At 39.6% G+C, this 144,179-nt stretch overlaps 9 protein-coding genes across 9 annotated transcripts in view; 5 read left to right on the top strand and 4 right to left on the bottom strand.

Moving 5' to 3' along the window:
- Positions 1–7,278: 7,278 nt before the first annotated feature.
- Positions 7,279–13,678, top strand: LOC135464608 (guanylate cyclase 32E-like). The gene is made up of 4 exons (XM_064742056.1): positions 7,279–7,573; positions 11,963–12,216; positions 12,521–12,638; positions 13,296–13,678. The coding sequence occupies exons 1-4, from the start codon at positions 7,279–7,281 to the stop codon at positions 13,676–13,678; spliced, it is 1,050 nt and encodes a 349-aa protein (XP_064598126.1).
- Positions 13,679–15,555: 1,877 nt separating this feature from the next.
- Positions 15,556–33,281, top strand: LOC135464616 (atrial natriuretic peptide receptor 1-like). Its single transcript, XM_064742070.1, has 16 exons — positions 15,556–15,601; positions 16,516–16,642; positions 16,794–16,902; positions 19,350–19,404; positions 19,727–19,867; positions 20,884–21,060; positions 21,213–21,480; positions 21,917–22,060; positions 22,281–22,455; positions 24,148–24,282; positions 25,368–25,491; positions 29,745–29,813; positions 30,152–30,326; positions 31,154–31,252; positions 31,826–31,917; positions 33,201–33,281. The coding sequence occupies exons 1-16, from the start codon at positions 15,560–15,562 to the stop codon at positions 33,279–33,281; spliced, it is 2,013 nt and encodes a 670-aa protein (XP_064598140.1). The 5' UTR covers positions 15,556–15,559.
- A 1,228-nt stretch (positions 33,282–34,509) lies between these two features.
- Positions 34,510–41,502, bottom strand: LOC135481847 (outer dynein arm-docking complex subunit 4-like). The gene is made up of 12 exons (XM_064761582.1): positions 40,517–41,502; positions 40,055–40,186; positions 39,469–39,622; positions 39,097–39,158; positions 38,389–38,557; positions 37,738–37,944; positions 37,016–37,223; positions 36,623–36,709; positions 36,169–36,365; positions 35,382–35,450; positions 35,087–35,194; positions 34,510–34,698 (listed from the first exon to the last, which is right to left on the bottom strand). Exons 1-12 carry the CDS (start codon positions 40,631–40,633, stop codon positions 34,604–34,606), a joined length of 1,605 nt encoding a protein of 534 aa, XP_064617652.1. The 5' UTR covers positions 40,634–41,502; the 3' UTR covers positions 34,510–34,603.
- A 571-nt stretch (positions 41,503–42,073) lies between these two features.
- On the bottom strand, positions 42,074–51,744 carry LOC135464624 (peptide methionine sulfoxide reductase MsrB-like). The gene is made up of 6 exons (XM_064742081.1): positions 51,702–51,744; positions 49,392–49,541; positions 44,404–44,531; positions 44,102–44,112; positions 43,369–43,507; positions 42,074–42,372 (listed from the first exon to the last, which is right to left on the bottom strand). The coding sequence occupies exons 2-6, from the start codon at positions 49,507–49,509 to the stop codon at positions 42,262–42,264; spliced, it is 507 nt and encodes a 168-aa protein (XP_064598151.1). The 5' UTR covers positions 49,510–49,541; positions 51,702–51,744; the 3' UTR covers positions 42,074–42,261.
- Positions 51,745–53,759: 2,015 nt separating this feature from the next.
- Positions 53,760–65,441, bottom strand: LOC135475905 (zygotic DNA replication licensing factor mcm6-like). Its single transcript, XM_064755863.1, has 18 exons — positions 65,292–65,441; positions 63,777–63,920; positions 63,495–63,605; positions 62,851–63,013; positions 62,559–62,698; positions 62,113–62,225; positions 61,299–61,444; positions 60,972–61,122; positions 59,200–59,341; positions 58,630–58,771; positions 58,122–58,229; positions 57,533–57,688; positions 57,174–57,302; positions 56,506–56,667; positions 56,007–56,130; positions 55,347–55,505; positions 54,821–54,954; positions 53,760–54,478 (listed from the first exon to the last, which is right to left on the bottom strand). Exons 1-18 carry the CDS (start codon positions 65,381–65,383, stop codon positions 54,353–54,355), a joined length of 2,442 nt encoding a protein of 813 aa, XP_064611933.1. The 5' UTR covers positions 65,384–65,441; the 3' UTR covers positions 53,760–54,352.
- Positions 65,442–67,525: 2,084 nt separating this feature from the next.
- On the top strand, positions 67,526–73,815 carry LOC135464632 (glyoxylate reductase/hydroxypyruvate reductase-like). Its single transcript, XM_064742093.1, has 4 exons — positions 67,526–67,910; positions 69,116–69,290; positions 69,456–69,634; positions 70,861–73,815. Exons 1-4 carry the CDS (start codon positions 67,526–67,528, stop codon positions 71,118–71,120), a joined length of 999 nt encoding a protein of 332 aa, XP_064598163.1. The 3' UTR covers positions 71,121–73,815.
- Positions 73,816–108,880: 35,065 nt separating this feature from the next.
- LOC135461764 (complement receptor type 1-like) lies at positions 108,881–124,877 on the bottom strand. The gene is made up of 18 exons (XM_064738989.1): positions 124,627–124,877; positions 123,970–124,009; positions 122,182–122,306; positions 121,007–121,154; positions 120,446–120,570; positions 118,645–118,804; positions 116,777–116,962; positions 116,102–116,191; positions 115,666–115,839; positions 114,896–115,147; positions 114,328–114,624; positions 114,020–114,196; positions 113,677–113,850; positions 113,240–113,324; positions 112,925–113,016; positions 112,116–112,444; positions 111,615–111,819; positions 108,881–110,710 (listed from the first exon to the last, which is right to left on the bottom strand). The coding sequence occupies exons 1-18, from the start codon at positions 124,705–124,707 to the stop codon at positions 110,193–110,195; spliced, it is 3,258 nt and encodes a 1,085-aa protein (XP_064595059.1). The 5' UTR covers positions 124,708–124,877; the 3' UTR covers positions 108,881–110,192.
- A 4,982-nt stretch (positions 124,878–129,859) lies between these two features.
- On the top strand, positions 129,860–133,519 carry LOC135461765 (uncharacterized). Its single transcript, XM_064738990.1, has 4 exons — positions 129,860–130,195; positions 131,521–131,571; positions 131,824–131,929; positions 132,170–133,519. The coding sequence occupies exons 1-4, from the start codon at positions 130,142–130,144 to the stop codon at positions 132,847–132,849; spliced, it is 891 nt and encodes a 296-aa protein (XP_064595060.1). The 5' UTR covers positions 129,860–130,141; the 3' UTR covers positions 132,850–133,519.
- Positions 133,520–142,055: 8,536 nt separating this feature from the next.
- The window catches only part of LOC135461767 (uncharacterized), a 7,524-nt gene continuing 5,400 nt past the window's right edge, over positions 142,056–144,179 (top strand). Inside the window, exon 1 of the mRNA XM_064738992.1 lies at positions 142,056–142,204. Within this exon, the coding sequence (XP_064595062.1) occupies positions 142,148–142,204 (57 nt within the window). The 5' untranslated portion in view covers positions 142,056–142,147. The remainder of the gene's footprint in view (positions 142,205–144,179) is intronic.

Raw genomic sequence — 144,179 nt, forward strand, 5'->3', positions numbered from 1 at the left:
TTATTGATGAAAGTTTGGAATTCTGGGTGAGAGGACACAAGGTGTGAGGTAGTGATGAGGCTGCGAGTGATGTCCCCTTGGCGTTGCTAGGCACGCATCCCAGCTGCCGGCATGGAAAGGTCCAGATTTTGACGGTCAACCTATGTCAAGACTTTTATGGCTTGTTTCTCCCAGGCTGGGCCAGGTATGCACCAAAGCTTATTGGCCACGGAATGTTTGGGACTGAGCTACAGTGCTAGACGTTAACATTGTCGCTTATTGAAAATTAATGGGGGTCCGAGGCCGTCTACAAAACTACTGTCTTCAGCAAAGGGGAATAACTTCGTAAAAGACGAGTTTCACTACGCACAATGCTTAAAACGAACCAGTGCTGACATCAGACACGTGTGCGATCAACCTTTTTTCGTCCAAAGATGTCAGGCCCTGATATACGGCGGATCTTCAAACGAAAAGCTACTGACATAACTGATGAAGGGTAGTTTTCTGTCAAAAATCTAGTACAGTAAGATACATGAATTGCAATGCATAGCGGCAAGTGTGACACACAATTACTTAAATGTTGTTGTTGTAAACGAAGCCATGCTACACTGATATTCTTTCTAGTTGATTTATTTTTTAATAAAAACGAGTTAACACATACGGCCCATAACAGGAAAGTCAAATCTGTGATAACTGGAGAATACACAAATACTGAATTACTTAACGAACAGCTCTGTCAGCTGCCGCTTTTAGCCAGACAGCTATCAGATGCCTTACTCTGGGTTTCTCCCAACCATAAAAGTGACAAGCCGTCATATGAGTAAAAACAAAGTCCGAATAAGGCGTCAATCAATCATTCAGTCAGTCAGTCAATCAATATTACCTGGAACATAACTAAAATGGACCGTACAATCTATTTGTAAAAAGAGTGAAAGAAGTGAAGAATTGCATATTTTTATGTGACGCCACATTGAAAATATTTTGCTGTGGCTATTATAGAAAATGTCACCAGGAACCAGGATTTATTGAAGGCAGATAACGTGGAACTGGCTTGTCAAAACCTGGAAAATATCAGCACTGAAGAAAAATGTGGAATATTAGTAGGTCTCTTTCAACCTGATCATACATTCCAATTCCCCACTACCAAACAACATGGATGCAATGGAAGGTGCAGGTTAGACTACTTGCATTCAAACTTTAAAGATAGCCAGTTTGTTGACGGCATTTTCTGTCTACCATGCTCATTACTAACTTCCCAGGACAAGCGAAAATCGCTACAGCACTTTGTCAACAAGGGGTGCCGTTCTTGGTATAACATGAAAGAAAAACAGAGACACCACTGTGAAACCAGATATCATCAACAGGCCGTCATGGATTTAGAACATTTTAGAACAAGATTTGAAAAACAGGACAAGACCGTACCTCGTCTGATAAACAACGAGCTTCAAAACCGCTCAGAGAAGTACCAGGACATACTCCTGCGCATTGCGCAAGCTGTCGACTTCTGTGGTAGGCAAGGCACAGAGAAGACGTTCTAGAAACATACCCATACCAGAACCCAGGAAATTTCCTCGCCTTCCTACGCCAGTTTGCAGAGGAAGACGAATTGCTGAAGGGCCACATGACACAGCCTGCGGCCCAAAATGTGACATATCTGTGAGCCGAATCATAAAATGAAATGATACATGTGATAGGTCACAGTATTATCCAAGCCGACATTATAGAGGAAATCAAAAGCGCTGGGTTTCACACTCTTATGGTAGATGAGGTGACATCCAGCAACGACGAACCCATGTCCGCATGTAATTGCTTCGTTGATTCCAAAAATCAGATTCGAGAAGAATTTTTGCGGTTTCTGGACCTCCATAGGATCACGGGCGAAGCCATCTGCAGAGCTATTCTTGATTTTTACAGTAAGGTAGGAATGGATATTCAAATGTTGCGTGGAACATGCTATGACGGTTGCTCTAGTATGTCAAGCATGGAGAAAGGTGTTGCTGGTCTAATTCTAAAACAAGCGCCTATTGCTACCTACACGCACTGTAATGCTCATATTTTGAATCTTTCAATCGCTTCCAGCTGTCAGGACCTTAACATCCAACATGTTCTCGCCACGATGAAAGATATAGCTATATTTATCAACTATTCTCCCAAACGCGAGAGCCTGTTAGAGATGGTAGCCAGACAACGGGTTGAACATTTAGGCACCAGAAAAGTGACCGTGGGATAGAAAGATGGTCAGAAAGAGATAAGGCATTTGAACATTTCTACCTGACTACCGTTCCTTGTGGAGTGTTCCGAGATCATTAATGGTACACACCCTGACCTCGCTGCATTTGAAAACGAATTCGTTCAAGGATGGTATACGGAGTCGAAGCGAGAAGCCACTGTGCGTCTCAAGGCCGTGACAGATTTTGGTTTCATCGTCACTCTTGTGACCCTTTACCATTTCCCCCATCCTCTCCATTGTCTCACGCAGAGGTTACAGGGTCGAACGATGGATATCATCAACGCCTTTCAGAATGTGGAGGAAACTCTGTCTAACTTGAAAGTGGTTCGGGATGGTGTTGACGAGCAGTTTCACGCTGTCTACACCCAAGAGGTCAGATTAGCAGAGAAAGTAGGCCTATCTGTGATGCCGACAATGCCACGCATTGCCTGCCGCCAGAAAAATCACCAGAATCCTCCTGCTGACAACCCTGAAGGATACTTACGCTGGGCAGTAGCTAACTGTCTCCTTGATTCTCTCATCATGGAATTGCAAACGCGACCCCACACCGGATACGAAAATCGCACAAGATGTCATTAACATGTACAAAGACGATCTACCAAGTCAGCATCTCACAGATATCGAAATTCTGTGTTGGAAAAGCAAGTGGGATCGTCATCCAGAACAGGATCGACCGAACAGTCTTGCAAAAGCCCTGAGATACTGCGATGAGAATTATCCTAACCTGTCTGTCCTACTTCAAATCGCTGCTACGTTAGGAGTTACATCCGCAGAGTGTGAGCGTTCCTTCTCGACAGTGCACGCCTGAGAAGTTATCTTCGAGCAACCATGCGTTCACCACGATTGTCCTGCCTGGCGTTGATGAATATCCATTATGGACACCCGGTAAATTACAAGAGAGCAGTTGATCTCTTTTTACGTCTCCGTCCGCGCAAGATACAGCAGGAAATCCTTCTGTTCAGTTGAAGGCGATACAGATACATTTGCAACGTTAATCCAAATGTCACAAAACCCATTCACATTGGACACCCATTCAGTTTTTGGGCTGAGAACAATTTCAGACAATTAAACAAAAGGAACTGCTTATACGTGCATGTATTATAACAGGAGTTTTAAACGGTTCTGTTGAGATAATTCCTTTCTAAATGCTACAAACATGTACACGCAGCAAATCTGTTCCAAGCTCAAAACTGATAAAGAGACTGTTTTGCTTGTGATTTACTCATACAGCTGCGGTAAACGTACTTAACTAATATTTCTATACAGTCACGTAAACATGGCCGTTTTGTTAGACTTGTTGCGTGGAAATAATGTCTCTGCCTGATATACATGTAGTTGTGTAAAAGTCAAAAGTAATAAAATGTGGACGTTAGGGTATATGTCTTCGAAATGTATTCTAAAACTTCACACATTTCCTTTATGTCGCGTATTTAGGTCTTTTACCTGCATATGATTTGTCGACAAATTGTACACAGATTTTGTTTCACATGTTGGGCCCGGCTTATGTACCGACACAGGTGGTTTGTAATTACACTCCGTTGTACTTTCTTTTAATCACAATTAATGTCCGGTGAAGATAAGAACATTTCAGAAACTTTAATACGGGTACCGCTTTAATTTGATCAATTTGTCTTCAGTGTGCTGTGAATTTGCACCAGTGGTGAAAAAGAAGAGAAAAAATAATGAAACTAAAAAAGCAACATATTTGCAGAATTGAACAATTTACACGTATTTCAGTTTGAAATTTTGGTCTTCTTCTGGTCTTTGCCCGGAAATCGCCAGATTGCGTCTCCGGCCATCTAAGAACCCAAGGACTTCCGGGGCCGCCTAGGCCCCTGGACCCTCGCCTTGTTGGCGGGAATAGTCGACCCCTCCCTTGAGAAATCCTGGCGAAGCCTATGTGTTGTATACGTATTTTTACCATTTCCACGGTGTTTAAGTAACCTGATGACAGTACAAGTGTCTTTAATGTAAACGGGATATGATAATCGTTTGTTTGTTTATTTGATTATTAAACTGTGTTAAATGACAAGTTGCTCATATTTTTGTATATAAACAGTTCCTCTCTGTAGCGAAAATTTTACACATTTGTCCATATATGTATTACCCGAGGAGTATATACGGTGTACGGACGAAGTAATTCAAATGAAAATCCATGTGTGTAGTTTCATGCATTTTTTGCATTAAATACAAGTAGGCTTGTATGTATATATGTACACACATATGAAATAGATTATATAATGAATAAAGGTATAATTTTTTGTTCTAGTTTGTTGTGCTAGCGGTTGTTCTAAACCTCTCGCCTAGCAAGTATTTAGTGATACGTATACTGTTTAAATCCTTTATAGGGCCATCACTGGTCTAGAGTTGAAATCCAGATCGCGATTTTTGGATACGGCTTTAGGTCAGTAACAGAATCAGAAATACCATTTGTGAGAGAGAATTTCAGGGGGAATAACCCTGGGCTGCTTTTTAACACGGCTGTAGACGGAAACAGCCTTTGCCGCTGTGTAGTTAATCTAAGCCCACATTGAGAGAGTGTGAAGATGTCCTCTGTAGAAATGAGTCAGTTTGACTTCATGAATTATTAAGTATCTCCAGGAATCAAGCATGTGTGATGTGGTCAGGAAATATTGTATCTTTCTTCTGTTAGGGTAACTGGGAAGCAGGGAGACGGTCTCGTCTCCCCTGAAAAACATATATATATATATATATAACATCAAACACGCCAGTTTACCGTGAACATAAAAGCCACCTGTTTTGCATTCTCCTTTTTTTTTTTTACAGCAATGTATATGCATTTAACACGGAGTGTCTAAAGAGTAGTGACTCAGCGTGGTTGGAGGGTAGTCGTACCTCGTACATTAACGTACGGCGAACAATCTGTAAATAATACTGCTGAATGGGCCGCTGATCCTTGACAGGTTTCTTGATAGGTGTCTCGTTCAAAAACTGACTCAGTTGCTGATTCACGTCCTTCCCCGCCTCCCACGATAATGATGCTGCCTTGTAAGCCTGGCGCATGAAATTGACCAGCACGGCTACCTCTTTCAGGTAACGGGTATGGGCCTCGTCCATGGCCAGCTCTCGGTCCTGCAGTAAGGGGTTGGGGGGGATGCAAGTCGTCGGGTCGATCGCGGCCGGGTGTTTAGTAGCAGCGTACGCTTTGCGCTGCATCTGGAAGAGGTGGGGCTGGAGAGCCACGTCGTGAGCATTCCACACCAAGCTAGTCAGGGCCAGCTCTGGCTTCAGCGAAGTCGGTTTTGGCTGCTCCAGACTGAATGTCACGGGCTGCTCCACCTTCACGTTGTCTTCACCGTCCCCGCCGTCGGTATGCTCTCCATTTCTTCACGTGGACAAAAATGGCGCAGTCAGGGGTAGTCAGAGTGGCAAGACACCAACCGTCGGATAACGGCTGACGCACCATCAAGCCCGCCTCGGACAGATCCGCAGCTAGTCCCTTCAACTTAGCCCAGCCCTCCCCATCGAGAACGACACGCTTGGGCGGGGAGTCCGGGTCCATGGGACATTGGAGAATCTCACTCCTCTTGTCATCACGCACCCCCACAGCCAGAGGGCGAGCTGAAGTTTGGTCACGACCTCGCTGGGCGATGACAGGCACACCTTCTCCTTCTCGGCAGGCTGCTCTGGTAGCAGAGGATTAGCAAAAGCGGATCGTTTCATACTGGTGACAGCTTAGCGTCTCTGGTTGGTCTGGATTGGCCTAGGCAGATACGATGGCCGAAGTCGCCTGGCTCTCTTTCACGGCTCACACACACACACGCACACACACACTCCATCTTTATCCTATTCGCGCGTACCTCAACGAAATTCAGGCGCTAACACCCCTCTCTCACCGATTGGTCAGTTTTGGCGCCAGAGAGCTGATGGGAGCTGCTCAACTCGATCCTAAGTGACATGAGGCATCTGCTTGCCTAAAACACATTTTTTTTTCAGAAAATGACAGACACTTGAAAACACTTTGGTAAAATCTGTATTCCAAATCGATCTGTAAAAAGCAATCCAGCGATCATCCTAAAAATATATTTAAGAAATAAATGCAAATCCAATTTAAGACCCAATCTTAACTTGCAGCCATATTTCGAAAGATTATATTTAAAACATAGAACGTCTTAACATCACAGCCACGACCTGCAGCCCACTTGTCCCCCCCCCCCCCCCCGCCACTACACACACACAACTCACCCACCACCTCCACCCACCTACCTAGAACTGGACGGTATAGGCCTACATATGTGTGTCCACATAACACATACACAATATCGACAGCCTGAACACAAATCTCTTAAACTGATCATATTACGACTATGTTTTTAACTGATGCTTAAGACATTATGTTCATGCAACATAATAGTATATGTTAAGCACAACACAATACTCAGTTAAATGAACAAAGGCATTCTGTTGGAATAAAAGTCACATATAACATAAGAGTGTGTGGCAAAAACATAATCTATTCCGACATACTCCATCAAAAACAGTATTCTGTTCATTCTAACAGATTATTTTTTCCAGCCAATTAATCACTTGAGTTCTTTAGTAGCACTATGATGTACACCAAGCAATTAACCATACAAAAACTTGACAGTTTCCAATATACAGCATTCCAAACTTCGGAAAAAAAGAAAGCTTTTGTTGATTTTCCATTAACAAAAGCATCAGTCACAGTCAGCGAGAGTGTCAATATTTTACTGACGCTAATTTCTGATCGTGTACTATCCCGCTAACAGAATCATGTATTATTCACTTCCCTAGAAACTTAACAGCGTAGTTAGAGGAAATGTAAGTCCGGTGAGAAACACGCCTCTCGACATACAATGGTAATATCTACACAAAAGGACGAGAATTACTGAATAGGTCATCTCGTCCTTTGAACAGAACAATAGGTATTAACATATTTATCTCGCTTGATTTTCAGACCGTTGGCTCTTTCGTATGGCGCGCCATGTGCTTGTTTCATTGGTTGATCAGCTAGTGACATGCATGAAGCGTGGAGCAAGCAGTGGAGGGACACACTCATACGTTAATGGTACAATGGTATCAGAAAGATGAGGCTGCTCTGTGTTCTGTACGCAATTAGCCGGACTCTGGGGTTTGGTGCTGGAGAAGCAATTACTTTGGGATTGTTGATACCTTTTGGAAATAATGGCGATATCGGCAGGCGGATTGGTGGAGCAATGAACCTGGCCGTGGAGAAGATTAATCAAATGTCCTCGCTTTCTGCTGTACGGGACATGGGTTATAATTTCAACTTTATCTTTCGGGACAGTGCCTGCTCCGCGGGCAAGGGCATGCTGAGTCTAGTTGAACTCTATCACAATTACAACGTTCAAGCCTTTATTGGTGAGTGAAACATTTTAGTTGAAATAGTCAAGTTTTTTCCTTGTTAGTCGTCTTTTGAATGAAAAGCATCAACTTTGGCAATTGTACATGCCTGTAAAGAGTTCTTCTGGGATGTAGTACGGGTATTTAATGACGGTTGCCGTCACATATGTCTTGGATCTATATTTAGATAAGCTGTAAGTTTTGTCACATTTATTGCTCATTCTTACAGACCGCTAAGCTGAATTAAAACATGGATTAAACGCTGATGGGTTATTTCCGCTAAATCTTACATCAATAGCCGATGAAACATGCGAAGTGCCAATTTGCATCAGTATATTTTGTTCCATGCCTTTGCTTCCCTCATGAATAGATCACAGTTCTTACTTACCCGATTCCTTGTAAAACGCCCTTTCTCTTCTCTTTTATTATATATTTATTTCCAGCTATTCTGTGCATGTTTGGTGACTTGTACCGGTAAACCTAATTTTGTAGTTCTTAATATATTTATCTTAGAATTTGTTCCATTTGTTTGGAACACTCATCATGTTTACCAGTATTACCGGTGATAAGAAAATAGAAGGATTTAGTCTTCACATCTACCTGTCACATCTACCTGCACAGCATGCTGTTCTTTCTCCTGGATGCTACATGGCCTGTACATGATTAGCCCATCTGCCTTCTCTTCGCACCATCCACATGGCCTACATCATTTATGCACTAAAAAATAGTCTGTTAAATTTTACAGAAAGTCTGTTATCTGAGTGATGAAAGAATGCGTTCTGTTCTTATAAAAACATACCGTGTCATATTCAACATAATATTCTGTTAGTCTAGTATAATCTTTATGTTGAAGTGATTGGATATATGTGCTATATTTAACAGAATAATCTCTTTCAATAACATAATACATATTAAGCAGTACTCAGACTTTCTGTTAAATTTATCAGATTGATAGATTTTTGATAATATTTCCCGTTTTGTCTATCCATGCACATCACCATCGCATACCTTAAGCGAAAAGCAAAAGATCTTTGTTCAGATAAGGCCAACAAAGAACAACTCACTACCAGCGGAAGTGGCGATCACCATCAATTAGTGCTAATCAGACACGTACTCAGGAATTCACAGCAACCATAACAGTTTGTCTGTGAATACCGATACGACACGTTCTATCGGCCAAACTTGGCTTCATCACGCGGCATTTACCTAAGCCAGCTTTGTACCGCTACAATTCCGATTGGGATGTTACATGTGGTGTCATATTGTTAGATCTCACACCCAATTGCAATGCAATAGAACAATAAGAAATCTAACAAATGTCACATCCAGCTTCAAGATAATATGCCAAATTGGAGATATTGGAATCAGCCGCAATGAAAAGGAAGATGGTCAAGTCCCCAGTGATTACCTAATAAGTGCGCTTTTCAGTACCGATTCTTAATATACTGTATTATTGTGAGTGCATGCGTTTTGATTAATTTATTAATTTATTTGTTGTTTATTTTTCTTCTGTTTATTTCTCTGATTGATGTTTAACTACGTACACAAGAAGTTGTATCTCCCTTGTGTCAATAGAAGCGTTCTCGCATTCACCGAATTACTGTATGTTGAGTGTTTCTGGCTGAACATGCATTCTGACATAAAACACTAGTACCTGGTAAATGGCTTCGAACAGCAGTACGTGGTATATTTCACAAAACAGTAGAACGTGGTATATGGTTTCGAATGGTAGTATGAGGTATATGACACAAAACAATAGTAGGCCTACGTGGTATATGGCTTCCAAAAGTAATGCGTAATACATATCACAAAACTGTAGTACGTGGTACATGTCTCAGAACAGTAGTGCGTGGTATATGGCCTCGAACAGTAGTACGTGGTATATGACATAAAACAGTATTACGTGGTATATGGCACAAAACAGTAGAACGTGGTATATGGTTTGGAACGGTAGTATGAGGTATATGGCACAAAACAGTAGTGCGTGGTATATGGCATTAATGGGAGTACGTGGTATTTGGCATGAAACAGCTGTACATGATATAGTATAACAGTATAGTAGTGATACATTAGTACGTACTAATACAGTATATGGTATCAAACAACAGTACGCGGTGTATGGTCTCAAACTGTCTTACTGCATCGACAGTAATATCGGCACGTGGTACATGACATCAACAGTAATATCTGTCTATGATATAAAACAGCAGTACATGCTATATGGCATCAAACAGTAGTGGGTCGTGTATGATTTCAAACTGTAGATATATGTACATGACATCAACAGTTAACATTGTCATTTGGCGTCAAACAGTAGTACGTGATATGTGACATCATCAGTAGTACGTGCTTCATAGTATCAAAAGTAGTAATGGTATACTAGTATGGCATCAAACAGTAGTACGTGGTATAGATGGACAGAAACAGTGCAGTGGCATATTTCATGCACAGCTGTAGGTGCTACATCGTATCAACAGTTGTAGTGGCATCAAAAAGCCGTGCGTGTTATATGGAATCAACATTAGTATGTGGTATATAACATCATCCGCAGTAGTAAGCATGTATATACGTATGCTTGGGGTTTAACGTCGTACTTAACAATTTTTCTGTCATGTGACGACGACGAGTCCTTAGGTGTGCGTACATTTACTGTGCGCTTTTGGCAGGGCGAGTCCATGCCACCATGCAAAGTGCTGTCGCCACTGAATATCATGTCAAAAACATCAGACAAAACACCCCACCCAGTCACATTATATTGACACCGGGCCAACCAGTCATGTTTCCTTGACCTAACCTCTCAGTGCTGAACGCTAAGCGAGGAGGCAGCAAGTACCATTTTAAAAGTATTTGGTATGACCCGACCCGGGTTTGATCCCGGATACCCCGACTTTGAAATAGTGGTAGTGGTGTATGGCATCAAACAGTAGAGCGTTGTGTATGGTCTCAAACTGTAGTAGTACGTGGTATTTGGTATAAAGCAGTTGTACATGATATAGTATAACAATATAGTAGTGGTGCATGACATTAGGCATTAGTATGTAGTATATGGTATCAAACAGCAGTACGTGGTGTATGGCCTCAAAGTGTCTAACGTGGTATATGGCATCGACAGTAATATCGGTACGTGGTACATGACATCAACACTAATAGAGGTCTATGATATAAAACAGCAGTACATGCTATAAGGCATCAGACAGTATTACATGATATATACATGGTATCAACAGTAGTAGTGGTATGTGGCATCAAACAGTAGTACGTCATGCATAGTATCAACAGAAGCAGTGACATATGGCACGAACACTAGTACGTGTTATATGGCATGAACAGAAGCAGTGGCATATGGCAACAAACAGTAGCACGTGTGAGGCATAAGCGCAAGTCGATGCATATTTCATGAACAGTACTGCGTCATACATGGTATCAACAGTAGTAGTGGCATATGGCAACAGACAGTAGTACTTGGCATTTGGCATGAACAGAAGCAGTGGCATATGGCATGAACAGTAGAACGCGCTACATGGTATCAATTGTAGTAGTGGACATCCATAAACAATGTCCAAAACCCGTATATGGACCAGATGGAATTGCAAAAACTTGCACGAACTGTAGTATGTGTTATATGACATAAGCGGTAATACGTGCTGTATGATAAAAAAGCAGAAGTAAATGGTAACTTGCATCATACGATAGTACATGGTATATAGCATCAAGCAGTAATACGTAGTGTGTTGTCTCCAACTGTGGCACGTAGCATATGGCATCAACCGGTAATACATGGTATACTGCATCAAGCAGTAGTTCCTGGTATATGGCGGTATCAACAGTAGTGCGTGCTAAATTTCATCAAACAGTTGTACGTGGTATATGGCATCGCCAGGAGCAGTGGTGTATGGTATCAAACACCAGTAAGTAGTACACGGCATCAAATATCAATGGTGGTATATGGCAGCAAGCAGCTGTGTACGTTGTGTGTGGATGTCCTTTTAGTGGTTGAATTCCATGCTGGTAATGACGAAGTATTACACCTTGTGTTCTTTGCAGCTATCCATTGCGCTTTCATCTGGTGTGTGTAGAGATCTTGAGCCTTGTTTAGTTTATAGGCGCCCCGTTGTGATTCCTCCTGGCCCATATTGCCCTTTTTCTTGTTTATGTGTGTGTCCACTGCGGATGTGTCTGGTTCATATACGGGTTTTGTGCATTGTTTTGTTCAAACGCACCAGTTATGATTCTGTCTGGCCCACACTGCGCACAGTTTCCTTTATGTCCACAGCGATCTCGTTTGGTCCATGTACATGTACGTGTTTTTCACATTTTCTTTTGTCTCAACCAAATTGCACACTGTTTAGCTTATAGGAGACCGTTACGACTTTGTCTGGCCCATATTGCGCATTGTCTTGTTTACAGGTGCCTACTGCGATTCCGTCTGTGGTCCAGGTGGTCTGTTGTCTGCCGAACTTAATTTACCTATGATCAGCTATGGATGTACCTCCACAGAGATGTCCGATAAGACCACCTACCCAATGTTCGCCCGGACAGTCGCTCCCATCACTAAGGCATCCATATTTGTTGTTGACATCCTCAAACATTTTAACTGGACCCGCATTTGTATTCTTAGCGGCGAGCAACACCTCTGGCATCTTGCCACCAGCAGTTTTAAGGTGAGTTCAGCAAAGATTGCACAAGTCTCTTCCATACCACGAGAGAGTCCAAATCTTGAAAAAAGCTAAATTCTGACACTGACAGTTTTCACTTGATGTGGTGTTTATTGAAGTTAAGTGAACGTTATACATGGGACACTTTTTGCGCGGGTTAAACCATTGTCTTGTAAACTGAATTTGTGAAATAGCAATACTTGATAAAACAGTAGCTGTAAATAGCATTTAAAAGATTAAATTAGCAAGAGTCGAAAAGTGAATATAGAATCAAGTCATTCGAGTTAAATGCCCACCGGTCACTTTACAGAAAGATCTGGAGGCCAGCGGTATCAGGGTGAAGAATACATATCAGGTGGGCATGTCGGAGATGGGAAGCAGTTCAACAGTTGAGAGCGCTCTGCAAGCCACAAGGGAACAAACCAGGGGTAAGAGTACTAATAATAATAAGTAAGAGTCTTTTTACGACCTTCACTGAACGCCCCATTAGCGATCTCGAAATCCATGCGAGCGGTAGATTCAGGGTCAATCCTGGATTGAATCACACCTAAGACCTTAAAAGAGGACGTTGTAACGTCCTCGCTTGGCGTTCAGCATGAAGGTGATAGTGCAACGACTAGTTGGCCCGTATCAGTATAATGGCTCCGGCGGAGCGGCTTACTTGCCTTCCGTAAAGCGTCTCACTGAAGCGGCACTAGATAAAAGAGCGGTGGAAATCCATCCTGCAACAAGGAGGCACATTACATGCATTCTAAGGATTCCTTCGTCGTCATATGACTGAAAAATTGTTAAGTACGACGTTAAGCCCCAAGAACTCACTCGCTCGACAGCCATGCAGTTTTCAGATTAGATGCGTTGTCGGTAGCATTTCGTGTAAACGGATGACATCAATCTGTCTCAGGTAGAATGACTACCTGAGTCCGGATTTTCACCGGTGACGTGTGACTTTTGGCAACTATATCACACCATCGTCATTGCTTCATTTTTACTCTTCATGCTGTAATCCTTTATATTCAATATATTCAGTATTCATCGCTATTTTTTTTGACTGTATAGTATGATCTGTCTGTTGTTTCTGTCTGTAGTGTTCTTGCTTTGTCTGTACGGAAACATGGTGGACATAGTGATGAAAACTGCTCAGACTCTGGGGATGTTGAATGGAGACTTTGTGTTTTTGTCACTGGAAGCCGAACTCTCTAATCACGTGACCACAAATACAAACACAGAAGGTCACGGTGGTCACGGAGATCATGCTTCTCACAGGCGAAAGAGAGAGGCCGACCTAGAGAAACTCTACCAATCAAGACAAAAGAGAGAAATGACGTCATCAAATATGAACATGTCAGATGGCATGGTGCCAATGAACATGTCACATGGCACGTCGTCAATGGATATGTCCCATGACATGACAACAGGGCATACGTCCGGGAGGATGATGGTTCCAAAAGACAGCCACCTTACCGGTTAGACTTTTATCGTGTAAAGAATCCAGCTTTTGTTTTAAAAGACTAAACTACACTCGAAAAAATGATCTGTTGAATTTAACAGAAAGTGTGTTGTTTGGGTGATGCTAGAATGTATTCTGCTATTCCAGCAGATTGTTCTGTAACTCACATATTCTATTAATTCAACATAGATATTCTATTACACTCATAGTATATTGTGTTGAATATGACAGATTATTGTGTTGTAATAACAATACATTCTAGCATCACTCAGCTGATTAATTTTTTGAGTGCGTTGAATTTACTTTATAACATAGCCAACGTATATATTTATATAAATCCATGCCACTTACAAAATAGAGATATTACACTCTACGTTTTAGCGCAAACCCTTGTTCGTGTGTATGTTTCAGAAGCCCAAAATCGTATTTATGGGCCCTTTTGTTCCATTGTAGATATATGCACTGATACAAATCTTCAATACGAAAATCAAAAGCTACAAATCTATCACACTATACACTGCGCGTAAACAGCGCGATTGTCTACTTCGGTATTGTCCTCTAGAAGCTAACTAAGAAACAGATCATTGAAGCACAACGATCGATTTATCTCAGCTAATGAAACAGCTTCCATTAAAGTACTTCATCTATATACAGTAACTTGCTCTGAGGTAAGTATGGAAGCCAAATATTCATTATTTAGCAAATACAAACCATGTGCATTCTATGCATTATCTCTCTCGGATAGTTTTTTTTTCAGCTACATCTATTATTAATTTCAAACGCCAAATCAAGCCCCAAAGCCGTAAATTTTTTGTCCTGTATCATTATGCTATTAAATATACTTAATTTTCCTGATAGACCAGTGTACAATTTATTTATCGGTCTGAATCACGCTTACATAAAATCCATCACATGGAAACGTCGGTGTGTACACTTATGTTGTCATTTCAAATATGTGAATCCAGTTCTGTCTGTAGCTGTTTGAAGTGAATTTAATCATTGTTCAGCTTGAAAACACCGAAATGTATAAATAGGTGATTGATATGTTTAAAACATAAAGATAATTTGAATTCAGTCATTTTTCTGCTCTGTTTGAAATACCGGATAATGCTCTGTTTAAAAAAACTACAAAAATGTTAATTCAACCATTGTTCAGTTAGGAGATACCAAACAAAACGGTGAATCCTGCCACTCAAACAAAAAAACAATTTGAAAAAATCAAACAACATGAACTCAGCCATTATTTTGTTTAAAAATCCAGAAAACAGTGAGGCCAGACACTGTCCTGTATGAAAACAGTTGCAATATTTATATACACACACACAAATCGCACACATGCTAAAGGCTGAAAACCTAGCCGTTGTTCCGTTTGAAACACCGAAAATGTGAATCAAGATGAACGTTTTCTGCTTACAAACATAAAAAAAATGTGAACCTAAAGGCTCTTCTGTTCTGGTTGAAACCCGTAGCAAGAAGTACACAATAATAATAAAGGGTTGCCCCAATTAACACATAAATGAAAAATGACAGACACAACAATGGACCCCAATTAGGGACACAAAGAAAGAAATATAGAAATGACTAAAGGATATTAATGTACACTTTTATTTAGAAACGTAAAAAGATATAAGGTAATAAACTTTCTCCTGTTCTCAGGTTTCATACCCGCAAGTAACACGCCATTCAATTGTTTTACGGCACAACCTTAGTGAATACAACATACTACATGTATGATTAGCACTGTTATGGTCTAAGTCTGGTGATAGATTACTAGTTAGAATATTTTCATTACTGTGCCCATTGATTGGATATGATATGTCAGGTCTCTTGGACGTGACGGTTTTGGAACCTCAAGACAACCCAGATTATAACCACTTCATCCACAAGGTCCGAATGGCTACCATGATGCCACCATTTTCCAGTCATCTGGACAACGAAACAAAGGTAACGGAATCGCCAAAGCACGTTCCTTAATTAACCATGGCAAAGGAATTGATCACTCTCATGAATGTTATAACTCAAAGGAATCTCAAAAGCGAGTAGTACCCTATGCGAAGCAAAACGATGATGCATGTAACGCTTTACACCTAGATGCACCAATAACTACTGTTAATGTTTACCATAAACCACATATATGTAAGAGAAAATGTATCTTGCTGTAGTGCATATGGCGGGCATCTTGGCCACTGTGGCCAAACAGTGAAGTGCAATGGGCCGCCATGCTCCAGAACGAAACCTGTCAAATCACCAGGTTTTATGCACACTTGCAACCACTCTGGCTTCTATACAATGAATTGTTTGAAGTTGTGACGTGTTAAACATCCTTGAAAACCTTTGTCATCACTACAAGAAAAGACTTATATGCCATGACAACACAATAAAGCAAAACTATATCTATCACACGATGAGTACTAACGAACTCAGGGACCGTTTCATGTCACATCCAGAGTGAACTTCAAACAGGGAAGTCCCATTCATGTTAATTGGGTTTTCTGATTTAGTTTAGATTTACGATGACCAAATTTCAAGGCTATGAGACAAAAGATAGAAAAAATCGATCATACACAATTCAGTTATTAGCACTGGTATCACTTGACATTGGAGATAATTCGTTTGTGAAACCCATGTTCACTGACAAGGCAGATTTGTGTCTTTTTTGTCGGTTTTGTGTTCATTTTGGCTCATTCATGCTGAAATATTTCGAAGCTATGGTTTAAACTCAGTGCCGAATCTGGTAAAGAATGACGGTTTTCATTTCTTGCCGTTTTAACTTTCATGATATGCTACATTTACCTCTTTCACACTAAGTATTTTAACATTTAAGTTTGCATTTTTGATGTACTTTATTCGTCATACAGGTAGACTTGGATGCGGCCTTCCTCTATGATGCTGTTCTCCTTTATGCCCTAGCTCTGAATCGAACTCTGGCCTCCGAGGGAAATATTTCACAGGTATCAGAACACCTGTTTGGTTGGGAATTTGAAGGTGAGTACATCCACCGTCAACGGGTTCGAGCTTTGACAATAACAAACTAAGATGACCAATAAGCAAGTTTTAATCAATTATCAAAATGATCAAAATAATAGTTATCAAATAAATTTCATCGTTTGCCTCTTTCTTCACTGCTTTTTGACAGGTATCGATGGCCTTGTGGTTGTTGACCATAACGGAGACCGTAGGCCGAACTATGTCTTAAGGAATTATGTATCTGGAAGCTATGTGACCGTCGCTCACCATTTACGGGCGTAAGTTGGGCCCATAATGCTCGTCTGGTTACTCTTATATCATGTCAACTGAATACATGCATTACATTTGCGCACACAGAGTAGGAAAAAATGCTTGAAGCAACATACTCTGTTGGAAACAACAGTTGTGATAATAATTTGGCAGCACCAGTTATTATTGCAGTATTTCTCTATTTCTTCAGAAGATAATGTAAATATATTACATTTTTGTGTGTCTTAACTGATCAAGTGTAAATGATTATATTGTTTATACACGACAGCAAAACTAATTTTTAATAATTATACACGAACCTAGGACGCGAAAAGTTAACTTTAGTGAGGAGGCGATCACTTGGCCAGGAGGCGGGAAGAGTGTTCCTCTTGGGCGACCAATCTGTGGCTGGCAAAATGAATTCTGCACTGTTTCTGTCGTGGGTGAGCTTTACATAGCTGTTGGTATTAAGGCATCTGCATAGCCGTTTTAAATCAAATGTTAGTTTTTTAATGTGTCCTGCTGACTGTTCTGACCGCAAATTCCATGGAGATAAATTTTCTGTAATTTATATGATTTAATATCCGTTTTAATGCAATACGTGAAATCCGCTTTTTTTATCTATGTTACATGTATTTGATAATGAAACCAAATGTAAAAAAAAGGCACACATATATTTTGGTTAATGATTAAATGTACTGACTCAGCAAGTTTCTTGTATTATGCTACAGTTTGTTCCTATATTTGGGGAGAATGAGCTATAATCTTAAAATAAAGCCGGAAAGCATGTCGTCACATCTCGGATGCTAATATCTTTCGATAATTGTGATTTTAAATGTAACTCAGGTTAATCCCAATACATTTTCCAAAAGAAATTATACGTCACTAGATTGTGATAGAACTCCCGTATCAACTGTGTCTAATTCTCTCACAAGGCATCATTTATTCATGTTGTTCACCTCAAACGAGCACAGTGCCTAATTTTTACATAATATACACTGTATCGCTCATTTTAGATTTATTAAAATTGAGATCAGTAAGCTTTATACCAGCATAAAACATTCGTCTTTAACCTCAGTTATGTTAACGACACATGGGAGGGAATAGCCAGTAATGGCCATGCATGAGAAAAGACCGTACTTCTTCAGGTGTATGACAAATCTGCTGGGGCAGTGACATGGGACAGTGTCCCAGCTGTCATAGAAATTCATTATTCAAAAACTTCAGTAGTTCAGCGTAAAAAAAAAACTCTGGTAAAATCTCAACACGCGATGCATGTAACAATTATACCTATGCTATATGACATTTGTTCACAGACTTAACTACGTGGATAATCGGTGGCATCTTCGGCTTTGTCGTTTTTGTGGGTATTTTAGGCCTAATATTTTTCATATATAGGTGTGTATGCTAATTGTCTTCCTTTGTAAGCTTTAATTTGTCACAGTAAATTTAGAATCCTACTCCACATGCGCTTTTTGACAACATTTCTTTGATATTTTTATTAAAAAATTCATTCCTACAATCTATAATATACCTCTGCCCACATCTACACAAATGCGCAAAGCGAAATTTTCTTGCTTTCTTATACATACAAGGTACTTGCTTTTTCTGAGTTACATGTAACTATCTTATTATGTTGTGGCGATATGATACTGACTTATAAACATTACCATTCAACCATAAGATCGGTAATTACAGTCATTTTAGTTAACCAGGTTAAACAAAGCAGCTAAATTACCCAACGTAATCTAATCGTGGGAAGTTTATAAATGTATGCGCTTAGTACTTCCGTTGTCAGTTGTTTTTAACGAGTGCAGGTAACATGTATTGCTGGATGAATGAGAATAAAATATAACGGAATAAGAAACTTCCACAAAACATTATGCGAAAAAAGAAAGAAATTGCTATCCACTTTATTCTTCTGAGCTGTTGAATGTAGATTTTAACTCTTAATTGGATTGGATTTAGGAACAAAAGAAATGCAGCTCGGATGTCAAGTATGGCATGGAAAATAAGCTACGATGAAATTCATCCAGTGAACAGAGGAAAGACGCTAGGATCAAGCTATAGCATTAAATCATACAGTACTGGCACAAGCAAGGTGGGTTGATGGATAAGTTCTATACTAGTAACCTACTGGTTTATGTTTGCCACATTATAGTGTCGTGTAAGCTCGTAGTAGGAGTTCACTTGCTGTTCATTTGTACAGTGGCATTTGCAACCATCCTTTATCCAGTGGCCTAGATGGAGATGCCTCTTACCGTTATACTGTCATTTCCTGCCATTTGCAATTTCCTATCGAAGTTGAGTTAATAATGTTGACATTGTATGAGATAAATTGGAGGGAACTTAATTCACCTGTAATGCTGGCTATTAGCTGATTAAATTTTTACAGGAAAGAATCGCTCTGTACAAATTACATTCCCACGAGGAATTGATGTTCAGTAGTATCTAATTATTCTCATGGTGTTTGAAGGTGGCCATTGAAGCTGAACGATGATAATGTTCTCTATATGACTTCGTTTGACAATGTATGTTTCAAAGCAGATATCAAGCTTCGAGTAATAAACTGCGAACTGCTAAGGTATTACCAGCTGTTGTCTATCTCTCCACAATTATAGAAGTATTCATATATATAGTATATTATAGAAGTAGTCATTAATGAATAAGTTAATTGCACATGTCGAGCACATTTTGTCTATCACATTTACCAAACTTTGTTTGAATCTTGGCATCTTTGGCTTTTTAAATGAGTTTTCTTTTGAAAAAAGGAATACCAGGTAAAGTGTACGTATGAATGTATTTGTCAGTTTCAAATACATATTAAAAGATTTTAATGTTCTGTATTGACAGAGTCAATGTGGAAGTAGCTTGATGAATTATGACCAGATCTTCTGCCAGACAGCTTTGTATCGAGGGGGCTTGGTTTGCCTGAAGCACTTGGAAACTCGACACGTGGTTCTGAACAAGGACGTGCTTCGTGAACTAAACACGGTATCCACACACATGTTCTCAAATGTCCCACGTGTATGGATCTGTTCATGGTTTATTCAGAACACTGTTCCCCTTTGATGACTTAAAATTTGCTGTTCGGAAATACACAGCTCTGTAGTGAAGTGATCGTTAATCACAGTTTGTGCAACCACGGGTGGACACTACATGTCCGCTGCAGCGATTTTAGATTGGCCATAGAGCATCAGCTGGTCGTTGCGTGTGCATTGATTTTTAAGGTACCAGTACCATGCAAACACACACAGCGGCAACACATCTTCAGTTGTTTTTGAAAGGTCAATATATATACCAGCGTGTTTATATGTGTACAGGTATTTTCACTTTTTCTTCTTTCCGATATCTCAATAAATGTAAACATATTAAGATACAGTTTTGTTTACGACAGTACAGCACACGTCTACTTATAACTATATATAGTAGAAGTGTCTTTCGATTAACCAGATACAGTCATTTCAACAGGACAATTGTCGGTCTTGTCAGCTGCTAGCATTGCAAAACCTGGCAGTGGATTTGCTCCAAGCACCGCCGACAAACTGCGTGTTTTTCTTATAGAACAATAGTCTGGTCAAATATCCATGACATCAATGCAAATAAAAGCACCTTTAACTATATGGGCCATATACATTCAGGGCACTGCTAAACTGCATGCCTTCTAAAGCTTTGCTCACACGTGTTCTTTCCTACTTGTAACCCATTATACAAGTAATCTTCACATTTGAAAATATAATATACTATGAATACCATTCCTTTTTTGTCAACAAGTTCCGTTTCGATGAGATGTGTGTACCGGTACTAAATGAATTCTTAAAGAGCTTATTCCCAATGAAATGTCGATACCCGTAAAGCTTCTCAATTTGGTACATGAAGTGAAATCTTCCTTATTATGTCGCTGTCCATACAGGTTTACACAAATCTCGTAGATTAAGTGAAATCGTTCATCCCATGTCGCTTTCCATCCGGGGTTACATGTGAATGAGCTTTTCTCTTTCTTGTTGTAGACCAGAGAATTAAAACACCAAAACGTGAACGCGTTCTTTGGAGCCTGTGTGGATACCAAACACGCAATGCTGGTCACAGCGTACTGTCATAAGGGAAGCCTTCTAGATATCCTTGGCAGCGACAAGATCAAACTGGATCAACTTTTCAAAGTGTCGTTTGCGTTGGACATAGCAAAGGTGAATTGTGTTATAATAGTTAAATTTAGGAAGTATTATAATTGGTGCCTACGTTTTGTATGTTTAAACATTTCCTTGATTCTGATTGATCGCTAGTTCCATACAATAAGTGTTTCAAATATTGTCCAGTTTTGACAAAACTTTGTGTCCAGGTTCATTTCGTGACCTCTGCAGGCAAGTTTGAAAACTCAATAAGGTCTATAAGTTTTGTAGACTTAGGATGGGATATAAATAGGTTGTTGTCATTATTGCAGGGTATGGAATACATTCATCGATCAGATATCCAGGTTCACGGGCGCCTGACTTCCTCCAATGTACTCATCGACAACAGATGGCAATGTAAGGTGACCGATTTCGGCTTGTTTTCCATCTTACCGCGGGAGGATCCAAAGAACTGTGGAGAATTCGCCTCTTATCAAAGTGAGAAAGAAGTGAAATAGCTAATATAAAGATTTGTCTCAAACGTCTATGTGTACAGTTGATTCCGTGGAATAAAATATCCGTATGTATGTGAGTTTTAAAAATGTATACAGATGTGTTATAACTATATGCGATGGCTCAATATTATAAGTATTATCAATATTATATTATTAAGTGTTAAAATGGATTGCTACATGGGCAGAGGTTCAGGAACTATGGTACTGAGTAAAACGTATATTCAAGACCTCATGCAGTATTTAGTTTCCTCCCTTATGATTCATAAAGGAACATTAAGGCCCTGATGGTATGTACTATTGAGTTTAAAAACAGATGGGTCTATTGAATGGTGGTATAAAACCATTTCTTGGCTCTTAATCTTTCTTGCACATTTGTGTCATGTTTTATATATGCTTTTTTGCTACCTGTGTCCTGCTAGAGAAACTTTGGTTGGCCCCAGAGCATCTGCGGACCCCTCAGCCGGGCAGAAGTGTCCAGGGGGACGTGTACTCCTATGGCATCCTTCTCCAGGAGATAGCTCTACAGGCCGGTCCTTATGACAACGAGGCGGAAGAACCAAAAGGTATAAGCTTCCAATATCATCGCTTCTCGCAATTAATTTTTATTTAATTTTTATTTAAGATGATTCATGGATTTTAACGAAGGCCACCTATTCTTTTGTTGTTTTACCCTAGTACTGATTGATTAGCCAGGGCATTTTTGATCAACATAAAATCTTAATGCTTAAATGTTGTCATGAGCAAAAGACTTAATATTTTAACATGACCTCTGTTTCCGTGTAGTCATTGTTGAGCGTGTGAAGTTGGGCTCTCAACCGCCGTTCCGCCCCAGGGTTTCGCCTCTGGCCTGCCCTGACAGTTTCCATCGCCTGATGACCCAATGTTGGACAGAGAACCCAGGCGACAGACCAACTTTCAAAACCATTCTGGCGAGTTTAAAAACCATGAATACAGGGGGGTGAGTTTTTAAACCTATCAGCATAAGACAGTTCAGAGGAAACATTTACAAAGGTTAACCATCACAAAATCGGAAGATGTTCAGATCGCTATGCTCCACAATCTATACGTCCACAATTCCTATAATAATCTAGAAGATTGTTAAAAGAAATCCTAAGTATTTTGTACATAGCAAAATATTTCTAGTACATGTTCGTCAAAACTATTCGTCATACCTGTCCCTTATATAATTGTGGTACGTTATCTGGCAGTTGATTAACGCCACAAACAAGGATTTTTCACATATATGATGGAGGTCAAATTTATAGGTTGGAGGAAACTCCCTTCTACACATGTGGCCGTCAGCGAATGTAAGATTTGGCAGATGTTCTCGTGCACGTCGTCGGTCACTTACTATTTACTGTAAACAGGGGATCTACTAACTCCCCGCGCATGCGTTGAATCCGCACCCGTTGCGTGTGTTTCGTCGTTTGGAGTCACTCACTATCCGTCACAATCTTGACCCGTTGCCAAAAGTCATGATCCTAGTACATGTTGGCAATGAGGTCTTCTTGGAATAAATTTATTTCAACCACTGGCCTCATATTACTTCACACAAATATCGAGGTACTATTATATAGGCCTATCGGTGCCGTGACACGATGTATCCGTCTTTCATTTATTTAAACCGGAAGGGAATATTCCTCCAACCGCTTTTGGGAAGTGGACAAGGAACTAAGAGTATAAAATGGCTGACTATGTTTTGCAATTTGTTAATTTTAAATGTTCTTCATTTCTTCCTTCGCTTTACTTCTTACCGCCACACTCGTCACATACGACTAATTCACATATATATATTACAAAGCGATTGATACCTGCTGATCCATTCTTTGGTAAATAAGACGACTGAGACAATGTCAGATTTCACTTAAGTGTTCTTTGCAACAAATGTTGGGTAACTCACTGCATGTTTGTCAAAAAAAAGGAATCTTTGCCAAAGCCTATATTTGTCAGTATAAAATTGACTGTGTGTACAGACAAAATGATTATCAGGGTGCTTTATGTGGGATTAGTAGACTTGCCATACATCTAAATATAAAATGCATCTAAATCTGTATTAAATATACTCTGCCCTTTGTATCGCATGCAGAAAGAAAACAAGCAGTCACAGCTATACATTTATCGAAACTTTTCATTCATAAAGTAAGGATCAGTTTTGTATTATTGCTTATTGCATGTATTAGAAAGTTATGAAGGTAACAATTTTGTTAGGTGAGTGGTTTATGGTATTGGTCGTAAGTCTCAAATGCTTTGGGTTAATGAAATGGATTTCATACACAGAAAACAGCTGAGCCCTCGTTCGGAAGATTAACAACTGGGGTAATATGATTGATCAACTAAGACATAAGCGTCTGCACAAGGCTCACGCAATCACTATTTTTTTCTCTAAATACGAACTATATATATTTATATACATAGTTCGCATTTAAAGAAAAATATAATTGTGATTATGAAGTCCTAGTTTTCGATAAACAGCAAATAAAATATTGTCTGGAATAAACGGGAGTGAAATTTATTATTTGAGTTTTCATTTAATGTATGGTTTTAATAATAAATATAGTCTAGATTTCAAAGGTCAAAGCCATGAAAGGTACAGGGAAAGCTTTACCAGAGTGCTGAGTATATGCTACTTTAGTGAAGCATTATGTTACAGGAACATAATGGACAATATGATACATATGATGGAGAAGTACGCTACTCGTCTGGAGGACATTGTAGAGGAGAGGACCAAACTTCTGGTACAAGAGCAGGCGAAAACAGAGAATCTATTGTCCAGGATGTTGCCTAAGTGAGTCTGGGAGACAATGGCGTTAATCCATACTGTCCACTGACTAAGGGCCTTTCATATCTGTAAACCTCCTGCCAATACTGGAGGCCCATTATCCTTTACATTTAGTACATCACATGGTTTCTAATTACATAACCTTCAGGACACATATTTGGTATAATCAAGGCGTATATAGGTGTCAGATGTTATTTATTTATTTATTTATTTATTTGATTGGTGTTTTACGCCGTACTCAAGAATATTTCACTTATACGACGGCGGCCAGCATTATGGTGGGAGGAAACCGGGCACAGCCCGGGGGAAACCCATAACCATCCGCAGGTTGCTGGCAGACCTTCCCACTTACGGCCGGAGAGGAAGCCAGTATAGGCTGGACTTGAACCTACAGCGACCGCATTGGTGAGAGGCTTCTGGGTCATTACGCTGCGCTAGCGCGCTAACCGACTGAGCCACGGAGGCCCCAGATGTTACATAAATAGTGTTCATACAAAGGCTGGGCATAGGAATAACTCCCATTCAGTTTTGAAGAACTTGTATAAATTAACACTAATCAACTGATTTTGCTCTGAATTATATTTTCGATCATCATGAGATTTGATACTGACAGTTTGAAAACACAGCATGTGATAGCCTGTTATCTTTCTCTTATTTGTCTCTGGTCAAAACTCTCTGTTGGTTCATGCAGCGGGTCTACAGCGGAGTGCCTTATACTACATATAGTTAATTTGATTCAGGATATTTTGGGACCTGGTAAAATAACATCAACAAATTACCCTCCACACATTATGGGATCGAGTAATTTATATTCATAAATTAACTTATTCATTCATTAAGCTTACTCTTATACGATTACTGAGCTCCATGGCCGACAAAATCATTAATTCATGTGCGGTTTTGAAATTTGCCACCACATATAAGCAGGAGTTTTTATTTACATTTAGTTCGGCAAATTGAGTAGAACGTAGAAGACCAATCAAATATATAAATCAGCTCAACTATCCTCCAGTTTTGGTGCTATTAAACCCAGTTCGTACTGAATGAATTACCAGACACCATGTTCTACTCTTTGTTAAAATTGTTTGCAGGCTCGTAGCTGATGAGCTGAAGGCAGGAAGGACAGTCACGCCAGAATATTTTGAGGCAGTAACTATCTACTTCAGCGATATTGTTGGATTCACAGCCCTCTCATCAAGAAGTACACCTATGCAGGTACTTTGATCGTTACTAACCGTCTCTGCGGAATGTATTACAAAGTGCTTCAGGAAAGTAGAGAACTTGGACGGTACTGATGTGCCGGACAGTAATTTGCTATCTGGCACAATTCAACCAAGGAAATTGGTGGTACGTGTGGTAAGTAGACAATACTGTGCAAAGGCCGCGGAACGAGGCGGGGTGGGGGTACTGTAGGGATTGTTGGGGGTCGGAGGTGGTGGTGGGTGGAGCTGAAGGAGTGTTCTAAACTAGGCACCTGGGCCATCTAATCAGAGTCATATCCACCCCGCTCCAACCGCCCACTACCACCACTACTTCTCTATTTGCGTCTGAAGCACTCACCTACAGCAGAAACAGATCTCTTAGTATACTGCTTAGTATAATGCTTTAATACTTTTGTTCCAAATACATGTGAATTCCTTGGTGGGTATGGATGTCACTTTCTAATCATATACCGGTGACGAACAGATGACGAATTAACTTCATATAAAAGTCGAACGTAGAGTATGGCATTTGGCCGAGGTTTACGTGAAATACACTTTAGCGTGATACAAGGAAAGGAGAATGATCATTAATGGGTCCATTAATATAAAATAACGACCCATCCTTTCCCATTTAGAACCTGTGCTGTATATGTTGTGTTGTGAAATAACTATGAAGGTCACAAAGATTGTGTTTCTTCTCTTCCTACAAAGTGTGAGGTTCTTAAAGAATGTGAACTGCGTGCGGATGTGCATGATACCAGATACTAGTTGAATTGTATTCATTGAGTGGAGCTATGGTACAAATCATTCGTTAGAATGGGGCTGCCATTAAACCAATATATATATATATATATTCACTGAGTGACATAGGCTGCTTCAGAACCAGATAATTATGTCATTTCAGAACTTCGCAACTGCAACTACATGGAGTGAAAGGAACGTTGCAAATACTAAATTACGGTGAAGCATCAGATAAATGAATAAAGTTATCAGGGACTCGGGATAAAGGAGGAAGGTGATAAACCTCTCCGAAAATCAGAGCTTTGTCGCACACATGAAACACATTTCAAAATCACAACCGAGTACGGAAATGTCAGGCATATCTCCATGTTTAATATCCTACCGCAATATTATCCTATGGGCGATTTATTGGTAAAGGTAACAAGAAGTCGTACTATGTCATGTGACCTGTCAAAAATGTTAGGGAACTATTTTTTATAACTTTTACTGCACGGTCGTCTAAAAAAAGCTTCACACAAAGATATTCAGAATAGACGAAAGATGAAAAAAAACTGAATGTGGTGAACGTTTGTGAACCTCCGAAGCACGATGAAACAATTGATCGGTAAACTCATGTCAACAAAGGTTGCCTACCATTTTTGACAAGTTACATGACACAGTAGGACTGTTTTTTCTTTAGCAACAAAGGTGTTCGAACCCAAAACTCCTCGATTATCAGGTGATGGACGTCACCTCATCTTGACAGGCATATACCCTATCCACACCAAGGCTTCATCTGTCCTTAGTCACTAAATCCGTGACCTTCCACTGCGTTACTCTGTGAATCTGATTAGGTCACAGTCCATTATTTTATTTTCTTCTGGTTATATGGGTAATAAATATCTTACAATCTTTATAGAAACACTGCGGTACAACTGCGTAGTAGGAAAATATATCTGAATATATCCGAAATGCAATGCTGATGATTATGAGCAACGGGTGCAAACAAAGAATTGACATCAAATGTTTTACATATATTCACTTTTGTCCATGAATTATACAAACAACCTGTGGTTGACTTTCAACTGTTACTACTTTGGTAATCGAATGCTTACATTTCGTATCCGTAAATTTATCTTGAGAACTAGAAGATATATGCATGAACTGTCAAGTCGCAAAGGTCAGTGTTTGTTGCTCTTGTATATTATATCGTGTTTTGGCATATACACTGTTGACCATAAAGTTGGAATAAATTAATTCGACGACTGAATTCGGAGTTATTCTAATTGTACGCGGTATTGAATGCTTGATTATGGCGTAGATATCAGCATAACACCAAATGTTGGTCTTTTCTTCACATATCAGCCTATTGTAATCTTTAATGAATCGATTATAGGCTGTAGAAAGGCGTAAAAACAAAAACTGGCATTTCAAGACGAAAGGATTGAAGGCTTTACTGCAATGTCTCCATATCACAAACATAAACGTATTTGTTCCCTTCGTATTATAAGTTACAGACAATACAGTTTGTAAGAGAAACAGTCATTAATATCTCGTATGACCACCCCTGACACGAATCAATGCGTCAAGACGTCGTTGCATGCAGTCGACCAGATTGTTAATGAATTCAATGGGCAGAACGTTCCACTCATTGATCAGAGCCTGTGCCAGTTCTTGCAGATCCCAGGCATGTTCTATTGGGTTCATATCAGGGGAACACGATGGCCAAGGTAACTGCTCCACCCCTTGTGCCCGAAGAAATTCTCGTGTTGCAGCGGCCCTGTGTGGTGTAGTGTTGTCGTCTTGCAAACGAAAATTGTCTCCATAAACCCTTCGTGCGTATGGAAGGCAATGGTTTTCAAGGATATCAATGTACACGACGGCGTTGACGTTTTCGTCGGGCACCACCAACGGCGTTTTTCCACCATAGTGAATACCGGCCCAAACCATTACTGAACCGCCACCCCCTTGATTGTTTTCCTGCACACAGTTATCTCGAAGGCTTTCTCCTCGCAAACGACGAACCCTTTGCCTTCCGTCCACAGGTTTCGGGAAGAAGCGACTCTCATCCGTGAAGAGCACATGTCGCCAATGCCCTAACTGCAATTGTCTGTGCTCCCTAGCCCAGCGAAGCCTTTGGACTCTATGTTGGGCGGTTAGGCGGGGACATTTGGTCATACATCTTGCTCGATAACCATGCTGAAGTAATCTGCGATTCACCGTTGTTCGGGAAACATTGATTCTGTAATGCCTCCGCCACAAACGGCGAAGATGGTTCGCAGACATTTTCCGGCTTGTGCGAGAGAGATTGAGCAGTCGGCGGTCATCCCGTCTCGTAGTTAGTCGTGGTCGTCCTGGAGTTTGACGTGGCCGCAAATGACCCACGTCTCGATGACGTCTGATGATTTTGCTGACTGTACTTTGCGATATGCCTACAAAATCGGCAACATCGGACTGTTTGTAGCCTTCTTGATGGAGGGCAATCACTCTCCGGCGTATTTGCATTGGAGTAGCACGAGGCATAGCCGGAATCCCCGCTACACTACTTTTTGTTCCATGCGAAACCGAGAACTCCGTTATGCGCGAGGTAATCTGACCTCTCCCTGAATGAAGATCACTGGAGAAGCACCAGGCACAGGGCTTTTTATCACTACCATCAGAGCCTCTTATGTAATTCTCATATTAGCATAGAATAAAACATTTTTGTACACGTAGTAGAGAGAGATTATGCATCAATTCGTGTCGGCTTATATTATTTTTGAGGCGAAAAATAATATTAAACTTCTGGGATTGTGGCTAAAATATTTTATTCCAACTTTATGGTCAACAGTGTATTATCACCACAGCGATAATACGACTGTACTTCAACCTTTTTGCATGTTTAAAAGGTCTTTATTCAAGCATATTCTAAAGGCATTATTCCGTGTTGACTGATGAAATGATACTTTGAAGCCCTGAAACTGGATCCAACCAATTTAGTTTTGTCTCCAAAATGAAATTAAAAGTGTGCATAAATGACACTGAAATTTGCTGTGTCATGTGTGAAATGGTTGAGGAATTAAAGGAAGCCAACGGAATTAAAGTAAGTAAAGGGGACATGATTAGATCGAAGGAAAAGACTTTTCTTTTATTTTGGAGTGCTCTCTCGAACCACCAAACACATGTAATGTTTACTATAATAATAAGTTAAGTGGACCAAGTTAGGGTGTCCGAGCAAATTTCAAAAAGGAGTATGAAAAGTATCGTAGCGTAGCGCTGAGACAACAAAATAAGACATCCAACTGTTCTTTTAATTGTATGAAAGAAACTGAAACAGGAAGTAAAGCTCAGCAGATACACAGCTGAAAATAATACGCAAAAAGAGTTCTATCTCTATTAAGGTTTGTGAAATATAAGGTTGCAATTACGAACCGTATATCTAGTGTTTAGGTACTCTGACATCACAAATTTCATTCAATCATCTGGAAGACGAGAAAAAAAATTTTCGAGTAGGGCGTTACTCGCAATTTAAATGAATAATGATACTAATGTGACTTTTGTTTTCAGGTTGTTGGATTCCTCAATGATTTGTACACGTGCTTCGACACCATCATCGAGAGCTACGACGTGTATAAGGTGATGGACATATTTTTACCTCTGATGCATAACAAATTTACGATGAAGGACTATGCGTTATTGAAGCATTGTTATGGTACACGCGAACAAAGGCTATACCATTCCTTCAAAGGAATATACCATCCTTTAATATAAAACATTTTTATATTGCAAATACTCCGTGAATGTAAAAATCAATAAGCACCTGAATGTCGATAGATTTTATCGCCTCTCCACCTATATATAACCGAAATTTTTCATTCTCAGTATTGTGTAGTCATTCAAATGTATAATTATTCAGATGTGCAAATTCCTCTGTAATGATAATTGTTTCCATTTTCCTTTCGACTTATACAAAGGTGGAAACTATTGGCGACGCCTACATGGTAGTAAGTGGTCTGCCTCAAAGGAACGGAAACCGCCATGCTGGGGAAATAGCCAGTATGTCACTAGACCTACTCGTCGCGGTGGGCAGTCTAAAAATACGCCACCTTCCCGAAGAGAAACTAAAACTGCGAATCGGCTTACATACAGGCAAGTGTGCTCCATGTCTGCTACAGTACACCCAGACACATATAAACGCCAATAAACGACCCCTTGTCACTACATGGGAAATCGTTCCCCGCTGGTGCAGCAGTAAGGTGTGATTTTTTCTTACAAAAGACGGGGAAAACTTATTTGAATCTAATTGTAGTTTTGTGGTTCATACATTTTCTTTTATCGGAAGGCAGGAGGATAAAGTTTGAGATAGTTGAGAAAGTTTAAAATATGGTTATGTGAACCAAAATTAGTTGTGTACACGTATATATGTATGACCTTAGAGTGTTGTAAACTATTTCAAAGTGCCTTGTTGGTTGGCGCAATCATGTTTTTATAAATGAACAAACTGAAATATTTTCTAGGGCCATTGAAGCTATACATTCTAAATAATATTTCATTATTTACACTCCTATCTGCATGTAGTTGCAAGAGGTTGTAAAATGTTTACTGAACTCAAGCATATTTCACTAATTAAACGACGGTGGTCAATTTTCATGGGTGGGGGAAACCAAAGTTCACAGAATGAACCACCAGCGTTTGGCGCGTACCTAACGAGCATTCCCACATGTGATGCCCACATTTTCAGCTGCAGAGCGAACTTACTTTATGTGTTACATTAATGTAAGACGAGTTCATGCTCTCCAGTAAACATGTCAGACCACCTCACAAGCCCTATATGAGCGCTGTTCACCGCATTTGCCGCCAAGGCCTTGAGAACAATAGTTGCAGAAGCTCGAAATTCCCTGCCCAAGGAAGTGGGCTGCTGGTCAAACGTAAGTATATGGCCAGCTTTGTTACAGAGTATAGCAATCTTTTGCCAGGATCCTGTGTGGCAGGGGTGGTAGGGCTGAAGATGCCAAGGTACTGTCTCTTTGGCGACACAGTCAACTACGCCTCCAGGATGGAATCTAATGGATTGCGTAAGTTTCACCGCAAAACTTTACCCTGAAAACATACACTATAAACGCCAACTAAAACACTTTATACTTACATCATGCTTACTTGATAAGCCTTAAACTTTAACGAATGCTGAACGTTTCAATGAATGCCACTTTTTAGTGACCTATGTCTATATGGGTTTTGTTTCACTGTGAACGCTGGGGCTGTACAATGCCTTGGAGATATTTATTTATTTGATTTATTTGATTGCTGTTTTACGCCGTACTCAAGAATATTTCACTTCTACGACGGCGGTCAGCATTATGTTGGAAGGAAACCGGCCATGGAAATAAGCCATTGGACGCATGGCGTATCAGTATTGGGCATATAACGGAAAATATGAACAATGAGGAAAGCCAGGAGAACATCTTTGTTATATAACGTGCAAGGGAGCAACTATAGGCCCCCTATGAATCCAATGCAGGCTTGGTTAATTCCCAATAATTAACGACACTGAAATCAACAATCAGCACCAAAACAAGAATTTAAATAATTTGAGCAATAAAAACCGTGTCCAGAGATTTGAAATCATTTGTAACTAATGTGATTAACAGCTTTGAAGATACACATGAGCCCCGAGTGTAATGCAGCGCTGATGGCCTTAGGTGGTTACCAGACTGTGGAAAGAGGAGAGGTAACTCTCAAGGTAAGCGGGGGCCTAGATCTGAGGTCTGTTTCATTCTTCCCAGCTTAGTTTTCAGAAATACAGATCTATGAGTAAGTTAGTGCTTGGGGTTTTATGTCGTACTTAAAGATCTAAACTCTTCCATTCATTAACCTGGAAATGCGTCTTTTTGATTGTGTTGTCTTCAATATGTCCAAGCTACAAAAAAGTGTTTTCTCTAATTCTGCAGTAATTCTGGTTTCATATTACCTAAGTATGAATAATAAAGCTCATAACGTCACAATTATCACACGTGTAGCTGGCTCATCGGCAGCAATCCAAACTGAGTCAGACGTACTCGGCATCGTCCGGAAAAAGATTAACTCGCAGAAGGATTGGATTAAAAGCACTGAGATGTAAGCACCATCTAAAGAGCGACTGGTAACTTGTTGGGGAGTCTTAACTTTAATTTGTGTGTTAATAATGAACAGAAAGGAGCAATAGTCAATCACTGTGAAAAAAGGAGATGATCTTACTTTTGGGAAGAGCAACGGAGTCCACCATGGCAACGGAATGATTAAAAAAAAGAAAAAAGACACCCCATCTCAAAGCTAGAGGAGGCCATAATAATATAGTCTTGAAGCGCTCCTGAAAACCCATACTGTACAAGACCGAAGTCATTGGAACTAGTCCATGAAAGCGCACAGAAAACCATTTCCAGGTCGATATTTCAAAAATAGTCAAGACTGCATGACTAACATAAGCTGGTCATCTTGATGACTATCACTTTGTCAAGCTGATTCTAGCTGGTCAGAATGATCGCGCCACTGAAATCGAATATAATCTCTGACACAAAATCCACGACAGGTGCACGACCTGTGGTATCAGTTATGTAAAGAATTTATTTATTTGATTGGAGTTGTACTGAATAATACTTCACTTATATACCTCCAATGCCAGCATTATTCTTGGGAGGAAATGGAGTAGAACCCAGGGGAAACCGACAACCATGTGCTGGTTTATGTGTAAAAGATTGTGCTGCCAAATAAAACTGTTTTAAAGGCTAAGGTGGTATTCAGCATTATACCGTTCAGCACCAGCACCAGATTGCAGCAGACATAAGCTAGAAGCAAACTAGGTATATTTTTAACAGCACAACACGATAACCAATTTTGAATCTGTAAATCCCCAGTACAAGCCAAGTTAGCTCATGAAATGGCGCCCCTTTAATGAGAAAAAGGTTTTGTTTCTTTGGGAATGTATTCTTAAACAAAGAAGTTATAAAGATTCAGTTTGGACTAATTCTTACATTCTTTGTTTCAAAGGGCAAAGGAACAATCATTTCATACTTCTTGGAAGGACGAGATGGGTTTGACAAAGTTCTGCCAGCAGTCAACGGGATTTGAATTCATCAAGAAATGTAGTCGTGCCCTGAATGAATGACTAAACGTTTGAGAATCGGGAGTTAATCGTGATCACTGAACATTCTAATGACTGCTCTGAGTTCTTAGAATAGAATTCCACTGGAGATTTGTGTTATACCCCATGGATTTATTTCTCGCTTTTCAAAAATATTGTAACGTGTCGCTCAAAGTGAGTGTAATTTATTATATGCACCTATACACTGTATATGATAGGAGAGGATAGGGTATATAGGGTTGACCGACTGAAGTCAAGCGCTTGTGAAACACTGATCGCCACATACATATTACGATAGTACCTTCTGCGTGAGATAAAAGGTCATAATTCAAGCAGAATGCAGAGGGAATTTGCAGGAACTGCTTGACTCTTGCGTACAATTTCAATTTTGCAGTCAAACAATTCTGTCTGGAGGAAACAACGAGAGAGCTTTCACGAAATGCAAGATCACTGATCGCAGATTGCATCCAAGAAGAAACATAAGACGTGAACACATTACTTGTCATTGAAATTTTGAATTGTCACTTTGCGTTACGTGTTTATACTCTTACATATATTTATTCTACTGTTGTTTACCGACATACTCGGAAACTTCTCTTAACACGGTCAGTTTTATGAGTGGAAGTAACCGGAATGCCCAGGTTAAATCACCAACCTTTATCAAATTACAGACGATCGTTCTCCGGTGTGGCGTACAAATATGCACACAGTATTAATGGAGGGCAAGAACTCTTCAACGAACGTTACACTACGAAAACGGTAACAAGAGCTTCGTCGGCCCTTTACTGCCACCAAGACCCCACGTACGAACAGGGAGAGTGGAGGAACCCACAAACTCGCACCTTGTGTGTACCAGCCATCGAAAAATGTCTAAACCACCTGGAGACGACTTGTTAATAAATCAATAATACAATCATGTTAATGAAGATAATAAGACAAATCTGAATATCTCAGCAGTGACCAGATCGAAAGATAGAAAGTTTGTGTTTCTATATTGACTCTCCTCCCTTTCTAGTGAAAAAGTGTTGCTGAAGATGACAAGTAAACCCTACATTTTGCCATCGTGCTGTGTAAGTGTTTTCCACGTTTTATTTTATTATATGTATATTTGCTTGCAACGGGAGGAAACGACAAAACAAAACCAAACGCATTGAGTGATACGTTATTATTTATAATAATACATATACATACAAGATATGCAGATTGTTGTGTTTCACATCACAGATAAGCTTATAAATGCGTTCCACATCTGTTTCGTATAAAAATGTCTGAACATGCACTTTGTGATTGGTTTCCCCCAAGGTTTTCTCTATGTCTCCGTTAAATCCTTTGTGTTCTCTGTGGCACTATTATCAGCCTTGGGTTCTTCTTGTTCCTCTGTCTCCTTTTCTTCATCCACATTATCTGTCAATAAAAAAGTAATACATCAGTTCATAAACGACTTGGGGACATTTTGCACCCATTGTTTCGGAGTTTTTATTCTTACAACATATGGGTATATAGGACTACAGCAGAGAGTAAAGGTAGAACAGTGACGACAGTTTGATAGTTCACATATGGTCACACGTGGCTATTACTTATAAGTCTTATTAAGCTATATCATGACTAGAGACAAGGGTGATGCCTCACGACAGCTACAACAATGCCTTGCAATCATACCAGTGTGTTTATTAACAAAGGTAGCGTTCACTAACAAGGGTAATGTTTCTGGCAGTTCTGGCAGGATTACCACCATAACAGCAGTAAGCAAATCTGGCAGTACTATTTTGGAAGACATGGAGAGAATTCTTACCAGTTTTCTCCGTCTCTGCGTTGTCCTTGTTGTCTTTCATGTATTGGACAATTTTAGCATTAACTTCATCCATGGCTTTCTTAATAGCTACCTCCGCTCGTTCATCCCCTGCAATGTTTTAGAAGTCATGTATGTCAGTCAACAATATAGGATCACATTTTTGCAAATAATAAATTCACTTTAAATTACAAGAACTGTTCTGGGACAGGATGAAGGTCATAAATTCACAGAGAAGCGGAACTCATACAAACCAATCGAGTAAACTGTATTAAGACAACACCGATCTCTTTCTTACCAATGACTTTAGAAATATCCAAGGCTTTTTCAAAGGCCTCAAGAGCCGGTTTTAATTCTCCAAGCTTGACTGAAAGAGAAGAACAATTGCAGTTCAACAACACGTCCTGGGAAACATAATATATCAGGTAGACATACAGATGTACGATATCATCAGGATAACACATTAGTCGATGAGAAGCAGGTATTGTATCAACATGACCAATTATGTTAGGCACATTACATGGGACTGAATAAAGGATGAAAGGCAAGCATATTGGTCATTCCACTATGGTGTACTGATTCACCTTGACAATTAACTTCCTCACACCAGATAATTAGAAGGCATGGAGGCATCCCTCACACAGGCTGGTGATCATGAATTTTCAATCTCATGAACACGCCAATGCTTCAATATTTTTACACTTGGAATACAATTATATTTCTTTCTTGAGTTGAAAGGGAAGAAATTGGACATACTCTAAGACACACGTATGTTATTTTTCCTTCTTTCTCTCTTCTCACCAGTCAGAATACTAACATTTCTATGCAACCACAGCTTGGCTCTCACCTCCTCGCATTTTTATACAATTGTTTCTTCTTTAAATACATTATAGCTGCTACTTCATATGTTTTTAATTCACATTCCGTCCCTGTTATTTTGGCAATGTATTCTTCAATTCTAAAGTATTCCACTATTTTTTAAGTAGATTTACAAGATACACGTATGTAATTACTTGTGCAGTGAATAGTTCATATGCTCATTTTAACCCACCAGACATTCAGCAGAAATGCACTAATGAGCTCACCTTGTGCCTGAGCTATTAGCACTGTAGCCTGTAGCTGCCACTGGTCATCCTCTGCCTTTTCCGCTGCATCATATGATTTTTCCCCATACTCCTGAGCTTTGTCCAGGTGTCCCAGTTCCAGGTGGCAGCGACCCACCTCATGGTACAGCCATGTGCTCTCTAGATCAGATTTGCTCATCGGTATCTTTTTCTCCCACCTACGACATCCAGATATTATTTGAATACTATTATACTTACACCAGGATATGGGAACCAAAGACCAAAAATGAAGAGACCCACCCCCATAATACATATTAATTTCATTTATTTGCAACAGTCAGTGGTTGGAGGAGACCCGTGTGCAGTGGAATTGCTTCTACCTTTAAACCATCTTATTTCCCTACGTATTAACTATGGACAACTTTTTTGAGCATAGGGAAATTAGCCAGAATAGGGCAACAATAGTAGTACTCACACTTGAATGGCCTTGTCAAATTTGCCTGTCCTGGCATAAACTCTTCCTAAGTTATCCAAGCCTCGAGATTCAGCTTCCTCAATTCGGCTGAAATTATGCAAAAAAATTAAACCAACAGTAAAGAGTTTCGGATTAGTGAAACAAAGATTATAACAGAGATCATGAAATTTTCACTGAAAGCTTGTAACATCAGTAGAATTGAAATTCAGTGGCTGTACAGACATTTTTTTTTACGTGTATATATATATATATATATATATATATATATATATATATATATATATATATCACTGTTACCCATTTGGCACTCCTGCCTGATGATGCCATAATAAAATGCTGAAATATTACAGTGAAAATGGTTTGTCTTTTACATGAAGTCCAACTATATCTTACTGTTTCTGTCCTATGTTAAGGTCCATGGTGTGATGATCTTCAGCTTTGGAGTATTTCTTCAGCTCCAGGAAGGCATTCCCTAGACAACTGTGTAGGTTAGCAACCACGCTGAGCTTGTTTGTCAGAATACTGTCTGGGTAATTGTTCACCGTGGCCATACAACGCTCAGCCCTCTTCAGGCTGTCCTCAAATCGACCTTCTGCCTGTGCTGTAACACACCAATCATTACAAACAGCTTATTAACCAATTCAGTTCTACGATTTGATTTTGATAACTTTTAGGAATACTTCTTACATGTACGGAAGTTCCAAACAGGCAGAAATGAATGGCTTATCACAGAGTTATCACAGCTTACCACACAAATTTAAATTCCAGGAGTTGTAGATGTGCTGTGAGAGAGTATAACTGAAATGTTTGAGGGCTTAATATTGCCTTGACATCAACAATTGCCATGGACATTGAAAAACAACGGAAATTATCAGGCATTTTAGCATGTGTGGTTTTTATTTGTCACCTTTGATTTTGGTTTTACAATGTACTACTCACATGTTTTTTTAAGAAGTCTCTAGCTCCTTAAGAAGTTATGTCGATCAAATTTTGCTCATTTCCAGACATTTCAATGCCCTCTATCATATCAACCCCCATGGATTTTTCAAATTCAATTTAGGACTTTTTAACAGCTTCAAAACTTGTGTGAGCCCTGTTCTGATGATATCACTCACCTTGATCTATCTTCTCTAGCTCCTTGATTATATAATCATTAGGGGACTCTTGTCCTCCTGTCTTCTGAGCCTTCCTCTGCATCACCTTTTCATGCTGCCTGGCATACATAGGCTTCTGCTGCATCCAGAATTCTGTCCTTGTGTCCAGGTATGACAAACCCTCCTCAACCAGGTCGTAAATGGTTTTCCCCGTGTCACTCCTGGGATCTAGGGAGATGAATAACGTTGAAGGTACACAAATTTACTGACGTAAAAAAATGAAAGAAAACTAGACAGCAATTTGATTTAAATCCATTCATTAGCAAGAAGTGATGACTGGAAACTTCAATCAATTAGGCAAGACTTAAATGTATCAAAATCTCCACACAAGAATCAGGCTATCAGAAACAGTGGCACTTAGATGCAACTTGATAAAGCTCTTCATAAATTAAGTAAAAATTGAAGTATGGACTCTATTTAAATGATAATAGGACAGGCTGTTACATTATCTGCGTTCACATGCATTTTTTTGTTCAGTGTTACCAATCGTGTAAAACAACATTCGTGCTAATTTCGGACGAGGCTTTGTAAGATCACATATGTCGTAGCTAAGACTACTAACCAACTTTAACATATTCTGTGGAAAGCTAGGGATCATTTCAGTGTACGCACCAATTTCTTTAAGCAGTTTTTCTAGATAGATCTTGTCTCCATACAATTCTCCCAGCAGCTGTTTGACAGTCTTCTCCAGGGCAGGATTTGTAATGATTTCCCTCTTGGGTTTGACTTGTTTCTGCTGCTGTTTGTTATATGAGCCATAGGTTTTCTTTTTTGTCTTTTTCTGAAATATAAAAGCAAACAAATTTACAAATATACATGCACAGGTTATTGGCTTGTATGGCTCTATATGAACAAGTTCTGTGCTCTCTAAAATAGCATTTAACCATGTGATTTACGAAGACTCTAATTTAAAGTATGATAAAAACACATACGTACCATTCAGGCATCAAGACAAGTTTGTGAATTCCTTATCTTCACAGAATCTGACATGCCCAATATATGGCAACATTAATTTTCATTCAATTCTCAGAAAGACTCAACATAAAGGTCGTGTGCTAGTAAGTCATTCATCCAATGATGTCACTGAGGTCAACTTGTGACACTGCAAGTCATCAGTGTCCAACATGACTTCGTATTGCACAGTTTTCATTTATTACCAGTACAGAATATCTTTGAAGCTGGACAGTTAGGTGAATAATAAATGTGAGTATTTATATTTTGTACAATTCCCCTAGCTTTATCACAACTACTAGTTCACTACATCACTACATCACTACATAATTTTATGTTTTCATGAAATCACTCAAAGAAATATCTTACCTCATCTTGCTTTTGGAAGAAGGAGAGGTCTCCTTTCGTTGTGAGCTTTACTGTGTCAGATGCTGCAAATAAATAAATGACACATCAAAAGAAAGTCCTTTCTGCGTTGTTTAGAATTGCTTATTCCCTTACAATTCCTCTACAATGGTGTGACCTCAAAGCCAACATTGTAATCCACACATGACCACATTTAATGCAGTGGCAAAATAATCTAATAAAATATTGACTACACTTGGTCATGGTCTATCTACTGTGCTTTTTGATATAATAACAGTAATATAATAATAATAAAAAACAAAAAACAAAAACAAAAACAAAAAACAGCTGTGTATGCAATCAGGGAACTGTGTGTTGAACAAGTTAGAAACTTACATCCGACAGAATTATCAATGGCTTCCTGAGCCTTCTGAATACCCAGGCGGAATTCTTGCAACTCTGGTCTCAGTTTATGACCTCTATGGTAGAACACAAGTGCCATCTCAAAGTCTCCTTTGTAATACAGTGCTTCTGCTTTTTGAAATAAACCCTAAAGAAAAAGAAAGAAAACAAAAATATGAAGAGAGAGAATTTAGGTGGGTTACTTATGTGTTTATTATAATACACCTTCCAAATTCATGCTCATATGGACTTGAAATGGGGAACTGTATTTAGCACTCCATCAACATTTAAATTAGCTTCAGATAACAGAACATTACATTTTTGTGACTGAAAATACACAAAATCCCAGGATTTTATATATTTTCGCTCACATAAATGTAATGTTAATGTAAGTTAGCTTGTAAGCTAACTTAATGCTTTCATGAAAACTAAATACTGTGCTGTTTTATTCAGCATTTTTATACCAGTCAAATGATTTGACATGTAAGACGCGCATTATCATGTGTTAAAATGTAGTGTACAGTGTATATGAAGATTACTGATTAAGCAGACACTTTTATGATGTGGTTAATGTATATACCTTGTGATAGGTCTTGTCCTCTGCAAGGGAAGCTTCGGCATCAGCTAATGACTTGGCAGTATCTCCTAGTTTCAGATAACATTTTGAGCGAGAAACCATGCAATTCTGATCGCCAGGCTGTAGGTCTAAGGCCTGATGAGTGAAAAGAGAAAAGAGAGAAATTGTAAACATGTATATTATAGGACAGGTCTGGAATGCAGCGGAAAATTCAAGACCACAGCAAAAAAAGAAAACTTTGAGCCTGGGTTGGTTTTGACTTGACAAACTACATGTATCACATCAAACTATTTCACTTCACATAAGTGCAACTTTCGTGACAAAGGTCCTGTCATACCACTTTCTCTTGATCTATACGTACTTTCAATGCCAAAACATTTTCCAATTGTTACAGTACTATCATTAGAAAATTTGAATGCACCCAAGTTGTTGTTGTTAACCACCGTTATATAAATGCACGCTTACCGTTGTATAGCTGTGAATGGCCTTTCTGTATTCCCCTTGTTTAAACAAGGTGTCAGCTTCTGCTTTATATATTTCAAAGGTGCCTTTTGGCCCTCCGTCAGATTCTTCATCATACATATCGGCGGCACGGTTCGGGCAAGGAGGGCAACTTTCGGCCAAAATGAACAACGCAACCTTTCTCGTCTGGAGTGATCAACTTTATGAATGACAGCTTATAAAGGGTCGCCTAGCGACCACGCACCGCTGACGTAATCACTTACACACGCGGACATGTTCGGCCAGCTGACAAACAAAACCTCAACGGAGTTGTACACATCAGACTCAGCAGTGAATGAAATCTAATTTCGTTTCAAATACCTGTTATGATCAGCGTTTAAAAAAGTCCAACTTCAGTCTTGTCTCACGTAGAAAGTTAATTTAATATAGACAAATTTTGTGTGTAAAACTGTAGGCCTACATACACCATATAGGTAACCTGTGTTAGGGGCCTATGTTGAGTTTTGGTCATTTTTGCAAGAGAACAAGCTGTGACAGATTACTGTGCGCTAAGATTAACCGCTAATCGTATAATCAGGCTTGCTCTTGTATTTACGTCATGGGACTGAAACTTATTGTAGTAATGTATGGTCTTTCCGCTTCATATCGCGAACTCATGAGTTCCCTTTTAAAGGTGGAGAAAACATATAAAACGAAAAAGCTCAGATGAAAGAGTGCGAAAAGTTATTCCTAAATGTGGTCTTCAATATTTTTTCCGATTTTCCTTAAGGGACAAAAAAGACACTTGAAAATAATTTTTGTATGGCGGGTATTTGGGACCACCTTTTGCTATTTATAGTCTTTGTTTAATAATGTCATAAATGAGGATGTAACACAGGTTTAATATATATTTTGGCATTAGAATTTGTTCTTTTCAGCTAACAAATGTATTAAACCGCAATCTGGATCATATTTATATTTTTATAAATATTATCATAATGTAGGCTAAACTCATGCCTCGATAAAAACAACAAATTTACATTCAAATAAATTTATTAGACAAGCATCACATCCTTATTTAGAATATTATTAAACAACTATAAATACCACCATAAATTTCACATTCACAAGCCTTTTCGAGGAATTCATCTTACTAGCATAACGGAGACTACATCAGAATCAAATGCCCACTGATATCATCTTAAACCACGTAGACTGCATTGATTGACATCCTTATAATCAGAGAAATGCTTTACCCATCTTTCACTTTTAACTAAACTGTTCACGTTGATATTCAATTATATATACACTTGTGGAAATGGAAACAATACAAAACTGATCGCCAAATATGTGAGTGTCGTTTATTATTAACAAATAAATCATATATACAGAAAGACAATGATAAAGGACAATATCGTTAGCAACTGACCGAACCGACGCAGAATTCCCCAACGCGGTAGGTTATCGAGAAACTTCTACCTGGAAAAAGTTGTTATTTCATGCATCAAAGAGCGCTCATAAAATAATCAGTTCAATGGATTGAGTTAAGTGTAACATTTACTGCATGTATAAAACTTACCTAACATTCAGCGGTAAAAATATTGCGATACAGCTCAAGTGATGAATCATTCCCTGTGAACGGCTAATGGAAATCGGCTTCCACCATCTCGATTTGTGCGTCTGCACAAGGTCACTGAGAATCATTGATTTCATTTTATGTATATGACACCGATATCGAATGTGCTCTACCTCAAAGCTTTTATACTTGTTTAGCTTTTAGGTTTGTCCGGTATGAAGTCGAGAGAAGCACTGTTTATGCAGAATCTTTTCCCTGTTGGGCGAGGACCATCGTCGAACACGTGACCAAGGTGGGAATCACACTGAAAAATTGAAAGTATACATCAGGTGTTGCAGTCACCTGTATGCCACTCGGACACTCCTTACAGCGTATATGCTGCTCTCTACGCTCTCTTTGCATGGCTGCTACCACTAGAGAAGTTTGACCTTTGGAGCCTGTGCGACGCATGTAGGCTTGTGTAGACTTAGCCTCACCACTCCTGTCCTCGCACCGAACCAACCAGCATTCATCAATTATTTCAAGGTGTTGATTAGAATAATGTTGTATATATTTTAGATACTGAGAATGCATTTGTAAAAGCATTATTTGAATTATAGGTTGAGATAGATTGTTTGTGTTTTCTGATATCTCTCTCTGGCTCATAACAATGACCCAAGTGACCTCGGTGTTGTTAAAGATTTCTGTGCAAAGTTTGTTAGTGGGGGCAGTGATGTAAAGCCAATACAGAGAGCGGAACATGCGCTGAAAAGAGTATATTCCAGTTCAGCGGAAATTTCTCGACAGCGATGGTCAAAGACTTGATTTGCTTGGACCTTTTGATTCTTATTTATTAACGCTCATTTATCAATGTAGTCCTACTTACAAAATCACCCTGTACTTTATATACACATTAGGAAGCAAGACAAGTGATTTGTATCCTGGTGTCCGACCATAACTGGTGATTGCACCTGCGTCAAACCGAGAAATCCGGCAACAATGACCTTTCCTCAGTCTGATACGCTACGAGCATAATCACGTGACTCTCGTGTGATTTCCGAGGAATCAGACCATTTCTTATTGGACCTTGTCAGTCGAATGAAATAATTCCTCTATAGATAGGCCCATGGCCTCAAATCATCAAATTCATTCTAAACTTTATACTCCTTACAATTCTTTTACTCCCTTTTGACGGATGAACAAAGAAGATCAAAAACGTTTGATGTCGTTATATTATATTAAGTTTTTCGTGGTCGAAATTCAATACATAATATAATGCACACATTTTCAAATGAACAATTCCACCGTGGAACTTGCTTACCTGTTTACAGAGTACCTCCACCCGCACCATTCCATGTGAGGTGTCCACTTTGCTAACCACGTTGGAACCAGAACCTCCCATTTTCATGGCTTCGTAGAATGATGGCCAACCCGAACCAGAATCGTACTTCGTTTCTGAACTATATTCAAGCAAAACATCGGTGCCCCAAGAATACCTCAGTGAATGTTATACAAACAAGTCACGCATATCCATTCAATGCCAATACATGTGCATTATTGTTATCTAATAATTTTGTTTCGTAAGCAGAACACCACGCGAAAGTAGTTCTTAAAACGTTTTAAATTGATACTTATGTAAGATGAAACTTAAATAATACACAGATTTGCTCTTGTTGAAACAACACAGCTCCTTCACACTGACATGGGGCCTCCGTGGCTCAGTTGGTTAGTACGCTCGCGCAGCGTAATGGATCAAGAGCCCCTTTGAGTCCAGCTCATGCTGGTTTCCTCTCTGGCCGTACGCGGGAAGGTCTGACAGCAACCTGGGGATGGTCGTGGTTTCCAGCGGGCTGTGCATGGTTTCCTCCTACCATAATGCTGGCCGCCGTCGTATAAGTGAAATATTCTTGTGAACGGCCGTAAAACAACATCAAATAAATAAATAAATCAAATCATACTGACAAACGTACATGTGCACAGGACATACCTGAATAGCGGTGCTCCACAGCCTGCACAGGTGTACACCCCAGCTCGATGATTGTGGTAAAACTCACTCTGTGAAGGGCTGAATCAGAAACACAGATTACACGTCAGTAAAAACTTGTACAAATTAACTGTACAATTACTTATTTATTTATTTATTTATTTATTTATTTCCTTGGTAGGCGTTTTACAGCCAACATGTATTACGGTGGGGGGAAACTGGTTTAAGGAAACCTACAGTTATCCGCAAACTGCTGTCTAACCTTGCCAGTAGGAAGAGAGCTTGAGAAAAGCCTGCAAATAAAATTTAAAATTTGCTGTAGTTAGTTGCCACGCAAATTATGACGTCTAAACTGGGACTCGGAAGTCTCACCGCTTCAGTTCCCTTCTGTCTGCAGACATAATACTGTTCTGGTGTCAGCTTACGCCGCCATTCTTCAACTGTGAGTTCCAGTCTTTGCGTACCGGCATCGCACTGTTTATTGTTCCCGCTGGAAAGAACTAAGATACAACAACGGGCTGAGTTAACTTCTGTGAGTGTTTGTGTTTAGCTGTATTACTAGCAATGTTTGAATATTTCGCTACATATCACAGATGTTTACCAAAGAATAATATGTATGTGATCCAAATGCAACTTATTCGCAAAAGTGCAAGGAGACAGAATCGAGAAGTTGTTACTACTTCCTAAGGCCAGCATAGAGACTAAAACCAGCGCAGCAACGACAATGTGATCGTTTGCAAATAGCCACACGTGGCTGGTGAAATACACCTTTACCTGGTAAATAAAAGTTACCTCAGGGGTTTTTATTTTATAACAGTTCGTGTAAATGTTTAGATATCAGCAGATAAACGCCCATAGCATCATCTTTCAACCAGAACTACATAAAAAATATAATGATCTTCATTGTAATTTATAAGACGTCACTAGTTTAGAATTATTCAAAATGATATATTGTCATCACATAATTAGTACACCAGCAGGGTCCTAGTTATTGCATAAATACAATTTAAAGGACAAGACAGCACATGGCTAAAACATATTTCAATCGAAAGCAGGACACTCAAGCTTTCTAAAAAGTATCATACTTTATTACTTTAATGAGATTTGACCGAATAACATGTAGAACAAAATGACAATACTGCACAAATGGCTGGTGTGAGTCGAGGCTGCCATCATATATATATATATATATATATATATATATATATATATATATATATATATATATATATATTAGGCAAAGTGTTTAAAAAGGTAAAGGTGGTGAATTCCACTATATAAAATGCTTCAAAAGATGTAACTATTTCTGAGATAATTAGTTCAGGTTTTGGGAGGTGATAGTGATAGTTATGTCTTAAATTTCGTAGATTAAAACTGGACATTTTAATATTAGGATGAAGTTGCTTTAGATAGCTGGGAATAAAGTTCTTTAGTGTTTTGTAAACCATTGAGACAGTTCTGAAGTTTACCCTTGCATTAAAAGGCATCCATTTCAATATATGGAAAAGAGTACAACTTGGAATTGCGAAGTTGAAGAAAAAGTTGCGATTGAGTTTATCAAACGCCTTTTCAAATCTATGAGTATGATCCCATTAAGTTTCCCATTCACAATGGCTAAACGAAGATAAATTCTTTAAGAGGTATTTGGTATAGAGAAATAAGTATCAAGTGAAATTTTCTCGTCAATGTGTTTATTAAGTCTTTCAAAATGAGGAACACATTTCTTCTTTGGGTGGCTATTAGACTCTGACCAACATCGGTGAAAAACTCATTAAAGGCTTCACTGATTGAACCGTTGAAAAGGATTTCGGAATCGGACATATCACTTTTAGGGTTAGGGTTAGGGTTAGGGTTAGAAAGGCTTGGGTGAATCCTATAACTTCAGCCTCTAGCTTTGGTTTGGAAAATAAAATTTTAAGTTGCTCAAGTTTTGGTAATAAATGACATATATTGAGATGAGCACGAAGGATTCCTTCAGTGGGTAAATTAAGTGACGGTGGAGCAATAGGGAGGCAGAGAGGTAAAATTTTGTTTGGATTTAATGGAACGGTACTGTGGACGGCATTTCAGAAAGGATGCATATTAGGTTGGATACATTAAAGCCATCCTCAATACATGATAAAGCATAAATACAATGGATGAAGTTAACAGTCATATAGTCTGATAAACACATATAAGACAACATGTTGAAATAAATCTGTATTTACAATACAATGGCACTTCATTACTTGCAGATATGGAGGCTGAGGAAGAATACACATTCTATATATATATATATATATATGTAATACACATTACATGTACCAGTAACATCACTGATTCCTGATGGGGTATAGTTACCACAGGTAAAATAGCCAAGGCAGTTATCGGCACTCTTGATAATCACTTTGCCGAAGTCCTATTCAGTCCATTCTTTGCCTTTATGCCCCAGATGATGACATTTCATACACTGAATTGGATGCTTGCGCCAGCACGAGGCTTCCAGATATCCCGGTTCACCACATTTGTAGCATCGTTCATTGTACCTCGCAGCTGACACATTCTTGGCATTTTGGTTGCGAAGTATAGGCGCATAGTGATGAATGTTCCACAGAAGTTTGGCCGTATCCTTTTGGCTTAAATGGAGGCCGTCACCTACTAGAAATTCGCTGTTCACTTTGCCACTGCGAATGCGGAACACTTTCTCATTGTCAACAAACGAAGGAATGTATTGATCCGAGAGACTGATCAGAAGATCAGAGATCTTCCTATCAGTAGGGGAAGAATCCATACGAGACAGATACAATAATCTCAATTTCTGGTATTTTCATATATGTGGTTCATCAGATCACCGTATTCATTTCATTTGTTCTGACCTGAAGAATAATTCTTTCACATCACTGCTCATCGATTTTCCCTTCACATCTTGATTTTTTGCACCTCTGAGAGTCATGGCTTGGACTCGTGGTGCAAGACCTTTTGTTCTTATACCCTGAATGATGGAACTCCCAATGAGTGGGGTGTTTGGTTCAGCCGGGTCTCCCCACCAAGTTACTGTTTGAATTCTCATAACCTTGTTGTGGTGGTGGTGGTGAAGGGGGGGCAGCTTGGGTTTTGGGTAAAAACCACCATTTTTTGGACGACTGGTGGTCTTGCATGTATTCCCAATGATCACTGTAATATTGTGCTGTTGAGCTTTTGTTCGCCTGTGAGGAGGTTGGGTCCTTTTGTGTGTCAGCTTCTGCTTTGTTCAGTTCTCCTGCCTGATTGGCATATTTTCTTGTAACTGCCTTGACTTTCTGTAGAGTGTCTCTTAGTTCTTGGACTTGTCTGTTTAGTCTTTGGATTTCACTCTCAACGAAGGCCTTGCATTCGTAAAGCTTAGTAAAACAAAGTTTGCATGAGCAATTTTCTTCTGGTTTCGTACAGATAGCTGGAAATGCTTGCTTGTTGACACAATGATGGGTTGACAGAGGTGTTGAGGTTCAAGGGGCTGGGAGATCCGACATTGGAACTGTTTTCCTGGAGTGTGATCAAGACACTGTTGGTGTATCTCGGAGTATTTTTCACCATGGTAGAGCAGTCAGGAGTGATAGGACTCCACATCTGTTAACATCCAGTCTCATGAAGTTTTAGGTCTTTCGGGAGAAATTCCCAGAAGTTGGATCATTAGAACCATTTCAGTTAAAGGAGGAAGCATTCCTTTTCTCAATGGCAGCCATATTGGAAATTTTTGTAGTCCAGAGTCAGGCCACTTTTTCACGAAATACCAGCTGACTGGAAGTGATTTTGAACTCAGAAATGTCAGAATAGTAACATTTAGGTGTCAATAGATCTTATAGTATGAGAAGTTGAACTCTTCCAGTGCTTTGCCGTAAGATTTTAGGACTTTTGCCTAGCGTATGTGCATTGTGCATTTTACACTGGCGGCCATCATATAGTTGCTATCAGATTGCCTAAGCTGTGCGTAGCCTTTACCCCTTCACTCCATGAAGCGATATACCAAAACACAGAACTACTGCATAAGACATCATTTTCAGATCGTTTACAACGATTTAGTTACATGTAGCCGAAGGGCAATTTCACACAGCGTTAATTGTGGGACAGGTCTGTATCATTTACGGACCACCACAAACGTAAACTCAGTTGATTTACAAAGGGTGTATTATTCAACGACGGTGTCACAATTTATGTCAGACAGTAGCATACCGTCTCCAAAACATTTTTGGTCGTTCATTTTAGCAGTTCATTTAGTCAGCAGTTTTTAAATAACAAATATCAGGGTTAGTGCAAAATTCATTAGAGGTGCCGAAGGTTGATGGGAATGAGAAGGCGGCATCTCGACGAACAAAGCTTTAAAATTAATTAAATCTTACGACATAATTTTTTCTCTGAATTGATTAAAACTGAAGAATTTAAATTTCGCTCTTGCGTCCTTCTCGTATACAAGAAATGTTTTTTCTGTTTTCTTTTATAAAATAAAGCCAAATTATTCAAGCCGTATCCAAGCAGAGGTGCTTTCTCTGACGTCAGCGATAACTAGGTCAGCACTGCTTTCATCTTATAAGCCACCCGTACAAAATTGAAGCATAAAATCCAGCGACAGTCGAACGCCTTGGGCAGTCTCAGCGGTGATTAAATTTATTTCAATTTGTGTCAGAACCGAGCATGAATCTAGTTGTACAACAATCCTATTGTAATTTTATAAACATTAAATGTGGTCAAAATCACTAGTACAACCCCTCCGGAGGCCACGACCTGAACCAGGGATACCCCGGCCGTGTATCTGCAACTAGGCTATTTAAATAGAATAAATGTAAATGATACAGTAGGTCTAAAGCATCAACAGTTCAAGCAGTGGAAGAAATATTCTGTCCATTTCCGAGAAAACTATATGTATAACTTGGGCCTTCATCGCCGAAATCTACAACTCTTTTCTGCCACAGGCTACTGCTTAGACTGTTATATGGAAAATACCTTCGACGTTAGGGAGCTAAGTAAACGTGACGTCACCTTGCTCTGGGTAATGGAGCCGTGCTGAACTTTCACTGGGTTGAAAAAAATCTAAAAAAAAATACTTAATGCGGGTTTAAGACACTTTGAATTTTGTCTTTGCCTTTCAGTGGGCATAAACCTTAATCAGGTGCTGTCTTTCACTTTAAAAGACAAAGCCCACACCACAGAGAACAATACCAGGGACGCCACGAATGTGTGATAGATGGCAAATGGTCACACCTAACCGGTGAAATTCGGCATCTTGCCAGTTTATTCATTTACATCAGTTAACCTGAGGGTTGTATCCTTACTACTCATGTCAATGGTTCGATATAACTTGGACTTGTGCAACTCTGTTATACAGTAGCAACAAAATCTTAGCTTACGGGCTTCACTCCAGTGGAGATATCGGCCCGACACAACACCGACGGTTCGGACAGCATTGTAGCCCCGCAATGAGATCGTCGACACAACGGTCCACGCCAGCCGCAACACAGATCCCATCAATCACCTATAGTAGCATAGTACAACAAAACCTGTAAATGAAGAGAAATTATCAGTTTTGACAGGTTACCTCTACCACGAATACCTAACATCCCATTCTGTAAGACGAATCGGAAGTTGAGGGTCACGTGACCAGCCTTTCCTGTCTAAAACGAAATGGTCCCCCAACGTTAAACCATTGGGGAAAAGGTCACTTTTCGTCTATAAGAAAAACTGAAAATTATACAACTCGAACGGATACAAGATCGCTGAAAGTGATTCAAAAATTGGCATTTTCCTACAACGTTGGGAGGACCGTTTTCTTCATCCATACCGTTTGTTGGGATCACGTGGTCTCTATCTTCCGATCGGTCTTACAGAATCCCACTATCGTTGTTCATGGAAGTCCCAACAGAAATTGCTAAATTAGATGAAAATCAAATCCAACACAACCTATTTTTACCCCTCAACTGGTTTAACATCTTCGCCTTGGTGTGTGTTGTGTAACTCGATACTGCTGAACCGTGGGCAGCATTCTCGGGATTACACAACAACGCATTCACGGCATTTGACGAGGCACGAAACAATGTTCAGCGGTATTACACAACAAACACCAAGACGAAGGCGTTTAAGTCTATTCCACCCCCAAAAATGAAGAAAATATGGCAAAAATTGCATATTTCATGCGGCTATTCTGATTGGAACGTCTTGAAACAAATGTTTCTTTTTTAACGTCATTGTGCCTGGGTGTAAAATATGAAAAATGTAGAAACAGCTGTAAACTGTGCGAAATAACACTTTTATAACTGAAGGGAATTCCGATAGTTCACCTTTATATAAATCACGAAGCAAATCTGACAACTCACTGTATTTAATATGTAGATTTTCAACGGCCCGCAACTAACAACGGGGTAGAATACTTTATACATCAGTGAAATCCCAGTATTTCCTTCACTGATAAAAATGATATCTTCACTAGATATCACTTTTGTTATTACATTTTGCTATTACACTGCTGGAGACCCTGAACCATGACCCACAGTTCACCTTGTCGGAACTACTTTTGCACATGCCGTCTGCTACATTCATTGTCTCTTCATGCAGTCACTATCAAATCTTCGTGGATCGCATCAAAAGGCCTTGCACTTCCGCGCGATATACAGTTCACCAAAAAAGAGGCAGAAATTCTTCATGTGCTTAATTTACGTAAATATCTGTATTGCATTAGCATTAAGCAGCTTTGTAGAAAGTACAATTGCCTACAGGCAGCGTTTAAAACTGTAAAAAGGTTTTGTGAGCGCGGACGTGAAGGAAATTGCAGCGCGTGTGAATAGAATCAGAAAAATACGACGAAGATGGCACATTGCTTATTTTTTCACGGATGCAAACTGATACGCATTTATATACATGTGGAGAAAATGTCAGGATATAAATAACAAATAAAATATTGCACATTGAAGGTCTATATATTTTCTGTACCGGTAAGTGATATGTAGTAGGAGAATCTAGGCCCCATCATATGTCTTCCATAGGTTTGGAGCTTACGACACATAGCACTATAAAATAATGCATATGTAAATTTTTTTCATTGAACAGCGACAAAATGTTCCGCTAACATTCGAAAATTCACAACTATTAATTTATTTGATTGGTGTTTAAATTACGTCGTAGGCCTACTCAAGAATATTTCACTTATATGACGGCGGCCAGCATTAAGCTGGGAGGAAGCCGGGCAGAGCCCGAGGGAAAGCCACGACCATCCGCAGGATTTTGCCAGACCTTCTAAAATTCGACCAAAGAGGGCACCAGTGTGGGCTGGGCTTGAACTCACAGCGACCGCATTGGTGACTGTCTCCTTGGTCACGGCGCCGCGCTGGCAATTCACTTGTTACACTACGTAGTTCTGTTATTAGCTTATTTCTCTTGGCTAAGAGCTAGCATGTTGAGTTTGTATTGTGAAGATTGTGGCAGAGTGGATGTCCTTCAAGTGATGTCAAATCAATCGCGACTGTTATTCAGTTCAGTCAGTCATAACGGAGTGAGGTGTTTCACAAACTCCGTTGCAAACTCAGAGGTCTGCACGTAGTGTGGCGTTTTGCTGTAACTTCAAAATATGGGTCACACAAGTGCTTAATTACATGCTAAGGCTTAATAACCTAACTTGGATGGACATCTCAGCTTAAGTAACGTTTTTCAAGTAAATTAAAACTTACATAATCGGGCTTCACGACTGTTACTCGTCACAACAGAACTGAGTTGGCGATTTGTACCAAAACATGCACTCAACTTAAAACCGGTTAATACAAACAGTGTCAACCAATTCGTTGTGAATGTTACAATGAATGGCTCGCATGAATCAATACAACGATGGTGGATCTAACAAATCCACTAACTCGTTCCCCGTGTTTTTACAGATTTGTAAATATAGGTCCAAAATGATTAATAGCATAGTTTCGTGGTTGTTAGGCCCAGGTTATGAAAATACCAGCTGGTAGAACTGCAACACTCCTTAGCCTTTCATGGTTTAGATGGCAAGACTTTCGTGAATGTACTGCCAAAAGGCTCTGACACATCGTGGTCACAAGAGTTACGCAAATTAAACTGAATTAATCTGCAACTTTAAGTATAGGTTTGAAAGAATCAAAAGACAGATGTAGACATGCAGACATCCTCTCTAGGGAAACTACATGCATTTCAATTTTCTATTTAATCGGTTCAGAGATTAAACGTGCTGGTTCATATGCAAACGAATGAAGGAGACTTCAAAAGGCAAATAAAGGTGCATGTATGAATCCCAATGATCTCAGTACAAGTCCCCGCAATTCCTCTGAATATGTTTACAGTTATGGCGGCCACAAAGATGCATGAGCACAGTTAAGCAAATTTCCTAATGAATATGCAAATTAATGCAACGGCAGAGCCGAAAAGGCGAAACGGCGCACGGGTCTCTATGTTTGTCTCGACTAAAGTTCTCACAATAACTGTGAATAGGATACGGTGGTCACAATGAAACAAAGAAACAAAATGCACTTCTTATGAAATACGGCCCTTGTTCGGAAAATAATTCATGACATCGCTATGAGCAAAAAACAAAACAAAACAAAAAAAAAAGCACGAGGGCTTGGGCAGACAAAACCACGACGCTGTAGCCCTTACAGCTTTAAGGCGTGGAGAAATAAAACAGCATGCAAATCACACTCTCCAAATTTCAGAAATATCTTGGCGTCAGATGTTGTGGAAAGCTGGCAAGTGTAGGATTCTGCTCGTTTTGTCAAGTCCCACGAGGTGTTACTGACAATTAGTGTTTATGTGGTAAAACATTAGTTCTAAGTGGCTCAATACTTCTTTTTTTAATTTTTCACATTTCAAACTGAAGCCTAGATTACCCAAAATAACCCTCCACACACTTTTGTGAAAATAGGACAACATTTCGAGCACTTGAATCCAAAGACTGATTACAATGTAGGAGATCACTAAATATGCGATTAATCCGAGAGATTAGACAAAATGACGTAGGCTGCATACTTGTAAGATCGCAATAAAAGCATGTATGAATACTGATCTAACATCCAACGACACAGTTGGGAAGCCGGGCATCTCTATCTTTGAATTTACGAAAATTAGACCAGGAGTTGCAAACCTCACCTGCAGTATAATAAATCTATACATGTACTGAGACTTGCGGACTTGGTATGCGTCTGGTTTGATCTGGGCTAGGCCGCCACAAGACCATTTCATCAGGGCATGCTTGGCCCTGTCTGTGGAAAACCTTCCGCTACAACTAAATCTTATGCTATGACGGCTAAGTCTCAAAATAATATTTCTTGAAGTCCTTTATATCACTTATAAATCTGAAATATGCTATACATGATTTCTTTCTACCATTTACTACCACATAATTTGCATAACAAATTTCATTATTAGTAAGGCGACACTAATTTTATGTTTCATGCGCAAGTGAACGCTAGAAATATCCAGGAATGGAATAAAAATCCACATTCTTCTTTATTCGATTTTTTTTTCATAATTTTCCTGTTTTTCAATGCTTTCCAACCATGTAAATAGGCCTTGAACAGGAAAAATTGCAAGACAGTCACTTTCACAAATTGGATGATTTTAAAGATTCATTTTTGCTCTATCCTCCGAAAGATTTTTTCTGCCTGTAAAACAGTTAAACCTGGTGTTGTCTATTCCACAGCTTTTCTGGTCACAAGATCAACTCGTGCATTTAAGTTAACATTAGATTACAGACAACAAAATGCAAACATACATATGAAAATATTTAATTCATATTTATATGTTGAGGATATAATGAGCTACATGGAAGAGCTACTGCTGCAACCAATATTCAGGAAGTACACATGATGATGTTATAGTTACCTATTCAAATGTGAGAATTTAAAACCAAAATAACATTCATGGTTTTCTTATCTGGTTTAATGATATATGAATGCCAGAAATATTATGTACAGAATATATAACTAATTTTCTATCCATCAGTGTGAAGACAGATATGGTAAATGTACAAAGTATTAACAACCCACAATTTACATTGCTGTTCTCTGCTTCCTTGAAAGTGGCTGAAATCATAGAGACAATGATAGACGAAGTTGCATCAACGTTTAAGGTTGACACGCAGCATCCATTCAAGGTGCATTGCACCCAAGTCTTCTCACTGACCATATATCTGGGTTTCTTTTGTCAGAAGGAGAGACAACTTCGATGGCGCGTATGTCACTTGCACTGTACAATGGCCCATGAAGTATAGAAGGCCACCAACACTTTCATTACAGTATCGAGATACAAAGAATGGACAAATCCACGAAATTTATGATGTCACTGGGAGTGTTATGTACACTGCACTTCATCCATCAATCACATAGTTAGGATGAACAACAAGGAATGGGTCATCTTCCCTGACCAGTTCATCTTCATCGACTTTGGAGCGAGCCTTCAGTCCTGTCTGCTTCAGTTCAATGATCACATGGTCCTGAATGGTATAACACAAAATTAGAAACCATTTCAAGCGTACTGTGAAAATTACTTTGCACACAAATCACATGACTTATCCGTACATTGTCATGAATTAAACACAAATTTCCCTGTCCGTCTATCATCAAAAATTAAATTAAGAAGTAGTTAAAGCACGAAATGTAAAGGTCAGTAATGTAGAAAATGAAAGACTTCAAATATACGTATTAAGAATTTAGATTTTCCCCTCAGGTGTTCCTTTAATTTTTCAGTATTTAAGTCTTTCAATCCACAGTGTAAACTGCTGAGACATTAAACTGAACAATCTATTTCACAGAAAACACAAATCAACATAGCTTACATGATGTACAAGCCTGTCAATCACTTTCTCAATGACAGTTTTCCGTTCCATGAGCTCTGCTTCCGTCTCAATATCACCCTCCAATTCATTCAGATACCAGCTTATAACCTCACTACGACGTAGTCCACTTGACTCTGCAGCAAAATAACCAGCTATTATTCACCAAAACATCACAGACATGTTGATATTTCCAGAAATTTACCACCAGAGTGGATTAATACCTCACTGTCACTTTAAATTCTTTGCACCATACATCAATACTCATACAATGTTTCATCTTCTGAGACAGCTTCTAAGACAATCCTGGACTTCCAGTGACAAATGTGAACACTAAAATTATTGAGCTTCAAGTATTTAACAACTTCAGGTTCCCTGTCAAGCTTAAAAGACTACATTGAGAAATGACACGACCAGAAACTACTCAGACAGAGTTAACATACTAGGTTTGGTTAACTCCTCCCAACAAGTGAGAGAAACAAGATACAAATGTTCATAACAAGATATAAATTTGAAGGTAGAACCCCACCTTCTGAGCCCTCCTCCTTTTGCCTCATGTGCAGCACCATTAGGTTAGCCATGTGTCTGTACTCTTCATACGATAACTTCAGACCCTTCTTGGTGACAGCACCGGAGTCTTTCTCGGGAGACTTGGCATTGGCATCCTCTGGGGCAACATTCTCTTGGTCTGTGGAAGGTCAAAGGTAAGAGGGTTTGACACCATGTATTTTGTATTCAACTGCCCTAATAAGTATTATATAACTCTACTCGAAGTAATAAACAAATCAAGACAAAAACAAATGAACCAAAGTAGAATGAGTTGATAGAAAAAATACTCCTACCATTTACCAGAGAACATAATTACAAAGTACATCACTTTGTATATATACATTATATTTTCATATAACATGCTTTACAAGAATCAATGTTTTGTTTTTTTTAAGTTAAATATGCATATTTATGTATTCCATTTAGTGCTCATTAATCACTTATTTTTATTTTGACTTGTCAACTGATGTTTAACTAGAAATTGTTCCTTGAAAGGACAATTTGTGTACTCCAGGAAATCATTTACTAGCATTTGTATTCATTATAATGAGTCCAACATGTGTATTTGAATGATATCTGGACACATGGTACCAGGGCCCCATTTCTTGACCGGTGTATTGGTCACCATCTTGTCTCGCACCTTCCTCCACCTCCATCTGCTCGTTCTCCTCCTCTTCCTCCTCCAGGTGAATGTCCGGCTGCTCCACTCGGATAATCGACTTGTTCAGCAGACGGAAAGCTTCCTTCACATGTTTTGGCTGAACCTAACAACATATAGCAAATATATGGTTTTATTTAATTGGTGTTTTCTGTCGCACTCACGAGTGGTTTAATGGATGTGAGTTTTGCGTCAGGAGGAAACCAGAGTTGAAATGAATATACTGTTGTCAATATCATTTTCCACTAAACCTACTGTTGAGAAATAAAGATGTCAAACTTTGTTTCAATATTGAATCACCAGAGGCAACAAGAAATTGTTTGCAAGGATTGTTGGATGAATGGGATCACAAAGTGCTTTCTGATGGAGGCTTAATACAAGCCCACCCCACCCAGGTTATGAAGAGGGTATACAAAGGCAAGATTTAGATAAGGGCATTGTTAAATTCAAGCTCTCTTGTTGCCTAGGTAACTAATCATACCTCATCTTGACAATGCAGTCTGGCCATGGACTCGGACAGACGAATCATACTCTCCAGCTGTCTCACAGTGATCCGCCATGAAGACTTGGCTGCTCCGGTTGCGTCACGTTGTCTGAGACGCTTGTATTCCTCCACCATGAACTCTGCAGCATCCTCATTAATCTTAAAGCAAAACATTATCCATTTAATTAACTGTTGTTTGAAGTAATGCTCAAGAATTTTTCACTCCTACAATGGCGGTCAGTATTGTAGGCAAAAGGAATGAGAGCACCCGCTGAAAGAGTTGTAAGCCTCAGACCTTTCGCAAGTTACAGGCAAACCTTCCATGTGTTTGCAGATATGCACTCCGTAAGAGTGAAAGAAAGGTGATTTTCAATGAATATTAGATTGTACAAAAAGAACAACATCAACTGCTCATATTCTCGAAGCTCTAAGGCTGGGATTGAACCCTTACTTCCTGCATCCTAGCAATCACAAGACAAGTGTCTTTATAACTCAATCGTGATCCACTCTCCACACAACCGTTAACATGTATTAACAGTATGTCATAAATTCTCTACAATTTTGATTGATGTTTTCTCAGAATTCCCAAGTATCATATTCAGATCCTTCCCCTGATGTCGCTGCTAAAATGCTGTATGTGCATTAAACAAAACCTGTAATGTTACCTGAGGTCTGAATTGTCGAGCAAAGAGCAGGTAACGTGAGATGTCTTCTACAGAGTAGTATCTCTCCACGGAGTCCTCACAGTTACTGTGCAGGTCCACGATGCGGCGGGCAATGGCATAGTCTACCACCTGCGGAAGAGAACAAACACAAAAGCAAGATCATCATCACTGCACAAAGAGCAGCCACTTAATAATCACTGGCTGTTGAAATTTTTGATCACATTGCTTCACTACCTGCAAGATGATACAACACCAGGGCTATTTACCCATTGCAAAAGTGTTCATGTACTTCCATTTTCACCTAGCTGAAATTTATTTGACTTCAGACAAATATGCTCAAGTGGTTCCTTTCTACGTACCTCATTACATTCATCAACCAGAATGAAGAACAAATCAAATCGAGACATAATGGGCGCCGTCATGGTGATGTTCTGTTTCAGAGATTTTGACCGATCATAACGGCCACCAATAGGATTGGCAGCAGCCAGGATTGATGTTCTGGCGTTTAGCGTTGCCTGAAAGAAACCAGAGGTCATTTTTGAGTAGTACCTCTCTCACCTCTTTCACACCTCTCCCAAACATAATCACCACAGAGCTCAAAAGAAAGTGTCCCAGATTAAATCTCCATTGTGAGATTTGGTACAGTGTAGACATATTTCACTACAGCTACTGTCTTTGTGCTTCAAATGCAGGATTTCAAATATAAAATTTTTTTCAACTGTCGTATGTTATACGTAATTTTATACACACTTGTCACCCGGGCTAAATATACTGCTCCTTTCAAACCAACACAAAATTGCAGATAAAAATAATGAGGAACACTTTGGTAAAATGCAAATGTCAGATGAAACTTCATTTTTTCGTTTTAGTGTCACTCTGAAAAATTACAGGGCCAGTGGATGCCTTAGCATCTCGACCCACGCAAATAGAAGCTGTACCATCTCTTACCCGCACTCCTGCCTTGGTGATGGAGATAGTCTGCTGTTCCATGGCCTCATGAATGGCCACCTGATCTTTGGGGTCCATCTTATCAAACTCATCAATGCAACATATTCCCTGAAAAAGTAACAAATATATAACCAATTAAACACATTCAGGTAATAAATGGTGAAAATAAACATCAAATACAGCTGTCACACTTCCTCAATGGACGGTAGATCTTCTGGCTGGATCACAGTATTCCGTCAGGAGGGAAGGTCATTTTCTCCAGGCTCTACTAAATTTACTGCACCCATTGCAAGTGCATGATCATGTAAGTAGAATATTCTCCAATATAACATAAAAGATCAACCAAATAAAACAGAGAAAAACCCTACAGCCAATAATCATAATAACATCACAACTCTGACACTAACAGTTGAATAACTGATCATCATGACTATATGTGGGCATCGGTGAATTTTTCAATAGCATGTAATTCCTGCCCCTGGATATGCAGATGCCGTCTGTTACTTACATTATCTGCCAACATAAGAGCTCCAGCTTCGATCACAAACTCATGTGACTCCTCGTCCTTCACCACAGCAGCAGTCAAACCAGCTGCACTACTGGCCTTACCACTGGTATACACTGCTCGTGGGCTGAACTCCTCCACTTGCCTGAAACAGGACAGACACATATGTGTTACGGTGGAGCTTAAATCAACCAGGTGGGAACAGTTCTTTACAGGTTGCATTTCTTTCACAGGATACATGGAACTGGTTAAGTCAGGCTTCACACACATGTCCTGCAAGCTCAGGCTAACAAATGCTGAGATCTGTTCACAAAAGCACATCCGATGAAATCTTTTAAATACCTCTGCATCTCTCACCTTCTGCTGTAGCTCATCAGCCGTTTAAGTTTAACTTTCCACGAGTTGCATATTTCACATTGTAATGCAGTTATACACAAGTGTTTACCTACATGTTCTGTGTCAAAAAGAACACAGCTGCTTGGTAACTATGGCAACAGCTACAACACTGTCTACCACAGCGATTACAGGAAAGTGAGTTTATTGGAGCTTTCTGAAATGGGCATGGTCACCTACTTGAGGAACTGACTCTTGGCAGTACTTGGGTCACCAACCACACACACATTTATGTCACCACGGAGATTTGTGCCCTCTGTCGTCACCTTAGGCACCCCGCCAAACAACATCAGCAAAATGCCACGTTTTATTTCTTCATTACCTAAAATAAAACAGAAACATCAATTATGGACATGCAGGCATAAATTGCTGAGTTTCACCATTGGATGAGGTGGTCTGAAAACTTGCTCATCTATCAAACTTTCTAACCAACGTCCAGCACCACATTCATATGGGCGAAATGAAGTCCAAGATGTTCAAACCAACAAGCAGAGCAATTCACAACTGTATACAGCACAACATAACTTGAATTCTTAAATGTACAGGCATTAAATTGACAGGAAAATATTGTCATTGGATGAATTCAGACCACTAGAATCTTCACTGATTTGGAGAGGGGTGAAAGCAGAGTTTTGATATGACTACAATTTTTATTCACTGGCTGAGAGATGTCAAGCCTTGGCATTTCTGGGTGAACTTTGTTGCCATTAAAAACACATTTTCAAATAAGGTAAAAAAGTCATAAATACATTTTCATCTCAAGGACAGCGAATACATTCCATCATGACATAAAATGTTAAAGCATAAATTTAGTTTCAAGGAGAAGAAAACATAGAAGTGATGCCAAAATCAAATGAAAGAGCATCAAAACTTATTTGCAAATATGATCTTTAAAGGAGAAGAAAACCTGAAACCATGTCACCTTAAGCTGAAAAGAGCACATTTTTTTGTATCTGGTGGTGCCTGCTGCATCATTTTGCGATTTTTCCTCGCCATACACATACAGCCTGAATATGGCAAAGCTAGCATAAATTGCATCCTCCATCGCATCCTCCATCTTCAACACCCTGTAATTTATGCTGGGGGTGTGTTGCCTCTCAGTCAATGTGAGTCGTTAAAACTGCCAGCTTGTTTGTGTAAACTCGGAACCTACGTCCAACTTTCCAGTTTCCTGCTTGTCAAGTGGAAAACGAACTGTACTGTACTGCTACCTTCTGGGAAGAAGAGTTCTACCAGAAATGTACGAACTGCACTTTGCCGGTTTCCAACGGCAATTCTCCTCCTAACACAGAAGACTTCAGGACTAGTTCATAGGGAAAATGGAGTCGCCCACAGCAGATGTTGGCACGGACTTTATAATTTTTACATATTAGAATGTTTTTTATGGCATGCACCTGCGAGGAAATGCATACTCTTTTCAATGTTATTTGATTGATATTCAAATTTTCTTCTCAAATAAGGTTTTTGAAAATATTTTTGTATGGTGGGTATTTGGGACCAGCTTTATGTATTTATCGTTGTTGCATTATAATGTTCTAAATAAGGATGCTTGACTAATAAATTTATTTGAATGTAAATTTCTTGTTTATATTGAAACATATGCATTTAACCTAAATTATGATAATATTTATGAACATATTAAAAATATAAATATGATACAAACTGAGGTTTAATACATTTGGTTTAATGCAACACATTCTAGACCAAAAATATTTATTAAACCTGTGTTACATCCTCATTTATGACATTATTAAACTAAGACTATAAATATCAAAAGGTGGTCCCACATACCCACCATACAAAACTTAATTTCAGGTGTCTTTTTCTCCTTAAGGTAAAATTGGAACAAATATTGAAGACTACATTTAGAAATAACTTTTCACACTCTTTCATCTGAACAGTGAGCAGTGAGGTCTGCTCTTGCTAACCAGTGTGAAACTTTAGCTACTGACCATGTATGGTGGGGAAGAGACTGGAGCAGAGGTTGTGGTACAGGTTCTTGTCCTGGCTCATGTCGTACACTTTCTGCCATTCCTCGTCTGTCATCTGTTTCTTGATCGTTTCAGGAGTGATTTCCTCCTCCCGGTTATCTCCTCCACCAAACTGTGAACCCAAAAAAAACTGTGTCATTAAAGAATGAAAAAAGACTGAAAAATAAATTACTTCGAAAGAAAATTATTTGTGAAGTAACCAGAAGTACTAAATCAAGATCAAGTGGTTTATAGTGATGTCAATGACTATTAAAACGCTCTGCCGGCAACCTTTATCATTAGCCTTACCCGTCTATTGCTAGGTGTCACTGTGCATGCCAGAAAGGCCATCTTATATGTCAGGTCCCGGACTCCTAGGGCTTTCAGACCACGCACGCCCTCTGTCTCGTACCCCTCATTACCTTTCAGTCTGGCTGATGTCTCAGATCGGGCACCTTCAGGACGACAATCAGATTCAGGCATAAGCACAGTGCTCAACATGTTTGTGATGAGAAAATTATCCTGCCAAATAATCCTTAATATCCGTACCAAAGAGAGGTAATCAGTTCCTTTACAACTTCATCTTTTGTTCTTCCCTATAAATGTCACTTGCAGACGACCCATGCACCATCAGCCGTCTCAGTGATGTTTTAAAAATTTAGGAGAAACATTAAATCACATCCAATGAATGTCTTCATTAAGTCACAGTTTTTCCCATTAAGCCTTGTGCAACAGTAACTTCATAGATCCATGGAGAGCTATACCACATTGTATATCATGAGCTCTACTAAGCCACAATCCAAAACAGCTGCGGACGAAATATGACCACACCACAGGAATTAGCCTTCCTGTGAAGTCACATTTATCCCCACCCAGAACTCACCTGGTTGTGATATCTGTAAGATGTCAGGAACGCTAATCAGGGTTCCTGTGAAGTCACATTTATCCCCACCCAAAACTCACCTGGTTGTGATATCTGTGAGATGTCCGGTACGACAATCAGGGTTCCTGTGAAGTCACATTTATCCCCACCCAAAACTCACCTGGTTGTGATATCTGTGAGATGTCCGGTACGACAATCAGGGTTCCTGTGAAGTCACATTTATCCCCACCCAGAACTCACCTGGTTGTGATATCTGTGAGATGTCCGGTACGACAATCAGGGTTCCTGTGAAGTCACATTTATCTCCCGCCTGAGCTGTCTCCACAGCTTCTGCTCGTAGCACTATCTCCACACTGTAGGTAAACAAGTAAACCTATCAATGACATGTTTGTGAACAAATAAACACCAGCAGAATGGCTTCCAAAAAAAACAACATAAAATTGGTCATTTTAAATATGATGACAATAAATGATCTAAAGAAGTCCTACCAAGAATGGGAGATTCATTATTATTGTCATAATTACTAAATAATTATTTCCATGATGTTCCCTGGTGGGTGTAAAGGGAGACAACCAAGGCATTTAAATATCTATTCTTATATGAAATGACAAATTGCCTCAATCTCTTAAATATCCCTGATCCTCGAATAACTTTATTCAGAAAGAAAAAATAACATCAGTGCAAACCTTCTCGGGATACTCCCTCTGGGCAACTCTGCTTGGGTTTCTTGAATACGAACTTTTTGAAAGTCAACAAACTTTGATTTGTTAACATCAAGCATAAATCTTGCTCTGTTATTACACACTGGATTTCGGCAGATAGAGGGCTGAAAATGACAAGCAAAGTTCATGAGTACCAACAGAATAATTATCATATCAAAACTATTACGTAAACTATGTACAGATATATCAAAAGAGTGCTCGAACATAAAAATCATCTACACATTTACAGCACATTCACACAGGATCTGCCACCCACCTGTGTGTACTTAAACTGCTGTTCAACATCGCTGACCACTGTCCGACAATCGAGACACATGAATGTTCCACTGACCAGCTCTGGATGGACAGGGTGAGTTCTAACCACTTGACCAGTTATCCTCAACAGTGTTCCTATCTTCACTGTTGTCAGCTCACGCACTCTAAAAAGCAAGACAATTCAACATATTATTCATATCTGCTGACTGTAAGAGGAACAAAATGTGATAAGCAATAATTTAATAAATTTAATAAATAACTGATAAACCTCAATTAATTTGACTCATGTTTAACGCAGTGTTCAAGAATATTCGTCTTATATGACAGCAGCAAGCATTATGATGGGAAAAACTGGGTAATCCCACAACCACTGGTAGGTTGCTGGAAGATCTTCCTGATGTTCTACCGGAGACGAAGCCAGCATGAGCTGGCCTTTAACTGACTGTGACCACACTGTTTAGAGGCAATTTAAACCTCAATTAAGATGGCAACAAGAATCTGTCATCATTTAATGGCTGCTATATATAATATACTGACAATTCCATATAGAATTTCCTCACTATACCTATGCAAGTTATTCCTCTATTGATGACTCTATACATCACACTCTTGCACTGTTCATGCAAACAATTAAAACACGCTTACTTCAACCTTGTTGGGACATCCGTGAAACTGACGTAAAACTCCTTTGATGGAGGAATCTGTCCTCGATCACGAGCAAAATTTCTTACCCCTCGACAAAGGAAAGGATAAACTCTGTGAACAGCAGAAAACACAAGTATTCCAAACTGTATTACATGTGAGAACAGTATGAAATTATTTCACCACAATCAACACATATGAATTACAAACTGAAAATATAATCCCATGGCATTCCAACAATTCTCCAGCAAACCAAAAAAAAAAATTTGCTGTGATGACCCTTACCTGTAGTACTCTTCTAAAATGGTTGTTGCAAGCTGCTGGTTATATTTTTCCACATCCTCAAAGCTCACAGTCAAAGTATTCCTTTCTGGCCGGATCAAATCCTGTACATCTGCTAAATACTTCAGCTCTCCTTCAACAGCATATCTGCAAGGTGGAAAAATAAATACCCAATTATTTAATTTTAGGTCCATGTATCCTGAACCATAAAATAAAAGACAAAATATAATATAACGAGTAATTTTGAAAGTGGGTAAAATATACTTAGACATTCGCACATATCCTTTTCTGATGTGCTTGGTAACTCAATTTCTGAGAAAAATTCTTACAAGGCCATGGGATGGGCCATGCTTGAGCAATCGGAAGCACAATGTTAGAATATGTCACATGTATTCACTCACATATGATCAAAAGCCAAACAGGGTTTGGGTGAATGAAGCAGAAACAGAGTTACAGAAACAATTTGCAGCTAACTGGGTACAAATGGAACTATAGTCAATAAGCCGAGTCAGCATTTAAGCAATCTCGCCAGTTCACACAGATATGCGTGAGGCAGGCTGGGGTCTCACAAACTAACCAGCTACAAGGTGAGATTTTAAGGTACTGGCTAGACTAAATGTACATCTTGCATACCCACGTCTGTCGAGCCAACAGCACCAATAGCAGCTACCGTAAAATCACGTCTTATAGCTGCATTAGTTCACGCATTTACCCACAATGTCTCTAGACAAGACTCCTGAAATGCCAACTCGGCTCGTTTGCGTGAAAAAAACTCTTCAGTCCGGCATTAAACCATCAATCAATTATCTTTGCTTTTATTACGTTTCTTACCAAAGACTGTTTTCGTTTTTTTTTTGCATTTGTGAGGATATTTTCCCATTTCAGTTTATTTAATTAATTAATTGCTTTGAGATTAAACTGAAAACAGTCATATTCATTCAAAAATATCTTACAAATATCTGTAAGTGATGGCTGCAAAGTCCGTCACACGTCCTGATGTGTGGATGTAGCCCAGCCAACGAGGGCTGGATTCGAACACGCGACCTCGTCGGTCAAATGTTGAGTCCTCAGCTTGGCAGCCTGCACCGACTGATCCACGAGTGTTCTGCTTTCATACATCTCCAACGGAGAGAGCGACCATGCAATTCTCAAGCTTCCGTATTAAACTATCTTGGTAAATGTCGAGTACGATATCCAGACACCACTGAGACGGTACAGTGTAAGTAAATAACAAATTTTGTCTACTACGATCAGTACTTGCGCCTAAACTGAACACAACCTTACTATCTAGTCGTGAATCGTGAATTTAACATCACATATCGAACCAGAGAACTGAACTGATTATATTGTTGAGACGATCACCAATGTACTAGATGGTACACCGTGCTGACCACTAATGCTACAGCAGTAATAACAGACATACCACCATAAGAATGCACCTGAACAGTAAAAAGTGAAGGGCAGACAACGGCGACAACACCGACCGCTACGATCACAGACGACTTCTAGCACACTTACTCCTCCAGAAAATCCTGAAACAACTTCTGACAACGCTCTCCAACTTGATCTTTCACTTGGTTTGTCCGCACAGTCTGCTCAGCAACATCCATTTTGAAAACAACACCGAAGTAAGAAACTTTCTATCGTCACTCTACTACAGGTCTACGTACTCACAAAGACCCAACTCCCGCCAAACAGACCACGTGTCTTGTTACGTCATGGTCATATGACTAGTCACGTGGTATTTCCCCCGGGAATATTGGTTGCCGTGAACTGGAAGGATTGCCTCCCCTGAGTTGCCTGGTGCTCAGAAACTCCCAAAACAAGACCAATCTACAATTTATTATTTAAGTAGACAATGAGACAGGTTCCTTTGCTTATGCACGTCGTCAGCGATATCTGAAACAATGTACATTGCCCTTAACCTGTCATCGTCATGATATTTACACATCGATCAGCAGAACTGTTCAAGCTAAGTTATAGATGGATCACTCTGTGAAAATGACAGCTATCCATGCAGTTTCATCTAGTAAACACATGTACATTATCTCTAGGTCTCACATAGTACTCAGTTTTCAAGGTGTTAATAAATATTAATTAGGCCAACTTGGAAAAGTGTAATCCTATATTTAAGAAATTAAATGTCTGTGCACAAGTGATTTGCTGAAATAAAGATACATGTACTTTACATTTCCCTATAGGCCTACACAGGAAATTGGAGAAATACTCTATAAAGCCTGAGAGTTTTCTTCAGCGTCTCATTCAAATTTCACGTCAAGTAATCCACTAATAACAAACGCCGTCTATTTATCATGTATGATATTCCGCATGATCACCGCGTGATTTCATAAAATGGAAAATTACACAAAGTGCAACCTCGTTAATTGCGTGAGACTGTAGATGTGCAGAATCCAAAAAATACATACTTGGGCTATACTATTGCCCCATTCATTTCGCTATGCATACCTTCTCATTATATCAGGCAGGGGCATAGGCTGGGGGAAGTTGGGGGGAGGGGGGGGGGTGCGGACGCGACACAAAAATGTTTCCGCTCAAGTCGACGAAAAAAATATTTTAGCCTATATTTCTTACCTAAAGCTATTGACGTTCATTACACAGATATTTGCTGTAGCCTATATAGCCCAATATTTCAATTTCCTACCAATTTATTAAATAGTACATAGGCCTATTTATACCTGTTATTGGAACCATTCCATATTGTTCCGGGTTGGAGACGGCATGTTTTACAGAATTACCTCTCTTGAATATTACCGCGCAGGCAGCAGTAGCCATTTCCGTCTGGTGGGCAAGACAGATGTTGCAGTTTTACTTGTACTGTTTGTAACTGGAACCCATGACAATAAATACTATATATTCAGAGACAGCCTGTTTTCAGCCCCACCTAAGCAGAACTTGAGTTGTTTTGGGCTTGAATGTGAAAATGAATGTGTATACATTGGCCAAATCACTCAGATTCTCTCTCCGGCAATCTAATATCCTGGAGCTTCCGGGGCCTAGGCAGCCCCTGGACCCTCGCCTAATAGACTTTCAAAATACGCCCCCCCCTCCGTCCCCGTGAAGATCCACGCTACGCCCCTTTCAGGGTTTTTATGTGCATTGCAATTGCTGGAGACTAAATCCTGACAATAGTATATGACAATGTCTGTTGGATATATCAAGGCCTATACAGCGTAAAGACTTAAAATTCTTATACCGGTCAAAAGTTAACACATTTTATAATAAGTGTACCGGTGTCTTTACCAACAGTTTGATTCTATGGAAGCAAATGCCAGATACGAAGAACTTTTGCGGGATGTTTAAATTGCTTGTGAAAATACAAGCAAAGTTGCAAGGTGCACTCACATGAAGAAACATATGTAGATTCCTTATATAGCATTAGTATAATTCCTTATTCTGAACTGTCTTCTTTTACAATTGATCTGACTTTTATATATGTGACCTCACGTTTGTGAACTGTGATTTAGAAAGATCTTGCATACTAGCAAGATGTAGGTTGGCTCTATATATATATATATATATATATATATATATGTGTGTGTAGGTTGGCTCTTCGACTGATTGCAAGCCTTGTCAAATGTCGTTTTTATACATGTATATGTATCATATCGTCATGTACATGTATATAAAGCTATACACTCAGCGGGATTATGCGTCCTCTATATGTCGATGACTGATAACATATAGGCCTACACCGTAGCAGCAAAAGAAAAATCTACACCTGGAAATTCCAAATGTCTTCAGAAAAACCGGCAATACTAGCCTGGGAGACAGCGGACACAGACAGAGAAGTGGGCATTCCACAGAAATATGTAGAACTTTTGAGGCAACATTTTGATGTTGTATGGGAGAAGGATGTGAAAGCTAACTACAACCTGGGTAGCAAGGTGGTCGGTGCTATCGTGACAGCAGACCGGCCCATACCTATCATGTTTGACCATCCTAAGCTGTTCCCCAATCTTCGTGTCGTGGTCACACTCTCCGCCGGTCTCGACCACCTGGACTTAAGCTCTCTCAGGGCAAGGGGCATTAGGCTTGCAGCGACTGCGTCATTCGCCAATGCCGTGGCCGAAATTACCCTCACTCTACTCCTCTCGCTCACCCGAGATATTGGGAAAAGTAAGTGTGATGGCTTACTTATTTCTGATGACAAAGAAATTGAAGATTTCGGTCGATATACAAACAGGCCTGAACATAAGATCTATTTAGCCTTAAATCGAGACATACCATAATTGGAGGAATTTGAAATTTTTAACATTTTCTGACGATGGATGTCTATCTTCAGAACTTATGCGGAAATCTACATATGTTGGTAGAGGACAATATTCATACTTGTATGTGCAATGGGGAAGCTTTGGGGGAAATCTAGATATTTTAGTAGAGGGCTACATTCATACTGTATGTGCAATGAGGAAACTTATGGGGAAATCTACATATTTTGATAGAGGACTATATTCATACTGTATGTGCAATGAGGAAACTTATGGGGAAACCTACATGTTTTGATAGAGGACTATATTCATGCTGTATGTGCAATGAGGAAACTTATGGAGAAATCTACATATTTTGATAGAGGACTATATTCATACTGTATGTGCAATGAGGAAACTTATGGAAAAATCTACATATTTTGATAGAGGACTATATTCATACTGTATGTGCAATGAGGAAACTTATGGAAAAATCTACATATTTTGATAGAGGACTATATTCTTACATAAATGTGCAGTGAGGAGACTCTACTAATGTAATTCGGGCCTAATTCGGCCACGGTTACTTTTCATCCCTGTGGATTACCATGGCGACATGATGATGGTGACATGATGATAGACGTTACTTAACGTTAGCCCTTGACAGACTTTAGTTAACTCTTCCAAAGTAGAAATAAAACCCATAAACATTAACGCTATGAACACTGTTAACCATGATATCACTCAGCGTTGTGGACCCTTTCACTTCACATCAACGCACTTCGATTAATGACATGGAACAAAACAATATGTTATTTCAAAATACATGCCTCACTCTCGCTGGCTGGAAACTTAGATGCTTAAGGCTTTGAATCTCTGTTATAACACGTGAAAATTCGCAAGACATACTTTTCAAAAAGGATCAATCCGAGTCTAGGTTGTCACTATTAAGGCACGGCCCTAGATGTGTGAGGTAAATTTTCTTTCCATCTTTCTGTTTTATGCTTTCACATGCTTTCACATGCTTTCAATTGCTTTCACATGCTTTCACTTTCGTTCACATGCTTTCATTTGCTTCCACATGCTTTCGTATGGTTTCACATGCTTTCAAATGCATTGTGATTTTCTGAACAGTAACGAAGACAATCTACGAGCCATCCCTAAGACAAAGCCGACTAGCCTGGGACAGTCCCGGTATCAGTGACTCCACCGTTGGACTGGTCGGCTTTGGAAGAATTGGTGTTCGTACTGCGCAACTGCTGCGACCACATGATTGTAGGATATGCTACTTTGATCCCCACGTCAGAAGGTATGCACAGAACTATCCGTCCAATTATATGTATATGCACATGCATATGTACTATTTTGCCTGGATTGAAACCTGAATTAGAAATATGTTTTGCTTTTCAAAACGATTCAAAACGCAGAACTTGCCCGCATTTACTGTAATCATTGATAACCTTTCATTTCTCAGATCTCACGAGGAAGACCGTGAGATGGGTGTCACACGGTACAGGGACCTCTGTGAAATGCTACGAGACTCTGACGCGGTTATTGTGGCATGTACTCTGACACCAGACACAATTGGACTGATCGGAGAAACAGAGTTCGCGGCAATGAAACCATCAGCAACATTCATCAATGTAGCTAGAGGTACTGCTTTCCAAACATTCTAAACTTATTTTCAAAATAAATAAACAAAATGATGATTTTAGCTACCCTAATTCTCCAACCTTTTCTCATATGAAAGAGCAACTTTCAGCGCAATTTATGCATATTTATAATTTGATTTTGGAGATAAAACTACATCGATTGGATTGGTCAGTTTCAGGGTCTTCACAAAAAGTATAATTTTATCAGTCAAAACAGAATAATGCCTTCAGAATATGCTTGAATAAACACCTTACAAATATGAAAAAGGTTGAAGAATTACAGTTTTTTTTAATGTGAATTAAAATGAATTTTTGTAGTGGCACTACAATCGCTTTAATCCTATAATACTGTTTCACATACAATATCATTTTAGCGGGTGATCTTAACTGTAGGTTGTGATTGAAGACACAGATCATTCTCATGTATAATCATTTTAACATGGGACCCATTCTACACTGTATCTGCCAGTTTTACACATGACGACATGATATATGTATAGTCATTAATTTTTCTTTCCTCATTTGGTTCTGCTTACCAATGCTGTTTGCTGCATTAAACACGATCTTAATTAAATAAATGACCCATGCATATAATGCCATTCCTGTGGAACTGGGATTTCGATGACAGTATTATCGATATAAAAATATACAGTAAGAGTAAAACAAAAGCAGAGCGGTATAAGATGATTGGCAATTGAGAAATGTTCTCATAGATTGTTTATTTTCAAACGTTTAACCCGAAAAAAAAAAAAAACAAAAAAAACACTGTACAGAAATATGTATGGGCACATCATACAGTGACATATGAATGATCATGGCGGCGATAAACTGTTATATTGTCCCTGGCAGATTTACAGTTCCTGTTGTCAAATGTGCAAAACCATGCCCTGTATTCAACAGTCAACATTGCACCGGGTGTTGTATTTCGTCTTGCTAACAGGATTGATGTAAACAAGATTAAAACCATTAATCAAATAAAAGCCCATTGTCATAACAGTACATGCACCATTTACATTAACTTGTACATACTGATGTGTGTATGATATAGGTGTTTAAACGCCAACACTGTTTGGTAGTCAAGGGCTTCCCACACCAACCCGTGAATCAGGGAGATATCGCCCTGGTACCGTGACATACTCTTGAGTATAGCGTTAAACCTTATCAAAATATAACTATTTAAGTAACTAAAGAAAGAAACAACAAACAAAACATATTTCTTATGTACAGGTAAATTGGTGGACACCTACGCCCTGACCCGGGCTCTGCAGTCTGGAGGGCTAAGATCAGCAGGACTGGACGTGGTACATCCGGACTGGCTACCTACTGATCACCCACTACTGACCATGGACAATGTTCTATTGGTTCCACACTGTGCGGCAGCCACATTACCCGCCCTGGATTTCGCCTTCAAGTCGCTTATCAGTAACCTTCTGACTGGCCTGAGCGGAGAAGTCATGCCGAAGGAAGTGGACCTAGAACATTACTAAACATCCTATACTTCACTGCGAACGGGAACATCCATTCAAATAACAAGATATACCTCACCGCGAATAAGAACCTCCCCTTAGACAAAAAGACACCATTTAACAAAGAAGGTATACCACACCGCGAATAAGAACCTTCTCTCAGACAACAAGACACCATCTAACAAAAAAAATATACCTCACTGAGAACAAGATCTTCAATATATCTCTCGACAAAGAAGTCACCTTTCTGCCAACATGATCCTCCATCCAAACAACAAAATACCACCAACAAACAGGATACCTTCATATGAACAAGCTCTTTCATCCAAACAAAAAATATTACCAACAAACAAGACACCTTCATAACAAGTATAGAAACGATCCAAAACAAAATAGCCATAACAAAACAGATACATTCCACACCCAGAAAGATCTGCAGCAAACAATATCACAGTTTGAAACATGTCTCATCGTTTAATAAGAAAGACAATACAGCAAGGACGTCATTAGATACGCTACTGAAAACTCTCTAAAAATACCTTCGCTAATTTTTTAAAACATAATGTAATATACTTGAATATTTGTGATCACAGCAGTAGTACACTTGTAATGGGAACGACCTTTCTGTCCAGATGATTGGTTATCCACTGGCTATTGTTTGTTGTATTTACATGAACATATATTTGTGGTTTAGATCAGCCACATGGCTTTTACAGTACCTATAAGCAGTAAGCCACTGCTGACTTTCCTTTAATCTCACAAGCCATATAATTACCCACTATATAATCATAATATATGCAATAAACGTCAAGTTAGTTTTGGCATCCAGCACGTCGATGAAATAGCTTGGTCTCTAAGGGGTGCCTCCGTATATACATGTATAGTAAGACATCACTGTGTAACACGAAGGGTTATTTTCACATCTGTTTATAAGTATGCTTATGTACCATAGTGCAGTCTGTTCTCTGAAATGCTGACCATTAATGAGTAGAAATGGTTGCCTACACTGTTAGGGAGACATTGTTGGAGGCTATCGATCAGTGATAAGTGATTAGTAACTGTCTGGCGGCCATTTTAGCGATCACTTTTATAGGTCTATACATGAATATATTATGTAGTATATAATAGTCCCAGCTTATAAACGTTTCAAAACTTCCCCGACCGTTTAGTTGGCCTAATGATTAGAGCGTCCGCCTCGAAGTCGGGAGACCCGGGATCAAAGCACGGGCCGGGTCATAGCAAAGACTTTAAAAATGGTACTTTCTGCTGCATCGCTTGGCTTGATTATGATGGGGTGTTATATCTAGTGGCTTCGGCATGATACCTCAGTGGCGGCAGGCATGGGCTCACCCTGCCACAAGAAAACACAGTATATGTACACAATTCTAATGACTCATTGTCATCATATGACTGAAAAATTGTTAAGTGCGACGTTAAAACCCAACCATTAACTCCTTCATTCATTCATTCAATATCTTCCCACAATAATATGTAGATAATTAACTACTATAAACAGTGATCATCTAGTATATTACGAACAACCCTGATAAGTTTCTTCCGCTGTCACATGACATCGTTTAAATTGGCACAAAAGTATAGGTAATGTCTTTTGTAGCCTAGTTTGTGGCGTGCCTTATCGGTCATATTTCATTTTACCTTCCTTAATTCTTATCTCTGTAACGACGACACAGGAAGAAATGAAAAGGAACAGAGGAAGATACTTAGCTAAAAACTAAAATCTTAATTTTTTCTATTTTGAGTTTCTCCTTTCTGTTTCCAAATATTATCACTTTTTAATGACGATAAGCCAATATGTAGAGCCGATAAAAAAAATACGTGCTTCTGATTGGTTAATATTGGTGACTTATCAATATTCGGGTCGTGGTATATTATGATAATCCTGAATTAGTTTTTATTCATTTTCTGCAACTCTGAAGGCTGGAGAAGTCAACTCTGACATTGTCTAAATGAAGCCACTTTCATGCGACCGTCCCATCATTATGACCAGCATCACTTTTCGGCCGTATTGAATTTTACGTTTTCTTTCCTGTCTCTGTTATCTATGGGGAAGACAAATATGAAGGAACGCCTGGATTGTGTACATGTATTTTAGACTGGGTACATTGCTTCACCTTCGAGGACACATTCTGTACGTTCCGTTTTCAACAGCTTTGTCATCATAGCGCTAATGTGGCATGGTGTGAAGACCCAAGGTTTTGCTATGTACCGTGTATATGGGTCTCATGGTTTCTAGGTTACAAGCTACTGTCATGCATAAACCTGTAGCCCCTAATTTAGTACAAGCTGACTTTCCTGTCGGTCATGTTCCCATGCAGACCATGTGTCGCCCTATGTGTTGTTTAAATAACATGGTTAAATACGGCATTAAGAACCAATCAAACACGCAAATAATTGAATCACACAGAGCAATACAGTTATACGAGGGTGAATACAAGTAAATTAATTAAAAAATCTATGCCATGTGTAATTTATATGTTGAAAAATTTGGTTTACCAACTTTGCCGTTTTCCTCCCGTGCCAGCTATTTCTGTATGATCGATGACGTTACAAGAAAACAGCATTTGCTCACCAAGTGTAAGGGGCTGGTAGCTAGCTGTTAAAATATACCTTCATGTATTTTGATTTGAGGCTGAACACAGATCGCTAATGGCGCACGTGACAGCTATATTCATCAAGATTTGTTCAATAAAGTGTGAAAAGGCAATAAATCTTTATCTGAAAACAGTTTTTGTACAACGTACTTAAACTCAAATGAATGTGGGTAAAATTATACATCTCGTTTGCAAGAGCGTGGTGCACAGGTAAGGTAACTCTTCTTGGCTCAACAGTTGTTTCTGGATATAATCTGTCTTCCTTCATTGATAACTTTCCAAATGCTGTATCCAAATGGGTAAAACTTTTCTTTTAAGCTATAAAAAGTAATCCTTTAAAACAGACAGGCCTATCTGAATCTTCCTTTGGCTTTGTTACTAATCTTAGAAGTTAATTTATATTAAACTAACTGGGGGCCTCCGTGGCGCAGTTGGTTAGCGAGCTAGCACAGCGCAATGACCCAGGAGTCTCCGACCAATGGGGTTGCTCTGAGTTCAAGTCCAGCTCATTTTGGCTTCATCTCCGGCCGTAAGTGAGAAGGTCTGCCACAACCTGCGGATGGTCGTGGGTTTCCTCCCACCATAGTGCTGGCCCCCGTCGTATAAGTGAAATATTCTTGAGCACGGCGTAAAACACCAATCAAATAAATAAATACATGTGCTTATCAGAAGTCATTACCATTTTATCCTCAGTGCAAGTAAATACCAAAATACAGATAAAGTTATAGACTATACCATGAATATAAAGGGCTATTTTGGTTTACATAAGTATCCAACAATATACATTGTGCTTGAATAACACAGGCCGTTTCATGTGTCACGCGATTAAGTCTTTAAGACGTTCCGCACAAAAAAGGGACTGTCTATACACGTATGTCTATACAGGTCATCGTGCCGGTCATAATATTCTTCCATATACTGTCGTGTTACTTTCGGTTTGCACGAGTCTAGACGAAATGCGGTAATCCATGACATGCAAACAATTAATCCACTGGACAATGTCATGTACACGTTAATAGGGTTAACGTGCTGACAAACAACACTGTCATCATAACACACACACAACAGCAGCACATTATTATTTGTTTTATTTATACTGATTTATTCTTAAACTGTTAGTATTCTAAGCCATATTCAGGAAGATTTCATTTGCATCACTCAGTCTGGTCTCGTAAATCAGTGTGGAACATCGGAAAACAGGAAACCAGCACACTTCACGTAGTGTATGTACCAAGCAAAAACCTTAGTCGGAGGAAGCCTGAATCGAACCCAGCATCTCACTGACTGTGGGCTTGAGTCCAGCGATAGGGGTCTCTTCACTTGAGCACGAAGATACAAAACATCCAGAGACAAATATAGCTGACTCTTTCTGCCCTCAGTATACCCTAAACTAGAGAAAGCCTATAATGAAGGATTATGCGTTGATCATGGCCTGAGATCCATGTATGAAGTATTAGACTGAGCCGTATGCCTCTAGTTCTTCATATCATATGAAGGGTGCGTGCTGTCAACTATGTTTACGCAGACCGCTGTCTATACAGCCCAGTGAACATTGTCATAAATATGTTTGGGCAAAGTTCGTCTTTTTTAATCGCCTTCATATCGAATCATCTTCCTTCAAATCGAATCTCTTGCCGGTAAACAGGCTTTCCCTCGGAGTTCAGCAAGTTTGGTCTACTTTAGGAGTTTGAACAGACAGTGCTGTGTTTATATGCAGGTCGACTTCTCACCCTTAACTCATAAATCAACTTCTGAGAGTCAGTCGGGTGCCATTGTCACCTTGTCTACTCTGTGCTGTCACCATCGATAAGCCACACAACCCTAATAATATAGGCTGAAATATGACTACCGCTTCTGCAGATATCTACAATCTACATTTGTTACCTGTACCGTATAGGGTAGATTTCACATCACTAAACTAGGCCTTTATAGGCTCTGGTCAATGTCAACATGCATGTACACAACTATTCTAACCAGACACCTTCTCCTTAATTCACAGGGTCACAGGATCTCTAACGGTCACGATATACTTACCTGTATGTACATGCTCGTGTCTTTGTATCAATTATATCTACTAATAGAGGCCTTAGAAGAGGGACGTAGCCTTTCAGTGAGTATAAGGAGGGTGACTCCTGACTACGAGGCAGACAAGGTGGGAGATCAATACCTGTCTTGGACAGGGTGTACGTTTGTTGATAGTCCTGCTCTCACTTTTTTCGGGGTCTTGGTTCCCATCAGCAGCCCACGAGGTTCGTGTGACCTTTGGCGCAGCCTTACGCTCCATTTGTCTTCTTATAGTTTCTAACAAGACGGCGCAGAAATTCGTACACCATACGTGGGAAGGTTCGTCAGTGAATTAACAAAGGTCAACGTTTTACTCTCCACTCCGCTCCTTTTGCCCCCACTCATAAAACTAACTGCCATAGTTGGCTATATATCGAAAATACTTAAGTTTGACATTAAATAACAATTAAATAAATTAATATATCAAATCAAAATGAAAGCGAGACCATCATTATGTATTCAGGTATATGTATAGGAATAGCTAGTTATCGAGAATTCTGTGCAAAACTGACATTATGTGATGTGGATTTGAACCACTTGGATATAGCGTCTTTCAAAAACCATTTATGATTAACTGTGACAAAGAATGCAACGGTAGCATAAAATCTTGTCGCGCGCTCAAATTCGGTTACTGCACTAATCTAGTTACACTCCACACAGAGGTCTTTTAGGTACTTTGAAATTTCAATTACAGTGTACTTACATCTGTTTACACAGATAAGGTACACAGGCTTACACAGTGTCCCTATAGTTTGTGGCAAATGCTTTCATTCACTCGGATTACTGATCACAATGTCCTATTTAAATCAAGCATTGAATCCTTGCGCAGAGCTTTCAGTTAAGCGAGGATGACAACGTGTGTTTACAAATAAATACAAGGTACACAGGGCCTGTACAATCACAGATTCACAGACTCGGTGTGACAAAGTCTGACGTGTGTGCATATATAGGCTGTTTACTGCTAATGCCAGGTTATAACTGGATCAGCGGTACCCTATTGATTGCCCATACGTGTAACAGGGTACACAGGTCAGGCCGGGCGACGCACTTCCCAATACCTGCGCCACTCAGCGATTATCCTGTTACACTCCAGGCTGTTAGGCTAGGTGTTTGGAGTTTTACCGGAGACGTCCCGCGGCACTGCCCTGCCCCCACACTGTGGTCACCCTCAATTCTCACACACTTATCTGACAGAAGACCGGTTGGAGTTACCTGCAATTAATTCCTCAGGTGAGTTTATAGAGCGCGTCAAAAATCTGGCCCACTGTACATGTCTGTGTATATGCCCACAAACCTATTTAAGGAGAAAAGGTAAACAAACAGCGTTTTTAAACATAAGTTGTATATACCCTACAGTCTTGTGTACGTTTTTCTGAAAGTTAATTAGTCTGTACAGCTTCATTAGTGTCGTGTAACTGTTAGGGAGAGCTGATTTAGTGTTCATCAAAAGTTTGATGTGACAGTAAATTATCTCAGCTACAACTCGGCCGTCTTGCTGAGAGCTGAACTCTCTTCCAGAAGGATCTCAGAGCGTTAAAGAGGTCATTACAACCTGACAGTTCCGTTGAGGCCTGCTCTGAACAAACACCCCGCGGGTGGCATCTCTCCAAAACCCAGTCCGCCTCCAATGATCGATTATCGATATCGCTGGGTGAGCGGTGATTGTTGTGTAAATGGGGATCTCCAAACATTTACCTGGATAAGTTTACCTTTCATAGAAGGATGCCTAAGATTTGAATGTTCTCTCATCATCCTTATGCTGATCCACTCCAAGACTACTGCCAACCTGCATGTGTTTTCCTAGATTTACACCTCCTTATATACTGTTGTCAGTAAGTTTTCATTTTGAATCATTTTTTTGAATCAGCTAGATGTTACAAGCTTGTGAAAAACCCACCACTGCCAGACAGCCCTACTATTCATTGTTTTCCCTTCATCGTGAAATCGTTGTGTTCTGATTTATCCGCGGCTGTGTAGCCGGATGTCTTGAATGTGACTTTCAGTTTGCTGATACACGTATATGTTGATGGTAGACGCAATTTTCTGGTATTTTCCGCCATAGTTCGTGTGTCTTAAGTAAATGATTTTATGGAATACTTTCCCCGATAGTACACAGATGTGTTGAGTGCGACTTTCAGTTCTTATTCGTATTTTTTGCGCGATAGAACACGTATGTCTTGATCGTGATGTCTTGTTTCGAGATGGCGCATGTCACGTATGTATGTGTTGGAACATCTATGATGTCACGCTTAGACTCAGAGTAACTTTCAGTTTTCTTGGATAGTTTCCCGATCGCACACATCTGTTCACTGAGCATCATTTGGGACCACTCGTAACAAATTTGAAAGTTTTTTTGTGTGTATACACTGCTTTGCATTAAACATTTAGTGTTGATTTACTAAACTCTCCACAGAGCAGTATTTTTCAAAAAATAAGTGGAATTATACCACATGTGAACATGAGTATAATTTCGAGGAGTCCTGTAAATTGAACGAACTTCGAACTAAATGTAACAGACATACGCCGTATATGCAAACCATGTTTGTCGTCCCTTTTCAGCCTTGTGTGGGTACACACAATCACTGAATCATGTCTGTGCTCGTAATACAGCTGCATTGTGTCATACACTCTTTTTGTTAGAGTTCATTCAAGACAACATTCGCTTTGTTCAAAACATAGAATTTGAACTAAGTCAAAGAGAAATCAAACACACCTGCATGCAATAATGTGGTTAACGTTATGTATAAATGATAAAACATCGTTATTATCTTTACTTTTTCCCCAAGGTCGGGGGATGTAGGAATAATAGTCATTTCTTATGCAGCCACCATGGAAGGTCTATAAGCGCAGCATTCAGTGATGTTATCATAACCGTGACAATAGCTAGACATTAATTATATGTCATAATATGTCAGCATATAGCTTTACATTAGATCTTTCCAAATGAGTTCTTTGTGTTCATCTTTTAGAAGCTGCTTGGAATAAGTAAAGAAGAAGAAAAGAAAAACAACAATTTGTATACAATCTCACAGGCAACAATGCAAACGCCCACTCTAAGGCAGGTGTGCATGAAGCCAACAGTCACGTGCTTTATCTCTTTGTTCAGAGTTTAAAATGTCAAAATTTTGTTCATCTGGTGCATTACTGTACTTCACTACCATGCAGTCCCTCCCCGCGTCTTGGCCACAGCGTCACTCAGTCTGTGCCGGTAAGTTGGGTTTATTGATTTATACGTCTGTACAACGGCATCACACGATGAGAGTGGAATTGACCATGATTATATACTGATTGATATTACCACATAATAAAAGTACTGGATACTACCTCCTGAAGTGAACACAAGCTATCAATATATAATACCTTTTGACACAAACATCTCTACTCGCCACCGTCTCCAGCTGCATCTATCCGCCATTACTAGTTACATGTATGCCCACCTCGTTATTATAATCCACCTCTACAACGAAGCCCACCCGCAGGTACACCTATGTGATGAAGCCCACCCACGCGGTACTAGATCGAGGGGTTAAAGGTCTGACAGAACATTACTGAGGTCACGAAAACGTGTGTCAGATTGCTCCTGAGGTACAATGCATATTACTAATTGGTGATTGGCTAAGCAATTGACCTATGACCTCTGGTTAGACTTAAAGGTAGATTATATTGAGATTGGTAAGCAGATACATGTATGCATGTACCACGCAAATATTACCCACGTTACTGTTCAGGCATTTCCTGGCTGGCTCGATTGGTTCGAGCTGCCTGCTCTGAGCGGCATATCTGCACCCAGACATCAACTTTATCAGATTACATACTGACACTGTATGTTTATAATTTACCACACCTTGCACCGGTCTTAACCGGGTGTATCCAGAAGTACAAACGATAACAACAAAACGATCGACCGGTTTGTTTTGATATGGTGAAACACACGCGATTTGTGAACAGATATTGGCGGTATCCAAACTGCAATGTCATTTGTTTGTTGTCGACACACATTTAAGTCATAGAATATCCTCATTTAAGCAAAAACTATTGAACTAACGACGAATGAAAGTTGATCGGTACATTTTTGGCGTGTGTTACAATCTTTCAATTGCATGTTTATTACTGTTAGTACTGTAAGAGACAGGCATGTTGCCAAACGTTCTAGGAAATTACGTAAGTTTTGATTTGTCAGAGCTAAACCACTTTGGGTTATAACCAAGCTAAATGGCTTGGTTGATTTATAGCTAGATATATGACGGCCCATCAGGAAAGAAAAATTTGTTTATCAAGAATTTAAAATTATAGGTTATCAATATATGCAATCAATCAATAGTTTGGCATATGCATGTGGCTATTAGACCTTATGTTTACTGCTATCTTCTACGCGCCAACCTCTGTTTCCCCCGCTAAGGACCGTTACATTAAATTCAGACAGAAATCATAATTAACATGCTGCCGTACCAAACAACATGCATTGGTGCAGAAACTATTTCTTACATTTATTTATTTATTTTGTTTCGTTCTTTTCCATGTGTATTTTCCCTGTAAGCTTAATGTACCATGTTCTTCAATTACACTTGGTCGAGTTTTTTCGAAACTGGATTACCTGGCGTGTCGAGAATCTAGCACTGGCTTTAATGTCAACGTGTACGAGCAGGCTGAATAGGCATTCGTCGCCTTAGAGTTGGGATTGATCGCCTTGTATTATTTATTTGTGCAAGTCCTTAAGCAGTTAGAAATCGACCCTTACCTGTGTGATTAATGTGGGACCCCAGAGAGCGCAAGTAAGTATGTGGTGTAATGCCGTGGAAATGGAGGGCTGTAGAAAGAGCTTTGTGGGGATTGAAATGTCTGCTATGGCTAGGAGGTGACATGTCATTACCGCCCAGGTCTGTCTCCTGCACAGCATGTTTATTACTGAACCCTGCCTAAGCGACAGGTAGGACACTCGTCTCTTTTTCTACTATGCTCACACTACAGATTGTTGGTCTGTGAGGAACTCGGTCTGTGCTCAACTTGAAAATTTCCTTTGGTACCATGCAGTCCTGTCTTATTGCAGTTTAACATAGGCAGTTGATAGAGTACAGGTGAGTGCCATACATCCAGTGTCGTATATTAATTATTTTTCTTATGATATAAATCAGTTATTCTAATTCTGATCACACGTCACAAAAATAATGTTGATTAGATGTAAACTTTGGCTATTTATATGTTTGACAGTTACCGTAGTTTTCCATTTAAATGACTACACATTGTCAATGTTAAATCCCTTTGTGTTTTTCAAGTGAATGATGTTGTTATCGCTGAGTGATTTTGAGATGCCTTGCGTTATACAACTGTATGTATAATGAGTGAAAGAAAACAAATTTTGTTCATTAGAAATGCCCTGAAGGTTTAACCTAACAAAGTACGAGATTTGGGGTTTGTTGTGTAGAGAGTGCATGCTGTGTAGAGATTTGAGGTTATAACATGATCACATTAATGGAAAAGCATGTATTGGCTTAATCCTGGAAGTGTATACCACTTACACAGACTCCACATGTATCGGCTGTGCATATACTGTATTAAAACGCGGTATGTGAAAAAAAATACACGCCTGTTAAGGTGATTTAGTGACGCTATATGTCTGGGTTTTAGCGTTAACCTGTCCATTTCCCAAATCTGTATTCCAATCCGGTTTGAGGGCACTGTGGGTTATCTGTTGTTTTAAAGGGGCAGAGCGTATTTCCTATGTGTGAGGGGCGTACACTCCCGGCCTATCACTACCTAAACACCTTCACGTTTATTGATCTTGCCGACAGGCAATCCTCTGCCAGGTAAATGGCTATTGATTTTATGATAGCGTCTTGTCTAATCTCAGAACGCCGAATAAAATTGCATCGCGACTTCGCCCCTTCCCATCACAACTTCGCCTCTTCGCATCGTAACTTCGCCCCTTCGCTTCATCGCCTTTGAAATTACTGGCGTCATACTGTGGCCCTTATCAGTCATCATACCTATTGCCATACATAGAAGTATATGAAATACGTACATGCATGTGATTATAATAGATCAACACGACAATGCGTATTAAAGACCGACTCGTCTTGTTAACTTCATGATCTCAAGATCTATTTCTCAGGTGCTGTTATTCTCCATTTTCCTCATATGCTCACACACAGCTGTTATAAAATATACCATGATACATATGACAGTGTTAGCTGTATGTACTCGAACCATACTAAATGAAGAAATATCTTTATGACACAAACCTTTTTGGTCTGTAATGTAAGATTAGAATTAGTTCATAAATAATTTTCATGGAGTTAAGATCTACAGCCTACATCAAGGTAGAATCTTATTTGGAATTTACTATGATTTCTAAACTTTGTTACACTTTGCCACATAAACTTCATTTCAAAGTTTACAGTTCACAGTTCGAGAGGGATCTGATATATACCCAAAGTCGTCGATAGCGTAGCACAGATTAGTGCGTACGAAAACGAAACACAAAACAACTTACCTTTATATATCACGGACACCTAATTCAGAGAAGTGTATTATCGAGTGTTTAAAATTTATCAACACAAATACAAACCTCAGTGTATTGCTTTCTAGTACACTGAGTGTCATATTTATCAGTTCTGTCCACAGCATTGCATAGAGCTGCTGTTAATTGCTTCACTTTGACCATGATACGGAATGCTTGGCTGTTATACTGCTGAAGTGGTGTTCAGCATGCGATGATCACTTATTCATTCATTCGACCCTGACACAGGCAAAAGGGTATAAAAGGATATTTTGCTTTATACTGCATAAGCTGACCTTAAAACCCTGTCACTCTTTACCTACAAGTGAATATTTTCATTAACGTATAAGCTAAATATTCAACATTTTAACGTATAAGCTAAATATTCAACATTTTTGCTGTATTAATAATGTTTACTCACATCAACTGGCGAAAACTCATTTTTCCATATATTTGCACACAGCAAAATGGCATGTATATTCAGTTAAGTCTCAGTCAGGAGAAAATTCATTATTTGATCCGATCTTCGATTAAAAAAGATATGTATATGTTTAAACGGAAAGCCAATCTGGTCCGTGGAGCTAAGGTCAATACGCGGAGATGACCAGTGGCCGTTTTGTTTGATCACTCATGTTGCCCTTATTTCATCGACCTGCATACCAGAAAATATGCATACATCACTGGGCTTAACGTATTCTATATAAATGTTGGCTTTGAGTCAGGACACACTTTTGAAAAAAGCTGTTTAAGAGTGACCCAGTGTTAATTCCGGTAGTCTTCTTGACGAAGGTTTGGGTCAAGCGGTATATATTGTGTCAGTGGTTCACTTGTCTGGCCATCAATAGCCAAGACGTTGTCTCCACACTCTAAACTGTCAATAACTCCCGTCCCCGCAAATCTCACATACCTATGTTACCGTGAAAACTGCCCATACGGAACTTTCTCAAACTGTCACCTTAGGTCGGCCGTGTGAAAATTGTCCAATAATTGGACACAGTGACAGCGCTGAGTGAACAGCCCTGGGGAGATTGTTAACCTGGCTGTGTTAAACGGTTCATTATGTCATCCCCCAATTACCATGGCCTGTGAGGAGTGCTGACAAGCCAGCCCTACCCAAGTATGTGTATATCGTCTGGTTTGTCGAGCTCCCATACTGAGCTTCGAAGAGAATGGCCAACTGTATGCTCCATGAAGTTTAGCCTTTAGGGTAACGTTTTGATTTTCCGTTCATTGAATAGAACGCAGCCTTCCAGGTTTTTCTGTGTAAAGTGTCTCCCTTTTGAGAGCCCTGTGTATATCCTAGCCTCTGTGGTAAACAACACGCCATTTTCTGCTATTCTTCACCATTCACATTGGGGTTCTCCCGGAATGGTTGCTACTATATATCAGGCATATGAAGTCGCCTATTCGAATCCAGCTCTTGATGTTTCGAATGCGGTTTTAAGAGGTTTGTCAGGTATCTAGCCCAGGGGTTTACTCCTGGCAGTTATGCAGACTTTTACCAACCACCCACCCGGCCGCCCTCAAATAAGTGAAAAATCACCAATCAATTAACATCGATGTAAGTCAATAGTGGCATTATTTCAGTTTACAAACACAACCACACACCAGCATATCAACTGTATAGCATTGCATGTAATCGTAAAGGAATCGTAGGGTAAAGAGTAGTCCACCTGCTAGGCTGAGGGTTAAACTCTTAAGTTTCTTCACGCGCGTTTGTCACGTGATCCCTCTACCTTTTTCTAGTTGGCTAACCCTTGGTGTTGATTTAGTTAGTTAAAGAGCGGTAATATTACCACCAGTGCTGGGTCTGTCTGGCGTATAATTAGCACTGTGAGGGAACAGGTAAAGCGGGAAGGTAACAAGTGTAGGTTTAGGATAAATACTGAACTGTCAGATAGGCTACCTGCCTGTAGCTTCTCAAACATTGAGATAGTCTACCTGCGCCCTCTCAACAGTTATTCTGCCTGTATGCAGTAAATCAGGTAAGCAGAACATGTTTACATGACTAACCCCGACACTGCACAAATCACAGCCGGGTTTGTAAACTCTAAAATCACAAACCTGAAAGAAGGAAGAAGAAAAAACACAGCATCAAGTCGTGGTTTTACAGCTGACTGCTTCGCGTAGAAGTAAGCGCACCAGGTAAGCCTTGGGCTGATGTAAAATGATAAGCCGTTCAGATTAGTATCATTTTAGAGGGCTGTTTTTTTCCTGTAGTTTTTCTCGGTAACAAGGTTAGAATACTGATCGGACAGATGTGTTGTCCAGGATTCATGTGTATCATACGGGCATAAGAGGATATAGACTGCACATGCAACCTGTCTGCTATAGCTGCGTGGACTGCTAAACGATACATCACCGGGTATAAAAAGAGAAGAGAGTTATGCATGTATATTGTCAGCGCATGTCTATTTTAGACAGCTAAGTACCTGGTACACTGGCGCTCTTATATAAAAAAAAATCATGACAGAGTCACCTCAGCGACAAAACTATAATGATTCAAACTTGTGTCCCACAGTTGAACCGTGTTGTGGATGCGGACGCTTGGCGTAATCATCAATCAGTCAGGCTGCCGTTGTTGTTGTTGCTTGGGTGGAGCAGACAATAGGTAAGGCTTGTAGCGTGGACACCTTTGTTTGCGGCGTAACACACATGCGGGGCCTGACCGGACTTGTCCCACCATAGTGATTCCGTATTATCGTGTACTTGTGGAATGTACTGGTGTGTTAGCTGAAGAATTAACAACACGACGAACTTTGTGAACGTGGAACAGAATTAAATCGTATTGGTATGGAGACCTGACGGTGAGTCGGCATTTCCCCGAAGTCATTGTCACAACATTATGTGACGACTGTTTCATTCATCATTTGTAGTCCTCTTCTTCTGCAAGTCCTGGTTTGAAATCATTGCATTAATTTCGTGGTAACTACATACAGTCACTATTTCGTGTCCCACTGTCAGTATGTACCTTTAGAATATTAAAACGTGTCTTATTGCACTTTTATTGACAATGCATAGCTGGGTGTGTTCGCTGTCGAGTATTATGTTGTATACGTCTAGATGCGTCAGTTACATGTGCACTTCAAAGGACCTCGCTGACGAGCTTACTGCAGTACTGCTGAATGTACCGACGTCTCCCACCTGAGAACAATGACACAGAAAACCTCAGGTCAACTGTACTAAACAATTACCAAATCGTCGTGAAATTTAGCGAAAAGAAGTTGTCAGTTCTATTGACATAGGTGGTTCGTGTCTGGATGTAAACTCTATTCACAGGTGTAGAAAGTACCTATGTTACCTGTCACTCATGCTGAAAGACTCATGAAATCTGTTATTTAAGTACCCATGTAATGAATTGTGATGGCTACTACAGGATATCGCAGACTTAAGGACATGTGTATGAAATATTTCCAAGCTTTCGTCGAACTGAATGGCATGATTAAGGTAGCGCTAGACAAATTTCTTTCTCATATAACATCGCCGCGCATAAAATCTATACATATGCGTGGATATACAGGGAATTTAACTGCGCTGAGTCTCGGGCAGGTATTGCAGATGAGAACAGTGTTGCTTTTAAGCTAGCTCTATAACGTCGTCGGCTTACTTTCTCGCGTTTACGACCGCAATAAGTGAAGCTTACCTGAAATGCATGTATATGGTGTAATGTGAGAAATTGCCAGAATATGTCGGTCCTTTGCGGTATGGTTTCCTTTGAGTCACTAGTTTCTGTCATATTTCAGGTGCAGTCATCACACCTCTATTCCACTTGTTCTGGGTTAAGAGAGAAGTCAGATTTATGTCTGATCGTATGCGGTTTAACTCTCACTATTTCTGGTTGGCATAGACATTTTCTTATGTTATGCTGACGCCCTACTATCGGTGTAAGCTCCATATAAAACTGATTTATGTGTCGGAGAATCCGTCACCAGTCTTCCAGTAGCAAGGGAACCCCCAAAAGCCATGGTAGTTTCATATCTTAACCTTTTCGCTAGACCCATAGTAATTCTCGACTCTGAGAACTGTCTAATAATCTTAATGTAGACATGAGTGTTGTAGCCATCAGAAGTTGTATTTTCTTCGTACAAGCATCGTAGGTTGAAAGTTTACCTGTTGTCCGCTGGGAAGCGTTGACTGGAATGTAATGAACTGATGATTTGATTGGCTTAAAACATAGAACTGGCCAAGGATGTAGTGTATATGGGTATTGCGCAGAAGTATTTACGAAACTAGGGATGACGGTCGCGTTTTGGGTCTACCGTGCCTTTACTGGGCAATTATAGGAGTCGAGAATGCCTTTGGGTCTAGCGAAAGAGTTAAGGAATAGGTGGTTTTTTTGTGGATTCCTTAGCACTAGAAGATAGATGAGGCATTCTCTGAAAATCGGGCATTTTATACGGATGAGTCTGCGGCGTCATTCATGCGAGCGTAACGGCAGAAAGTGTGCAGTGTACAGTGTGTAGTTCGGCTTGTATTTAATTCTTAAACGCGATCATAACCTTCACCTTGACACTGTCAAAGTGAATATGAAAATAATTCGACTTTGTCCTTTTACGCTAAGCTATATAGTGGTTATACTGTTGCACAAAGTGAGCAGTAGTTGAATCACAATTCACAATGACAGCGATCCAAAATACAAAGATCATGCTGTGTTACTCTTTGGCCTTATTTGATTATGACCCATGTCACTGCACACATTTGTTGCAGAGGTGTGCCTGATTGTTACACGTGTGAACACCTTACACCGCAATATTTATTTGTCTTCTGATCTGATTATTACATGTGCATAAAAGCACATGGTTCGTTTCCACTCCAGTGTTAGACAAGTCACGCCGCATCCAGTCATTTGCACTGTTGCGGTCTGAGAACCATTGTAGAGCCCTCTACAACATGGGACCTCTCTCTGAGCCAGTAATCTTCCTGACTTTCTGGCGGCAGCAACTGCCACGCTGACCAAAGATGTGATTACTTAAGAATTGAGAAGGAGACTCAGTTAATTTACAGGGCTAATTTATTCCTGGAGTCTGACTATTTGCTCTATGACTGTACAACAGCAAAGTGCTCATGTGCAGTCAGCTTTGCGGATGGTGTGTGCGGATTGTACGTGTGATCAACAAGGCTAACAGTCAAAAGATCACACAACAAAATCGATTACACGTCATAATCGTCTAACAGTTTATTCTTTTTTTACGCAAAACAAACTTCTTGGCTCAAACTTCAAGCATGGTCTGCTAAAATGCTGCATAACATTCTCCTATTGACGATGTGGGAAGACGAAAATGTTTTTGCTCCTTACATATATAGACAGAATGTTTTCATTTAAGTGAAGGACTTCGTTCTGGGGTTAAAGGCACTTATTTGGATATATCATCATTTGTGATCGCGTCTGTTCTTTGCCGTTGTTATCTCATTCAAACTGCATTTATCACTTCTATCGAAACTTTGCAGGCTTATAGATGACTCATTGTATGTTCGCCTTAACTTAATGTAAACATCTGAAGGGAGACCTGTTTTAATTCCCTTGCGTCATTTCAGTTTGTATGAGACAGCTAAGTTGGTGTACTGATGTACAGGTAAAAACCAGGTATACACTTGCTGAATTCCCAGTGACCAGAAAACTTTATGACCTGTTTTTAACCATTGTACATAAGTTACCAGTATAAAACTTTCTTCATAATATTGGATGAAATAGCACGGCGTTGTCTATCCCTTTTTATTTTTGGGAGGGCTGTACACTTGAATTTGTTTTCACACATTGCTTTGTAAAAAAAATTTAAAATAAAGTTTAAACTATAGTTTACAACTATACCAGAACCAAGCTATCAGAAACCTGCGATGGTAACCATTCTGTATAGGTCCTATTTAACCTTTCCCGCCAAAAGTAAATCGGGTCCAAGCTATGCAGTGTAATGTCAATCGCTGCCTTTGCCATGATGATTTGTGCTTTGTGCTTTTCGGGTATTGCAAGAGGACAATGGTTACTCTGGATAGGAACATACAGTGTCTCCATTGCGAAGGGTACCCTATTGAATCTGTTGATAGATTGTGACCACTCTGTCGTTGAGATGTTCCCTCATCTCTCTACTCAGCTGTGTGGTCAGACCACAGCTATATATAGTGTAATACACTGAATATCGTAATTTACGAGGGAATATCTCGTGAAATTTTCATGAAAAGTTGTTATATTGGGGACTAGAATATCTAGTGTATGAACGCGAACATGAACCAAACTCACACTAGGGACAGTCGAGGGCGTTCACTTTCATGAGATAAATGTAGATACTGAAAATTGCAATAATTATATAGGCCTGCACTCTTTAACTGCCAACCTCCTCATAACTTAAACAATCGAATCGATGTTATAATTGGTCTTGAGGTTACTTTTTTGGCTAAATATGTGTTTTTTTTTCGTCGCCCTGTTCCCAGGTTATAACTCCACAAAGTGATGTACGGGATCAAATGACAAGAAAAACTAAATTATGAATGTTTGTGAACTTTGCCCCTTATCTTAAGCAAACTTATTAAGATGTTAAGCAACGTCTGTTCAAGTGACAGAATTAGCTTTTGCACTTAAATGCTTCATTCGCAGTGACTATGTTGTATTTTTTTTATTTGCGAATATTATACAATTGGTGATTTAAGCATGAAGCTCTATGATGTTGCATTTGAGGAGGAAAGATCAGTTTAAAACTGCATGACACAAGTCTGGATATATGTGCTATATATAGGGACTGATGTCTATATATAGAAAATGTAATGAAAACTATTATATATACATGACATAACACTTACATATAGGTGAATATTTTTATACGAGTTAAATGTGTAGATTGGACAAAGGATTGTACCATGCAGCATACTATAGTGGTTGAAAAAGGATAATTCTTGATAAATGATGTGTGCGGCCATAAAGCTGAGTGAGTAGGCGGGTATCAAACTAGTGTGACAAGTTGTAAGGAAAACAGCTGCTGCGACTGAGTCGTGTGCTCTGTCGGCATTGATGGATGCAATACGACACTTCAAACCCTCACGTCAACGGATGTGAACATAGTTATCAGTTCAAGCAGAAAACAAACGTTTGTAGAAATTAAGCCGGCCCACTGGAGTGAAAAAGCCATTTGAGTTCATACTTTGAAAGGAGGACAGGTTACATGTCACATTATTGCGCATTGGACTGGAGTTTGTAGAAATTAAGCCCGCCCACTGGAGTGAAAGAGCCATTTGAGTTAATACTTTGAAAGGAGGACAGGTTACATGTCACATTATTGCGCATAAGACTGGTGTGTTGGGCAACCAATCTAGAGACACTGAAAAAAAATATGGTCAGTATTTAAACATCAAGAATTTCTTTCAGATACTCAGAGAAAAAATATCATACTGTTCAAGATTTAGTAGTCTGTGGATATGTCAGATGGTTATTTAAATTCTTGATCTCTAATGTCCTATGTGTAAAATTAAACATCTTTATCCTTATTCACAAATAGCTACTCAAAGACTGCACGGTGATTGTACTCTTTTCTATAACCACATTTCTTATAATACATGCCTTTTCTTGTCTGTCACACGCACTTTAACACACCGTATTTATATCTAGACTAAAAAGAACATAATTACTTGTTTTTAAATTGGTGTTCAGTTGCGTTTACACCTTGCCTTGCATATGTGCAGGTAGATGTGCACTGACTCTGGGCAGTAATACACTTCACACCAAGACATGATCTTTTTATAGATCTTACACTGCCTTCAACTAAAACGGAGACTTTTTGTTCCTGAATCAGGTTTACAATTCTTCAGCGTACTTAAAAGCCAGATAGCTGTCGAGTGGTGCCTCAGTACGCATATGCGTAACTTGTCATATGTGGGATAAACCTGGGATATAGTATGTATACTATATCCCAGGATAAACATAAGTACGCGATCATTTATGCCTATGGTACAACATTGCAGTCTTCGGCGAGGGCTCAGAATTCAACTCCAATCCAATTTTTAAAAATGTATTTTTCTAAAATTTCGGCTTGAAACTGTTTTCGAACTCTTGTAAAGTCTCAGATGTCACAACGAGTGGAATAAAATACACGGATTTTGCTGAACCGTATGTAACTGCCGAGGGTGATAATGCTGAAACACTATCACGCGAATTTGTTTGTCACGCAGGGATGAAATCTCGATCATCAGCACTGGAACAGCTATTCAGCTTATAAGTGCGATCCCGAAGTTATACTTATGTGAGAAACGGTTCTTATGAACTGTTCTCTATATAGCCAAACCCTCACATTTGTATTTGTGGCTACATTCACACAGCATGGGTTTTATCTGACCACACTGCACCGACACAGTGCCATACACCATACTATTAAATGAGCCATATTTGTATAAAAGGAAATCATATATAGTCGTTTAATGAGTGTCTCATCCGTGGGATCCGTTTTGTTGTGATCCACAGTTTTTGCACATGTATAGACATGGCTAAGGACTCTCATTGTACTTAGATCCGTTCTGCAGTCTACATGCAGTTTCGTTCAGACAGTGTTTATTTTGCCACAGTGACACTGTTTTTTCCCTTCGTTTGGTTTATTCATGTAGCTGTGTGATCACCTCGTATACACCGACACGCACCTGTCCCGATTTGATGGATGCAGTGTCGTGTACTTATGTAAATCCGCGGGGAAGTCCCTTTGTTTAAGATATCACTATGGATATTCTCATAATCCACCTGTCGGCAGACGCAACCTTCAGAGTTTCACCGAATGGAAATATTACTTAAAACCCCATGTGGGTATTTTGGTGTGAATGTTTTTTTTGTCGCTTGCTGCATTCACTGAAAGCAATCGGTTTTAGTTTAATATTTATGAATACCAGACGGCAAGCGTAGTGATTATTCTTATGTACCAGACAAACTTAATAACATGTTTTTATTTGCTTCTGTTTTCCTCAACAGACAAATTTTCAGTTGTTGTCTATCAATTAAACTGGAGGTAAATTATTGCATGAAACTGAGACAATGTGAATCATGACTGAAACATTTTGCTATCGCAAACCCTAAGACATATGTAACCGAAATTAAGAGTTAAAGTATTGCTGAATTCTGATGTGTGTTTACCCCCATTATATCGTTTATTCTCCGATTTTTATTTGTTTCTGATCTAATAAATCCATATTCTTTCATAATAACATACTAGTCCTCCGTCACCAAAATATACATGTAGGCTTGCAGATATATAAGTCCTAGGATGGTAATCTGTGATCTAAGTCGTAAGAAAACATAGGAGATTTAGATTACCCAGAAACAGAACTATCCAGAAAACTCCGAATGCTATGAACCTCTAAACACGTGCTCTCATTTCAAGTGAAAGTCCATTACTGCTTATCTTATCACTGTCATCTAATAATGACGCGTCCCGAGAAGTTTGCCTGAATATTCAGTGTTCAGTCGTTGTTTGCGCACTTGGTGTTTACCAATTGAAAAAGTTGTCTGTTCACCGTCTAATAGTGAGTGGTACCACGTGGACGAGGAGCTGGCTGTAGCTGTACTGTTTATGTTTTGCAGGTTCACCTTGTGACTGTGGCGCTCATGGAAACAGATAAAGACGATATCGGGATGACCGTGCCGGAGCTCACCTCAGACCCAGCCTGAATAGACCCCCCTGCTGCACCTAGCAATTTGCTCAAGCCTTTGTGTTTAACCACAGTATATACACACAGTCACCCGTCACACTCGATTGGCGGGTCGCTGAGTAAATCTATTCCTGCGTTTTTATTTTTGATAAAAGGGCTCTTATTTTACATTAGCCATGTCTTTCTTGAAATTTTGGAAGGGTCGTCCTAAAGGTGTCAGTCGTGGTGGGTACGCCGACGAGGCCGGAGATCCATCCAGTAGCAACATGGGAGAGCACGGAGAGTACGAGGACGCGGACGGCGACAAGAGGGGCCGACTCAAACACTCTCTCTCAATATCACGCTCAGGCCGATACAAGGCCAAGAAAAAAGAGCGGACAGGCTTCCTCGACAAACCAGATATATTCGATGGGCCTGAAAACGAAGCGAATCAAAGTCAAACTAAATCCAGTGTTCCCAATCAGTCGCCGTCATCGAGTCAGAGAGGATCTCAATCGAGCAGTCACAGACGGAACCCCAGTAACCCGACGAGTTGTCGTGAGGGTACCCAGATCTCCAGCCTGCGGCTGAAGCACCCTCCAGGTATCACCTCTCAGCAACCTACAGCCGTGTAGCACCTTCCCCACCCCGACACACGACCGTGCATTGGCATATGATCTACGGAAAAACAGGGAAACTGACATTAAGCTTATTTTGTATATCGGAACATTGTGTGAATATATGGTTGTACATTACCCAGACTGTTATTAAAGGTCTGGGATCGGACAGCAGTTGCTTGTATGAATGTATTGACGAGTTCGCTCCCTGAGAGCCTGTGTTGGCGTCTTGTGTCTCGTCCAAGACCCCCTTTCCCCCCCTATGACCCCAAGTGATCTCGTCTCTTTAAGATTTGATCTCAGTTTGAAGAGACAATGTGATGTCTCTAAAATCTGGAAAACTACATCTTGCTACTCCACATGCAGAACCATGGAGAAAGCAAGAAGTGCGTGCGTTGGTTGTGATCACTAACAAATTTGTCTGGACGAGCAAACTAGAGGCCAATTTTCCGTTGTGGATAACATTAACTAAGGAGTGAATGGTCGATTTGATTATTGATGAGTACAGGAATGCCAGATTCATCATCCTCACCATCAGTACAGAAATCGAGGATTAGAAAGGGCACGGGCAGGAAATTAGACGACCACAACAAAATGACAAAAGTGTATATTTTCTCATGTTTCTTATTTGTGCATCCCTACTTGTTTCCATTACTGTAATAGCACATCACGTAAGATAATTATAACATTTGACCATGGTAATTTGAGTCAGGTAAAGTGACTACTCTCAGCTATTTTCTTCTGCAGTAATTAATGATTTATTTATTATAGACAATCCGTTTCTAAGGCCTGCTGTCTGAGATGGTATTATGCAAGATTATCGTAGCATGTTGTCACATACTCAGTTGAACCTCAGTGTATACTGCTGTATGAACTTCAAGTCCAAACTCTGGTTCAAATTTATTTTAAAAAATACTGAAATTCTAAATTGAGATATGCAGATGTTGCCATCTGTCAGTGTGCCAGCTGGTTCGTCTAATTTCAAAGCAGGCGAAGCACTACTTAAATTTCCACTTTTTCGTCGAGTCATTGCGGCTTAATTCAACCCACGAACTAGCATTTATCATGTTGAAGTGTATTTGTGTACACGTCTATAATGGCGGAGCAAATCGGGCTCTAGTTATGTATCTTAGCGAACATGAACAAACATTGCAGTGTTACACAATATTTCATAATGTGGTGCTAACTTCAGTATAATTCACATTTAAATTTCAATATTTGGTACTAGTATATATGTAATATACTAGTACTAAGTTGCCCTCCAAACTGAGTTGTGTTCATAATTGTCACTTACACTTCGTTTTTGTTTTCTTGGGGACATGTTTTTGCATGAGTTCTGGAGGTGTAGGATAAAAATTATAAGAATAGTCAATAGACGTGAAATAAGATTTACCCGAAGATAAATTAATTGTTTGCAAATGGTGTGTGTTTGTCGCTCATTGAATATTTTTTTTAGAGAGAAAATGGAAATAGTATATCGTAAAGCATAATACTGAAAAGTAGATATTTATGCAGTGTGTAATTATATAAATTTGTTTTCGTTATATCACGCCATTGTTGCTTGGTGCACATGTAACGGTTGTGCCATTGTGCTGACGGATAGTTTTGAAACAGTTTGCTTGGCATAACCTCGCTTTTGTGGCATTACCAGACTTTACCCGGATTCTTACTTTTAGCACAAGCCTTGAAATTTGGATACTGCGATAACGCGTCACCTTGGGTCTATAATTGTATTGTATCCACATGACAATTTTTTCAATTGCCTAGGGACCACCACTTGACTAATTTATCATTCACCTTCAAGTGGATCTATATTGCAAATGTCTAACTCCCGAAAGAAACACCATAAAGTTATAAATTCCTCTAGAAATTTCAACCTAAAATTGAAACCTAGTGACCATATTTTTATGCTTTTGTACTGTACTTGTTACAGTAACTATAAAAAAATTATGAGCATTTTTTTTAGATATGTACACTGTCATTTTTACAGTTTTGTTTTTATACCTATGATGAGATATTTATAAATGAAACGCTTTATGTCGACTTTTTTCCATGTAACGTTCGCCCGTAATGATGCAGACGCTAGACCACCTGTCTCCTTTTCATTATCTTGTCTTTTCAATTCATGTCTGGTATTTAGTGATTTTTTTATGTCTTTATTCAACAAAAGTGCAGTTTTAAAGATAAATTTATAAAGTTGTGCTGAAAACGTTGCCATTAGCCTTTTTCAGTATTAAACATGTAATGCTTTTGTATGCACTTGAGTTCTAATACTGACTGTACATTGAGAATGTATATATATAAATATATATATATATGGTGATATCAGTTTGTACAGGTTTCCCATTAGTTGTACATTTAGCATCATTAAATGAAAAATATGGATTGTAAGAAAATTTCACCTGTTGTTATTTTTGCTTTGGAGAACTTTTTTGAATACATGTGTATAACAGAACTTCTATATATATATCTATATAGATTCGGATTAAAAAAGTGACACCATTCTGTTTCCACCCCCCGAATACTGTTCCTTTTCGCGTCATTGAGGGTATATTGTGCACATGTAACTCCAAAGCGAGGCCTATACAGACGATCTACAACACAATATGGTTTCATACCGGTTTTCTGAAGCATCCTCTTCAAACTATTTGGAAACCCTTTATTAACATACGGTTTTAATAACGCTTTCACATATAACCCAGACATGAGTAATCACCTTGTCCTGCATTCCCTTGTGTTGCTTGATTAGAAGAAGCCGTGAAGTTTTTCCTAATAACACCCCCTCTTCTCACCTCAACATCGCGCTGAGCTGATACTTTACCATACATAACCACCCCCCCCCCCCCCTAAAAAAATCCGAAAATATAAGCGTATAATACTGAGATGATGTGGCGTTGTGATGACATCGTTGTTTAATGACATCATTACCTCAGATAACTAGTCAGAATTTGCCTACGTACACACGAGCATAGTTTTGATTACCTTTGTCCGTATTAACATCCTCAATCTCTGGTTTATGAACTGCTGAAAAGTGCGACGAAAATCTGCATGCACAGCGCTGTAAATACTGTGGTCAGCTTACTGTCATTAGTTAATATATTGTAGATGCTAAATCCAGCGCATATTGTGGTATGATTACGGTGGGCTAACATCAGGTCCAGGTGGAAATTTGAAAAACTTCACAGATCTTAAGAAAATTAGCTCGGGTATCACCATGAAATCTTCGCTGAGATATCGAGATGGTTTAAATCTGTATAGGATGATGTAAAACATGTCTCTATAGTCCAATGTCCAAAGCAGTCTTGAGCTTACCACAAATTTGTCCTAGTCGTTTCGATGAGAATTTAGCTTGATAATATTATGAGCTTTCTCCAAACGTTTTGCTGCGTGTCCTATAACAATAACTTATATTTACTCTCAATGGTTTCGCAAACCATTCTATTGAGAAAGACAAAAATTTGACAACAATACGAAAATCCCAGTCGATTTCTCTAGAATTTAGAAAGAGAATAACACAAACTTTTAGTTGCTGTGGTTCTGTAGGTATACTACCTTGGGGCCATCACAAACTCATCCACATTTGGTTGGCCCCAGAATAAGTAAGTTAGGACACCTCTTCGGCCTGCATCTGAATCTCAGACCAGATCTCAAATCAGAACAGGCCTTTAATTATACATGCATATGCTATTGGGATTTCTTCAAAGATCGGTATCTGGGATTGTATCCTAAAGTCAGATTTTTTTTTATCAAATCGACAACATCTATATATCTGGTCTCTTAATGAATTACCATAGTTAATACCGCAATAGCCACAGGCAGTGTATATGTGACACCTATAGTCTTTTTCATTTACTGAGAGTATAGAAAGTTTTTTAGTTGGAAGACTTTCATTAGTAGAGTTGTTTCTTGACGATCTGTTCATGAGTATGGAGTGGGATCATGCCATCAAATTTGTGATGAGTAACAGTGAGACACTAATCCTAAATACTATAAATATCATGCTCGTAACTGGTCCTGATTGTATCTGATTTGCTGAACTATAATTCTCTACCTAGGTACAGCGTTGTTGCAGTTTTTTGAAGAGTTGATCAGCAAATTTTTTCTTCACACTTCGACTGTTATTTGACTGGTGATTCGCATGTTTTAATCTGAGATCTAACAAAAGGAGTTACATTGAATTCGAATCCAATCTACAGTTCCGAGCATCAGTCTTACAGGCTTTATATTCTATATACTGCTGGTTTCAAGTACAAAATGTCTTTGATATCATATGGAAGTTGTATGGGTTATCATATTGCTTTTTACAAGTCACTAGTTGGAGTTAACATCAACACTTCAACCGTTAGGGGAAATAAGGTTAAATATATTTAATATGTTAATAACTGTTTACTATACCACGATGTGATTTTTACTCAAACATATCGGAGCTTCAAGATGTGTACATGACTAGAATCCGTCGTCACGTCACAATCTCAGCCAATGAGAAAAAAAAATCTGTTTTTTGTTATGTTGAGGAGGTGGGATTGGATCATCTTGTTAGGCACGTTGATTGCCAGAGAGCAATCCCAAACAACTTGACACACTCTGTGTTATCCGACTGTTACATGTCTGTATAAGGAGGACAGGTAGGTTGCCAAACTTGAGTACACTAAGACACAACATGGCCCGACCTGTGTTCAAGCACGGGTCAGCCTGACAAAATCTACTTTTTACATCGGGTTAGGTAAGTTCATACACATAATTACAATACAGGCCCATCCTCCAATGTAAGGAGAAAAAATTCTGAAACGGATCTGTGTTATAGTGAGTAGAACGTGCCCTAGACTTTGTAAAATGACGAAAGAGATGACAAGAGTGTAGGATATGTCAGGCAGAGATGTTGTCATTTTGAAGAGCTGCTGATATACCTCAACATTTTCATACTAAGAACAATTGTTACCTATGATTGTATCAGTTGTATAGCAGCTAGCAACTGCTGTCCGTCACAGGACAGCAATGGTTTGCACTGCTCACATTGGCTCTGTATACATGACATGATGCGTGTAGGGTATATATAATATGTATGGTAAAGTCCACATTGTGTATATTTTCTGTACACATGTATATACACACGAAAACCATATTCTATAAGTATCTAAAAGACAAATTAAACAAAGCTACGCAAATACTATACAACTGTAACTACCTCCTGAAGGTTCACAATATTTACTGCTTAATACCTCAACCTTTCCGGATATGAAAGAGCAACATTCAGAGCCGATTGTGGCACTTTTTAAGTTGATTTCGGTGACAAAACTGCATTAGTTGGATTGGTTAGTTTCAGGGCTTTACAAAAAACTAATTTTAACAGTCTACACAGAATAATGACTTCAAAATATGCTTGAATAAACACCTTGCAAACAGTTGAAAAAGGCTGAACAATTTTACTCAATATAGCTATAACTTTACATAATGTTCGTGTATATTTGATTAGTGTTTGTACCTTTACTTAAAAAAAACTATATAAGAAACTATATATATGAATATAAAAAAAACAAAAAAAAAAAAACAAAAAACGGAGCGATGTTGTGCTTTTAAAACGCTTTGCTTATGCTACTTCTCAACTAACTGTAAATGTACAGTCAGAAGTGAGATAGATGTTTATCTACACAAACATGCACTGTAGCTCAAACTGCCAGGAAACTTTATTGTGAAAATGCACTGTATGTTTGTTATCACAATACAGGTGAAATAACAGGAGAGGAGAGGCCTACATGGTACTATTAATGACAAGTGTGTTCGGAAATAAGACAAATGTACTGGCATGGAACATACTGTGTGACACATGTTCCAAGCAACAAAAGAAATTGTGTTTATATAGACAGACTATATTTAAACAGAAAGCCGTTTGTCTGTTGATAAAGAGAACGACGAAACCCAAAAGAATATAATGCTACCCCGATAGTCAAGTACGGAAGAAAATATTCTTTTATATAGATGGCCACGAAACTATATATATCCTATACAGTAAATATAGGTTACCCAGTAATGAAGACCGTGTCGATTTGGGGTATGGATTAGTTTGAAATGAGTGTTGTTTGGCATCTATATTTACTGCGCCCATTGTGTAACCTTCTCCCACACAGAGTCTTTGCCGTTAAATTTACTAGTTTGATGAACCTTAGCTCAGACTTCATATATAATATGATAAACACACACAGTGTGAACTTCAACTTGACGGGTACTGTAGCTAGAAGGTCCGTCTAATTAATAAATGGGAGTTGAGTGGCTTTTGTGTGAATATATCAGATATACCTTAGGAGAAGTACAAATCGTTATGTTATCAGGTGGAAGGTTAATTAGTTTGAAGGTTACACCTGAGACCCATTGTGAACATATAAAGACACATAGAAGAAAACGAGTGCCTTTGAGATAAACATTGCGTAAAAGCACCACAGATATAAAGGTATATATAAAAGCTGGCACATAACTAACAAAATTCTTCAAATTTTAACACCTTTTGTTTTTAGCTAATGGACAAGACATTTTTACAACCATTCAGTACACTGACAATGTTCATGTCAGCTCATGCTTTGTTAGCCTTTCACACTTTTTGAGTTATTATTCGTAAAATGCGATCAGATTTTCAACAACCGGAACAAAAGGTAACCTTCTGGATCAGAAAGTGGCCCAATGATCTGATCGCATTCTTGATACGAGAAATTCCGAGTGTATAATATCCAAGCCTAGCTTAATGAGCATCATAAAAACGTATCAAATAATAGAAACATTAATTAGATTTAAGTGTTTGGCGAATGATAAAAATCATTTTTAAGTCCTTTGGGCTATGCAGTATGTGGACAGATAGTGTATCTTGGTAAAGCGTGTCTCCTGCAATATCATTCACCTTTGCCGACCATCAGATATCTGCAAGGATGCTCGACTTGCGTTTTCACATATCAATACATCAATCTCGTGTAATGACTCACAGGTATTTGTTTTCAAAGACTGCATGAATATTTTCATCAAAGGATGTGAATTATAGCCACATAAATTCATTCGTGCAGGTCTGGATCAAAACATAACGGTTTTATGGTTTTGAACATGTTTTTTAATATCTGGCGTGCCTGTGCAGAGAAGTATTGATTGCCCATATGGCTTGTTAGTATATTATAGACATATAGGATTTGTGTGGGCGTAATTTATGAGAAGTTTCGATCTGTGATCTTATGACATTTATATTTGAACACCAAACATCATTAACCTTATGTCGGTTATAAAGTCTGCGCCATTAAAGTTTTATATCTCATTGCCTTTTATTTTCAAACACTTGGAATGAATCATTATTTCTTTAGACACAGACACCTTGGCAACATGTAAACAAATGATCTTGACGGTGGCACGGTTTGAATTCTGATAGTAAGCCCTCTAGTTTTACCCCTACACTGTGTATTGTTTACAAATTCAGTTAACCGAACTCGCCATTAACCGCTGTAAAGATATAGCAAGGACGTCTCAACCCATTAATTAGCTATAAATGAAACTTAACTATATATGCTTTACATGTTATCGTTGCATACCCTAGTGCTTTACTGGAAAACCAAAGACACAGACATGACCCTGGGCATGGTGCCGGACAAATCAGTACTTTACCTTTATGTTGAGTTATGATGGTACAAGATTGGCTAATTTAAATTGGCGTGGCCTGAATCGGGTTTGAACTACTGTCTGTCCTCGAGACTGGAGCTCTGTATCCCAATAAGATACTGGTATTTTGATACGGCTAAACTGATGCAAACGTATTAGTGATTACACCCGCAAACAAAATGACATCGCCAGCACCCGCTCGCATAAGTAGCACCTTCTTTTGTGCTGGAATCGTCTTCACAGTCAGACAGTTTAAGGCAAATGGTATGGAGTACAAAATGTAGGTGAGAATAATGTAGCTAATTTAAGATTTTCATGAAGTCAGGTTGCGGGGCCACAAATCTATCTTAAGCTTGGAGCAAATTTAGTTTTAACGTGAGGCCTTACACCGGACGTAAATTATACATCGAAAGCCCATAACTGTCTTCATCATAACAGTGTACACCTATACCCTTTGTGTTAAAATAACAATTTCAGTGGTTGGTCACAAACATAGCACAACGAACATTCTTGAAGCTAAGACCAAGTATGTAATTAACCCAAGTCAGCTTCACGATCCCTGAGCCATTAAATAAGGGCAGGTTAAAGAACAGGCCTTCATGTGGAAACATTTGACAGGCTGCTATGAGGTGTGGTGACTCTAGTTACCTTGTGTAGCAACCAAAATATCATAACAAGATTCCATCTCTGATGCGTTTATGAACACAATGCCCCCGGTTGAAAACAGCATGTAGGTATAGGCTTACACTTATATTGGTATAAGTGCTTTTAGTTTAGAGGGTAGGTTATATAATATATAGCCCGAGCGTATGTCAGCGTGACTTATCTCCTTGGTCGGGAGTTTATACAGGTGGTCGACACGACAAAGCAATGTTTAACCTTGCAGTGAGTACCTAGTCTGAAGACCATGACAATCCCCTATAGACGGATTATATGTATATACAGGAACCGAGCACAACGTGTAGTTATTGCTGCCTTATGTATAAGTCCTTACAGTCGAGCGGTAATTGCGCAATTGCTTTCGTTTTTGTTAACAGAAATAGATCAAAAAAATTCCCATTGAAAATAGGCGGCCAAGTAAACTGAGATATAATTGTTCATGACAAAAACTGCTTAATTGCACTGTGGATCTTTATAGTGCCTACACAGGCATACTTGTTTTAAACAAGATATGATATCATCTCCCGAACACAGGTATAATTAAAGGAAGTGCCGTCTGCTTAGTTTATAAAAATGGAAACGTATCCGAGGCTTGTTTGGCATGAAACGATGAATGCAAGCTGCAGACAATGTTTTGCCCCATAATGTTTTGGGCATGGCTAAAACATATGTAGATTTACAATATGTACATGTATCTATTCTTGTTTCGTAAAATGTGGGAAGAAGTAACAGATAGTTTCAGAACTATGAGCGATGTGTATAGTTTACACCGCTTGGAGGAACAGTTTTATATACGGTGTAAAAAAAGCCTTGTCCAACAACATCCTGTATTTAAACAACAGCAAAATGTCCAACCGGTGGAAAAACCACTGCTAAAATAATTTAAAAGTTAAGCGCAGGGAAATATTTTTAAGTGGATGAGACTGACGGTGATTTGTACTTTCTTGCTATCCTCGCCATTATTTACTATCCGAAAAATCCTTCACCTGCATGGTAACGGCTAGGTTTATTGGTGGAGAATACCTGGACTAAGCCGCTGGGAAGCTGCCTCACCTTGGTAGGTAGCTTACTTCGCAAACTTGCGAACGTAATGCCGCCACACCTGTCGATCAGTGAGTTTATCTCTTCATGACGTAAGATTTCCCTCTTCTTTTCTAAATAAAACTCAAAACAGCGTAACTGAAGTGAATACATTTATTTATTTATTTAATTGTGTTTTACGTCGTACTCAAGAGTACTTTGGTGACACAGAGCAGCCCATGTTGCCTGGATTATCAATTTTCCGACAGTTACAATGATACGAGGTAAACATTAAATGTTGTGAAGAAACTGCGATATTTTTTTTCCATGTAGGTCGTATAAAACTAAATTTCAACCACGTTGATATGGCCTGGATTCCCTCATGGATATATAGTTGGTTTGTTATATTTTTGAGGTGAACGTCTCATTTCTATTCGTGGTTTTGTGCGCTGGTTTGGAAGCTGATGCACAAGAGTTACTTTACAGACAGTGGGACAATGGCCCCACAAACTGACCCACACCCACAAATAACCCCCAATTAAACGTCATTCATGTGCTGAGATCTCTCCATACCTGTTATCAGTGTCAATCAGCATTTCCATCCTAACAGCTATACATTTATATCTGAACAAGGTTTCCGACAAACACCATGACCTGGTCATTTCTGTACCTGGTGCACCTCCAACGTTCAAGTATATTGGCTAATGATGTACCAGTACTCTCTATATTTAGTCTGCCCATGTAAGTTCATGGGAACCAAAAGTATTTAAGCTGCAAGCTACCTCGGGCACTCCAGTTTCTTCCACATGCAAAATTAACTGCTTTAAGTGTAAGAGAATATTTTTTTAAATAATGTGGCCTTAGACAAAAATCAAATAAGTAAAACGAAACACATATTTATGCAGGCTGTACTAGGTGTGAGAAGGTTGGTACCTGACTCAAATGCTCACCTATTTAATAGCGTTTATATTTCCTGCAGATCTTTACAGTGATAGGTTCTAATTACTCTTATCGCCATAACGTATCTTGTTTTTTATTTCATACCTGAACAAAGCGTACCCATTTTATATTCAGTGCCCGTCTTGTCAACAAATTTAATAAACAACGGAACTTGTGAATGTCAAGATTATCGGAGACGATCCCCATGAACTAATTACCAAGGCTCATTCAACCTGAAGTACAGATTAACTCGCCCGATTATCATGATTTGCGTATGGTTCTTCATTACATCCTTCGTATACTTACCCTAGTCTGTCCGTTATCACGTTCTAAAATCGAGATAAACATTTATCTTACAGTTATATTTCACAGAAATGCTGCAATAAGAAATATCAATAGCAAGTACAGAACAGACAGGTTTGACCTTTGGACTCGGTGTGACGCACATATGTGTTAGTTGAAGATTACCCTTATCAATGATGTCTTCGCGCAAGCCTATGATCAGCATTTATCAGCAAAATTGTTTCAGGTGTCCATTGGAATCATGTGGTGCGTACCAGTACAAAATTGAGTAGGAGTAAGTGCAACTCTTTCCTCCCTGGCAGCTAAAAGAGCGTTTGAAGCGGCTGATAGTGGGAACAAATCAAAGCCTTCAGAACAATCACGTTCATGTTTCCTAATTATATAAAAAAAAATTTGCCTTTATGTTTACAGATTTTCTTGGACATGGCTAAATGCCAAATCAGTTAAAATGATTACCTGCTAGTGCACAGTAGGCTATGAATTGGGGTATTCAAAATGTTGTCATTTGAAATGGTGGGGATTTTTGTTTTTAGTGGACTTTCGATCTGGAAGGTTAGTATTATTTCCAGACTCCAGCAGAATATTGTTCGTTTGGTTCTCGACGTCCTCCACGGAGTGACACCACTGTACTATAGTCAAGGAATTGAACCATCTTGTTATATATGTGTCCTCCGATCTGGGCTGATCCTGCAGACATCTGTAAGACCGAATCAGTCCTTGCATGGGCCATGTGCACATTAATGCACCTATCCCTATAAAGCTTACACCACTTTTTTTTTTACCTATATGGCTAGATAAATGCGATCATGCCACTGATGGAAGACTGTATTTCTTCATCCTTTAGAATTAACAGTTTCGTTCAGGTACAGAATCAAAAGGCCCATATCCTTGTCTTCAAATTATTATCCAGAGATTTGCCTTTAAATCATCGTCCAGAGATTTGCCATTGCATCGTCGTTCAGAGATTTGCCATTACACCATCGTCCCGAGATTTGCCATTACATCATTGTTCAGAGATTTGCCATTACACCATCGTCCCGAGATTTGCCATTAAATCGTATCCCAGAGATTTGCCATTAAATCGTATTCCAGAGATTTGCCATTAAATCATCGTCCAGAGATTTGCCATTAAATCATCGTCCAGAGATTTGCCATTACATCATCGTCCAGAGATTTGCCATTAAATCATCGTCCAGAGAATTGCCATTAAAACTGAGACACGTTTGTTTAAATTACACTTGCACGAGTCTTAAAAATGTAATCTATGTGACACAAATGAGACAGTCTCAATTTTCGTGACGAAGTAAATATGGACGACACAAATACAAATTATATCAGCAAATATCTCACTTTTTTGATCTGTATAAGTAATTCAGCAAAGAAACTTTCTCCAGTGGCGTTCTACATTCTTCCAGCGAAAACCAATATATTTTAAATGATTATAACTATTAAACAGTTCATATGATTGATCCCATTCACAGTAGGCTAAGGTTAGCAAGATTATCCAGACATGACGTACAGACGTGTGTTTTCAACAGGTTGAATAACTCTAATAACCTGGAGATAAGAATAGGCAGGGTCCCCAGCTTATGTGAACAGAAGTGAGTGAGTGAGTGCTTGGGGTTTAACGTCGTACTTAACAATTTTTGACGACGAAGGAATCCTGAGAGTGCATGTAATGTGCCTCCTTGTTGCAGGACGGATTTCCACTGCCCTATGTGAGCAGGACATATCATACGAATGGCCCTACCAACAGATTCAAGTTTGAAAACATGAAACGAAACTATGCGAGAGATAAATCCAGGAACAACAATGTTTAAAACTTTCTCAATATCGCCCCCACGGTAATATTGTTTCTGTAGATAATAACACCATGTATATGTGTTTTTGCAATAATAAAACAACTACTCGTACATCTCGGTTCCATGCTTGCATAGCTTCAACGCCTATACAGACATATATGTCTTTTTCTTGTATCCAAATCATACATACATACATACATACCTTTCACTTGCACTTAAAAGCCCAGAGTCTACCACCCACATGGTTTATATAAAATGCTTTACTCGTACTAAGAGACTACACCCAAATTATTTAACAATCTTCGCTTATCATAAGTAACACTCGTTACAAGTCATTCCTCACTGGATGTATATGTCTTAGTAAACTAGCACCTGGCAAGACAGACGTGTCAGTACTTTACTTTTATGCTACTCTGGGTTCGTGTAAACAAGTGTGTACGTAGAGGCGTGGGTGTTGGTTAATAGAACATGGTCATTTTTTAAAGTGTCATATTTCAGACGAATTTGTTTATAGCGTTTTTTTGTTTGTAGTTCGTTTAAATTTCTTGTATGAATCTGAAAAAAAGTTGGCGACATAAAGCAGTACAAAAAGCAAGACTCTTGAACAGCGTTTTCTTTCAGGTTAATCCATGCATCTTTAAATAATAAAGACAGCATGTACTTCTGGCGGCACGCCGCTTGTTCGTGCTGAGGGTCCTTTACACCGAGAGGTGCCGTGTGCACTTATGCCGGATTGTCAGTAACAGGTCCCTTAGTGGCACAATGTCCCAAGGACAGACTAAAAAAGCATCTGTAGACCACAAAAACATTTTCTCTCAGATATTGCTGAATGCTTATAGCTGTTATATTTCACTGCTAAGTGCAGTAAATGAGAGTAAAACACGCTATTTCATTAATCTTGAGATCTCGCTATCAAAACAATCACTAGGTGTGTAAAAAACACTGTTGTTGACAATGGACCCTTGCCAGGTGTGCTCAAATATTGGGTTGCAAGTAAAACTGGATATATATAACAGTATCATGGAACACGTCTGCAGTGGAATAGGAGATAGCACAAGCAAATGACACAAGCAAACCCGTGTTTCACTTTGTTTTTATTGACAGACTGTCTACTTAGGCGAATACCTGATTGGTTGGTTGAAGAATTGTTTGACATAGTGTCATGCCCACGACATGCCAAAGCTCAGGCGACTGCCCAGACTGCTGAAGAGTAATTTCCGGTTTGTTCCATCAGGGTACCTTGCATTTCATTTGTTATGGTGCATCAGGCGTTTAGGTAAGAGTTTATGCACAAAGTGAGCAGTTGACGCGGGCAGGTTTTCATTGTTGACATGAGCTTCTGTCTCACACTCCTATACCCATGACAAATGCAGCTGTACGTATGATATACCCGCTGGTACCGCGTCATTTATATTAATATCAAGCTCCATAAACCAGGTTCTCAGAACGGTAGTGTTAACTGGTGTAGGCCTACCTATGATTCATCGTCTCTCAGCTATGTCAAGTGTAGGTGTAGCGGTCCTTCAACGTTTCACCTAGCTCCTACATGTACAGTTGCATCGACTAAGCACTTTTATCTGCATGTAAACAATGATAAAAATTCGCTGCTTCCGTTTTCACCTAATTTACTTCTATTATCAAATGCCTACCCATTTCAAGAGCTTTTACAGGACGTCACAGTGTATTTATTAAAGTAATCATTGGGGTGGTCTGTCTTGATGTAATCATTTAAAGGGCACTTAATTCTTTAGTTTTGAAAAGTCAGTGAGGAAATCTTTTGAAAACTTCATCATTTCCAAAAAACAGGGTAAGTTGGTTGTGCACCGGTATGGTAAGCCATTGCTGAGCTTAATCCTTCTCTGCATGTCATCATTCTGTTACTGAACTGTTATAAAAACCAGTGCTTTGATCTTCTTTAATATCTGTACATGTATATGCTCTACCTTAAAGATATAGAGTATAAATGAATACTCTTGCGCAGCCTTTGAACCTATTATCAAGGAGTTGAAAGTCCGTAGTTAATATAAAAAGGAATTCCCTGGATAAAGATCCTCTGCTAACAGCGTAACGGTCACGATGACAGACCTCCATGGTCACGCGCTGTTTAAATAAACTTAGGAGTAGTACTTAAAATCACGAGTGGTTTGTGGAACGGCAGACTGGGAGTTTGTATCGTCTCTGATCTGTTATTCCTTGTGTCTGTACTACAGACGGCTCACGATTCCCTGCAGCATGACATCAGCAGAAATGTTAGTTTTTGCTCAGTTGCATGCATTTACAGTAACATGATGGTGCAAACATACTCCCCAGAAGAGGCAAAGTTGAGTGTTACTCTCTGCACAGTATACTGTACCAGGAATGAGCACAGGCACAAAGCTGGCCATCAGATCAACCAAAGTGTATGAGATTTAATGTCTCTGAGTAGCTGGGTTGTGTAATGTGATAGTATGACGGTCAACAGTTCATTTTACATGAGGTTTTCCCTTTCAGTTTTCTTAGACATTGTTCCAGAAAAAAAGATATTCATATTTCGTATACTTAAAATGTAGTCATAGACCTAACGGTGCCATTGTGACGTATGCAAATTACTCACATGAAAGTAAATTAAAGCCATGTCGGTTGAAACACTGGTTTCAACTTTCATCTGTTTTGGTGGTGCACTAGGTATACATTATCTCCACGTGGAAATGATTGTTGTCATTCATTGATGGTGTTAATCATTTGTTGCCCAATTGTCAGAAAGCAGATCTATTTGCTTAGTTTTCATGAATCATCTCCTCTAACGTTGTTTTCTTTGTTGATAGGTACAGATATGTGTTTAGCCGCTGAAAACGCATTGGCAAAATCCTCCCCTGCCTTGTTATACAATCATCTGTTCAAACACAACCACAGCTGCTTCGACACGATTATCTAGTATTACTATTTGTATGGAGTATTTTGGTTATAACCGCTATCCATTGGCTCGCCGAATACAATGGTCATTTCGAAGCACTTCTCTTCTTTCAACAACATTCACTGGTGACACTTAATACTGATATATTTCCTTATACATTCATGTGTGGGTTAACTTTGGAGAGTTTGATGTTGACTCAAGTGTCTGATCTGTCAGCCATGAGACCAGTGTCTCATCGGTATAAAACAGCTCAATATTACCTATCTGCATGAACTGACTCTCTGTTCTGCATCTTTCACGATCACTGTATACATATATTATGCGCTATCATAATGTTCCATTGTCATGAAACCGCTCATTGTAGGTGTAAGGTAATCAGCAGACTAAATCTGCACCCGCGACATTCTACGTGACTCACGTGTCAGTGAAGATGACGACCCCGCTCATTCTCCATGTCTGTATGTTTTGCGAAGGTCGTGGGAACCGGGAAAGCAACAGTACCGCCATCTACTCATACTAGGTGGTTTTCTGTGTAACTTTCAGTCCGTTAATACACTGATACATGAGCTAAGCAGTAAAATAAAACCGCAGTTTTGTCCGACAGCCATGCGTTTTATTATTCTCTGTTATTTTGTTGGAGTTTTATTAGCTGTTGGTGTCTGTTCTGCGATACTGGTATGTCCTCCTGACATCCGCTTCACGTGCATACCCGTCATTAAAAAATTGTCAAACCTCTATCCACTAACAAAAAAACAAACTCAGGCATTCATAATCCGGCATTACTTGTGTCAGTCCGACAAACGGCAAAGGTGTTCTCAATCAGTTTTCACATTCTGCAGAAAACCCGCACATGTCTAAACTGGTGACTTTAAACTGGTAGGAAGTGAACAATGACTAAGGAATAAAACTGCTCTTCACTCATGCGTACTTTATCACCAGGTTGAACATTATATTCCGCTCAGTACAATTCAATACTGGTTTTGTGTTTTTTTTCATAATAGTGGTTAAGGGGCCCATTCTACAAAGCTGTCGCAACGCTTCCATGGAGACGTATCTTCACTGTATGTTGTCATGGAAATTGCGCCAGGCGCAGTTTTGCGACTGCTTCGTAGAAAGCTGTGACAATGCTGCATCAAGCGCTTTTACGTACCATGGTGACATATCTTGTTAATTTGTGTTTTCACAGAAATTGCGCTAGACGCAGTTTGCGACACATGTGTGTTTATCGTGCCATCCGATAATTGTGAAGAGAACAAACTTAAAAACGAAGATTGCCAGACCGGCTTAAAGGAAGGTATAAACGAAATGTGGTTTAGATGTAGACTAACAAAAGGGAAGAAAGGCACATTGCATGGCTGTGACAAGAAAATCATACTACAAACAGATTCACTGAGCAATTATACCATAAATAACAAAATTTAAGTTTATTAGAATTTATCCCCTTTTAGGAACCGTTGTTTCTGCAGTGTAGGCGAACTACATCTTACGCTGATTTCTTCAGTTCATGTATTTATTGTTGATCTATGTCGCAGTCAAGTTAACTCACAGACCTCCTGACTCGAACATGCGGCAATATGCAGATATATACCATATCTATTTGCTTGACTGCGTTTTTTCATGTGGAATAAAATTTTTAGCCATAAGCATTTTTGCACTAATGCAAATAAAAACTACAAATTAATGTTTTCAGAAAAAAGAATAATGTTTTAATTTTTGGTCATTGACACCAAACTGACCACGCAATGCATTCCATATCATAGAATATCTAACTCACAGATCTGCCTGAAGTACTTTTTGATCACGTGAGTATCAAGTAATAAATATCACAAAATATATCAGCTTGTAATTTCCAAAATCCAGACAAAATATATGAACACTATTTGTTAATACCCGATCGCTTAACTAAGAAGATTCAGACCCAGATTAGACCGATAATCCGCACTGGTGTTGTGTAAACCTTCACTCTATACCCAGGTAACCTTTGAACGGTGTTCAGTATTTTCCTAATGATTATATCATTTACTTCTGAACCTAGGTTCAGTGCGCAACAAAACATTATCTAGTCATATTTTCTTTTCGAAAGAGGAAATGAGGAGACATGTAAAGTTCACTTAAAATCCATAAGTGGGTAGTTAGCACCTTGTTACCTCTGGTATAATGAGGACTCGTAATCCGATTAGATTACTTTATATGTGTGTTTGCTAAATGCCTTGCCATAGTAACTGATTGCCTGGGACTGATGAAAATTGCTTAATGTCACTTAGGCAGAATTGCTTGCATCCATATTAGGTGGTGATTCATGCCTTAGAAAATCGTGCCATGTTACCCATACCCTAGATTGTGTTTTACAAAAGAGAATTTACAAAACCTTTATTTCGGGCTACATGGAGAATATTCCGGTAAAATGACCTGGATTATCAAGAACAGCCTGGTTCTATAGCTGCATGAGTGTGCTCAGTCTATCCGATCACTCCGGAACACACTTAATTTCATCTGAGCCATCCCCGCAGTCATCGTCATGATTGCACACCTTTTCTCTGGCGATACACTTGTCATTAAAACAGCGGTATTGTTTCCCACCACACCATTGGCCGTCCGAGCGTGCGCAGTTACATTCGTCCATACCGTTGTAACAGTCCTTCCGCTTGTCACACACTCTGCTCACATGCACACATTGGCGATCTCCACAGTTGTATTCCTCTTCCGGGCAGCCGTGACATCCTGCTTCGTCCGAGCCGTCCGAACAATCATTCTCGCTGTCACACTGCCAGCGCGGGGGGATACAGTTCCCGTTACTGCAGCGGAAGGACACCAATGGGCATGGGTAGACACCGTGTGAGGAGCAGAATGTAGTCCTTCGGCTGTAAAGGACTCTCCGACAGCATCCCCACTCCACGTAGCGTGTCCTGACCGGTATAAAGGATTGCTCACCCTCAGGGCACGTCACTGTCCGGCATCTCTCTACCCGAGGGTTACAGTGAATAACTGGAAGAGTCAGAATTTCTCACTCAAGTTAGAGAATCAGAGAGATATGAACGTGTCATGCACACGTTTTATTTAAATTAAGAAAGGACAGTAAATAATATGTTACTTCGGAGGAGGAGTGGGAATGGTCATCGCAGTTTTTTCTTGGTAACGCCATAAATCAACTTTTAGTCCATAATGCACTAGACCGTGGAATCCCCATGTTAGAGAAAACGGAAACACCATGGTGCCTCACCGGTTACCCTTTGCAAATATGACTAAAGGGCAAACCCGGGTTCGCGTGACGTCGGCGGAAACAGCTGGCATACGTTGTCGGACTATGGAAATAATTTGCAACTGATAGGTTCAAATTGATAACATGGTTCAAAATGATAACATGGCAACTCCTTTTCAAAGTACGCTCTGAACTGCAAAATCTTGGCTTTGCACCATCACAAAATATAATTTCTTCTAACGTTTTCAAAATATAGACAATGCGTTATTTTCATCTGGAATTCGTGGGGGTTTGTTTGGAGGGAAGGGATAGGATTAGTACCGCATGGGTTTTGGATTAAGTTGTCGTTACTGGACTTGATCAACATAGCATCAGCTTGGACTGACGGCCTTTGGCGAATGATGTTGCATGTTCTAAACTATAGGCTGATAGGATGTGCTTTTACTGGCCACCGCCAGGCACCCCAGTGAGGTGCCGTCAGGTTTGTTGAGGTGTTACCAAAGACTTAATCCAGTTCCCACTTCATGCTGAGAAATATTCTTGATGAAAACACCAATGAAATATATAAACAGATAATTCTTGGATTAAATTATTGGTACACAGCAATATGATTTGTTCAATCATGGGTGAACATTCACTTCCGGACGGACTGACGGATGAACTGACGGACTGTTCAACTAGTTCACTTACTTCCACACCTCTCCTCATCGTAGCCACCATCACAGTCATAATGTCCATCACACACCTTGTTTAACGGCAGACATGCGCGGTCTCCTGGACAGGTGAACTCGTCTTGCCCACACCACGCAATCTCTGCCTCACCCAGAGGTGCCCATCCCCGGGCGCACCAAGCCTCGTCTGACCCGTCGACACAGTTCTTATCACGATCACAAACCTTTAAACGGAATAAAAAAACACCCCACTGCAATACATTGTTTTGGAAAAGAAGTATATAAGAGGACTCAGAAGAAACAAAAAAATTGTGCGCAAGATCCCACGGGAACTTTCATAACCCAAAAATATTTACATGTCCATGCATGGTAACAGTCGGGAAAAGGTGTATTCGATATTTATTCGAATTTCGAGTTTAAAAAGTACAGCTTTTGAACAAGACGGTTAAGTCGTTATCACAAAAAGAGAGGTAAAGAGTAAAATTTTACAGAGCCATCTGCTGCTCGCAGCGTGTCTTACATAGTCAAAGTCCACACACTGTCCGTCCCGACACCGGAATTGGGATCCGTCACACGGGGAGCACCCCTTCTCATCTGTGCCATCCGAGCAGTCATTATTTCCGTCACAGACGACTCCATTCCGTACGCAGTTGCCATTAACGCAGGGGAAACCCTTAGAGCACGGCTGCAGGCGGAAATTCCTCTCACACACCATTTTGCGCATGTCATACAAAGCACTTCCACAACATCCCCAATGGCGACTGTCTGCATCACGGGGTATCATGTAGTGCGCGTGCGCGGAACAATTCAAGGAGAAACAATCTACCTCTGTTTGATTGCATCGGATTTCTGATTAAGGGAAGTAGTTAGAACAAAGATTATTACAGTAGTCGGGCATGAAAACTATTCGCACATATGGATATTGTAGATTCTTCACAGGTAGTTGGGACATTTTCCAAAGAGATCAAAAGGCATTTGACTAAAACACCCACCCCCAAAACGGCCGATATATATATATATATATATATATATATATATATATATATATATATATATATATATATAGTGTGTACAGTTGGTGCCGCGCTGAGATGAATTAGTCTTTGCCTTAATATTAAGATTTAATCACAGGATATATGTTAAAAAGCAGCTTATTTTTAGAACGCTTCTTCATCACCATATGGTTACTGATTCAGCCAAAGATTTTATACAGTAAATGAGAAACTAGAGGGCGACTTAAATTCTCAAGAGCATCAACCTGAAAATACGAACAAAACAAACTAACAGGGAATGGCAACCGCCGTGACGATATCAGGCCGTTTTCCTTACCAAGACAAGAAGGTGGTTTATGGGACCATTTTCCATCCGCCTGACAACGGGTATGTCGTGAGGACCCGTCAGTGACAACACCGCTGTTACACCTACAGAAAAAATACATGTTCTCATAGTTAAAACTCTCACAATTATCACAGTTTACTTTGAATATCAACAACGCCAGTTACAATTTTCTGTTAAGACAACCACAATCATATTAATAGCAAGAAGTGATCCTGCATGCATGAAGGCGAGCTCTGGACTAAGACGTTCTTTCGAAAAATCAACGGAAGTTGTGTATGAGCATGTCAAGTGAAGCTTACATCTTACCAAAAGTAAAATATCCCTCCCAGGGTGGTTTTATTGCCAACTAGTCTTCCCTCATTGAACCCAGGTGGTGGGCCACAGTCTATCTCTGTAATAGATGGAGAACTGTTAGTACGGTGAGTTCCTTATGAAATACCCCAGCCAGAGATAGGTGGATTCCAACACTTTCTGATCCAAGTGCACGTTAATGACCTGACATAACGCCTTAAATGACTCAACCTTACACAATTAAATTCAGATATCTAGTACGCTAAAATCTCTCCTAATTGCTATAAAAAGGTTCTTCATATACTTTTACAGAGAGGTTAATAATGCTTGATAGGTTGGTGAACAATGAAATATAGTTTTATTTAATTTAATCAGACATGGGATAGGCCTATTCCTCATGAGTCATCTGGAATTTATGTCAGTAATTTTACTGTATGAAAACTTGATCTGACCGACACAATTTGGAACCGGATCACTCCATGTTCCGTTAGGCTTGCAGAAAATGTCCGTGGGTCCGTCCAGACGGTAACCAGGGAGACAGGAGAAATACGTGTGGTATGAGCGGCCATTGCGAGCTGTCCTCGCCACCAAATTAGGAGTAACCTCCAGACAGGGACAAACAGAACCTGTACAGAAAATCAAATGAGAAAATAAAATCACGTAGTAAGCAACAAAGAAGATTTGTCGACATCGACTGTGCAAGCACGTATTCTCCTGTTCTGTCGCAGAATTTATTATGTTTGCGACTACATCTGTTCAAATAACAGGAAATTATGAAATCCACTGGTTTATTACCTTGGCAGACAGGAGAAGGTGGGTACCAGTTGCCTCCAATCCGACAGGTGCTTACGTTGGCTCCATCCATGGCGTAGCCCTCAGCACACCTGAACACTGCACGACCGCCCAGCTTATTGTCCTCCTCCAGTAAGATTAGGTTCTCAGACGTGATCACAGATTCTGGACACGTCCAGTCTAACAACAAATTAGGCAACATTGTTATGAATTACATCCGGGTTAATTGTTGGACTCAATGATTAAGTGGACAATATAACAATCCTTTTAATGCAGTTCGTTAGTTTAATGTAATCGGAATTTCAGTTTACCTTCAACCGTTATGTCAATGGTTGTCCTCCCGGTTTGCTGTAGATTAACACACGAGAATTTCCCTGAATCTGATTGGCTGATATCCGCTATTTTCAATTCCAGCCCAGAATCTGCTGTTTCCCTACTTGGATATGACTTCCGGTGTTCGTTCACCCAGTACAAGAACGCATCAGATGAGCTGTTATAGCGACACGTGAGGATCACCTTGGCTCCAGGACGAACAGCCAATCGCCCGTTGGGTGTGATAAGCTGTTGTCCTTTTTTAACTCGAATCTCAACTACTGGAGTGGAGTTGCCTGAAAAATTAAAACAACAATTATACAAGACATTGCCTTTACACAGATTTGTAGATTTGAGTAAACGGGAGGCATTCATAAAAACGTATTCTTAAATTAAAATTTCAACTTATAAGAAGCTGCAAGAAGCGTCAAGAAATATTTAAGCCGGTATCCAACGCCTTTATGCAAAATAATTTTCAACAACTTTTCTGAAAAATAAAGAGGAAAATGTTTTAGTTGTGTGCCTCTTATTGTTACTGAATTACTCAATAAATAATGTGGTTCTCACCTGTTTTTTGTTGGTTTGGCGTACAGTATGGAATCTTATCACTCCATTCTCCATTAACACAAGCTATGTTGTGCTTTCCATGAAATATAAATTTACCAATGTCTACACACCGGGCCTGCAACTCGGTACCATGGGGATAACGCGCTGACGAGTTGCCTGGCAATTGCTCATAATTAATGAAGAAGAGGATGTTGTCGCCTGGGACCCGGATGTCGCATGCAGAGAACGGCACTCCATCCGTTCCAGCGCTGTCTACATAACAGAACAAAAACACTTGACTAATCATATCATTGCAGAGTGTATATAGCTTTCATCTTTAGACTTATCAGGATACTAAAACGCTTTTCATCGATATGACTGTCAGGTTGTCAGATGGGATTGATGACTGCACGGGATGAAGGGAGGGGCAATGACCTGATACAAGGCATAACCATGTCCCATCAGCCCTTTTCAACATTTAATCACATGGGTAAAAACACCTATACATAACGTCTATAGATATTCACTCAGTTCAGTTACATGCTTAACCATTGGTTTCGTGGTTTATGAAACTATTTTCACATAAACCATGCACTTCTGTAAATAACAAGTCTGTTGTTTGTTTCCTCTGAGTACTGAAATTTCAAATTCCCTCATTCCCACCCATATATTGCACAATAGTTTGTTGTCGGGATACGGCAGAAATAGTGGCGATGTGGCATTAAGCCATCATCATTCAATGGTTCACAATAGTTTTGTTGATTCACAAAATGAATGACGTTTACTGATACCTTTACACTCAGGCGGTGAGTCCGACCAATGGCCGTCGTTGTTACAATGGACGTAATCTGGACCAACCAAACTGTATCCCTGATCACAAACAAACCGAGCCACATCCCCGGGTTTATTTCCATACGCAGTTACCTCCCCATAGCTTGGAGTTTGTATGCATGGACAGGATTTCACTATGGAACATGAAAAAAAAAATAATAAAAATAACAGATTAGGCCGAAAGGATAGATTTTGGCAGAAATATTTGATCACTTACGGTACCAGATATGCAGGCAACGTTTGCACGGTGGGGCTTATTTAATAATGATCTGCTTGTCCATATCAAGATATTGCAGACCGATTACTTTATAATCGGTACAACGGCGAAAACAAAAACACCAATCAAATATATAAATATATATAATCGGTACAGTAATCATACATAAGATATCCTACCTTTCACTATTAGAATGGCGCTGTGAGTTACCTCCCCTGCAATATTCGAAGCTTTACAGGTGTATACTCCGGCATCTAAAATTCTGAGATCTAAACACAAGACAATCAAATAAATGACATTTAACAGAAAATATTGGTTTTAAGTCATACAGAGCACAAATTGCGTACCGCTACCTATGACCCTTCCGGCTTGGAGTCAGGAGGTTTAACTGTCAGATACCTGGTAAGTCTCTCTAGATAAGGTTTTATCCGCCAACTAGCCCGACCAATGGCATTTACGTGAAATATTCTTTAAAAAATAAAAAACACCATTAAATTTTGATCATATCATAATGGTATCAGGTTTTTGTAACAGGTCCGTTATACGGTGAACTTTATAAGCTGAAACCCAACGCCGAGGACAACAGGTATGACTCCTAACCCAGTCACAATTTATTGTTAGGAAAATACCAAGACTGACAATTTCATTGTCTTACAAGTCTCCAGCTTACAAGGCACATGGAATATACAAAATACTAAGTAAAAACATTTACTCAACAACCGATCGATGTGCACATGCCGGCGACAGAAAAAAGCTGGTCTCTCAGTCACAAACTAGAGAGTGTGAAACAAGGTTCATCTGAGTGTGCTAGTTTCCATGATTACTATTTTGAAGTATTAACAATAATCACACACCTGTAATCTGTAATGAGCCGGAGCTGAAAACTTTGACTCGCTCTTCAGACACTATTGGCGTGCCGTCGAGGTACCAGCGTACGATTGGCTGAGGTCTACTGGAAGCGTTACACGCCATCAGAGCTGTACTACCGACAGTCTGGTTAATGTCCTGTGGCGGAGTGTCAATGGAGGGCGGAATTGGGGCTTGTCAAGTCCATGATAAAAAAACACAAAATGCATCATTCCATTGTTTTTGACAAACATATTAACACAGAAAAGGTAAAAACAATAATCGTTAGTGCTTTATATAAGGAATTCAATTTCATACGATACTAAACAATTACAAAACAGAAGTAAAGCTTCACCGGAAAGGTTTCTTCACTTTGTACTTCAGGTTTCTCCATTTGTAGCCACCGGTAGATTCTTATGAATTCATAAGTGTGCCATATTCCCACCGACATTATAGGCTATTTGTTTAGGGGGAAAAGAGTTAAAACGTGTGAGCAGAGTGAGATGGCCTTTAACCTTATGAACAGGGACATACAGGCTGACGTAACATAGTATGATGCCAATGTGGTAGAGTAAGACCTTTGGAAGTGAACACATCCAAAAAGAGCAGATAGATATATTTAAAGGAGAAGAAAATTTAGATATAATATAAATAATAGAGTATGTATTTCCTCGCAGGTGCATACCACAAAACAAATTCTAATATGTACCTCACGTTGATAAATTTTAAATAAAGTCAGCGCCAAAATCCGCTGTAGGCGACTCCATTTTGCCTAAGAACTAGTCCTGAAGTCTTCTGTGTTAGGAGGAGAATTGCCGTCGGTAACCGCCGAAGTGCAGTTCGTACATTTTCGATAGAACCCTTCTTCCGCGAAGGTAGCGAATAGTACAGTTGATTTTCCGCTTCACGATCGGGAAACCGGAATGTTGGACGAAGGTTCCAAGTTTACACGAACAGTCCGGCAGTTTTAACGACTTTCATTAGCAGAGAGACAACACACCCCCAGCATAAATTACAGGGTGTTAAAAATGGAGGACGCGATGGACTCCAGCTTTGCCATATTCACGTGTTTTACGTGTTTGGCAAGGAAAAATCGCAAAATTATGCAGCAGGCACCATCAAATAGAAAAAATGTGCTCTTTTCAGCCCATAGTGTCATGTTATTAAATTTTCTTCTCCTTTAAAGGCGGTTGTGCTGTCTATATTAGTGTATTAGCCTGCATTAGTGTATTAGTCTGCATTAGTGTATTAGTCTGTATTAGTGTTGATATGATGTAGTGATTCTCATCTTTTATGAAAGAACATCAACGTGAAAATCACAACCATCCGCACCATAAGCTATTTGGACATTAATGTAGTGATGTAAAATCACGTTGTCTAAGCATTTTGATGTGGTTTTAAATGCGAGAATATCAGCTACTTGAAGTGATGTCTTCCTTTGGATCATTAAATGCATCACATCTATGTTAGTCGGATTGTATTGTAATCATTGGATTTGTCACTTTGTCAGTCAGATTTGTCTCCCTTACACCTTTGATTGGTTAATAAATACCATCGCTATCATCATCCTGTTAATCTCATTACGAAGATACTTCTCGTGTTCGTCTCATTGCAAAAGCCATTTCCAGATGTATCTTGTGCTTCTTCATTGTTTAGCACAAAACTGAAGACACCAGTAATGTATGCGTAATGTCATCATGTATGTCACCCAACCAGAACTTCACAGTATACTGGAACAACCACTGTTGACGTTGCTGAGCGCTACACGAGTGATTCACATGCATTAATTCCAAAGCATTCGGGACTTTGTTCAAACGATGAAAGTATGTACCTTGTCCTGACCTACCTTTAGATTTTTAGAATCATCATTACTTACCCTTGACAGTAATGTTGACAGAGATGAGGACACTTCCCAAGAAATTTAACCCCTGACATTGATATTGCCCAGCATCTTTCACCTCGACACTGTCGATAGTCAGTGTACCGTTTTTATCGACATAGAATCGGTCACGGTCTTGTGAAGGAAACAACAAGTGCTAAAGGCGGGAGAAAGTAAGACAGATCGGAAATGCACATGAAAGAAATAGTTCCAAAGAAATCATAGTTCATGGTTTGTTAGATAATCTGATTAGCTGATTGACTGATTGATTGGTTGATGGCTTGGTCAGGTTTATGACGGAAGAAAACCAGAGTACCCAAAAAACCCCATCGACCACCACCGTACAAAGTACCAAAGTAAACCATCGACCACTACCATACAGAGTACCCAAAGTAAACCACCGACCACTACCAGACAGAATACCCAAAGTAAACCACCGACCAGCACCATACAGAGTACCCAAAGTAATCCATCGACTACCACCATACCGAGTACCCAAAGTAAACCACCGACAAGTACCATAGAGAGTACCCCCAAAAACACCGACCACCACTACACGGAGTACCCAAAGTAAACCACCGACCACCACCATACAGAGTACCCAAAGTAATCCACCGACCACCACCATACAGAGTATCCAAAGAAAACCACCGACCAGCACCATACAGAGTACCCCAAAAAAACACCGACCAGCACCATACAGAGTACCCCCAAAAACACCGACCACCACTACACGGAGTACCCAAAGTAAACCACCGACCACCACCATACAGAGTACCCAAAGTAATCCACTGACCACCACCATACAGAGTACCCAAAGTAATCCACCGACCATCACCATACAGAGTACCCCAAAAAAACACCGACCACCACTACACAGAGTACCCAAAGTAATTCACTGACACCACCATACAGAGTACCCAAAGTAATCCACCGGCCTCTACCATACAGTGTACCCAAAGTAATCCACCGACCTCTACCATACAGTGTACCCAAAGTAATCCACCGACCTCTACCATACAGAGTACCCAAAGTAAACCACCGGCCACCATCATACAGAGTACCCAAAATAAACCACCGACCACAACCATACAGAATACCCAAAGTAAACCACCGACCACTACCATACAGAGTACCAAAGTAAACCACCGACCACCACCATACAGAGTACCCAAAATAAACCACCGACCACAACCATACAGAATACCCAAAGTAAACCACCGACCACTACCATACAGAGTACCAAAGTAATCCATCGACCAGCACCATGCAGAATACCCAAAGTAATCCACCGACCTCTACTATACAGAGTACCCAAAGTAATCCACCGACCTCTACCATACAGAGTACCCAAAATAAACCACCGACCACCATCATACAGAGTACCCAAAGTAAACCACCGACCACCACCATACAGGGTACCCGAAGTAAACCACCGACCTCTACCAGACAGAATACCCAAAGTAAACCACCGACCACCACCATACAGGGTACCCAAAGTAAACCACCGACCACCACCATACAGAGTACCCAAAGTAAACCACTGACCATCACCATATCAATCCACAATGGAAACAGCGAGAACTTCTAACTTGACAGAAATAATCGGTTTTTCATCATTGTCTTAGGTATATTAGCAGTAAAATCATAGTTTTGCAATATAATTCTTCACTGCTCGGCATCATAGCTAAAGGAGTCAGAAATTTGGGTTTTACTTGTTAGTATTTGCTCTGATCTTGTGAAAGCCTCTGTATGGATAATATATACATCATGACTGATGGGTGTAACCCTGGATTACCTTTCCCGTGCCGCGACTCCAGAAGACAGTGGGAGCGGGAGAGCCGGTGACAAGGCACGGCAGAGTAACTTTCTCTCCTGGTTCTACCTCCACATCCTTCGGCGATACCAGAAATGCCGGTTTAACTGTGTGTGACCGAAATTGATTAAATACAGAACTTTTCAGGTATGCCATTAACTATCTCCACAGACAAATATACCAACATAGACAAATATCACTAATGCTGGAACGACAATGTTAACTGAAAATATAATTATCATATAATTTATAGGCCTGTACATACACAGATAAGGATAAGTGCATCCATACTAGTACGTTGCTAACATATATTATGCATATTCCTAGAAAGCAATAAATACACTGGCTGGAACATTAAAATTCCGGTATGCTCTAGAAACTAGACGAGTTTATTAGGTTATGAAGCATAAATTGGTATAAAAAAAACGCAACGGAAAATATTTTTTGACAGAGTTATTACTATGTTTGTGTTCTTCTTATCATTCATGAGAACAAATCATTAGCCCTGTTTAGCTCCACGGCATGTCAAAGTAACCCACTCACCACTGACGGTGAGCCTGGCAACGGCCGTCACAGTTCCCTCGCTGTTGTTGGCAGTACAGTGGAAAATTCCTCCATCCACTGCTTGCACGGGATCGATTGTCAAACTACCATTCCTTATGATGAACCGATTGTTGTTTTCCAGAGATTGCTAACGATGAAAACAAATCAGATTTTCGTAGGAATTACAAAGTTTGTGATGTATTGTGAGGGTACCTTTTAAAGAAAACATAACAAAAACAAGAAGTCGTCACCATACATGGCATGAATTAAATCTGTATCTGTAAAAACCATCACTTATCTTTTAAAGTTTTTAAATAGGACTAAAAATATTTCAGTTCAGTTCTATGAACTATATATTACTTTTTCGAACGTCGATGATGTCACTTTAAACTTTCATGGCATTTGGCCATTGACAAGACTGCTGTGAAGTCCATTATTCAATGTGCCTTGACCGGAAAAAATCATTGTCCATCACTACTTATTTAAATCTTAAAAACTGTCTTAAAATTCAAATATTCAAATGTATTTAATTTTGTTCAGGAAAAATTTTTGCGAGGTAAATGTTTTTAAGTACAGTTAACAGTTGCGAATAATGACTTGATCTGTTGTCTTTTAATTTTAATTTATGTTCAGAAAAAAACTAGGTTTTTTAGGTAGAGTAAGGAAGACACAAGTGGTCTATTTTGGTAAGCCGTGAACCTTAATATGCACCAGTACATCACCAGTACAACATACCAGTGAAAGTTAACCATGTACCATGGTGGCATATACATGTATCTCTATCACTTCAGGTTATGTTTCGATAAGAATGCGAAGGTGAATGCCCACGGCAGTGTACCAAATATATTTCTGTGCTACATATTTGACAGGAAAACATAGATTTAACGGTTGATCAATAGTTTATATCAGCAATCTCAATGATAGATCATAGTTGCTAGAATTTTATTGTAAAAATTTGGAATTTTGTGAAGACAAAAGTTTTGTTCTTTCAAATTCTAGGTTTATATATGGCCGACTTGATTTGCAGCTTCAACTATGAGAAGAAAGTCTTCCGGAAGATGTTCCGTTTCTCCTGGCCTGATTTCAGAATGCTTGGAAGAGCTTCTGAAAGTGGAAGAGCTCAAATGGAGGGAACAGAAGAAATATTATAGAAGACGAAAACCACCCATAGTTACCTCGTCCTTTTCTCGAGACCACGTGACTGTAGGCTCAGGTTCACCAGTCGCGAGACACTCAAACGTCGCGGAACTTCCGGCGCTGGCGCTTATGTCGACAGGAACAACATTAAAAGCTGGGTTGGCTACAAAAACAAGTATACCGCAGATTGCAAGGTATGCTGAAGAGACGCCTTCGTAATTCCGAGGCTCAACTGAGAATCCGGAGAATCGAAAACTTATATGTCTTAACAAAACTCTGGTGAGAATATGTTATGGTTTTACGTGACTGTATGTCATACCTATATATTGGTATTGAGGGATTACACACAGCAGACTTATAGCGTAACACTGTTAACATTCAACAGACAGTCCTACAAAAATGACTACATGCCGATAATTCCTCTTACTCCTTAACGTCTCTGAGCGATTGATCCAAATATAGGCCATATGACTACCACCATTGAACTACCATTTAAACTAATGCGTTCTTACACGCATCTCAAAACTCTCTTCGACTGAAGACATTTTTATGGTGAATTAAAACCTTGCAGAATGTAGAAAATCACGCCGACGTTTAATGGCGAATCACCTATAGATATTTACTGACTTACTTAATTATTTGACGTTTTAATTAACTTTGAATGAACTTTGGGTTTTCTAACATGTGTAAGCTAGGGTGGTCATCTTTCTGGGTGGAGGAAATCCGAGCAAAACGTCTAAATGTGCTGGTGCACAAAATTCATATATTTGTTAGTTAATGACTATTCATTTAGGTATAGGGTATCCTCGATCAATAAATCAGAAAGGAATAACACGAACATATGAAAACAACAGCAGGAATTTCCCCGTAACACACTGCTCACACTATGCTACCTTCATAAACCAGTTACGAAATGACGTCGTTATCTGATGCACCCACGAATGAAAATAGAGGATGGGGTTATTAGAATAAAAGAATAATTCATACATACATAAAACAAGATGGCATGCCATCGCGGTCAATAGAACTATTCTGCTGTCTGTGGATATAATACGAAGACCTTGATCAAAAACTGCGCTCCTTTTTGGGGTAGTGACGCCATTATGCCAAAGGGGTACTTATTTATTTATTTCATTTTTGCTAAAGACAATATACTAATGAGTTTCACTTAAACGATGGTGGACGGTTTTATGAGAGAAAGAAACGGGTGTGCCTGGGATTACATTTTGGAAAGTTACAACAGGGTTATTGAATGTCCCAAGTCTTCACTGACACTCTAGCTGTATGACTACACTCAAATGACACCATACCTTACTTCATTATTAATAATAATAATAATAATAAGTTTATTTCTGAACACCATTTCAGACCACAGGCCCGAATACTTGCAAACATGTACAGGGAGTGATGACATATGATCAGTGCAGACTTTTTCTTACAGTAGAGAGAAAGTCGATAGTTAGCTAGCTATCAACTGTGCTCTTCTTTGAATAGCTAAAATACAATATTTTGTATCACAGTGGAGTGCTTTGTGTCCATCAGAGTTGTAAATCTGAATACTGACTTTTCCCAAGAAGCTTATTTCATTATATATGTTCAATTAATGGTCTACACGTAAAATCCATTTCCATGAATTAAAATCGCAAGAAGACTTCATGGTATCATGAAATAAATATTTTTGACTGACAAACATAAGATACTGACTTTCACGGAAAGCTCCAGAAAGAACACTTGATGAGAGCATGGCTATACAAGCCGGAACTGTGACAGATCCGGTCAAGTGGCCGCTCATACGGCTGTGTCAACACTAAGACAGGAAATCTTACCCTTAAAGACGGACGTCTCGTTCGCCGACCCGCGCACAACCTGTCAACATACACGCAATACCAGGCTTAACGCCAACACTCAAAGATAAAGCGACCAAGCTGCATAGGGAAAACTATCTAACAAAGATGACATTTACTCTGTTCTGTTTCCTTGTCATTGTAAACTGAAGTGAATGAATCGTTTGTAAAAATACGAGAAAATTACCAAGTTTATGCAGTTTGAAAAGTAAACCAGTTAAGAGATACAATGTCTGAAGGAAAAATGAGCCGCTTTACTAGCAGTGTTGAAATATGTAGCATAACGAATGTAGGTATTCAAACATGTCTGTTACACTTGAGGCTGATGTACAGACGTTATACCGCTATGGTGTGAGATTAGCATGGGCTGTCTCTGTCGGTCAAATGTGACCGAGATATTCACAATTTAGGATCGTCCAAAAGTTTCTGATTTTATGATCGTTGGCGCGTTAACAAAGATGTTATAAGCACTGTTGAACTGTATTAAGACGTGGAGCATTGTCCCGCTAATTGCACTCAGCGGTCACCAGCCGTATACGGCGGTTCCGTGCTGGCGCACTTCGCTCAGATATGTAATGTGCAATGAATTATCATTGTTTCTCTTCGGGAGATATTTATATAGAAAAATATTATACATACCACCTGAGCTTGAAGAAAGGCAGAGAAGAGGGAAAGTATTCGATAAGCGGTCCGTCTTGACCCTGGGGACGTGTACTCCATGGTGTGTAAGAGAGTCGGCTGCCGCGAGGGGTGGGGCCGTCAGGGGGGCCGGTTTGAGACGAGACTTGACTTCCCCAGACCACGGGTAGGAAACACACAGCCGACTGCAACCGGTGGCTTCAACCTAACGTCACACTTAACTAACAGCTTAAACTGACGGAAATATTAACAGTGTTTTCGTGCCATTAAGTCTAACTTTAGCTCCTCAGCTCAAGGACAGAAATTCTCATTGTCCTAGGTTAGGACCTGACATGTGACTAGGGAAAGCAGAAAATTTTTTTTTTTTTTTGGTTCTTCGGATAAAAAAGTTAGTTAGAAAAATAAGATAAGTTACATCAGGTACAATTCTCTTTCGTGCATATGGGAAATGTTCAATCTACTGGCTATAAAACTAACACCTCTTTTCCATGGTGTTTCCATAAACTGATTTATATATTAAAGCTGTTTTACATTGTCTCTTCTATATACATATTTACAGGGCCGACAAATGCTTATATATAAGATACGCCTTCTTAGCTCGTTTCCTGTTATAGATTTCAATCGTACTGTATCAGTCTGCGGTCTTCTCAAGAACTTGAACAAATCGGTTGTGTTGGTCCAGTTTAGATTTTGTTTTGACCGGACACCACTTATAATTGTAAAGTAATACTTAGAATACTTAATACTTAGGGTTAGAGGATAAAATATTTTGTGAGAAATACTTTTGAATTTTTCAGCTGCCAAACACTCCTAAAAGTCGAAAGTGTTTTCGTGATTTGCTGTGCTATAGGTCGATGAACAGATGCCAGTTATCCACTATCATTGCTACCGCCAGGTTTACCTCATGTCTGATGACATCCTTATTATCAACTGTCACTGATACCCACCCACACTGTCTTTTTTCTTGCCTTACCCTCTTAACCGCTTATCATTGTACCATATGATTTACCTCTTCTTACGTCATTACCAGATCCCAATTATCCGCTATCATTGCTACCCCTTCGTTTACCTCATCTTGTCTGATGACTGGATGCCAATTATCCGCTATCATTGCTTCCCCATGGATTACCTCATCTTGTCTGATACCTAGATGCCTATTATCCGCTATCATTGCTTCCCCACGGTTTACCTCATCTTGTCTGATGACTAGATGCCTATTATCCGCTATCATTGCTTCCCCATGGTTTACCTCATCTTGTCTGATGACCAGATGCCAATTATCCGCTATCATTGCTTGTCTGATGACTAGATGCCAATTATCCACTATCATTGCTGCCCCACGGTTTAACTCATCTTGCCTAATGACCAGATACCAGTTGTCCACTATACCCCCCCCCCACCACCCACTCACACACGCCCCGTATAAGACCGTATTTATCATTAAATATATGTTATCCCGCGCCATCAGAACATGGTCATTTAAAGATGGTTAGAACTTTTAAGCTGGATCATATTATAATTGGCGACATCACTTAATCTGCCTGGTTGGTAATATTGCCACAGTCAAAGCCGATGGAACCGTCTGCTAAATGGACACCGAGAAAAAATCCAGCAGCATGGTTTCTCTTTGCCACAAGATTCGAGACTTACTGCTTTGCACTGGTTCTAAAGCTACATACAAGTATAAGTAGATTTAAATATTGTTCATCCGTCAAGGATATCCTGCTTTACTTGACAGACTCATCTTTCAAACATCACTAACAGATGATCCTCCGATTTACTCTTACAAGAATCCCTCATACGTTTCTATTCCTGTCAGTTACTCTTTAATGCCGTTTAATTCTAAACATAAGGCAATTTAATTATAGACATAATCCACGTGTTTGCAGCAGTTTTGACGCTTTACCTTTTTACTGACTTATTTACATAAAGAAATCAAACAAATCCAGAACACCCATGAACTCTGCAGCCAGTGCTTATGTCACTACCAAGCGACGGCCTTACATAGCATTGCTCTTTTACATGACCATTCCTCATATCCCAGATTTCACCATGTGGGGTGGCATTCATAAAAAACTGTGCCTTTATTTAAAGCATATGCCGTGAATAAACCTTTCTTCTCAGACACTGAAAGCATTCGCAAGTTGGTAGCAGCTTGAAACACATTGTCCATAAACAGAGATAAAGTACTTAGCTGTTTTCCTTTTGTTTACTTTTATGACGTAAAAATAAATATCATTTTGAAACAGCCGTTCTAAATGTTCCAGTGTTTATTCTTAGTGGATAACTTTATGCGGTAGGTTGGGGCTACACTGTGCTCCAGGGATGACAGTGTTGAAGGAATTTGATATAATGTAGCCCGCAACGCGCTGGAAGTTTGTGGTGATCTAGCTGAGTATTTCTTTTGTTACTCTGAAGGAGATTTCGTCAAGCGTCGAATATATGGGTCAGACAGCAGATGTTTCACCTCAGCAACAGATATAAGCCTACATGGTATTGTTGTCGCTAAAACTACCTATGCTTTTCTTACTCTTTGCACAAGAGAAAGTATAATAGCCATTTTAAATCTGACATTTATATATAAACCCGGTACTTCCGGAATTTTCCCGCGAATTTGCTAATAATCTGCAAATAGACAGAAAGTAAACAGCTGGGTTTTGACATTTATATCCTTTATTTAAAAATTAGGCCTAGCAGAAGTTTGGTGACTGAGAGACACGGAATAATGTAAAAAAGAAATAAGCGCGTAAAAAGCAACTTTTTATTGTAAGTGCGTTTTATCCAAGAAGGGTATGTTGGCGACACGTGGAAAACACGTGGTCGAGACATGGGCCCAATTTGTCCCGCTTCTGCTCGTTCCAAACATGGTGAACACCAGAGATGGTAAACACAAACACATTTACCGAACTTCACCAACATAGTCGGCATGAATAACATTCTTACAAAAGCTCTGAAAAATCCCAGAATGCCCCATATCTCAATATTTGGTAATTTATGTAACCGGTTTTTATTTGAAAGGCATATTTCCTGTTTGAACTGACGCACATTAAATTCCTGGACCTACACAGAGCAGTGTGTGGGACAGATGACATACCAGCCCAACCATAGACATAAACTGCTCTTCGCCAAACTGACACACAAGTCGCACTTCACCGCAAATTTTAAAATTCCTCATTGAAGAAAGCTTTCACATTCCTCGATGTGAAGTGTAGTAAGTAGTTTGTCCTGAACCAATTCGCCAAGGTCACTGGTGACGCACTAGCAGGTCAATACCCCACTTTCTTTGTTCAAAACTCATCCGACGCGTACAGGCGATCAATTCTTTACATAGTTACTATATTGTTCACTTTTGCCCATTTACTTGTAGATTTAAGAGAAAATCCGTGCATTTTGATCAAACGTATTTTCTAACTAGACTTATCAGTACTTGTACATTTTATAATCGACGGCATACGCACATATAATTTCAAACTATACCAGTTACATAGCAATTGATGATATTGACACAAGGGATTTCATACAGGCAGAGGAAAGCTTAACATTGGTTTCCGACATCAGGGGAGATAATTTAATGATTAACATCGTTTATCTCAGATTAGAATCATTTTATATTATGTCAGGAATGGTTGTATCTAACCTCGCGAAAACCCACTTGACTTTTCAAAAGCGGAAATCAGTTCGACCAAATTCACGTGCAACTCTGGTTTGCAACAGCCTGTCTCAATATTTGTCAAACACATTCTGATGTCGTAGATATTATAAGTAGCCCTGTGAGTTAACACAGAGTATATAAGCTTACAGTAGTGTCACCCAGCTATAGAGAATACGACCTGACATGGCCAGGAATGTGACCCTCTTCAGTATAGACCATTTGCGATTTGCCCCACGGATGTGGTGAGACATAAAGTGGCTCGCTGTCACTAGCGTGCAGCATGGACCCGCGGCCTGCGCAACCAATGCTCTGTGACATGTCTACCAACGGACTTATTTGATTTACCAAACACTTCATTTGTAATTATACATGGCATGAATCAGGTGTCACACGACGGAAAACATTATATTCATTTCTTATTTCGAGGAGTTGTTGTCGCTATGTGTAGACTTGTTATCAGTATAATGTATGATCAGCATTCCTCTACTTGATCGCTGAAGTACTTTTACGTTAGTATGATTTCATTCAATTTTTCACGAACCCAGTCACCCCAACACTAGTCCGCACTTCCTGTCCACCATCACATTCGCTAAGCTGCCCACTTAAGATAACGTAATGCTTTCTTCTAACGCCGGATACATGCGGACATCCCAACTCTTGCACACCTTACCCAGAAACCTTCAGCAAATAACAATTCTATTGTATTTCAGTAACGGAAATATGAGTAGGTGGCACAAGGTTTGAGAGTTTATGTTCAATAGATGGCCAGTGACCTTCAATAAGTTGATGTGTTCAAATCAAACTGCTCATGATTCCCGAATAGAATTTTCAGCGTTCATGTAGAGTGTGGATCTTTGTCTTGGGTCGGATGTAGCAAAGGTGCATTAAGGTCCTCAAGAAAATGTAAAATAATGAAATAAATATATTACTTGTATTGATTTTTCAGTTTCCTTATTCTGAACAGTTCATAAATGTGGAGTGTGCCGTAAAACATTAACGTTTTGTGATTTTTCGATTTAGTAGACTGACCAGCTCGGATTAGGCTCAGATGAAAAAACGAAGTGAATAAACTATTAGACAGTACAAGGGAACGTTACAGCGAATAAGCTGGCACTGTACACGTACAGAGGTGGAAAATATGTATACATGCAGGCGCACAATGGCACGTGTCACATCTGATACAGCTTTACTTCTCATAGCCAAATGTTTGAATATCTCTTGATCTTTGTTTGTTTAGAACAAACTCCGACAAAGTATGGCGTGGGATGAACAAATGGTAAAGGTATTTCAGACACCTTTTAACCATCTATATCAGATTACAAAAGAAATCACAAGGAATACATCTAAAATTAACCAGGGTAGCGTATTAGAATGCATAGAAGGTAATGTATTTCCACCAGTATTGGAAGGTTGGCAATTCACACGTCTCTCCCAGTGAGTTTGAAAAGGGGGCGTGGGTAACGTGTGCTTGATAAGCCTGCTGTATACGGAGCACCACATGGCATGCCGGAACAGGAGCGAAATCACCTACTCATTGGCCATATACTCACCCGAAGCGAACTCGAGTAGTTTTTGACAGACTGTATGCTGCCTTACCGCTGGACGGTTGTTGACGTGCGGGCGCAACGTACAGTCCGGTCAGCTGAGACGGTGGCGTATATATAAGACAGCAGATTACACGGCCCGACTCAGTTCATAGGTTGACGAGCAGGGACTTTACTGGCCAACCGACAACTTTTTACAGGATCAGCTCAGTACACCTTCTGCTGTCAAGTCGTTCATCGGTGTGCGACTATTGGAATAGGTTTACCTGTACACTTGTCCATCTTGAGAGGAGGTGTATTTCAGAAGAACTTTTAAACCATGTCACCTCGCTGGACTCTGGTGACTGTAGCTCTCTTCACATTCATATCACTGGTGAGTCTCTTTTGGGGAAAATATAACTGTTTATCTTAAATACCATGTACTTAGTGCCATATCCCATTTCACAAAGTTTATTCTGACTTTTATCACTGACAATTATCATTCAAAACATGCTATCGCCTTAATAGTGCTCTAACAAGTCTATTTCAGTTTGAACCTCTGAGACCATCTAATACACCCTAGGTATAAATGAAAATTTGAAATTTTGACATAGATAAAAAATGGATTTTGGAACGTGTCCCTTAGCATATTAATAACGCAAATATGTAAGCACATTGCCATACTGCATTGGGGACGGCTTTCAGAATGATGAAGATAGTCGCTCTAAATTTGGTCAGTTTTGTCTTGCGCCGTATACGCGTTGAATCATTTCGGACATAAAGGACAACTGGGAAATCTGACTTTGGCCGTTTCATTCAGTAGAGTTTGACAGGTGAAACAGTTATGCTCCAGAGGACTTTGTGACATCTAGAGTATGATTTGGGGCCTTTGACTAGCAGTTGGATTCTTTCCTCCTTAGTACTTTATATCAGACGTCGGAGTAAACACTGTGGTTTTCCGTGTCTTTAGGGAGTCCCAAATACCATAGCAGCCTCTCTAATTAACCCTTTATTGGGGTTAGAATTGGCAGTTAAGGGTCAGACTACACTACCCTTAGAAAATGTTCTTACTTCTCTAACAGAACAAGTCTGTATAAGGCGCATGCTCAGTACCATTAGAACAGATTGCATGCCGATGGGAACTCCGACATAACTTGTTTATTGCACTAGGTCTTTTAACATTTACATGGCACCGTTTATTTATGTTAGGCAACTGAGGGAACAATAGCTAAGTGACTATACAACTGTTTTCTCCATTATATGGAGTCGTGCCAAGAGATTGTATGATGATGTGTCATCCTGCACTGAACAGGTTATAAACCGAGCGGTAACATCAACTTAGCCTACTGGATAAATAGAGGTCGTAGCTGGTTTATTGCTGAGGCGATGCTTTTGCCGCAACGGATCGCCTTCTGGCCAAGGCCACCGCATGCTCGAATCCCGCTCTCGCTGGTTCGGTTACGGTTTTTAGTTCGAAGATTTGCAAATCACGTGGTGAAGAGTACTTATTTACTCCTGTCATACAAATGAAACAGCGATGAATAAATTCGTATTCGATAACTGTATTAACCTGAGTATTCGAAACATTTTGCGAGCTTGATTGTTATGCAGGTACTACATGTACTAGCGAACAAATTACAAACAGAGCGTAAAGACCATATTTACTGGAAATAAATAATCTGTTCCATGTATTCACATTATCATGTATATTGGTTATAGGTGTCGGGTAATCTTGACGCTCTTGTACCCGATGATGATGGACAATGCGGGGTATGATCATGTTTTGTTTCTCCTATTTCTTCGTTCTTTTTTTGAATCTCATAATAGATTTATTACGTAATTATTCATGCTCTATAATATAAATGACTGCAAGCTCAGTAATACATTTGAACACGATGGTGTGATTTTCAAAAGCCAATGTCAAAAGACAGCCAAAATGTTTGCTGTAAATATTTGATTCTGCATGTTACTATTGTTTGGTTGTTTTTTGTATGTGCATTGTAGGCGTGTTTTATTTTCCAGAAATATAAGATATCGTGCCCACTTGGTAAGGTCTGTCGGGTGAGGAAGATCTACTGGCCTCGGAAAGTCCAATACCCCATCTGTGTTCTCAGGGACACTCCAGTTGGTAAGGGCATTCTTCTTACAGAGAGTAATTCAACAGTTGTGCCTTTTGTCAGTCAACAATTTGCGATACCGTCGTGGAATTTAGTAATTGAAGATAAACTGTAGGCGAAATGCTTACATTTCATGTTTTACTGGGGGGGGGGGATCGTACGACTACAATCTAATATTTACGTATGTATACATGATTAAATTAAACTGTCTCGGTAGACATAAATATGAAATCTTTTTTTTCTTTTTACAGAAAACCGGAATACATGCCGGTTGCCCCCTGCTCCGGGGACATGTGCTGGGCGGTTCTTGCGCTGGTTTTATAATACCCACTCCGGACAGTGCAGTTTCTTCTACTACAGCGGCTGCAGAGGTAACGAAAACAACTTCCTCAGGAGGGAAGAATGTGAGAAAACCTGTCTTGGGCTGAGGGAACTGGTTATTCCTCCAGAAGCTACCGTTCTGCCTCCTGTGGACCCCCTGAATGTTCCGCCTGCTCCGCTCTCTAATTTGGAGCTTGTGGAGACGCCAACCGTGCAGGGTATGCCCACTTATAGGAGAGGGAGGAAAGGAAGGAAGGGAAAGAGGAATCAGAGAGACCGGAAGCGGAAAGGAAGGAAAAGGCGAAACCGACATAAAGCACCCGAAAAATATCTCAGTTTGAATTCTGCCAAAGTGGCCTTCATCCCTGCTCAAAAAGATGCCCCAAACAAAACCAAAGCCGATGAGAAGGAGAGGAACAGGGTGCTACCGACGTCTTTGAGGAAATCCATCGCATCCGGAAAATATTTCAGAATCTTTACCATTCTTTCTCGGAGACACGGTAACAACGTTTACAGAGGAAGCAGGTCTCACCGGCGGCGAAAACACCGAGGTCGATCCACGACAATTCCCCTACCACCGATGTCACCGTCTACAACGCCATTCTTTTAAATGTTGATAGAACGTTAGTGTTTGTGCGAAGCGAGATGATATTAGCAGAGATCTGGGAGAACTGCAAGGACAATGTGTAAATAGCTGTAAAGAAACGGGCCAGTAAGCATCTCTGCATAACGCCAAAATCTGTAAGAAACGACATTGGTACTAATGTAAGCCAGACATCCAAATAAGCCTAAAACTACAACACCCATATGGATGATTTTTCAGTCTCTGTGAATTCTACTGGCCATTGTGACCAATAAAATGTTACCTTTATCATCAGTGGTATGTTAACACTCAAACAAGTCAAACTCGGAAGCGGCAGATCTAATGTATCTTTCCTTTTCGAACCGTGGATTCAGTTTACTACACAGTAAGGTAGAAACGTCGGTACTTTGATATTTTGGCACTTGTAAATATACTTGTAAATAGTGTACACTTTGAAAGTTCAGAAAGTTATCAGAGAGTGTATAGTAGCATTTAAAAAGGGTTTAAGATTTTTCTCGGCAGTTCAATATCGATACATCGTCATCAAATATTTTAAAAAACATATATGGTGTATAACAAAGTTGAGAGTTGTTTTCTCATAGGTCTTATCATGTATGTCACATTAGATCGCATGTACTAACTTAACGATTATGGCAGTCGTAGCATCAGGTGAGTCGTAGCGTCTCGCAAACAGCGCGCAGCAACAACAGCTTAATTAACACTTTACAAAAAAAAAAAAAATTTGATAAATTAATCACCCATACGACCAATGACGACGAATCCTTGATGATACTCGTGCTGTTTATTATATGAATCCCTGTCAACCATCATTGTATTCCATCTGATTATCCTTGCTGCGTTTTGAGGCAAATTTGAAGAGAGGGCATCAGGAGGTCAGAGTTTGGATAGACTGTCTTACTTGTAACGTGATCAAAAACACTGTTGTACATATTTTCTTAGCACTCAGAAAATAAATAACACATCGTAACAAATGGTAACTTTTGTTTATCTCATATTTTTGTTTCTTATACAAACCCGAAAAACGGTTCTGCATGTTTAAATCTCCTATTCTCTCTAATCCACTGCAAGAAATACAAGGTTTTGACTGCATCAGAATAACAAGAGGAATAATGTAGAAACACGGCTATTACCTACTTTTTCGCTATAAATGCTGGATGGATAAAAAAATTGTGAAACACAACAGACGAAAAATGTGAATAAAACACAGGAAGAGTACTTTCTTCTCTTTATGACTTCAGTTTGATTGTTATTTTACACCCTGCAAAAGAATATTTCACTTGTATAATGGTAACCTACTTTTTCAGAGCCGAGAGGGACCGCATATCTCCAGTTACCCGACACACAATGCAAATGTGGCAAAAGTGGCTCTGCTCTGTGGTCAAGTCTTTGTGATTAATGGGCGGCACGGCAAATCAGAAAACCAAGAAGGGTCCCGTGTGGCTGCTTATACCTTCACCTTAAGCCGAAGTAGCCAGAATTTTGTCTCAACAAACAGACAGGTTTCAGATTCAACGAAACGACTTAATTCAATTTATTTATGTTTTTATAGAGGCGGCGGGTACATGAACATCTATGTTGGTTTACGTAGCTGTTTGTGTTACGATCGTCGGGATCTTCATGGCCGAGTGGTTAGCGTACTGGCGCAGCCTCTCGCCAAGCTGCAGATCGTCGTGGGTTTCCCCCACGCTCTTCCCGGTTTCCTCCCACTATAAAATTTACCGCCGTCGAATAGGTGAAATATTTTTGAGTATGGTGTAAAACACCAAATAAATAAATTAACAAATAATTAACTAAATAATGTTAAGAGCGCCTGTAGCTGAAACTAAGACTGAATATTTTCAGCTGATATCATTTATTTCCTTACTGTTTTACACCTTACTCAAGAACTGTTGACTTACCCGGTGACGGTTAGTTTTATGCATGGAGGAAACTACAGTGACAGGGGTAAAGTACCGAAATTACTTTTCCCACGTTCTGAAGTACAGATATGCACACCGAATTAGTAGATGGCAAGAGGTATCCAACGCGCGTTAGACTTCGCAAAGGGCCAACGGCGTCGTCAGTCAACTGTTGTCACCAGGCCTCACGAACACTGAGGGCGGGTTAATATATTAAAAAAAAAAATCCCATATCCATCTGCGGGCTTGAACCCGTAACTCTCTTGTCCAAGACATTCAAAGAAAAGCACTTTAACCCCTACGCCTCTGCCCGTTCCCAGCTAGCTTTAGGGTAAGGGCCACAATTTGTTGCCCATTTGCCGTCACAACACCTGCAGGGTCGGGGATCACCAAGGCCACACGCTATGAACAACAACTAAGGTTCCATGACAGATAATTTCCACTTCTCATAGGTTCGTTAAAACCTGCAGAAGAAATTTGCCGGAATAGGTCAGAAGAATGGGGCACGTTTGGCTGGCGTATAAACATACTGTCTTGAGGAGTTAGCTGGAGGACGTGCTTAAGTAGGTCTTAAACTTGCCCCCCAACACCACCAGGGTTGACACCCGAGCCGAGGATTTCAGCTTCAAACAACTCCAGGTTTACACAGCTTAATAACAGCATGGCGACGCGTGCGCAGTGTCAATAACATGCGTTTAAAAACATCATGGTTGATAATGTGTTGACCAACAAACCGCGGTCCTGTTAATGTTGTGATAGGTGCAGGAAAGTAGGCCAACGACATAGATGATTTAGACAGGTTACCTTACAAGAAATCACTCCAGATAAAAACAGTGTTTTAGTTACAAATAGCAGCGTCAAATCATTCGAAATGGAATTCATTCCGTCAGGACCTTAGAATGGTATATCAATTTATATAGAATATGAAATGTATATAATTTACTGAACTGCGAGTTGCAGATTTGAAATTAAATGAAGGCCTACATGGGCCTATATAACTTAATGTTTTGCCAATAGAAATATTTATGAAGAGAGTTTTCTTGAAACGGTAAAATATACAGACTGTCTCCCAAGCTTGCCTTCATGCACATTAAGTATTTCCTCTGTGTAAAGTCACGGCGGTGTCTCGGAGAACTCTACGTACACTATGTGAATCAACAATCCTAAAATAAGGTGTAACTTTGTGTTGTCGATCATCATTACAAGATAAGCCATGTGTTCTTTATAAGAATTTTCAGCTATTCTTGGCCATGTTCACTGAGGTATACACAGGCTAAATTGTGAAAAAGCATATACTTCGAAAGATCATTGGTGTTGAATTTGTTGACCAAACAGGACACAAAGAACAAACTAACTTCATGATCACGGTTGAGTTGTTGGTTGTCACACAATTATTTCCTACATTGTTTAGGTTAAACAAGTGAGACTACATTCAAACGACAAATTCACACTTTTTCAGATGATAAGAGCACATTTATTCACCACTCCCGGTACCACCACAGCTCGTTTTCCGTTAAAAACTTCTCTAGACCACCATGGCTCTAGAGGCCATCGCGATCAATGTTATCGTCTTACATTTCACGTACTGTCCTCATAAAAATCACCCAGAAAACGCTGGCCACTTCCGGTTGGCTGAATGGCGTTAGCCGAGGCTTCCTCCATTTTGAAAGAGCCTCTTTGAACGCCCATTTAGGCAAAACAAGAAACTGGAAAAAGCTTCCGGGAATCGATTCCTTGTGCGTAAGTATGGTGAGGAAATGCGTCAGAGACTATCGTCGGGATATGTACAAGTCATATATATCCAGGCTTTCCACTTTGGGTATTATTTATGTTATGAAGTTCAAAAGCCTCATGCAAAGTTTCTCATGGAAAATCAAAACGCACTTTGAACAAAACGATAAACTTAACAGAACAGGAATACCTGGAGCACCTTGGGCCCTTTGCGTAATGTACAGGTAAAAATCTTTTTCTTCAAACCAAGAGATTCCGACTACTATCTAAGATTTTATATCTTAACTGCTCCCTGGCTATTTGAGATTGAGTGGGAAGCTAAGAGAATGCAAGCCTGCCCTCTGTCTGTCGTGTTGTGAAATTCGACTCTCGCTTGCCAGGAAGTTTTGCTGCGAGTTTACATTAGGAGGTTTGTTAAGTAGACCCTACATGGCGAGGTGTATATGGTTTGGATGGTGGTCAACACATAATTAAAAATCTTAAGTAGGGTATTTATTTTGTGAACACTTTAAATCAAACCATTATGCTTTTCTCCTTCTCGTGGACGCAGATTTCAGTGACGTTTCTGTACGTCAGGTAGCAAACGTAGATGTCACATCCATGTGTGGGTGACGGCTACCACCGACACATTGGCGGGAGGAAATCTGTTAGCAATGTGCCATGTCATCATCAAAAATTGGGACTAAATCTCGCGGGACAAAGTATAAAGGAACTAATTATATGAACGAATAACACACTTGAAATAAGGTGTAGGTCAAACTAACATATTGTTTGTCATATATTTAGCTGCGCTTATCAAGTTTTCTTTGGAACCAGCTGGTGTGCGTTTGGCGAACTTCTGTGTTTAATATCTGTTTTCCGTTACGGAGAAACAGTTAACTGCGCAGGATGACTTTGAACTGCTCGGAGATTTTCGGGAGAATTCCCCTCTCAGTCGTGGGTGTTTCCTTTCGGAAGGAGAGAGACGTAAGCAGAGCCAACGCGCCACCAGGAATTAATTCAGAACATTTTGATGACCACTCCACATCTGGCAGTAGTGATCTCCCTTTTTTACTGAACTCGTTTGTATATTTTCCAGATAGTCTTACTGCACCGTGCCTCTGGTGGTGGCAAGCTTTCTCTAGTTTACAGTTTCAGCTTTTATAAATTTTAAACTGTGTCGTGAGATTCCCATGGGTGTTAGCAGGTTCATAACAGGTGTATGACTTTGTCGGTGCCGTAAAAGGCTCCAGTAAACCACACTAAAACTCTTGAGAGGAAACTGGGCTTAATTGGTGCCATAACAAGGCTATGACACCACGTTAAATGAAAGCGGCTGTCAGTCTGTATATCAAGTGAGAGTTCATATCTGCTGGGGGTTTCCAAAATCTCCTGTGACAAATTATTTCAACACACTGAAGTTGCGCATATCCGTTATTACAAAACCATACCCAGACGTCCCCATCGATGCCCCAGCTGATTCGACCCGTTGTTAGGTCAGTAATAGCAAGTTTTGGGTATGTATGTCAAAATTCCGCCTACATTACATGTTATTTGAGGTGAAGGAAAAAGATGACAAGAGACTGAGTGGGAACTGGATTCCACCATAGAGTGATTGTGAGCAGGGTTCGACAATAGGCCGGGTGTGAGCAGGGATCCACAATAGGCCGAGTGTGAGCAGGGATCCACAATAGGCCGGGTGTGAGCAGGGATCCACAATAGGCCGGGTGTGAGCAGGGATCCACAATAGGCCGGGTGTGAGCAGGGTTCGACAATAGGCCGGGTGTGAGCAGGGATCCACAATAGGCCGGGTGTGAACAGGGATCCACAATAGGCCGGGTGTGAGCAGGGTTCGACAATAGGCCGGGTGTGAGCAGGGATCCACAATAGGCCGGGTGTGAACAGGGATCCACAATAGGCCGGGTGTGAGCAGGGTTCGACAATAGGCCGGGTGTGAGCAGGGTTCGACAATAGGCCGGGTGTGAGCAGGGTTCGACAATAGGCCGGGTATGAGCAGGGTTCGACAATGGGCAGGGTGTGAACAGGGATCCACAATAGGCCGAGTGTGAACAGGGCCCTATAGGTTTAAGGTTCCGCCACAGATAGGGTTTGAAGAAGGTTACACAATAGGCAGAGTGTGAACAGGGATCCACAGCACACCGACGGGAAAACAAGTTTCTACATAATGCGTAAATGGATAGGTTCTACTATAGGGCGAATGTTGAACATGGAGACCCCATGAATTAAGTGTGAGCAGGGTTTCACAACAGACAGAGTATGAACAGGGTCCCACAGTAGACCGACTGTCAGCAGGGCTCCACAGTACTACGGAGTATTCCATAAAGGTTTTATTGAGGTTCTCAGAACGAACATGGCCTCATCCACTTAGAGCCGGTAGATGGAAATTCACAGCTTAACTTTGCTTTGTAGTAGATCCAAATCACGCTTGCAAATCGTCTTGTGAGTTTATAGGCAGAATACAATAACTATTAGATCTGATAGTAAAATGATTTTGGAACCAAGGCCTAAGCGTTGTTCTCTACACATAGCTTGGAGCAGTACTCAGCTTTGCTGTTATCAGTAATAGTTGCACACGGTTACTCAGTCAACCTTCATATCATATCCATGGTGTTGACATTGCTAAAATTCAAATGGCTTTTTGAAATTTTTTTATGAATTATTTTTTTTTAGGATTTTTTTTATGCCATATTCAAGAATATCACTTACCCTGCATGGCGACGGTCAGGTTTAGGGAGTGAGGAAATTAGAGCGCCAGGGAGTTCATCACCGAGTACCTAACATACCTCCTGACTTAAAGCTGTAGTCGAACTATCGCGAACACATCACCAACGTGGAGACATAATATGGATATCTGTCAAGCTTATATTAAACTTCACGATAATGTGAGAAAGGTATGGATCTCATGGATCCATTGGCCCAACACAATAAAGATCTTGGTGTGATTCGAACTACAGATAACACAACTCAGTTCTGTAACAGTGTATTATCTTCATTTAGATAAACACAGCCTTTTTGGAAAGGTTAACGTCAGTTTTGACAAGAATGTAACTGAGTTGTGCAATGATATAAATATCTTTGAAACAGTAATATCCTCTCCGATAGTGGGAAGGACTGCCAGCAACATGCGGATGGTCCAAGGTGGGTTTCCTCTGGGTTCTGCCCGGTTTCTTCCCGCCATAGTAGTGGCCGCCGTCTTATATGTGAAATATTGTTGAGTACGGCGTACAATTCCAATGAAATGAACACATAAGTAAATAAACTGTAACTAAGTGCGAATGGTCAAAATTTTAAAATGCAAAATATGCATGTCTGTCAGCAACCTGCGGATGGTCGTGGGTTTCACCCGGGCTCTGCTCAGTTTCCACCCACCATAATGCTGGCCGCCGTCGTATAAGTGAAATATTCTTGAGTACGGCGTGAAACACCGATCAAATAAATAAATAAATAAATCAAGATATGCATCGATTCACTTCGCAAACTTTGGAAATTATAGTGCTGTTGGGAATTATACAATAAATATATTTTATTTCCCTTCTATGGCTTTATATTTATACCCTTTTACCATGTCCTGCCTATTGTTTCCCAACCATGCCGAGAAAGAAAGAAATATATAAAACAAGTCATAACAATACGGAATTGCGTGTCTGCCGAGCACGTGGCTATAATCATACAGATGACCAGGACGGAGATTTGTGACAAATGTTTGGCTTGTTGTCATTTTCCTGGCGTCGACTGGCTGTGGTTACGTCCTTGCATATGGCGCACGACTTGTTGTGGGAAGTCAGGTGTAGAAAAAACAGAAAAACGGCTAGTGTGGTAACACCCAAGTATCTGACCTTTAACATCCTCCAACAAACAAACAGCCAGAAGCTCGGAGACTTCCGTAACTGCTGGTTTGCCTCAGGAGAGGAATGCGGTCAGGCCGCAGTGAAAACACCTTCTGGTCAGAACGGATTGTCCTCAGTGGACAATCTTACATCAGTAAGTGCGATGCACGAATAGACAAGACAGTGTATGCAAATGGTGCTTGTGATGACTGCCTGTGACATCTGCTTCATGCCAACATTGTGTTTCATGAAGGAAACATCTTGGAAACAGATATGAAATAAACAACACTGTTGAATTTAAGAATTACTGTTTTTGAAATAATTTTGATGTTTACTCATGAAAGAAAATTGATTATTTTTGAAAGGTTCCACTTATGAAAAAATGCGTTCATTTTTTATGTCAAATTTGATAAATGTTTGCAAAAGTAGTCGGCATGGTTATGGCAGAACTGATCAATATTTGAAAAGTGGAACTTATTTAAAAAATAATCAGATCTTATTTCAAATTTTCTTTGTTTCAAAACTGGCATTTATTTAAAAAATGGACGTCACAACAAAATTCAAATAATAATGGCGTTTGTTTAGTACATTATACTTGGAAAATTATGAAGCTGTTATGTTATGGGAATTATCCTATAAGCAGATAATAGCATACGAATGCTGAAAAGCAACTCTTATTTGAATTTTGTTGTGGGAACCTTCTGTACTTCGAATTGGCCTTCGAAGTATATATCATTTACACAAATTGTCTTGTGAGAAATCACAGTTGTCTAATTCAACGTTCCACATAGTGCAAACCATAGGTAGTTAACCTAACTGATAAACAATACGACGACTGTAGAAGCCATTTTATAAATAAATGCCAGTATAGTATATATCCAGCGTAATGTTAAATGTATTAATTGTTTCTGTTTACAAGCCATCCACCATGCGTGTGAAAAAAATCGCTGTTTATAATTGCTTGAACCGAGAAAGAATGATTACCCCTGTTAACGGGAATTCATGTTTATTGGTCAATGGTCATTCATTTTTTTAAGAGAGGCCATTACAGCTTGAGACCGGGGGTTTAACATCATTTTATCATGAACACCACCAGATTTAGATTCTGAGCAACATCTTTTTAATCTTTCAGAAATCTTTTAAAGCGCGTCCAGTTTGAACAGTTAGTGATCAATATCAGAATCATTTAATCAAAAAGAGTCTACGTTTGGAGCGAGTAGTCTGAAAAAAAAACACCTAAAGGACCAGAATGTAGCTTTAAAGTTCCTTTACCTACAACTACAAGCATTTTGATACTTTCCCAAAGGCGCCTTCCGGTATAAATAATTTCAAGCCATCTTGCTTAATGCCTTGCTAACGGTACACAAAATGTACAAAGTGACGATGATGCTGAAAGAACAGACATGTACCAATTTCCGTTATTCTTTCAGCTGGAGCAATGTGACCTCGAAAGAGTCCTAGAACGTCTCGAATGGTAAAGTCGAGCTACACTCCAGTTTATTGTCAGAAGGTGTTTTTTGCATGTAGAATTGGGTGTAACCCACAAAGCACGGCGCATTGTAAACATCTCCACTACTAATTATCCTATGCCAGAACTTGGATGACGTTTGGGATCAAGCTGCTAGGGAAAACAAACGGATCAACCTGACCTTTTAAAAATGAATAAAAACACTGTAAACAAATCGAAGCGAACTGCGAAGTATGGCAGTCTGACCTTCACATTTCAGCTGCACTAGAAAGCTCGCTGACCTCCAATAGGCCCTATAAAAGCCAAATGATTTCCGCGCCAGTAGAAACAAAAGTTAACTGGCTAGTTAATTATCTAGGGTGCTCTGTAAGACCGGAAGGATGGCAGCAGGATTAAGTTTGCTCAGGATAATTCCCATGGCTTGGATAATCTTTCAGGTAAGAAATTAAAAAAGAAAATAGAGGGGTCGACTTTAAGGATGTTGACTGGTCCAGGAGGAATGTTAACCCGGACATGCTCCAAACAATGGCGCGATTGTGTCAAGTATGACAGACATTCACATATCTATTCATGTGCATGCATTCTTTAAAACATCTTATGTTAAATATTTAGTTATTTCAACAAAAAGATCAAGTAAGATATAAAACCACACTATTGTATTTCGGTGAACGGTAGTTATTTTGTAGTTTTGTGCATAAACCAGTTATAAAGAAATATAGACAGAAAAAGTACTATTCTTTAAAACAAATATGTACATGTATATATCTTTCAGATAAGTCACAGGCAGAGACTTTACTGCAGTGCGTGCTAAGAGAAAATAAGAAAACAATATGTTTATATAATTTATAACCGCCACATGCAAAAATATTTGCATAAGTTTCACGCGTGGTTTGCAGAATCGCACTAATTTCTGGACAAGCTATACACTATCGTTTTGTTAGTGTTGTGGACATGTGGTATCGCCTAGTCCCGTGTCTGAATGGTCTCTATTAGAGAAATATGTCTCCCTTCAGGCATATTACTAAACAAACCCCTGTCTTCACCCTACATCGGTTCTACAAGCACACAACAATCTGCGCCAAAACGTGCCCCCCCCCCCCCCACACACACACCCACTACACCAAATGAAATTCAATGATGCAAGTCCAACATATGTAATAATCATATAGCATCTACTATAGGCAAAAACCATACATGTGTATTCAACGAGGACTGTGTATTCAACGAGGACTTTGCCGAAATTTTATTCCAAAATGTATGCATCAACTATAGCTTCGAGGACGTGTAAAACAAAGAAGAGAGTTATAAGTGATTCGTGACAAATTTTATGTTAGAATTGCTCATAATTCTTTGAACACAGAAAAAAATCAGTGTTCTTTCGAGCAATTCTTAGATTTACTTTGCTCATTATAAATAATAATAAACGTTTACCACTAAGAGATGCATGTTAATATGTTGACTATATAGTCACAGAGTAGTTTGCGACATGGGAATGTTGTCACAGTCGATTAGCCACACAGTCATTCTCGTATATTAAGATACACTGTCCGCTTGGAGAAGTCTTATGTAACTAACTAAGGAGAAGGATATGTAACTAATGAGCTCAACGGCGTGTAATTGACCAGTTTCCCTCTAAGTTTATTCTGCAACCTTTTCGCATGTTTGCAAAGTGTTTATTCAAGAATATTCTGAGGGCATTATTCTTTAAAACTGTTAAAATTATACTTTTTCAGAAGCCCTCAACTGGCCAGTAAAAACCCATGCGCATACAACTATGCATAACTTGCGCTGAACGTGCCATTCATGGCACAGACTGAGTTTATGAAAATTCTAGCCTAGAAATAAAGCGGGAAAAGTCACAATTAAAGATGTCACGCTATAAGTAAATAAATCAATACCCGCTACATCACACGACAAAGCATTTCTTGTACAACAGCACACCTACAACAGTTTTTGCTCCTACAATGATTGAGTCAGTTTTAAACATTATTCAGCATACTTATGCTATAACTAAACAGTAGGGGCTCTTATTATGATACAGTCTGTAGTATACGACATCCCTCTACAATAGGTGACGTGTCATCGCTCACGATGATCTCACTATGAAAACGTACAAATGCACTGGGCGACCAAGTGGGAAAATAGCAATGAGCCTGCCCAATTTGTGTGCATTCGCTTCCCTATGTTTGTCGCTCTGTCTGTTCGTCTGTCCTTGTTTGTGACTGAATGTTTTAACATGTTTGACATTCTCTCTTTTAAAGTGAGTCTTTCATATAACAAGGAAGCCTGAGCGCAAGACGGTAAATAATTTTTGTGCTTTTTTTTTGAATTTGCGTTTTTCATTAGTATTTAATATTTAATATGGCGATGGTCAGGTCTAATGGAGGAACTTTACTGAGACTTCCGGTGCAA

The sequence above is a fragment of the Liolophura sinensis genome, chromosome 1 (assembly GCF_032854445.1).
Source record: "Liolophura sinensis isolate JHLJ2023 chromosome 1, CUHK_Ljap_v2, whole genome shotgun sequence".
In the NCBI taxonomy this organism is placed as follows: domain Eukaryota; kingdom Metazoa; phylum Mollusca; class Polyplacophora; order Chitonida; family Chitonidae; genus Liolophura; species Liolophura sinensis.

Bases quoted from the DNA above. Each gene is read 5' to 3' on its own strand.
- LOC135461764 (XM_064738989.1), bottom strand. From the start codon at position 124,707: ATGGAGTACACGTCCCCAGGGTCAAGACGGACCGCTTATCGAATACTT. The intron at 120,571-121,006 runs GTGAGTGGGTTA...GGTCACACACAG, and splicing joins TGCCAGGCTCACCGTCAGTG to TTAAACCGGCATTTCTGGTA. The intron at 116,963-118,644 runs GTAAGTAATGAT...GGACTTGACAAG, and splicing joins TGTCAACATTACTGTCAAGG to CCCCAATTCCGCCCTCCATT.
- LOC135475905 (XM_064755863.1), bottom strand. From the start codon at position 65,383: ATGGATGTTGCTGAGCAGACTGTGCGGACAAACCAAGTGAAAGATCAA. The intron at 62,699-62,850 runs GTGGGTGGCAGA...TGTCATTTTCAG, and splicing joins AGCAGTTTAAGTACACACAG to CCCTCTATCTGCCGAAATCC. The intron at 56,668-57,173 runs GTAACATTACAG...TTTTGCTTTAAG, and splicing joins CTCGACAATTCAGACCTCAG to ATTAATGAGGATGCTGCAGA.
- LOC135461765 (XM_064738990.1), top strand. From the start codon at position 130,142: ATGTCACCTCGCTGGACTCTGGTGACTGTAGCTCTCTTCACATTCATA. The intron at 131,572-131,823 runs GTATGATCATGT...TTTATTTTCCAG, and splicing joins ATGATGATGGACAATGCGGG to AAATATAAGATATCGTGCCC. The intron at 131,930-132,169 runs GTAAGGGCATTC...TTCTTTTTACAG, and splicing joins TCTCAGGGACACTCCAGTTG to AAAACCGGAATACATGCCGG.
- LOC135481847 (XM_064761582.1), bottom strand. From the start codon at position 40,633: ATGTATGATGAAGAATCTGACGGAGGGCCAAAAGGCACCTTTGAAATA. The intron at 39,623-40,054 runs GTATATACATTA...CTTTTTCTTTAG, and splicing joins AGGACAAGACCTATCACAAG to GGTTTATTTCAAAAAGCAGA. The intron at 37,224-37,737 runs GTGAGTGATATC...GGTGTGTTACAG, and splicing joins GCTAGAGAAGATAGATCAAG to CACAGGCAGAAGGTCGATTT.
- LOC135464616 (XM_064742070.1), top strand. From the start codon at position 15,560: ATGATGCCACCATTTTCCAGTCATCTGGACAACGAAACAAAG. The intron at 15,602-16,515 runs GTAACGGAATCG...TTCGTCATACAG, and splicing joins ATCTGGACAACGAAACAAAG to GTAGACTTGGATGCGGCCTT. The intron at 22,061-22,280 runs GTATAAGCTTCC...GTTTCCGTGTAG, and splicing joins CGAGGCGGAAGAACCAAAAG to TCATTGTTGAGCGTGTGAAG.
- LOC135464608 (XM_064742056.1), top strand. From the start codon at position 7,279: ATGAGGCTGCTCTGTGTTCTGTACGCAATTAGCCGGACTCTGGGGTTT. The intron at 7,574-11,962 runs GTGAGTGAAACA...TCTTGTTTACAG, and splicing joins CAACGTTCAAGCCTTTATTG to GTGCCTACTGCGATTCCGTC. The intron at 12,639-13,295 runs GTAAGAGTACTA...TTCTGTCTGTAG, and splicing joins CACAAGGGAACAAACCAGGG to TGTTCTTGCTTTGTCTGTAC.
- LOC135464624 (XM_064742081.1), bottom strand. From the start codon at position 49,509: ATGGGATCTGTGTTGCGGCTGGCGTGGACCGTTGTGTCGACGATCTCA. The intron at 44,532-49,391 runs GTAAGCTAAGAT...GTTGTATCTTAG, and splicing joins TCTCCACTGGAGTGAAGCCC to TTCTTTCCAGCGGGAACAAT. The intron at 42,373-43,368 runs GTAAGCAAGTTC...TCAATTTTTCAG, and splicing joins TGGAGGTACTCTGTAAACAG to TGTGATTCCCACCTTGGTCA.
- LOC135464632 (XM_064742093.1), top strand. From the start codon at position 67,526: ATGTCTTCAGAAAAACCGGCAATACTAGCCTGGGAGACAGCGGACACA. The intron at 69,291-69,455 runs GTATGCACAGAA...TTCATTTCTCAG, and splicing joins TTTGATCCCCACGTCAGAAG to ATCTCACGAGGAAGACCGTG. The intron at 69,635-70,860 runs GTACTGCTTTCC...TCTTATGTACAG, and splicing joins ATTCATCAATGTAGCTAGAG to GTAAATTGGTGGACACCTAC.